Source organism: Dreissena polymorpha, chromosome 1 (assembly GCF_020536995.1).
Source record: "Dreissena polymorpha isolate Duluth1 chromosome 1, UMN_Dpol_1.0, whole genome shotgun sequence".
NCBI classification, from domain to species: domain Eukaryota; kingdom Metazoa; phylum Mollusca; class Bivalvia; order Myida; family Dreissenidae; genus Dreissena; species Dreissena polymorpha.
The window spans coordinates 128277455-128403750 of NC_068355.1; the positions used below are offsets into that span (position 1 = coordinate 128277455).

A 126296-nucleotide genomic window follows, 5' to 3' on the forward strand; every position below is an offset into this window, starting at 1 on the left:
TTTAGCAAAAATAATTATTTTTCGTGACTCTAAATTTTCAGATATACCTTTCTTTTTTTGTTTAATATTAATGACTTCAATTTTTCGGAATTTTTATTTTGCAATGCTATTTTACCAGAATTTGTCCTGTTGCGCTTATCTGGTGACTCCCCTGTTGCGCTTATCTGTTTTTTACGACCGGATTATGGTCATAAATACTAGATGAAGAATGCCTTAAGGCAATGGACCGCATTTGCGCTACTGGGAACATAACTATGTGAACCGGTGACATGCACTGTTTTCACCAAACAAGCTGAATAGAAACTTATCTTCAAGCAAAGTATAATATACGGAGTGGTATTTTACATGCACGTGCTATTCCTGGTTGAAAGACTTGACGCTATACACATAAAACACCCGTATCCGATCGCCAATGCATTATTTAAAAAATATATATAATTAAAAAAACCAACTGTTTTAACGACTCTAAATTTTCGGACAACTGTACTTTTTTTATTATTTCTTGTTTCTAAATTTTCGGACACTGAAAACATAATTATTTGTAAATGTCCGAAAATTTAGAGTTATTACGGTATAGACCAATTGGATGTTCTATTGTTTACATTCGGGATTTTCCGCGCATGCGCACTGACTGGTTGGCAAAAAACACTGGTTACAGTAACGTAAAACATGTATACATGTCTTTTGTTTAGTCAATAAAACGATACAAAAATCCGAAATAAACATTAAAACTCTTAAATAATATTGCAAAAATATAACATTTAGTACCAATAAATGTATATTCATAAATATAATTTCCTCTGTATAAAATACGAATTAGTTATTAACAGCAGAGTAGACGTGGTCGGAAGACTAAAAACTGGCAATCCCACAAAACAAAACAACAATTATTCTTTCGTATTCTTTGTGATAGTAAGATTTTGATAAATTATATTTCAAAGATAATAACACATACATTAATTTGATTATAATTATAAGTGGTGTAGATAGTGTTATTGTTCATAAGCGAACGAAAGTGTAAGAGGTGCATTTAATCAATTATAAAACAAAGCCCTAAAAGCGGAATACATTACATTTTGTAAATACTGTAGTTATTTTATTTTCCTTTGATTGAGCTATCGTTTCGTTTCCATCGAATGACATTATCCCTGTCAGTGCGGGAACCGAATTTTAAAGGCCTTTGCAAACAGTTTGGATCCAGATGAGACGCCACAGAACGTGGCGTCTCATCTGGATCCAAACTGTTTGCTATTCTGATAGTATTCTTTGAAAAAAATGCTTATTTTACAAATTCAGCAGACGACATTTTAGCAGACGACAAATTTCCCAGCATGCAAAGGGTTATCATAAAGTTTAGCATGTGAACAACAAGAACTGCATATTATGCAAATTGAACTGTCTTTGCGGTCACTGTCATTACTGGCGATAAGGAGTGATAACAATCTAACATTTTATGATCAATAAATCTATATATTAATTTATTTTACGCATTGTTTTAACCCTTTTGTTGTTTGCTTGTTTTCATGATGTCGTTTCGTACACTACAGTAACGTACAATCATAACACGTAATAGTCGAGTTTACATTTTTTTTTTGCATTTTGTAAATCTACCAAAACGTGAAAAGGTCCCTTTTAGATGACAGTTTTGATGGTAAAGTTCATTTTTGTTATGAACAGAATTATTATAAGTAAATATTTCATTGTTTTTTACTGTCCTGAAGTCAAATATTTTGTCACATTGACTTTCATATTTAACGAGAGCAAAACAGCTTCCACATTAAAGTATTTGCATGTACATACATGTATTAGTTTACACCTCAATGTTTTGCTTTAACAACAAATAATATATTGGCAAACTAACTATCAAACAACTAACAAGACTGTGTTGATTACAGCGAAATTAAAATGTCATACTGTTGATCTATGTTTATCCTGGCTCAAACTTTAAATTGAGCCTTGCTCGGAGAATACGGATTCGAATACTTGTGCGTAAACTTTCGTTCAAGATTAGCGTGTGCAGTCCATACAGGCTAATCAGGAACGGCACTCTCCGCTGATGATGGATTTTCGTTTTACACGAGACTTCAATTTAACGAAATATTCCATATAAGTGGAACGTTAAGGCTGTCCGGTTAACTCTTCTCACTGAAGCGACCCGGATTAAATCCCCGTTCCCGGAGCATGTGAGTTTGGTTGGTGGTCAACATACCTGACAGGTGGGGTTTCCTACGGGTACTCAGGCTGTTCCCAGACCAGAAGACCCCTTCAAAATTATAAATGCCTTTCAGTAAAAAAGCAATAGAAAATTTTAGCTATAATTCCAAATTCATCCCAGCTTTCCCAGAGTCAAATAGATAATTATGTAGGGATGCTTTGACTTATTCCGGGTCCTCATATAAAGTAGCCTCAAAGGCTCAGGGACCTATTAAACTTCGAAATACGCAGGTACACAACGGAAAGTGTATCCGTGATGTGCGGGCTGCACAGGCTAATCAGGGACGACATTTTCAGCACATGCATTAAGCCTCATTTTCTCAGAGCGAGGCTCATTTCCACCTTAAAACATTGACACAAATAATGTGATCTTAACCCATTTATGCCTAGTGGACTCTCCCATCCTTCTAAATTAGATCAATATATTTCCAAAATTAGGGATGTCTACTCTAGTATATTTATTTCTTAATTGGAATATTTCTTACAGAAATTCCTTTAAGCAAACAGTGCAGACCCTGATGAGACGCCGCATCATGCATCATCTGGGTCTACGCTGTTTGTCAAGGCCTTTTTACTAGACGCAAGGCATAAATGGGTTAAGATGTTTACACTATCAGTTCATCTCCCCCATTACAATTATTGTCCGTGTTTTGGTTTTGAAACTAATGATTGCTGCTGACACACTAAGTGGTTACTTTCATGTAACCTTTTTATCTTTTCAGAGGCGCTCACTTGAAAAGTTGAAAAAGGTGCGTTATAATTATCAATGGTATTGACGACAATGCCGTCCTTCTTAAGTTTCAAAACTCCGCAAACATTATCGTTGTTGATGATCGTTAACTTGAGAGACGATGGAAGGCCATGCAGTGAAGAGAAGTTTCTACTTCAGATATGTAAGGTCGGTCGTTAAAGGGAACACTTTTTCACCAGATTAATTGTTTTAAGGACCGAAACAATGGGCCATCTGGTGACCGCTTAAGACCGCAAAGAGCTTTTATAAGTTAGCTTATTGCCAAACATCCGTTTTCTCTAGTCGTATAGCGTAATGCGCTGATTATGAATTCATTTTTTCTTCAGTACTTTTTTTGAATACTTGAGTAGTATTAACCCCAACCTACTCCAGATCATTCGTTTAATTCCTTGTTTACAGAAGAAAATGAAGGGTTTACTTTCTATTTGCCCGCTCATCAAGTTTTCTCTGTTCTTGGTGTAAGCATATTTGTTAAGATGTATTTATTTCGCTCGTGTAAAATGCATGCATACCAGATAAAATAATGATATTTGCCAAATTATCTTTCACCACAGTATTGCGATCTGCGTAAGATCATACAAATAAAGTTAAAAAAATATATAAAATCTTAGGCATCCAAAGCCTAGTGTTCTAAATCCTCTGTTTTCCCGCAAGCTTTATTTAACTCTTTTGTTTATGAAACTCATAATTTGCGCGAAAATTACTATGAAATAAATTATCTTGCAAATAGCACAACTATACATTAAAGCCTACAATAACACTTATGTCGTCATTACTTTTTTGCAAGGACCAAAACGACAGCGTAAGGACCTTGAAATCGCTGTGACTTTTCGCGCAATTTAACGTACAGGACAAAAATAAAGTATAATGTATGTCTTAGTAACTGACAACTGACTTACTTGAATCTTAGCTATATGGAGAATGGGGCACTGCGGGCATTTATTGAATTTTCGTTTAGAAGTGCTTCCCTTTAAACGATAAATTCCATACAACCTGAAGGTGTCGTCCAATATAAGCCTGTGCGGACTGAACAGGCTAATCGGTTACAACACTTAACAAGCATGCATTAAGCCTGGTTTACCCAGGGCATTGCCCATGTATGAGAATTATCCAAAAGCGTGAGATCTTCATTTTCAGAAGTAAAAGGGGCTGCAGAGTAAAAGACCAATTTGGTCTAGCAAAATGGGTCAAGGTTGATAAGACACGAGACATCGTTAAAAACAATGTCAATGACACAATTTGCAACGCGATGAAACACATACAATCGCCCACTGGTGCAAAAAGGTAACACGTGACAGTAAAATTGGAAGGCACATGGAACCTTTTAACACCAATCGGGCGTTATGATCTGTGCTATTATACTTTATATAACCTTTCACATGTGTGAAGTTTGAATAAGCGTTTACAAAAGTATGTAGGCAAAAGGATATGTACCATGTATTGATTTACAAACTGTATGATTATACACTTCAACACCGTTATTTCGAAGTCGTCGGGACCGTTAAAAAAACTTCGGATTAACGATAATTCGAAATAAACATTTGACAGAAGACTTCTTTGATTCTGTAAAAATGAAACGTTTTGGAATTCGCATGGTTTTGTTACACGCTTACTTAAAAAGCGTAAACTAGTCAGATAGCAAATAGATTTCCACTTGTAACTAACGGGGGAATAAAACGATTCTTTTTCTTGTTTTTATATTTATCTAATTACAGAACATATAAAATATAAAGAATAGCACAAATTATCAGACATACATACATATAAATACATTTTCGGAAATGAAACATTTTTTTTTAACTAATACGCGATGTATCTCTGAACAACGGCGTTCGCGCAGACGACAAAGTGTGATGATCGGCTTTTGACGCGCCACGACAAAGGTGTGAAATTACGCACCGTATTATGCAGTTTTGTCTTCGGATTAAAGATTGATAATAAGGTGCGAATTATAGTGTTGGGACCGACTGAATCACTTCGTATTAACGATTTCTTCGGTTTAACGAAGTTCGGATTAACAGTGAAAATTTACATTAAACAAAGGAGAACCAAAATCGGGACCTGAAAAATACTTCGAAATAACGGTGACTTCGGATTATCGATGTTCGAAATAACGGTGTTGAAGTGTAAATTTAAAAAAATGCATACATTAATACAATACACTTCATAACAAACATTTTATGCGATGAATAAGCGAGTAACAAATGAAAAATAACCCAAGTACACGTTTGTTTTCAATTATTTTATTTATTTAGAATTTTATTTTTATCTTTTAAATCTTGATGAACGACGAGTGTCTTTTAAAATGTATTTCTTGTTATTTTGCTGGTTGATAACTGCAACGTCATTCGAACATAAATCGTTGATGATTGAAGGCATTAAAAGGCGTGTAATTAATTTAGGCGAATATGATCGATGTATGTTTTCGTCACCTTTAAATTACTGCAGATGATAAGAAATTAAAAAACTATTTTATGGTTGGTTAAATGGCATGTTTAAATTACCCTCGGTTACTGATGTTAATGTGAAAAAGAGGGAATTAAAGAAAAACTTGCATCAAGCTAGATAGGGGAAAGCAGATAGTTCATGTGTTATTTCTAAATAATGACATACAACATATAAATGAGCTTCGATATGGAAAAACGGTGTTAATGCATGAACGTTTAGAGCCGTCCTTGATAAGTGCGCACAGGCAAATCAGGAACGAAACTTAACGCATTAACTTCATTTTCGATAAGAAGAGATTCCCTTCAATGACAAGCCGGTGCAGACTCCACGGGCTTATCTGGGACACTTTAAACGCATGCATTAAGCACCGTTTTCTCATGGGACGACACTTTAAGCGCATGCATTAAGCACCGTTTTCTTATGGGACAACACTTTAAGCGCATGCATTAAGCGCCGTTTTCTTATGGGATGACACTTTAAGCGCATGCATTAAGCACCGTTTTCTCATGGGACGACACTTTAAGCGCATGCATTAAGCACCGTTTTCTCATGGGACGACACTTTAAGCGCATGCATTAAGCACCGTTTTCTCAGAGCAAGACTCATCGTGAGTGTGTTTATGTCAATAAACGCATCCGTTTTGGAGTGTTAATTAACACAACACATGGGACGCTTGTCAAGTTGGTGTCACCATTTATACAGTTTTCTATTGTAGGGAAACGATCGAGATATAGTGTGCGTATTTCAGGCTACATATTAAATAGTAATTATAGTAGTTGTCCTTTTGCGAAATAGGTTAGTAATTTAACGGGTTAGTAAAAATTGCATCACACATTTAGAACAAAAAAAAAACAACTTGCGAATGCATTTAGTAGCATCGATTTTTTTCCTGTAATAATTATATATCATAATTAAATAATGAATAATGCAATTATATAGTATTATTTAAAATAAGTATTTATTGAAACAATATCTTTATTTAGTAATTATAAAAACAACAAATGGGGTCTTTGCATAAACGTCCGGAAAAATATTTTGTTGATAAAAATAAAACGGTGTCCTTCGGACACTTCGTATGCACGGTTAATGCAGTAGTCCACGCACAAAGACAAAAAAAGGTGCCAATATGCGCGTGAGCACAAGTTGCAGCTATTGAAGATGGTAATTTATGTTTTATTGTACAATTCGTTTTGAAATTCGCGAAGTCTGTAAGCGTGAACTCCAATCCCACTGAGACTTATTACTTATTACTTATGTTTCCCGTTTAAAGGTTTGTGACCGCGCTTTTTACTTCTGCGAATTACTATTTACATTGAACATTAATTTGATCAATCTCTAAGTATATGATGTCATGCCGGCAGTAAAAATTGCGAATACAACGTACGATATTGCTTAAACATGCAAAACAGAGATAATATGGATGTACGCCATAGATCTCTGTCGAAATATGACAACCGTGACATGACATCCCGCGTTTTGTATTGGAGACATTCATTATTTCAGCGGGCTAATGACATGTAAAGTCATGGTCTGTTTTTCACATTAGCGTTTTATATTATTGTGTTGCCAACAGTCAGTCCTGCAATTGGCGATAAAAACATATTAGGTCATGAGTGTTTTGCATAAGATTACACATGTTTTGTTACATGCATGACGATAATATAATTAACAAGATGTGTTTGTGAAACACTATGTCCCCGTATATGATGTTTGACCTTGAAGGATGACCTTGACCTTGACCCTTCACCACTAAAAATGTGCAGCTCCATGAGAAACACATGCATGTCAAATATAAAATTGCTAGCTTCAATATTGCAGAAGTGACATTACATGAACAATTTTGACCCATATATTTGACCTTGAAGGATGACCTTGACCTTGACCTTTCACCACTCAAAATGTGCAGCTCCATGAGATACACATGCATGCCAAATATCAAGTTGCTATCTTCAATATTGCAAAAGAACTCATAAAATGAGCGATTTCGGCCACATATATTTGACCTCTGACCTTGAAGGATGACCTTGACCTTGACCTTTCACCACTCAAAATGTGCAGCTCCATGAGATACACATGCATGCCAAATATCAAGTTGCTATCTTGAATATTGAAATATTGCAAAAGTGTACATTAAATGAGCGAATTTGACCCATATATTTGACCTTTGACCTTGAAGGATGACCTTGACCTTGTCCTTTCACCACTCAAAATGTGCAGCTCCATGAGATACATATGCATGGCAAATATCAACTTGCTATCTTCAATATTGCAAAAGTTATTGCAAATGTTAAAGTTGGCGCAAACCAACAGACCAACCAACAGACCAACAGACAGGGCAAAAACAATATGTCCCCCACTACTATTGTGGGGGACATAAAAAGTACATGTTTACAAGAACTTGGTTAAGTTTTTTTTTAAATGAGTTTCTTGAACTTTGTTCTTTAAGTCTACACTTATTGATTGTTTGGTTAAGTTCATTTAACTAGTGTTTCAAGTGTAAAGTACCGTTTAACAAGAGCATGGTTTAAATTCGGTTAATAACCCAGGATGATGGTGTATCCACTGTGAATAGCAACTGATTCGTCAGGTCGGCGGTCGACAACAGTATTGAAGCATTAGATGCATGATATTTCGTTTGATTTACAAAACAAGAAGTACGTAAACTGGTCTTGTACACATAAATTACCACCGCTTGCTTCCGATTTAAGTGGAATTTCTTGGTTTGGAAGGGAAATTACCATTTATCTGATACCGAAATGGTCAGGCAGTCAATCGGACCTGATAATTGTGTTTCAGACATCGCCGTGTGCATAAATCACTGTTATACATTAGTTTACAGTATTTGTAACTTGAAACCAGGCACGAAAACGTAAATGTATCAGCACATTTATCTGGTTTGTTATTGTGGAAGCGCGTACAAACATTCGATAAAGATTATCTCACGCTATATCATTAAATCAGAATTGTTGTCTATGCAACAATGCGCCTGTTTTACTGATGGCGAATTGTTGCATGCGCAAACAAAACAGACTTGGACCGTTATGTAAAAATAATTAATGGACCTGACAGTAAACATGCAAGTGTTTACTACCTTTTGATAAGTATGTCCAGTTTGGGTAAATTTATGGCATTTATTTTAAAATGATTTCAAGATTATTTAAATCTGCAAACATTTTAGTTTTTAAGGGGATTTGTACAAAATTGTCACTTTTATTGTTTGGATAAAATATTCCGTTAAATCAGTTTACATTTTCAGCAGACATCTTAAACATGCAAGTGTTTAACTACCTTATTGATGCATATATCCGATGGGAACATTTATGGCGTTTGTTTTAAGATGATTCAATGATAATTTTAATCTACGTACATGTAAGGTTTTTTTGTGGATTTGTACAAAATTGTCAATATAATTGTCCGGATAAAATATTCCGTTAAAACGGTTCACAGTTTCATCAAAGGTCTTACAACAGATTTAAGATAGGGCCGCTTAAAACAAAAAGGCATTAATGATCGATACGTTTAAATGATACGTTCGATAGAAAATAAGTCCTAATGAGATTGAAATGATGTGCATAGTGAAATTTAATAATCATATAGATTGGCGCTCAATATTCAAACTTCTGCAAAAATGACTCGTAACTTGTGCGCTGTTTCATATAGTGACTTATGTGAGCTTGATACCGTTCAATATAAGTATCAAACCAATAATGATATGATGTTCAATGCTAAGGTTGGCTGCGACAACAAAGACAGAGAGAGGACCATGGGACGACATGGAATGGGTGTGATCACAGAAAACGGGGAGAGACTAGTCAACTTCTGTCAACAGAACGACTTGGTCATAGGAGGGACCCTGTTCGCGCACAAGGAGATCCACTAACTAACATGGACATCACCAGACGGCAGAACCCAGAACCAGATCGACCACATCATCATCAACGGTCGGTGGAGGCACTCTCTGCAGGACGTGCGTGTGATGCGACATGCATAAATCGGCAGCGACCATAGTCTTCTGGTGGCCAAGGTGACTTTGAAGCTCAGGAAAGCCAAGACGGGAGACATCAAGAACCAACGCTACGATGTCGTCAAGTTGAAAGACCCAAAAGTGAAAGAAGAGTTTAGGTTAACCCTCAGGAATAGATTTAGTATTTTGGAAGATGAGGCAGCACTGACCATCGAAGGCTTCAACAGAATAATGAAAGAGACAGGAGAGGAAGTTCTGGGCTTCAGAAAGAGCAAGAAGACAGAATGGATCTCAGAAGAAACGTGGTCTCGTATAGAAGAAAGAAGACAGATCAGAAAGAAACTGTTGGACACCAAATCCCTAAGACTTAAGGAGAGAATATCAAAGGAATATAGTGAGAGAGACAAGAGGAGGTACATTGAGAGGCTGGCAGAGGAGGCGGAGACAGAAGCCAAGCACAATGACATGAAGACAGTGTACCAGAACACCAGGAAACTAAAGGGCGACTACGGCCAGCACAATGACCTTCCTGTGAGAGCTGAAGACGGAACTCATGTCACTGTGGAAGAGGAGAAGCTGAAGAGATGGAAGCAACACTTCGAGTCCATCCTTAACCGCCCAGACCCACCAACCCTAGCCGACATTCCTGAAGCTGAAGAGGACCTTGACATTAACCTCGGCAACATCACTATAACGGAAGTCAATGAAGCCATCCATAAGCTGAAGAATGGGAAGGCGCCTTGCGACGATGGAGTGTGCCCTGAGATGCTGAAAGCAGAAGACACAGTGACGCCGCAGCTTCTTTGCCAGATTCTTCAAAAGATTTGGGACAGTGAAGAAGCGCCAAGCGAATGGAAGACCGGCATCATCGTCAAACTGCCCAAGAAAGGAGACCTGGGGAACTGTAACAACTGGCGAGGCATCACTTTACTATCTCTCACCAGTAAGATCTTCAGCCGCATCATCCTCCAACGCATTACAACAGCAGTGGACGGTATCCTTCGCCAGGAACAGGCCGGCTTCAGGCAAGGCAAGTCTTGCATCGACCACATCTTCGTCCTTAGGCAGATCCTTGAGCAGTCCCATGAATGGAATGGATCCCTCTACGTGTTTTTTGTGGACTTTGAGAAGGCCTTCGACAGCCTACACAGAGACTCCCTCTGGAAGATTCTGCGACAATATGGCATCCCTCAGAAACTTGTCAACGTCATCAGGTTCCTGTACGAAAACTTTGAGTGCAGAGTCGTCCACAACAACCAACTCACTGAACCATTCAAGGCGAAAACTGGGGTGAAGCAAGGATGTATCCCCTCACCGCTCCTCTTTTCAATCGCAATTGACTGGATCATGCGCCGCACCACAGAAGGAGGCAAGGAATACAGTGGACGCTGACCTCGCTGCTAGATGACCCGGACTACGCCGACGATATCGGGCTACTTGCTAGCAGGAACAGGGACATCCAGCAGAAGACACAACAGTTGGCACTGTCAGCAAGCACAATAGGTCTCAGGGTCAACATTGGAAAGACAAAGGTCATGAGGAAGAACACCAGAGTGGGCGACCCAATCACCATCAATGACCAGCCTCTGCAAGATGTGGACGAGTTCATTTATCTGGGCAGCATGGTCACCACAGAAGGAGACTGTGCAAGGGAGATCAACACGAGAATCAGCAAAGCCAATCAAGCCTTCGCAATGCTGAAGCCCATCTGGAGGACCACAAGTCTTAGCATGCACACCAAACTCCGCATCTTCAAGAGCAACGTGCTGAGCGTCCTTCTATATGGGTCTGAGTGCTGGAAGACCACTGCTACCATCGAGCGCAAACTGGAAATCTTCCAGAACAAGTGCCTACGACGGATCATGAAAGTCTTCTGGCCAAACATGATTACGATCATGGAACTGCGTGGAAGAGCTGGCGCAAACAGCATTGCTGAGACCATCGCTTTGAGGAGATGGAGGTGGCTAGGCCACGTCTGCAGAATGCCACCCGACTAACTACCCAGGGTGGCACTGAGATGGACTCCACAGGGGAAAAGAAACCGTTGACGACCGAAAGAGACGTTGCGCCGAACCGTAGAGCGAGAGCTCAAGAACAGAGGCCTCACTCTGCAGACAGCACCCGCAACAGCAGCTGACAGACCAAAGTGGCGCTCCCTTGCCGTTGCCTCAAGCACCAGACGGCGCAGAGAGGGTTGAATGAAATGAATGAATGAATGTTAGAATGTGAAATAAAAGTTGTCACTAGTCACGTGATGAAAGAAAGATGATAGAAAGCTTTTACTACGGGATTTTGTGACGATTTAAGCAAGCATTTTTAGCGCAGTCCGATGCTCGATTTCAACATTGTTAATAATCTTAAAATACTCTGTGCTGGTAAAATCATATTTTATTTTATTTCAGTATCATCCATTTACATGTACAACATAGTATATACAAGATATAAAAACACATGTATCACAACATCTGTAAATGGCCATTCAAATTTGAATTATAAGAGACTATAAATATAGTCTATATAATACAGAGAACACATTTATGGTAACAGATAGTACATATGAGTGTGATTGTGTGGATATTATGTATGCAATATCAATGTTTTCATCTTGATACATGTAAATGTATCTGACATTTAAACAACATGATTACTGAATTATTGGAGAGAGTATATACATAATGCATTAAAAAATGCAACAACTGTACAGTTAACTAAAAGCCATATCAGTAGTGCTAATCTTAATTTTGATTTAAAAGATTAAAAACTGCCTTAAAAACAAGAGTTTTAAGATACTAAAATGAAATATCGTGACTTTTGCCAACATTGCAAAATGTAGATAAAACACATATCACCACCACAGGCCAGGCCTGAAGTGAACTGATTATAACCACTGATATGTACTAAATCATATTCTTAGGAAATTATAATGTTTCCTTGTACAATATGTAAAACAGTAAGATCAAGTAAGACAAAAAGAATGAATAATCTAAACATCTGATAGTATAATCAAGAAATATGGTAATCCATGGCATGTACACTGATGGTCATCAAAGGGGGTTGCAACTCAGACCAATTGACCAAGACCAAGACACTGTCAGTGTACATACAACAGTCCACCCCTACTGCCCAACTACACTATCTATACAAATAGTTATTTCTAGATTGAAGTATTTTGTAACAGGTTTTGGCAGTCTCATACATAACACTTTCTTTGGTAAAAAGAAATATAAATTTATCCTGGTCTGACATATTAATAAAGTTGTTGTCTACTTATGTGGCCTTACAAAATAAGACATTTCTATGGTCGACATAAGCAGAACATTTAAGTATTACACGAATCTCATATGTGTTAGTAGTAGAATTAACATAACAAGTATCATCCCCCTATCTCCGCCAGTTGGACGGATGAACCTAGCCCTCTTCAGTGACGATCGGCGCCACCGCACGCTCAGGTTAAAGGTTTAGTCGTCCATAACCGGTGAGTGATCAAGTAAAAATTTGTTCATACTTTTCCTTTTATACATGATGTGAAATAAGAGAAAAATTAAACTGCGCTAAAGTTATACCATCAAATCCACGTTCATTTTATAAAAAAAATCTAAAGAAGTAATGGAAATTGTTCTGGTTTAAAAATACTCAAAATGTAATCGAAATTAACAAATCTGTTCGGATTTATATCGCTGCGTCAGATCGATACACAATTGACAAATATATAATTTATCAATGTTCGCTATCATCGTTAAGTGAGAAGTACACAACGGAAAGACAAAGCCATTCTTCTGTTTTCAATTTAATATTTTAAAATGTATTCCTGTTATGTACAATGACAACAGTAATTGAGTTTCATGATACACACTAAATATCTTTTTAACAGGTGTGTTCAAGTGAATATTGGACTTTGTTGGTTAGCCCGTGAGATAAAAAAAAATTGCACATACTTGCATCACGTTTTAGCAATGATGTTTTCATTTTTTGATGCAATTGATTAAGATCGTTATAGCCACTGCTCAATGAATAATTCTGGGATAATGAGGGTATCGGGTAGCCCTCAAATATGTTGAGAACCCCGATGCTTTGCGTTGAATGTTCCAAGGCGGTGATAACATTTTTTAATCATGTTTATAGCTGTTATGTTATAAAAGATTATGATAATAACAATAATTTGTCTCCAGATATATTTCCTAGATTTTCATTTGTTTACTATATTATATAACGAATTTTATTGAACATTTAGTAGCCGAATTAGTCTCACAGTCTGTTTAAATGCACACAAATAGTTATTAGAGATTTTGGTTATTTTAAGTGTATCATAAAATTGCGCCCGTTTGTCTCTTTCCATGAGTGACTTATTTCGGTAAAAGTATGCTACAACTATACATACTTGAGATTAATTAATGTAATTTTTACAGTAAAACAACCCCTTGATCTAACTGTACGGGCGGGCATCGAGACCAAGAGCAGACTCGCTCATGACAGACACCATTTTTAAAAACGCCATTGCTACCTTGAATATCTACCTTTGAAGAGTGCACACAACCATAATATTCTATATTCTAACATTCAACGCGCTACACGATGGCCCGCCCGAGCGAGTTTATTGTCAGGACTTCTTACTCAATCCGCCGTTGTGTGTTCTATAGCGTGTTACAAAAGGTTCGGCTATTTATACGAACAACCAATTGTTGACGCTCTAATTGTTTACTTACTATAATTCTGTTTCTGATGGACTAACTACATGTGTCATTGAAACGTAATTTAATGGTAAGTATTATACATTTAGTTATATCATTTTATACAATTAAAACGTGTTGTATACATGTATTTTACACGTATATCTGCTGTGAACAGTACTACCGTACAATAACTTGCGGTAATTGTTAAGACATGTTGTTAACGCAAACTTTTGAAAGTTTGGTCAGTGTAAACTTGTATTCTGGTAGCTATCAAATAAAGAAATTAAAATGAACATATGTATTGTAACTGGTTTATTATAAGTAGGTGTTCGTTTAATAAAATATTGGGTATTACTTTAATTTATTAAATAGAGGGTTTTATAAACCGATTTAACAATAAGTGAAATCTAAAAATAAGTTCGTTCTTAGAAAATGACGTAACACACTGATACGCTATAAAATGAAAGTACATCCAGGTTATCAGTAATGTTCAGCCGAGTAGCAGCACATTTTAGTTGTAAATAAAGCTGTTCTATATGAGATAAACCCTCATGTTTAGTGTCTTAAATTTGCTTACAAATAGATTTTTTGGAATTTTTGACAAATGTCTTCTAATGCATTTACAGTATTTACCATTACCAAAACGTTGTATATTAATATGAGTAATACAATATGATTACAGTATTATATCCAAAAACTAGTTGACTTGTTTTTGTGTGCTTCAGCTCTGTTAGAACCAAAGCAAAATCTAATGTGCTTCCACTGAGCCAGTAATTGAGGCCTTAAAATAAGAGCAAACACTGTGTTAGTAATACCATTATTGTTCAAATCATCAATAAATTGTACAAACTGTAGCTCTATTATTATTATTGCAAAATAATAACTTGATCTGTTTGTTCACAATAATGACTGTTATTTCACTTAATTGTTTATGAACACATTCTTTTTTAAGTCTATTAAAAAATGTAATTGTGCAAATCTATAAACACATTGCCTTTAAAATATAAACCTTTAGCAGGAGTTAACATAAGAAATTGACACTCACTTACCCGGGGGGCAAGTTACTTTGAACATCTACTTGCCCTCATTAAAAACTGGTTGCCCTATTTTGAAGTCAATTTTTTATTGTCATTTGATCTTTAAGCCATTGATTCACATGCATTATTATGCTAGATTTAATTTCAGCTATATTCAATGTATCAAAAATAAAATAATAATCGTTTTTATAATATAAAGTTGTCAACAAAACCAAATCTGGACAGTTTTATTTCATTGAATAGTCACTATTGAATACAATACATATGAAGAGTTTATTACTATTACAATTTAAAAACGGTAAGTTGTCACTGCATCTATACAAGTTATGGCATAGATTAAAAGGGGGAGGGCTTAAAATAATACTGTGAAAATGATTGTTAAGAGTTTGAAAATCATGTTGATGTCTTTGATTAAGAGTTTCTCATTATTTTAAACTGTGAATATGTAACATACAAGTTATTCACAGTTTAAAATAGTGAGCAACTCTTCATATGCATTCTTAGCAAGTTTTAAACGGTCTGCATATTCAACATAATTTTCAAACTCTGAACAATCCTTTTCACAGTTATTATATTCATGTTCATAGACATTACTATCACTAGTAGTTACGCTTCTTCTTAGTGTGACTGTGAATCCTCATGTGCTTTAACAGAATCTTTTCAAAAAGAATTTGAACCTGTAACGAAACTACAGTTGTTTTCAAATTTGAGACAAATCTTGCATTTCATCAATCGCGACTCTTTATCAAATTCAAGCCATGGAAATTCATCAAGCCACAATGTTCGAAAGTTACGCTTTCGTGATTCATTTTCATATTTTTTCTTCTTTTCTTTTTCGGTTGTTGTGGTTTGTACCTTTGAGTGTTTCGAGTTACTTTTATTAAAAATAGAAAAGATCGGCTGGATGCTACCGTTCGCCATGTTGAAACGTCTACCGCAATTATGGTAATACGAAACGGACTTGCCCGGCGGACTGTCTACTTTGGAAAATCACTTGCCCGCGATGATTTTAACCTGGCACGGGCAAGCGGGTGTCCGCTTAAAAAAGCCTTGCCTTTAGCCTTACCTTTAATCATTCACATGTTCAGTGTTAAACTAGAAATGGCGTGGTAAAGGCCGACGCGTATCGCCATGCCGCATGTTTGACCCAGGGGGCACCGCAGGGTTGGTAATGGGGCCATGCATAGTTGAGATTGACAGTATTGTCATAAAAGAGGTTCACTATCAATTTGAAGTGAATCGGTGTAGAAACGAAGAAGTAAATGTAAAATAACCTAAAAAATGAGTGAAAATCTCTGACCCGGCCCCACCCCAACCCCTATAACTTTTGACCCAGGGGTCAGATCAAAATGCTAAATAGTGCAGGGTCGCACATATGCTCATAGCTACCATGTTTGTAAGTTTCAAGGTTGTAGTGCTAATAGTGTAGGAGGAGATAGTGGCCAGGACGGACAGACAGACTGACAGCGGAGATAACCACAATATCCCCACGCTTTTCAAAAAGCGTGGGGATAATTAATATCCATTTTGTGAATTTCAGCTTTTAAATTCTGAAAAAAGTATATTTTTTGTGTTTGAATTTATCTATTTGATTTCATTGAAATAAACATTATTAAAGAACATTAAATAGTCTCCAAACAATACAAATCATGGTTTTAATTAATGCATAATTATTAGAGAAATTGTCCATAGTTGGTCTAGAAGTTAATGGAACATCAATGCAAATTATTTGCCATAAGCCACAGGATAATTTCTGTAACCAAATAGCAAAAATCATGATATTGATTTATTTCTCAGAACATCTTTCTGTAGCTCATTTTTGACTCCCGAATATATTTATACATAACGCATTTGACTATTTTTAGTTTAATAGATAAGTTTTGGTATTCCCTGCCATGTCAGCACAAGATGGTTTGTGGTAGATACATTGTATAAAGTTATTTTTAATTATATAAATGAGTGAAACATCGCTAGGGACACATATAAACCACACTGAGGGATAACCGGCTGCCTTAAAGAATGTGAAATTAAAGTGTTATCCCATATAAGCATGTGACATTTGCACAGGCTAATCAGGTATGACACTTTCCGCTTTTATGGTATTTACAAAAATGTATTTTCTTCTTTGCAATTTAGGCAGAATTTGAACAGGTTAATCTGGTAGAACACTTTAAATGCATTAAACCCTGTTTTCCCAGAGCTGTGCTCATACACTTTATATAGCTGAGTGCTATGTGATCTGGTAGAACACTTTGCATGCATTAAACCCTGTTTTCCCAGAGCCATGCTCATACACTTTATATAGCTGAGTGCTATGTTATCTGGTAGAACACTTTGCATGCATTAAACCCTGTTTTCCCAGAGCCGTGCTCATACACTTTATAAAGCTGAGTGCTATGTTATCTGGTAGAACACTTTGCATGCATTAAACCCTGTTTTCCCAGAGCTGTGCTCATACACTTTATATCTGAGTGCTATGATATCTGGTAGAACACTTTGCATGCATTAAACCTTGTTTTCCCCGAGCCATGCTCATACACTTTATAAAACTGAGTGCTATGATATCTGGTAGAACACTTTGCATGCATTAAACCCTGTTTTCCCAGAGCCGTGTTCATACACTTTATAAAACTGAGTGCTATGATATCTGGTAGAACACTACTCACATGCATTAAACCCTCTTTTCCCAGAGCTGTGCTCATACACTTTATATAGCTGAGTGCTATGATATCTGGTAGAACACTTTACTCACATGCATTAAACCCTGTTTTCCCAGAGCTGTGCTCATACACTTTATATAGCTGAGTGCTGTGATATCTGATAGAACACTTTACTCACATGCATTAAACCCTGTTTTCCCAGAGCTGTGCTCATACATTTTATATAGCTGAGTGCTATGATATCTGGTAGAACACTTTACTCACGAGCATTAAACCCTGTTTTCCCAGAGCTGTGCTCATACACTTTATATAGCTGAGTGCTATGATATCTGGTAGAACACTGCTCACAAGCATTAAACCCTGTTTTCCCAGAGCTGTGCTCATACACTTTATATAGCTGATTGCTATGATATCTGGTACAACACTACTCACAAGCATTAAACCCTGTTTTCCCAGAGCCGTGCTCATACACTTTATATAGCTGAGTGCTATGATATCTGGTAGAACACTTAACTCACATGCATTAAACCCTGTTTTCCCAGAGCCGTGCTCATACACTTTATATAGCTGAGTGCTATGATATCTGGTAGAACACTTTACTCACATGCATTAAACCCTGTTTTCCCAGAGCCGTGCTCATACACTTTATATAGCTGAGTGCTATGATATCTGGTACAACACTACTCACATGCATTAAACCCTGTTTTTCCAGAGCCGTGCTCATACACTTTACATAGCTGAGTGCTACGATATCTGGTAGAACACTTTACTCACATGCATTAATCCCTGTTTTCCAAGAGCCGTGCTCATACACTTTATATAACTGAGTGCTATGATATCTGGTAGAACACTTTACATGCATTTAACCCAGTTTTCCCAGAGCCGTGCTCATACACTTTATATAGCTGAGTGCTATGATATCTGGTAGAACACTTTACTCACATGCATTAAACCCTGTTTTCCCAGAGCTGTGCTCATACACTTTATATAGCTGAGTGCTATGATATCTGATAGAACACTACTCACATGCATTAAACCCTGTTTTCCCATGGCTGTGCTCATACACTTTATATAGCTGAGTGCTATGATATCTGGTAGAACACTTTACATGCATTAAACCCTGTTTTCCCAGAGCTGTGCTCATACACTTTATATAACTGAGTGCTATGATATCTGGTAGAACTCTTGGATTTCCTGAAAACAAACTTATTGCTGACAGGAAGAATGATAGCATAAACACGAAACCAGAACTATCAGGAGTGAAATTCTTCTTTTTATCCAGGCATAGTAACTTGTTTGACAGAGCACATACTATAAACATAAAATGATAAACCTGAGATCAGGGTCTGATGGAACAAGCAATCCAAGGCATTGGGGGTTATAACCAGTACACTGGTTTTAGGGCAAGACAAACCTTACACTTACCCAAGAATTAATCACAAACCAAAGGCATTTGTAAAATGATTTTAATCAAATGTATGATAATGTAGTTATAGTTAGTTATAGTTACTAAATTCTGGAGTGGGTTAAGAATGCTGGAATCATGTCATTGGACTCTTGATCTACAGGAATTATGTTCACATCCCTGTTTTGTCAATCATCACTGTGAGAACATACTTATAGATCCCTCACAAAGACAAGTCATTGGACTCTTGATCTACAGGAATTATGTTTACATCCCTGTTTTGTCAATCATCACTGTGAGAACATACTTATAGATCCCTCACAAAGACAAGTATAATGGTTCTACCCTTGAAATGGACTTTTGAGCATTTCAAAAAGCCATGGCTTTCAATGCAATCAAGCTTAAATAAATAGATAAAAAATCTCTGTTGAATCAGCTTATTCATTTATAATCAATAATATTGTTCTTAGTTTATATACTTCTTATTTCCTTATTCTTTAATCTGTCTAATTACCATATTATATCACATACTTTAATATTTCCCCAAAAGAGTGTAAACAAGTATTTACTTTAAAACTTTTGCCTACTATCATGCAAGATATTATAAAAGATATTTGTCAATAAAATACCATTTAACTATGTACTAATTAGAGTTGGCATATAAATAAGAATTCTTAGGAAAATTATTTTAAATCCAATTGTTATCAAACTAGAATTGTTAAATTGTTAAATTAAATGGTAAGGCCATAGAAAATCAATTCCTAGATTCTCATCCCCGCCCGCCCATCGAAAATCGTCCCACCCGAACGTTTTTTATTTTGAAAAAAAAATCAGTTAAAAAAATTCGAGCCGCAAAAAACTGAGGACGAAATGGCTGAATGAGTACGAAAATAGCGAAGTGCGAATCGGCAACTCAATGTCTCCGAGAGGCTTATTGATTTTTTACGGCGCAAGAGCGTCGTCTGAAATTTAAGTGATCGAGCAAAAACATCAACCAAATCTTATTTTGAGGTGTAGAAACGGCGTTACAACTGTAAAAGATTGGTACGGGGTGTCAAAATGTGCAGAAACGTTAATTCTCGTGGACCTGTACGATGAGTGGTTCGTATGATCAAGCCCCATTGAATGTTGACCACAATAAAATCGTCTGTGCCTTTGTCTGCCGAAATAAATTAGAATTGACACAGGTGTCAACCGATGTTACAGTTAGTCAAATGTCTATGAAATTTTATTGACTTTAGTATTGGAGACACCCCAGAAACTTCCCATATTAAATGTTATCATCTTCATTCTCAACATCTTCATCTAATTAATGCAAACTGAACTTGAAAAAGTAAATGCTGTCTATTGAATGCATACCATGTTTTAATCAATGACATCTAGTCATACTGAAACAATAATGTTAAGGGTTCTGTTACTGATTTGTATTTTCTTTAATACATTGTCTAGTCAATGTTTTGTCAAGTTGATGTTTTACTGAATGTCATAATATGTTTAACATGATATTAAAAGAGTAAAATAAAACACATTAATAGTCAAATTTTGATAATGTTTTTCTTATATTCTATATAATTTAACTTACATACATATAGGCGTTTATTATGCATATAAACCAGCAAATTCATGATCATTTCATTACTTATATTATTATATCAGGTCCGACACATTAAATAAAGATAAAAAAATAAAACCCACCCACTCGCCCCAATTTTCCCCAAAATTAGGATGAGAATCTAGTTATTTATTTTTTATGGCCTAACACAGGTTTTGAGGATTTAATTTGAGGTGGTGAAAATTCGCTTCCATCACCCACATAAATATCATACTGTTTAAGAACCTGTGACCATTGTGCAAACAACGCTTCAGAATTTAAGCGCGATTTTTTTCGGCCTTCAGATAAAATCTTATTGGAAATTCAGGTAATGGGATGACGTTTTTTTAAGTTTCTTTTCAAATTTTGAATTGACACGTAAACCAGTCAGATTTATACACTATCTACTGGATCAAATGTATTTTAAAGTAAAGTATATAACACATAAATCACAATTCATAAGTGACTTGTTTGGTTTAAAAAAAATATATGGAACAAATAAATCTTTAATGTTTTGTATTGCTGCCTTTTCTGTAAGTTGGCAACATCACACAAACAAAAATGAATAAATTACACATTGATATCTTTAAAATCATGTCTATCTAATTATGGAGATTTTTAAATGTTCATCCATATAACCATCAATTTTGGCTTTTTTAAAATGAACCTTGGTTAATGACAGCTAATACAAAAAGGGTATCTTCAGCCTTGGTAAACAAAATAATAAGTCTCTGCTTATTGATTTCCTTTTAATTGTTTGTTAGTTAGGTTTCCAAAGTTATTAAGGTGTTCATTTTTGTAATTATCAAAATGGTGTCATCTTGATGGCAACATGTTGAAGGCTTATTGTTGGTCAAAACATATGCCTGTTATGGACTGTGCTCTGTGAATACGGGGTTTAATGCATGTGTTTTAAGTGTCTTCTCAGAGTAGCCTTTGAAGTCCACACAGGCTTATCAGGAACGACACTTTCCACTTTTATGGTATTTTTAATTTACAGAAAGTCTCTACTAAGCAAAAATCCAATTAACCCTTTCAGTGCGGGAACCGAATTTTGAAGGCCTTTGCAAACAGTTTGGATCCAGATGAGACGCCACAGAACGTGGCGTCTCATCTGGATCCAAACTGTTTGCTATTCTGATAGTATTTTTTGAAAAAAAATCAAAGAAATGCTAATTGTAGAAATTCAGCAGACGACATTTTAGCAGACGATAAATTTCCCAGCATGCAAAGGGTTAAGGCTGAAAGTGTCGTCCGTGATTAGCCTGTGCGGACTGCACATGCTCATCGGATGGGATGACACTTTATTATATATATTATGAACATTTATTAAACCCCCTTTTCACAGAGCACGGCTCATAATTGGATTTGCATAGCTGAAATGGAGATCAAAATGCCTTTGATCATGCTGATTGAATTGATTGTTTTGACGTCCTTAGGGAATTGGACTGGTGGTGTTCATATGGTGAAAACTCAAACAATGTCATTTGGGTAGATTGTGAAGTTCATTGGATTGTTTGTCATGTTATTAAAACTTTTGAGTATCATATCATTTAAGCAAAAACTAAATGATTAAATTGTATCAATAACATTCATATCATGGCCTGATTTAAAACATAAATCACTTTAAAGTTTAAATACAAGAAGTATAATGTTTCTTATGGGATTTTCCTTGTGTAAAGAAATGGCATAACAATACCTGAGATCGGTAATGTATAACAAAATTGGTAAACAAATGAATAAGCAAAATAAGTTAGAAAATTACACAAGGTTTGTCTGTAAATATCAATGTGCTGAACTTCTTCTGCCGACATCCACATAATAGCATAATCCTCGTGCCACCCCCTTTACCTCTGTGATCACTTGATCATGAATTGTCCATTGAAACTTAAATAAAGTATGCAGCTACATCATAGTGACCCATATTACCAATTTATTTGTTTAAAGCTTTTTATTTTAGCTTGATTGCATTGAAAACCTATGGCTTATTTTGAGACAATGTTGAGTCCATTCCTGAGTAGAACCAGTACTCACTGTCTTAAGAGAACATCTTTAGTAGGCGGCAGTTCCAAAGTTAGCATAAAACCTGGGAACCCCTAATACCTCATCTGACACAGTATGAGCGGCGTCATGGGAAAAGGGATCTTATGCAGCCAGCGCAGTGTGATCTGGATCTTCTCTGTCTGTTAATGAGATCTCGAAACTTTAAAATACTGTATAGTGGACAGAGTACGTCCTGACCAGTCTCGGGCTCGATTGTGTTGGCTGGTGTGGAGCAGTGCTGCCTTTATCATGCATAAGACCCATTTTTGCATAACATGGTTCTTATTATCCACCCATGTCTCACCTATTTGTACACCTGCATGGAGAAGAGCAAGTGTGGGATATGTCCCTTCTCAGAAAATTTTTGTCCCTTCTCAGAAAAATTCCAGTGGTCTGGGATGAATTCAAAGCAGCCCTGAATCCCCAAGCCAGTGTCCAACTACTGTTCCTAACAAGAAAATAAGTTGGATTTGATTTATTAATTCATTTTATCTGCTTAAACTCATGTACAATGTTGTCATTTGTGGCTGCATAATTGGGGAAAATAATACACTTCTATGTTTCACACTTGAAATAAAATTGATAATTTGACAAAACTTACAAACATCTCTTATGTTGTAAGTATTTAATAAGCCATTTTGGTGTTGTTTCTTAGAATAACTGAAACACTTGTCAGACCCAATTTAATACTTGTATCCTGGTGATACTAATTAATGACAGCAATTACCCAAAACTACTTAACACTGGACTCACAGTGCAATGATCAAGCCATCACGGTATATAAGTTTTACATATCATACAAATAATTTCTTCTTTGAGCAATGAATTTAAATTTGTATGTGTTGCAGGGAACAAGAATTATTGAGCCTTTCTCTGGGAAAATAGGGCTTAATGCATGTGTAAAGTGTCCTCCCAGATTCTCCTGTAACTGTTTCCATTTCAAGTTCAGTGATTTATACATGTTAAAGCTAAATGTAAAATGTACACCTTCACCACTTTTGAAGAACATGTAAAACAGATCACTTTTATAAGGCCTGAGGGAAGAACATAATCAGAGAAAATACATGCTTTACAGTTTCAACACAAAGACTCCCTGTCTATGTACATGGGAAATATTAATTAATTAATTATATACTTATGATCGTCTTTACACAACGGGAAAGAATAGTGTGTTTCTTTTAAAACAATTTGTATGAAAACAAACACAGATTATGATGTGAAGTCAACACAAATGTCTTCATGTATACATGTACTTGAAACAGTACTTTTTAGGCAATGCTTATTTTAAAATGACATATAACTTCATAATTTGATTAAGATTTTAAACAGTTTGATATTGTGAGCAATGTGTTTGTATTTTAGTTTTAAATTTATTACTCCCATCAACAAAACATTCATCCAGCATTTAAATCAGACTTTCTTCATATAAGGTCCTCTATATATACTTTTGCCTCAAGGGTCGCCTTCCGGGCCCTATTCATAAACAAACCCCTTGAAGTATGAGCATAAACAATCCAATATTTACATGTAAGTCTGTTATACTAGCTGTCAGTTAAGAAACAATAATTGGGCTTCTTAAAATCAACATAAAAGTTTGTATGTATTCATTACAATCATGCATACAAATCTCAGGGTTTGACTAATATGGCTTTTAACATGTCTTCCTCGTACATTTCAAGCTACATGTAGGCATGCTGTCAGGCAAGCATGAAGGCTTATGTGACCCTTTTACAGTCACTATCATATTTAGCATACCCAGTAAGGTCATTAATAATGTAATTATCATATTTTACTTAGTAAGGTCATTGTTATGGTTCCTCTAGTTAAAGATCAGTATTTATATACTTTGAGACTGTTCACAATACGCACTTGGAGACTTTGATTATGCAACACTTAAAATATGCAACAAATATCTCAGGTATTAGTTAAGATTTGGATTTAAAATTGTACATGTGAAAGTTTGACTACTTCCTTCCCAAGCTCACGATAATATCCTTTATCCTTGACAATAATACGCTTTGGTACCTGCAGCCTCCCGGTAAGTAAAGCCTGCAACATGTCATTGCTTGGTTGTGCTCCTGAATATTTATACGAGCTATTATGATTATTAAATTAATTTTATGTTTTTCTGGTGTAAGAAACTGCACCTAAAGTGATTGAATTGAAATTAAATTATAATTATGTCGCGTTTTATCATTTACATGTGCAAAAAGATTAATGCATACCCCACATGCTTAGGCGTCCAATTTTTGCAGATGAAAGATTTTATCTTTAGCTTGCCAAGAATGTAGTTAAATAATCACATGTACAATTTTAAATCAAAATCTTTACTCATAACTGGGATTTTAATGGTTTCAAATTGTTGGGTTAGAAAAGTATCGAAGGGTTTTTACACTAGTAAGGTCACTTATTATATGTAACCTTGAAGGGTCAAAAGTATATCTAACCTAGTAAGGCCATTATTATTTTAAAATAACCTACTCAGGTCACTTTTATATTACATCTAGTAAGGTCATTATTATATTTAATTAACCTACTCAGGTCACTTTTATATTACATCTAGTAAGGTCATTATTATATTTAAAATCACACTTGGATATGGAGAAACTAGTATGTTTATTCCATTTCTCCTCTATCCCTTTATACAGTGCTTCATGATTAACAATTCTTCAACCAATCAATTTAGTGCCATTATTGTCTTACTTCAATTTTTTTAATTTATCACTAAGTTAATGTATTAAATGATAGACTTTGAACATGACAATTTCTGTGAACAAATCACTTTAACATCATGTTTACACTTGAAAATATTGTCATAATGTTACAACAATCACCCCGGCGAAATGTTGTTCATGATTTCATGAACACTTCAAGCCAATCAAGAACTGTTCATGAACGGTTCTGAAAAAGTTCCTTAGCTTGGTTCATGAACTTTTGGACATGAACTGTTCTTAAGACATGTTCATGAACTGTTTATGAATTATTGTTGAACATTTCAAAGTTCATGAACAGTTCTTCATCTAACCATAAATACCTAGTGATGAACATTTCATGCACAAGTATTTCTAATGACTTTTCTGAGACAGACTTTAAGGATCCATCATGAATAATTCATGAATTCCTTTGTGCTAGATGTTTCATACATATTTTTGAAAGTAATATTGAAATGTCTAGCATACAAATCTTGTAGATTTGTGAAACCTGTGAAGTTAGTATGAATATGCATAGTACTTTCACCACTGTAAGTTAGTGTTCTTCACCTGTTCTAGAGAATTTTAAGAACATTTGTAAAAGAACTGTTCAAGAACTGCCTATAATCAGGAACACTTCAATAACTTTTTAAGGACCTTTCCTGTTCTTGAATTATTCTTAAACTATTCTTGAACACTTTAAGAACTTTTTTGAACAACATGTTTCCTTCTGATGTTCTTAAACAGGTCTACACAATGTTTTTGAATGTATGATGGACTTTTTAAGAATCCAATATGTTCTTAAAAGGATCTGTCATTGTTCTTGGAAGACTTAAAAGACAAGTTTAAGAACGTTTTAAGGACATCTTATTTCAAGAACAGTTTAAGATGATATCAAGAACTCAATGTACATTGCATTGCTGTTTTTACAAAGAAAGAATATTGTTTGCACAGGAAGTTGAAACGGAAGGCACATGGTATATGTTATATTTGAAAATGTAAGTCTTTAATAAATTACCGGCTGAACTGATCAGCCATTGGTTCCATTTCAAGTTCTTTGGCACTGTAAGTGTAACCATTTCAGGGAAACCATTGATTAGTAAATGATTCTTGAACTGAAAATAAGACTATTCATAATCTTTTCAATACATGAATTATTCATGAACATATAGTGCAAAGTTGTATTATGAAATTTAAAGAGTATTATCAAACCACTTGTATCTCAGTTATTAGTGTTATATTTAAATTATTGTTATATGTTGCTATCAATATGTTAAGTGCTAATACAAGACTTGTTTCTTCTTACCCTGACCTGTTTGTTGAGCTTTAGTAACACTTATGATAACCTTTGCATAAATTGACAAATTCTTGTTCATGAATAGTTCATGAACACTTCATGCCACCTCAGTTCATGAACTCTTGAAGAACTATGGTTCATGAACTATTCACTTACAGTTCGTGAACAGAAAATGAGCCATTGAAAAATAGAAGGAAAATGTTCATGAACTGTTCGTGAACAGCAAAACCCTGAAGAATTTTTCAAGAATTGTGTTGTTCATGAACTGTTCAAGAACACTTCATGCCATTGATGTTCATGAATAGTTCATGAACACTTCATGCCATAATGGTTCAAGAATAGTTCATGAACACTTCATGCCACACGGGTTCAAGAATAGTTCATGAACACTTCATGCCATTTGGTTTCAAGAATATTTCATGAACACTTCATACCATTAGTGTTCATGAACAGTTCATGAACTAAAATTTCAAGAACTTTTCACAGACGTGGCTCATTTTCTGTTCACGAACTATTCGTGAACAATTCATGAACTCAGTTCACGAACAGTTCATGAACTGTTCACGAATTATTCGTGAACTGCAGAACAACATTTCGCAGGGGCAACCCTCTTTGAAATATATCATTTATCATTTCATTAAAATGTCCATATTATTATTATCTAATCAGGTTGAGCTAATTTTGCAATATGCAAAGTCACTATCATTCTCAGTGATAAACAAAATGTCCTTGCTGCACATATAAATAAAGGCAGATGAGTAACAGTTATTGTGTCCTATTAGATAGTCCATGTAACCCAAAATCACAAGTGTTTAAACATCTGCTTGATTGTTTAGCTCACCTGTTCATAACATGATCAAAGTGAGCTATTGCGATCGCCTTTTATCCGTGGTCCGTAACGTCAGTCATCGACATTTGCCTTGTTAACACTTTAGAGGCCACACATATTGTCCAATCTTCATGAAACATGACCAGAAGATGTGTCCCAATAATATTTTGGATGAGGTCGAAAATGTTTCCGGCTGGTTGAAAAACGTTCAACTTCCATGTAGCGCTGCAGTTTTCCTTATAAGGCTATTGTAAAACCTTGTTACCACTCTTGAAGTCACATTTATTTCCACTCTTCATGAAACTGAGTCAGAACATAAGTTCTAATGATATCTTGGATGAGTTTGAAGTGGTTCCGGTCTGTTGAAAAACACGGCCACCAGCGGGTGGGGAATTTTCCTTATATGCATGTAGGTATATATATAGTAACAACTTGTTAACTCAGACTCTAGATGTCAATTTTTTAGTCCAATCTTCATGAAACTTGTTCAGATCATATGTCCTAATGATATCTTGGACGAGTTCAAAAGTGGTTCCGGTTGGTTGAAAAACATGGCCGCCAGGGGGTGGGACGGTTTTCCTTTTATGGTTATACAGTACAGCCAACGCGGAACAAACATATTTAGTGATCCGAGGCGGCAAGGCGAAACGAGTTGATTCCGCGTCAGCAGTTGAAGACGCCGCAGAATGTGGCGGCAAGTCACATTTCGTCGCGATGCTTCGCATCTGTCCGCCAAGATATGCAGAGGAAAGCCGCAATCAGCGATATAGGCCGAGTCGATGCGCATAATAAAATAAAAATCTTTTTAAAATGATTAGTTCAAGTCAATAAATTTTAAAAGAACAACTATACTAATATTTAAAATCATAATAAAGTTAATGTATCTATTACTGCATACTTACTATTTTTCCCATCACTACTCATAACCCGATAATCCCATATATTCCAGTTTTAAAGCAAATTCTGGTAAATACTTACGATAAAAGTTCTTGTGAATTTCAAGAACTACAAACATTCGCCATTTTTCAAAAAAGTCAAATACATTTTGGCATTTGTTTTTATTTAAAGATGTGATGAAATAACGTCCAATCAGGGTGTTTTTTTTTCCACTGAACATGCGTAAATCGCCTGACATGATGTTCATGTTTTTATACAACACAAAATACACCCACACTTTCCATGCGACATTCTACATGTCTGCATAATTTTCGCGCGCTTTCTATTGAGACAAAGGATAAAGCACAGTGAGTGTTTATTTGAAGCTAGAATTTAATTGTTAATGTCGCAATAGCATTAAAATTTGGAAGCGTATTTCGGATTACAAATTGAATAATGCTCATTTGAGAATCAAACGAAACATTTACAGCTGTGCATAATTAATTCAACGATAATTTTTTAAGGCGTATAACGTGTTGAATATATTTGAGGACGTGATATAGTCTATAAAGCATCATATAAAAATCATATCCGCTGATTAAAACGTGAAAATAATAACTATGAAAGTAACGTAAATCTAGCGTAAATCTAGGTTTCGACACTACACAAATGTACATGTAGGTGTATATCTTTGCACTAGATCCGCTGCTAACGTATGCGGCAGATTCATTCCGTGAAAGTACGCGAGGTTAATACAGACTCAGCGTCATTGCCCGGATCGATACCCCGTGCCTCGACGATACGCCACGTGAACACTTGACGCAACCGCCGAGTACTAACGTTCTGGCCGTGGCGTGACTGAGGATTATGTTTGTTCCGCGTTGGCTATACTGTAGTACAACTGTAAAACCTTGTTTACACTTTATAAGTCACATTTATTGTCCAATCTTCATGATAAAAAACTTAGACAGAATGTTTGTTCTAATGATATCTTGGATGAGTTTGAAATGGTTCCAATTTGTTAAAAATAATTCCGCCATGGGAATAATTGTTTCCTTATATGGCTATAGTAAAACCTTGTGAACACTTTAGAAGTCATATTTTTATTACAATCTTTATGAATCTTAGTCAGGAATTTGTTCTTAAGATATCTGCGTTGAGTTGGGAAATGGTTCCAGTCAGTTGAAAAACATGGCTACCTGGGGGCGGGCATTTTCCCTTATATTGCTTAGGTAAAACCTTGTTTACACTCGAGAAGTCACATTAATGGTCCAAATGTTATGAAACTTGGTCAGAACATTTGTTCCAATGAGTTCGAAAAACATGGCTGCCAGCTAGGGAGCGGGACATTTTTCCTTATATGGCTTATAGTGAAACCTTGTTAACACTTTTGCAGTCACAATTGTTGTGCTATCTAAATGAAATTTAGTAAGAGCACTTATTCTAATGAATTCTTGGTCGAGTTTGAAAATTCTTTTGGTTTGTTAAAAAAAACATTGCTGCTAGGGGGGGGGGGGGGGGGGGGGGCAGGGCAGTTTCCTTTAAACCGATTTAGTAAAAACTGTTTGAGGCCACCTTTATTGGCCAATTTTCATTAAATATAATGAGGACATTAAACAAACAACATGGTAATACGCTTGAAGTCACTTTTTTGGGTCCAATCTTCATGATTCAGCTCAAGCATTTTCAGAATAGTCTAAATTAACTATGTCTACTTCATTTGGGTCTCAGGGAAGGGCCTCTTTTTAAGTTGCAATGTCATTTTCTCTTTGCTCAATGTAAGGTTTCACTAAATCTTGAAAAACACATACCTGAAAGAGCTGTTATCTTTGCGATACTCAGCTGACAATAAACATTTGAAGATTTGGGAATTAAGTTTTTTAACTGCAGATACAGGAAGAAATGTTGGTTTGTTTACAATGAATCACTTGAACATGTTCTAAATATTCTGTTTACTGATATGCAAACACTGATAACATGTTCACGATAATTATAGGCAGTATTTGCACTATCATAGCATGGTTTAAAACCCAAAGAGGCAATTGCCCAATGTCAAAACTGTGCTTAACCCTTTGCATGCTGGGAAATTTGTCGTCTGCTAAAATGTCGTCTGCTCGATTTCTAAAATTAGCATTTTCTTCATTTCTTTTTCAAAGAATACTATCAGAATAGCAAACAGTTTGGAGCCTGATGAGACGCCACATTCTGTGGCGTCTCATCTGATCCAAACTGTTTGCACAGGCCTTCAAAATTCGGTTCCCGCACTGAAAGGGTTAATGAGTGAGTGTTAAGTGTCGTTCCATATTAGCGTGTGCAGTCTGCTAAGGCCAATAAGGAACAACACTTCCCGGGGCTTAATGCTTGTGCGCTAAGTGTTGTCTTGGGTTAGCTTGTGAACTCTGCACAGGGACATCACTGTCCGTCTCGATTGGATTTTCTCTAAGAATTGCTTTCCTTTAAACAATAAATGCCATAAAAGCGGGGAGTGTAGTCCCTAAGTAGCCTGTGCAAACTGTGAAGGTTATTCAGAAAAGACACCTTATGCCAATTCATTGTGCCCCATTTTCTGAGAACAGGGCTTATATGTTAAGCTTCTATGAACTATTGCACTAATAGTGCGTAATAATCTATTCATGTGTATGTCATTATGATTTTTAGGACCCTTCAATGATGTCGAAGTCCTGCTATTTTTGGTAGTACAAACCAATTCTGGACCACGCCGACCATCATGCCCGTGCCAAGTGTTTTGGGGGTCACGGTTGCTTTACTTAATTTGGCTTCCATGGCTCATTCCATGTTTTTCCCAGATGGTTTGTATTATATTTAATTTATACCTGACTGTAATTATAACTTATTCACAGTATAAAATATTTTGTAACTGCTTGTTAACCAATTAAATTTCGAATAACATTTTTTTCAACATAAATGATGATAAAATTTATAGTTAAAAGTACCATGATTTCGTCTTAAATTGAGATTATTTACATTCAGGCCTTTTTCCTTAGGCTGTTTGAGAAAAATGCTATTTCCAGTTTGGAAATGTTTTGGGGCAAAAAGTCTACTTATTTAGGAAAAACTAATTAAATACAAATCATAATTTATTAAATTATAAGAACACAATCATATAACATATATTTAAATACTTTGTAAGATGTAATTGAAATACAATTGAGTAATTTAATCACTACTAGACACTTCTTGATTTTTTTTTTATTCAAATAGGGAATTTATTTAACCATTTTGCTATTGGAGTGGGTCCGTTTTAGGGACTTATCGATATGTCTGAAAAAGGCCTGAAATTTTATTGTTGTATAAATTTCAGCAATATGATGGCAGTTTAATATATAACTTGAGCATTGGATTTTATATGGTTTTGTGCTGATATTTAGTATCCCCCGCCATAGACGGAGGGATATTGTTTTGGCGTTGTCTGTCCGTCCTTCCGCCTGTCCGTCCGGAGCAATTTCTTGGAAGTGCTTTGGCTGATTTCATTGAAACTTGGTATGAGTATATATATGGATAACAGGATGATGCACGCCAAATGGCATTGTACACCATCCGTTAATAACGGAGTTATGGTCCTTTTTATCTTGAAAAAATGCTTTTGTTAGTGTCAAATATAACACTTTTGTGTCCAAAAGCATATTGGCGGGGGATATCAATTAAATGAATTTGCTTGTATTTAGCATAGCTATTAGGATGAAGTGCTAGACGTTTGAGTTATTTTGCTCACCCTAGGTCTGGTGTCGTCACTTCATTTGTCCAAGTGTGTGTGATAAGTGAAAATCAAATAAAATGGATTTAGTCTTGTTTATTTTTTTGAATACATACCAGCGCTATTGCTGAATCTTAGTTATCCTTTGGTTTCAAATCTATTTAAGTTTTGATGGCCCTTTTATTGTATGTTTTCCTTTTATTGACCTCTGTGCAGAAATGCTCTTAAAAATTCAACCATTATCCCTGCTTCAAACCATTGCCAAATCCTCCACAAGCTTTCTTTGTCAATTAATTATGTTCTCTTAGCTTTTATTTATAATTTCAATATCAGCACAAAAAATGAAGTTTAATGTTTGTTTACTGATTTTATTGAAAATCAATACCTAAGAAATATGAACCTGGCACTATGACCATAGGCGGATACAGGGGGGGGGGGGGGGGGGGGGACGGACACGGCGTATGCCCCCCCAAAAATCTCCAAAGTAAAGTAAATTCATTGGATGTTTTACACTTAACTAGATCTAAATCACCAATTTAAACTTGTCAAAGCCTTCAAAACCACTAAAATCGTGGAGCTTCCAAAAAGCCCCCTCTGGACCCCCCAAACTATAAACTATGCACTTTTTTGGCATTATAAGAAGATACTTTGATGAAAGTATATAAGGCGTGACATGCTAGAGAAGTGGTTGTCAAAGCCTTCAAAAACACTAAAATCGTGAAGCTTCTTGGGAGCTTCGCCCCTCTAGACCCCCTAAACGATAAACTATTCATTTTTTGGCATTATACGAAGGTACTTTGATGAAAGTATATAAGGCGTGACATGCTCGAGAAGTGGTTGTCAAAGCCTTCAAAATCACTAAAATCGTGAAGCTTCCTGGGGGCTTGGCCCCCCGGACTCCCTAAACAACAAACTATGCACTTTTTTGGCATTATAAGAAAGTACTTTGATGAAAGTATAAGGCGTGACATGCTCGAGAAGTGGTTGTCAAAGCCTTCGAAATCACTAAAATCTTGAAGCTTACGGTGGGCATAGCCCCCTGGCCCCCTAGCAGAGTCTGCCCTGCACCCGCCAGGGGCCCTAGCGGCCCCCTTGATCCCCAGCAAATCTTTCAATATCCTGCCCCCCCTAACTAGAAATCCTGGATCCGCCCCTGATGACATTTAAGTTCGCACACTGAGGCACTTTGAATAAAAAATAGATTAGTGAAGAAATGCTTTTGAATTTACAAGAATGCCTTGGCGTGCCATATGTAAATGCATAAACTTTTATGTTCAAGGTTAATAGCATTTGATTTTTGAATTTTATAACTTAAATAGGTATTAAATATTGATAATCTGATATTATAAAATTACCAATAACAGTTTAAATGAAATTTTATGTGAAATTAAGTCATGCCATTCAAACTATGACACACTCATTTTAAATTCATGAGCTTTATTAAAACTTTCAAAGATTTCATCTGAAGGAATAATTATACATGTAACTGAATCTTTTTAACAACTTTAGTTGTCACTTTAGTTGTCCAGCCTTCAGTTGTGGTATACTGGTGAATAAGTGATAAGTTTGTGAAAAGTTTGTGAAAATTATATTGAATATGTTTCAAATTACTGGGTGTGTCACAGAGACAGGTGCCTGTCAATAATAGGTACCTCTAGCATGTACTTTTTAAGAAATATCTCTTGCACTTCATAATAACGACTTGACTGTTATTTTGGTGCAAGGAGACAATTATTATAGTAACTTGCCCTTCAGTTGCTTTTGCCCTTGAGTCAGACATTTTTTATTTGTGTAGTTTGTAGTTGAGATATGTTTGCAATAACTTCGTAACAAACACTCAACCCTTAGTATCCAAAGTTAATAAAGAATTAAAAGGAAAATGTCATGAAATATTTTCTCACAATCAAATTGAATGAAAAAGTAAAAATAACTTATTGTGACGGTAACTTTAGAATTTTCAAATCAGTTATCGATCAGCTTTATATCATCAACATTAATAATTTTGCCAGGGGCATTTCACAACCTTCATAAAATCAAAAATTACTTGATATTGAATACATTAGGTAATTCTGTAATAATGGAAGGCTATTTTCAGTTGTTCATTATATTTTATAGATTTCAGAGTAACATGTGTGTTATTACCCATTTTGCTTTAATGAGACGAACTCAAATCTCTCATATGGCGAACATGAGTTTGAATGGCAGAAGCATTAAATATATTAGTTCTGGCTACCATAACTTTAAATGTCGCTTTTATGATTTTTGGCTGGCGCGACTTTCAATACTATATAAACTGTACGCTAAAGTTTCTTTAGCTATAAATATATGTAACGTAAGAGCATTGGCCACACATTCATTTAAATTCATTTAAATTAACACAAATTTATAGATAATTCATTAGCTCACATTTTAACAACAGAAATCTCATAATGTTTATCTTTGTATTTGCGTACTTTTCTGGGTCACTCTCAATGCTATAAATGGTTCTGTTGTTGTATAGTTTGGATATAGACTTTAGAAGTGACTATGTCATTTTTCCTCTTTAAAAAAACACACTTATTTTCGTAAACAGATCACACATTTATATACATTAATTCAACACAGGCCTGCAACTTCAACTGCTAATATTTGAATTGGTATAAATCTGCTATATTGGTATAAAACCCATGCAGTGTTAAAGTATGTGTCGGTATTAAGGGCGTATATGTGTTCGACTCACATGCAAATTCAGTGGGTTAACTCACTATTTTTCAATTAAAATAAGGTTGGAACCACATAGTTATTTGAAAAGTACATTAATTACAAAAGCTATTGTCACTATAATCTAATACAGAAATTCTAAGCACATACAGTAATTTCACGTTGATCCCTCGTTGTGCTAACTACAATTTTTTTTAATAAACTAGGCAACCTCATTTAAGCCTCATTGCATTTTGCACCCACACAGTGACCTGAAACAACAATGTATAACAAATTCAGCTTAAGAGCAAGTGATCATTAAAGATGATTAATGACACATACGTACGTCACTAACACAATATACATGATAGTTTAGGTTTAACTGTGCATGAAATGTCTCCATTAAAGGAAGATTTTCTCATTTAATTGTCCTTTAATTTTAGTTCTTTCAATATGAATACTCAGTATTTAACCTATCAAGCTATGTAATTTTTCAGTTAAAAATGAAGTAAATTATTTTTTTGAAAGGGACTGTCAACCGCGATTGACTAAAAAAGAAAAGTTCTAAAATACCGTATTTTTTACAATTTATGAAAAAAGATAAGTTTTAAAATACCGTATTTTTTACAATTATTAGTTTATATTGATTAAAATATCATGACTGGTATATTACACTGCTTGAAAAAAAAAATCATTTTTGCAGTATATTCGGTAATAAAATTTCGTGATGTTAAATCGAAAGAACATTGCGAAAATAGGTGACATTATATAAATATTACATGGCTGACAGGGTGACAGTAAATTTGTCAACTTGAGGAAATACTGTCAACCGAGGCGAAGCCAAGGTTGACAGTATTTTTCCGAAAGTTGACAAATTTACTGTCACCCTGTCAGACATGTAATATTTATTTTATTATACCGAATAAACTATTCAAAAATGAACAATTTATATGAACCATGAACAATTTCAATATTCAATAATTGAATTTAATATCAGCAATGAACAACCATTAATATGTGGAGTGGTTCAGATTTACGGGCAGAGCAAAATGAACTTCGCTTTATTCGGCACCGACCTAGTAATCAATTTATCCCATCAATTTTCTTAGTCGTCAATTATTTCTTTAAAAATATATTACAGAACCAGCTTTCCGTATTTTATTTTCATCACTTGATTACGCAATTTATGACGTACTTGTGTGACGTCATTTCGGTGACGAAACATTTTGGGACAACAATAGGGACGTGGTGGTTTAAAAGCATCAAACGAATCCAAAACGTATTTCGGATTGTGTGTTTGTCATGCATAACACCTTAAGAACAGACACTGGAAGTGTATTATCGTTGTAACTTTATTGTTATTAGCATTGGATTAAAGTTGCCTTTGAGGTAAGCGTGTCGTTTATACTAAATTGATTTTCTTTTTGACTCCTGTCATTTAAGCTTAAATAATGGCATTAATCTATTCTACAGCACAGTTTCAGTTGCAATCGATATTTTAATTATCCAAATACAACGGACACGCAAAACTGCGTACTGCGCATGCGCGAATGGGACAGTATAATTTTCGAACATTCCGCACGTGATTGCTAAGGCAGCGGGATACAGTATTTTTTTGTCAGTAAAGTTTTTCCCGCTGGTGGCACGTGATTGCTATGGCAGCGGGATACAGTATATTTTGGACAGTAAATTTATTCCCGCTGGGTCTGACAGTATTTCTATGTCACAATGGCCTATGGGAGTTTAGCATTGTAAATAAAAGTGAGGTATAATAAAACAATATACGCACTCATAATAAGTAAGTGAAGTAGATTGATCATTTTATATATAAAATATATACATAATTCACTTCGCAAGCACAATTTGCATTCTTGGGTTTACCACGTGACGATGATGATCAATCTACTTGCGTTATTGTCCGCTACCGGTTTCACCGGAGGGGACTTATGGTTTGCGCTCTGTGTGTCTGTGAGTCTGTATGTCACACTTTTCTGGATCCTGCGATAACTTTTAAAGTTCTTAATACATGTATTTTTTCATGAAACTTGAAACATGGATAGATGGCAATATGGAAATTATGCACATCATTTAATTTTTTTCCTACGTCAAAAATTATGGTTGCTATGGCAACAAATAGACTAGAAATACTGCTGAAAATGGCGGTTTTCTTGACCTGAGATAACTTTAAAAGTTCTTATTTTTTTTTCATGAAACTTGCAACATGGATAGATGGCAATATGGACATTATGCACCTCATTTCATTTTCTTCCTAAGTCAAAAATTGTGGTTGCTATGGCAACCAAAAAAAATGACAATGGTGGAATTTCTGACAGATTTTGGAGCTGGTAGGGGACCATATTGCTTGACAATAAATAGCCTTGTTTATAGTTAACTGGTAAAAACCTGGTAGACATACTCATTTCAATTTTATTACCGAATATACTGAAAATATGAAAACTTAACAACTTATTTTCAAGTTATGTAGTAATTACCAGTTGTGATATTTTAATCGATATACACTAGTCATTGTAAAAAAGTACAGTATTTTAAAACTTTGCTTTTTTTCGTCAATCTTGTTGCCGGTCCCTTAAAGAGAGGCAATAACCATTTATTATAATTATCCATACTTAAACTGAAAGGCTAAGTTTTAAAGGTTTAATATATTTTGTCATTGTTTTAAAGTCATGTTTTGTTAGCTGGTTCGTAATTTATCTTAATTTATTCAAACCATGAGTGTATTCATTAAAAATGTAAAATAAATTATGATATTTTAAACCTACATAAGATTTTGTCTTAAAGGGATATTTTCACGCTTTGGTAAATTGACAAAATTGATAAAAGTTGTTTCAGATTCGTAAGTTTTTGTTTAGTTATGATATTTGTGAGGAAACAGTAATACTGAACATTAACCATGCTCTAATATAGCCATTATATGCATCTTTTGACGATTTTAAAACCTAAAAATTATAAAGCGTTGCAACGCGAAACGATTGAATAATTTGGAGATTTCTGTTTTTGTCGTTAAATTTTGTGCAACTACGAAGATTGCTTATATAAGGTATAAAATACGCCAAGAATGTGTACTCGGCGGAATAGCTCTGTAGGCTAAAGCGTTTTTACTTCAGGACTCTGGCAGGACTCCAGGGGTCATTGGTTCGAAACCTGCTCCGGGCAATGTTCTTTTCCTTTTTTAATTTTTTTCTTGATTTTTTACTGGAGCTTTTACGATCCAATGTTTACATTTATCAATATAAAGCATTTAATGAATAAGTTAAAAAAATGCCAAAATCTGTGAAAAGGCCCCTTTAATTACACTAAACATTATTCTATGCAACGCAGGACAACACATTTACAAGTTTATAATTGTCTTACAAGGTAAAAATGTCAAGTAACACGATAAGGAAAAGGTGGAAATAAAACTTCAACAATATTATAATAATTTCAAAGATGTGCATTTAAGCACTGTATGACTTGCTTTGTCTTAAAGTAGAATAAGGCTTTGCCCTCGTGTTGAACATGATGTTTGGGAAATTTCAGTACTTTTAAAACATGAAAATGGTCTGATTTTTAGCTCCACTGGCCAGAGGCCATCGGGGCTTATGTCATGGTCCTGTGTCCGTCGTGCATGCGTGCGTCAGTGTGTTGACTTTTTCTTTAAACATCTTCTTCTCCTAAACTACTGGTCCAATTCTGATGAAATTTCTCAGGAATGTTCCTGGGGTGAACTTCTTCCGATTTTTTTCAAATTATGCTCCTGGGGTCAAATTTGACCCTGCCCCAGAGGGTCAAAAATTTAAAATTTGCTTATATAAGGCCTATTTTGTGAAAACTGTAAAAAATCTTTTCGTCCATAACCATTGGGCCTAGGGCTACCAAATTTGGTATGTAGTGACAATTCGTATAGTCCTCTACCAAGTTTCTTCAAATTATGCCCCTGGGGTCAAATTTGACCCTGCCCCAGGGGGTCAAAAAATTGAAAATTTGCTTATATAAGGCCTATTTTGTGCAAACTTTAAAAATCTTCTTGTCCATAATCGTATGGCATAGGGCTACCAAATTTGGTATGTAATGACATCTAATAGTCCTCTACCAAGTTGAACATATGCTGATATTGGGCCCTTTTTGTGCAAACTTTAAAAATCTTCTTGTCCATAACTATTGGGCCTATTTCTACCAAATGCGGTATGTAGTGACATCTTATAGGTCTCTACTTAGTTTGTTCAAATTATGCTCCTGGGGACAAACTTGACCCTGCCCCGGGGGTCACAAAAATGAACATATGCTTAAAATTAAGGGCTATTTTGTGCAAACTTTAAAAATCCTCTGTTCATAATTTATAATAGAGCCTAGGGCTACTAAATTTGGTATGTAGTGATATCTAATAGTCCTCTACCAAATTTGTTCATGACTCGCAGATTACCCCCTATTGATTTTGAGGTCACTAGGTCAAAGGTCAAGGTCACGGTGACCCGAAATAGTAAAATGGTTTCTGGATGATAACTCAAGAACGCTTATGCCTAGGATCATGAAACTTCATAGGTACCCTTGCAAAAAGTTAACCCACTTTCATACCAAAACACACTTAAACCAACATAAAACTGTGTTTTTTCTAAGTTTTTCTGAGCGGAAGTTGGTTTTTGCTAATAAAAGCGAGTTTTATGTGAGCTAAACTGTGCTTAACTGAGTTTAAAGTTGGTTTTTTAAAGTAGATGTGTGTTAAAGCGAGTTTTTTTGCTGTAAGAAGTTGGTTTTTTATGTGTCAAAAGTGAGTCTTTTTATTTATGAGTTGGTTTATGTGTGTTTAAGTGTGTCTTTTTGTTTCATAAGCGAGTCTTTTACAACAGAAGTGGGTCTTTTTATAAACAGAAGTGGGTTAAAGCGAGTTTAAGTTGGTCTTTTTATAAATAATTTGAAAGCCGCAACAAGGCTAAAAGACTCACTTTAACACACTTATCAATAAGTTGGTCTTTTGTTTATTAACATAACTCAATAATAAAACAATAATTCTTCAACTAGGTCTTTGTTTCATGTTTATAGCCATATATTATCAAGGTGAATTGTAAAGGGGCTTTTTTACAGCTTGTTTGCCATTGCACCTTTTGTACATTTATGGGCTCCCCATAATTTTAAGGAAACATTGGATAAAAATTGCTCTTTCAGAACATCACAGGTTCACAGATACTATAAAAATGTTAAAATGTTCAAACTTAGTTTTATACCTGAATATGAAATTGTTTGTCTTTCACTTTGAATCAATACATAAATATTAAATATATTATAAGAACAATCACACATCTATAAAAATGTGAATACTTCCATTTAATTTATGTTCTTTGGAGAATTCAATAGACTTACAGTGTGTTTTTGTATTCATTTTTTGAGGGGGAGAGTGACACTGTTTCTATAATAAATAAAACTAGTTTCAGTGTGAAAGTGTTGATTAATATATGGAAACTTATGTGGGCTTGCCAGCATCAATTATATCTCCTCAACATAAAAACAATAACTATTTTAACTTTCTTATACTGATATTTAACCCCAATACAATTAATGCCTACCACATTGACCTTTAACATACAATTTAAAAGGCAATAAAAATAAATAATATTTATACTATTAATATTATTTGCTAACACCATTCAGCATGTTTTTTTTAAATATTCACAATTAAATATAATATGCTAAGGGTGCTGTGTATTATTCAATAAATACATATATGTTGGTGTTGAAATCAGTAGATATTTCTCAGATTTAGTAATTGGCTGACACACATAAGAGATTAGCCCTCCCCCCCCCCCCCCCCCCCAATTAAATCATAAACATTAATTCTTATCACAGTATCAGTGCTCCATCTATAGGCCTAACAAAGGGGTGTTGATAGACTTTTGATTGGCTGAGCCACCATCTATTTGAAAACAAGCGACTTTGATTGGCTGGAGACAGGAAGTTATGTTTTGAAAACAAAGGGGGTTTTTATCAACTGACTTTGAGCTTTAAGGTATAATTGAGTAACATTAAGACTTATAATTCTAGTTTAAAATGTCTTGAATAACTTTCAGCATGAAGTATTGTGTGGTGAAAACAATGTGTATGTACTACAATGTGTAAATCAACAATAAGTTTGTTGCAAAGGAGATTCAAAGTGGATGGTTAAAGTGATATGGTCTCATAATTCATCAACTGCCTGTTATCTTGGAATACTGAAGAACAGTTGTTTTAGGTTTGTATTTTCATTTTTACATCACTTTTTTATTTAGTTTTATATTGAATTAATTATGATCATTATCATATTTATGTATTGTCACTGGGAAATGTAAATGGATAAGTATAAATGTAATGCAATTATAAGGAAAAACAACACCATTTGAATAATTATGGCTGTATTTTATTATTATTGTCATCTTAAATGTTATTTATACCTATTTCTGGTTATTAATGAACAGATTTCTTTCCCACATATTCAATGAAAACTTTTATATTTTAAATTTGAAGGTTAGACTCCCAAGGTGAAATTTACATTGATTGGAAGATTCTTTGGATAGAATATTCCTGCCAAAAGACAGCAGAAGGGGGACTAACTGATGTATGGATTTTGACACCAGATTTTACCCTGCACGAGCAGCCCAACTTGAGTAGATCAGGAGTGGGAAAACCGAGCCCTGTCCTTGACAAAGGAAAGTTGGGTTTGTTGAGAGGTAAAACTATACAGGTTTTAGCATTTGAAAGGCGTCACACTTCCGACCAGTCCACACAGCCAAATGAGACCACATATCTTGGTACATTTTCAAACAGTATTTTCTACCACACGTAATTTCTTTTAATTATTTATGACAAGCGTTAAGTCACATGTGATCACAGGATTTAAATTGCCAAAAATAAACAAACAAAAACAACAAGCAAACAAACTTGTTTTGATTTAAATTAATAATATTTATAGTAACAAGATATACCATAACAGCAATATTTATCACTTACATTATAAAATATCTTTCAGGACCTGATCTCAAATGAGATCATGCACAAGACGCACCTCGCAAAGGCCATGACAGTATAGTTTTCAGACCTGATCAGCTGGTGACTGCTCTATGAAGTGCTGTTCAACCTCCCCTAAGGGGGAGATTCGAGAGGGTCTCCTGATTGCTGAACACTACGCCATGGTTGGTATGATTCTTTTTTATAGGGAAAAAGGGGATTTAAATATATAGGTGTTCTACTGCCTCCATATTCATTTTGAAACAAACATAATGCAATTGATTCAAATTTGACTCCAGCACATAATCTGTCTTGCGTTAATTTAATACTACTGCTAAAATTTGAGAGTTACTAAAAATTGTGTTTGTGTATAAAAGTTTTGAGAATTTAACACATAGGCAGACAAAAATAACCTCAGTATAAAGTTAACGATCAAGCTCTAATTTTGAACGATATAAAAAATTCAAGCAACAGTAATTTGCCTCCTTGTTTCAAAAACCTCTTTTGAAATCCTTCTAATGTAGATGATGTTAAAATGGGATATCTGAACTGATGATATTGATGTAAAAGTTTATTCCACCAAAATCAAGTCATTCAGATCAGACTTGATTTGGGTGGAATAAACTTCTACATGTTTTTTTAATACTGTAATGTACAGTAAAATCCTGCATTGATTGTTCATATACATTTCAGTTGTCATCTCCAAAAAGTTTGCCCTTCCCAAATTATCAACAGTGGAAGAGAACATGAGATGGGCCTTGAGGAGGTTTCCTGTCATGTACTGCGGGGAGAATATATAAACTGTTTAGTGCTGAGCAATATGTTCCTTTGTTCATAGGTGTAAATATGTGTAAAGGGCTATTCCAGGAAAAGATAGGATGAAGGATTCCTTAATGTTGTCATTTTATAAATCCGGTACCACCAACACAGTTAAAAACAATTATTATAAATTTTATCCTCTGTATCACCCCTCACTAACTGAAACTGTATATAATCATGGTTCATACCCTTCCTCCCATTTTTACCTGTGGTAGCCCAAAGAGGAGAATGTTATTTATTTTAATTTATTATGTTAAATGTGCTCGCATATTGTGATAATGTATCTTGGGTAGATGTTTTCCTGGTTTTGTTAAAAATGCACTGTAAAAATGTTCACATTATTTGTTTTTTTAATATAAACATTGTTTTTTGCAAATTGTGTGTGTCTTTTATTTATAATCACATGGGGCTTGTAATGATCTGTTGTGATTTTATCTCAAATAACCTTTTTACCATTAAGGTGTAAATAATTTTTTTTTTACTAAGGTTACAGGTCAAACAAGCAAAATTTTATGATTCCTTAAGCGAACAAAAGACTCACAAAAACCAACTTAAACACACTATTGTAGAGAGAAGTGTGTTTAAGTTGGTTTTTTGTGAGTTTTGGTATGTTGGTTTTTTGTGAGTTTTGGTATGTTGGTTTTTTTGTGGGTTTTGGTTTGTTGGTTTTTTGTGAGTTTTGGTATGTTGGTTTTTGTGAGTTTTTTCTGTGTTTAACTCAGTTTTAACCAAGTTGGTAAAAAAACCCACTTTAAACACAGAAAAAACCAACATACCAAAACTCACAAAAAACCAACATACCGAAACTCACAAAAAACCAACATACCAAAACTCACAAAAAACCAACTTACCAAAGCCCACATTTATGTAACAAGTGAGTTTTTTCTGTGTTTAACTCAGTTTTAACCAAGTTGGTAAAAATACCCACTTTAAACACAGAAAAAGCCAACTTACCAAAACTCGCAAAAAACCAACATACCGAAACTCACAAAAAACCAACTTACCAAAACTCACAAAAAACCAACTTACCAAAGCCCACATTTATGTAACAAGTGAGTTTTTTCTGTGTTTAACTCAGTTTTAACCAAGTTGGTAAAAATACCCACTTTAAACACAGAAAAAACCAACTTACCAAAACTCACAAAAACCAACATACCAAAACCCACTAAAAACCAACTGCCAATACCGCTTGGTTTAACACGGATAAAACTCGTGTTTAACTCGAGTTTTACACACTTATTTGGGAAGGGTACATTGATCATGACTCGCAGATGACCCCTATTGATTTTTAGGTCACTATGTCAAAGGTCAAGGTCACGGTGACCCGAAATAGTAAAATGGTTTCTGGATGATAAACTCAAGAACGCTTATGCCTAGGATCATGAAACTTCATAGGTACATTGATCATGGCTCGCAGATGACCCTATTGATTTTCAGGTCACAAGGTCAAAGGTCAAGGTCACGGTGACTCAACTTAGGAAAATGGTTTCCGGATGATAACTCAAGAAGGCTTACATTGATCATGACTCGCAGATGACCCCTATTGAAGTTCAGGTCACTAGGTCAAAGGTCAAGGTCAAGGTCATGGTGACTTTACTCAGTAAAATGGTTTCTGGATGATAACTCAAGAAAGCTTATACGCCTAGGATCATGAAACTTCATAGGTACATTGATCATGACTCGCAGATGACCGCTATTGATTTTAAGGTCACTAGGTCAAAGGTCAAGGTCACAGTGCCAAAAAATGTACCTTATTCACACAATGGCTGCCACTACGACTGACAGCCCATATGGGGTCATGCATGTTTTACAAACAGCCCTTGTTATATTTTGAGATGATTCTTTACAAAGAAAGATGCTATTATTGTATTTGTTATAAATGTGTGAAAGGCTCTTAAGAAGGAACCAGAGATTATTAACCCTTTACCAAACACTAACAGGATTTTACAGGTTTGTAGCTGACGACTTTATAAATAATTGTGATAAACGGAGAAATTGCTCAAGATGAGCAATTTCTCTTTTTATCACAATTATTTCTACCCTACCTGATCATTTCCTTCAGATTCCATTACAATTTAATTGTTGTCTGCAACCTCTTTCAAATTGGGAAAGTCCAAAATGAGTCGTTTGGTAAAGGGTTAAGGCATTTTGATTCATATGGGTCTTGTGAATCTGTTTCAAATCAAATGCGTAGATTTGATCTTCAGCATAAAAAAATATGTGAAATAGAAAGAACGACAATATCTTTTGGAGATATAAATGTACCTACATTATAAGCAAAGGACCTTTGCAACAATTCCCGGGCTTTTTAGTCTGTTTAGTAAACACGGTAGTAACTTTTTCCATATATAAAAATGCTCACCCTTCCAACTTTAAGCGCCCAGTGGGACGAGGGATAGAAAGAGAAAGTCACATGCTTGAGTACATTTCAACCCATGCGCATTGCACGTTTCTTTCGCATAAAAAAACAGTGGAGCGATACAGGGCCATGATGGCCCTCTTGTTTACTTTTTAGCAAACCTGAGCACAACGTGCTCATGGTGAGCTTTTGTGATCGCCTTTGTCCGTTGTGCGTCGTCCGTCGTGCGTCGTCAACATATTGCCTTGTGAACACTCTAGAGGCCACATTTATTGTCTGATCTTCATGAAATTTGGTCAGAACATTTGTCCTATTGATACCTCGACTGAGTTCAAAACTGGGTCATGCTGGTTCAAAAACTAGGTCACTAGGTCAAAAAAAGAAAAACCTTGTGAACACTGTTACAGAAGTCACATTTGATGCCCAATCTTCATGTGACTTTGTCAAAATGTTTGTCTAAATAATATGTTGGTTGAGTTCAAAAATGGTTCCGGTCCGTTGAAAAAACATGGCCGCCAGGGGGTGGGGCAGTATTCCTTATATGGCTATAGAGAAACCTTGTTAACACTCTAGAAGTCACAATTTTTGCCCAATCATCATTTAACTTGGTCAAAACATTGGTTTCATTGATATCTCGGACGAGTTCGAAAATGGTCCAGATCGGTGAAAAAACATTGCCGCTAGGGGCAGGGTAGTCCATATAAACGGATTCCCAGAGCCTTTGATAAATTTTGCTATGGCGGCTCTGGCAGTCCATAATTATGCACCCCTTCATGGGTGCAGTTCAGCGCAGCGAATCCCTGCGCTTCACTAAACAGACGTCATTTGAGACAAATTGAGGAAAATAATGAATAAACTTCATAAACATGTTAAATTTACCTGATGTTATCCTTTGCATGCATCCGATAAAAACAAGACGATGTTAAATCAACACACTTTTCTCGCTGACATTGTTATGTTTAAATTTGAAACAGTGTATTCTGTATGAATACCACATCGTTATCGACTTTTTGGCTCCAACACATAACGCGACGTACAAAATATTGGTGTAATGCGACCTGACCTATATTGGGTCAATTTTCCAATATGGCGGATACAGCGTACAAAACAAACCTTAGTCAATACAAATCAATTATTTTTTGCTTTAATGGTACCATTTGGATGAGTTTGTGGTTTAGATAGGTAAATTTTAATAAGCTCTTGCAGTTTCAGTGTTCATTAACCTTTGAATTGTTGATAACATTTTGCACCCATGGACAAGAGAGAGCGCATTGCAACTCTAAGCCTAAGCTGAGAGTTGAATTATTGCAACTAGGGGCGGGGCAGTTTCCCTTATATGGCTATAGTAAAACCTTGTTAACACTCTAGAGGCCACATTTATTGTCCAATCTTCATGACATTTGGTCAGAAGATTGGTCTGTATGATATCTTGAATGAGTTTGAAAATGGTTATGTTTGCTTGAAAAACATGGCATTTTTCCTTATATGGCTACATGTATATATATTGCTATATTAAAACCTTGTGAACACTCTAATAGCCACATTTATTGTATAATCTTCATGAAATTTGATCAGAAGATTGGTCTCAATGATATCTTGGATGACTTTGAAAATGGTTATGGTTGCTTGAAAAACATGGCTACCAAGGGGCAGGGCATTTTTCCTAATATGGCTATATATGGCTATAGTTAAATCTTGTTAACACTCTAGAGGCCACATGTATTGTCCGATATTCATGAAACTTGGTCAGAAGATTCATCTCAATAATATCTTGGACAAGTTAAAAAATGGTTCCGGTTGGTGGAAAAACATGGCCGCCAGGGGGCGGGGCATTTTTCCTTATATGGCTATTGTAAAACCTTGTTAACACTCTAGAGGCCACATTTATTTTCCGATCTTCATGAAACTTGGTCAGAAGATTTGTCCTAATGATATCTTGGATGAGTTCGAAAATGGTTTCGGTTGCTTAAAACACATGGCCACCAGGGGGCAGGGCATTTTTCCTAATATACATTGTATATCATGCTTTTGTAAAACCTTGTTAACACTTTAGAGGCCACATTTATTGTTTGATCATCATGAAACTTGGTCAGATGATTTGTTCCAATGATATCTTGGATGAGTTCAAAAATGGTTCCAGTTGCTTGAAAAACATGGCCACCAGTGGGCCAGGCATTTATCCTTATATGGACTTATGAATCTTCATGAAACTTTGTCAGTATATTTGTTAAAATGATATCTTGGATGCGTATGAACATGGTTCTGGTCTGTTGAAAAACATGGCTGCCAGGGTGTTCACTAGTCATGAAAGTTGGTAAGAACATTTTGTTCTAATGACATCTTGGGCTGCACAGAACAGGTCAGTTCCTTTGAATCTCAGGTGAGCGACTTTGGGCCTTTCAGGCCCTCTTGTTTATTACAGATGGGAGTTTCACGATGAGACTTATGGCATTCCTAGAATATATATTTTTTTTCATTTAAATACCTCAATATTTCAATTAAAATATTTATAGGTATTGAATAGGATGTGATATTTTGTATGTACAACACTATTTGTCTTACAGAGCGTCTTATCTTTCTACAAAGAGCAGTTGATTTAAAAGGTATATAGAAGAATAAACATCTATCATAAAGGCTTGGTTTTGGTCCCCATCAAGGCAGGTTTGCTTTAAAAATGAATTTAAGGTGCCAAAATACAAATATGCTTGCGTTTTGCAAGTAAAACAGTTTAAAGCACTAATAGTAATGCAGTGTGCATGTACATGTATTTAGATGTAACAAAATCCCCCAAATGGCTTGCTTTGTTTTGATTCACAGATTTATGGAGACCGATTTGATTTTTTTGGACACAAATCCAACTTCAGACTATTTTTTTCCAAAATTAAGATTGAGAGCTTTTTCAAAGTTCTTTCAGACTTGATTCATAAAACAATAAGAAATATTTTAAATATAATAAATATACAGCTTCAATGTCTGAAAACAAAGTTTGAAAACTTATATTGCTGCATAATTTAATTCAGAAGAAAATATAAAGCTTTAGTGATGGTCTACGCCTGTAATATATCTTCATCAGCAACATGCCTTTTTTGTAATTTTGTATAATGCATGTGAATAGCTTTTGTTTATATAGCAGTTTGGACAAAGAGTACTAATATATATGTGTCATGTTGACAATTCACATATACACAACAGGCTTAAACGGTGTGGGGATGGATGGTATAATATGGTGTGAATGAACTAAAAACCCAAAACTAACATCGAGTACAATAATAGTAAACATTGTTTTAACTTGAATTTTCTTTTCTGACAGTCATCAATAAGAGCTTGATTTCATTGCCTGAAAATCAAACATTCAACAAAGGTAGCATGTTACACTGGCTATTTTAATGATTTTGCTTAAAAAAAAATAAAATGTGAAAAATAGTCTTATCTGATGTACAATCAAAATAAAAAATTCAGGAACTGTTGCAGATTTTTTCCTGATATTGCAAATTACTCTTGTTGATATTTCCAATAAACCATAGCTGCTGAAATTGCCCTTCAGCATTGCTCATATTGCCAATTACCAATCACCATTTCTGATAATTGCCAATTACTGTTGGTGATCTAACCAATAACTATTGCTCAAATTGGGAATTGCCATTGCTGATATTGCCAAATGTAATTGTTGATATTGCCAAATATAATTGATGAATACTGCCAATAAGCAAAGCTGATATTGAAAATTACAATGGTGATATTGCCAATTAGCATTGCTGATATTGCCAATTACCATTAGTGATATTTCCAATATACGTTTGGATGCGCATTATTGGATGCAAATCTGTTGAAAACTTGAATTTATTTTCCTGAATAATAGGTGCCTATTCATAATAACTAGGTGTGCATCATAAGTACAATAACGTTTTCACATTCTTTATATATATTGCAACAAAACATTGCCAAATTGCTTCCCTGCCACACATTTATTGCACATTTATTCCTGTTTGCTTTACATGTTGTTTCCCGCATTTTTGCAGCGTTGCAACCCCATAGCCCGAAAGTATGCACTTCTGACGACCTCACCCTAAAGTGTACGTACACAGGTCCCCTAGCTGACCTGACCCTAGTAAGCAGGGAAGACCCGGCACGGGAAAGGGCAAACTGGACCCAAATGGGCCGGGAGGCCACTTACATTTTGTCAAATATTTCTACTGAAGACAACAATTTAAATATCTATTGTTGCCAAGGAAATTGTGAGGAAGGAACCATTCTTGGAGTAGTTCTTCTACATGTTTACAGTAAGAAGACATTATTATTTGAGTTTGCATGCTAGTGTATGCTTGCTTATAATGGCTGTAACAATATAATGCAAAACCACAATTTATGTTTGTGTTTAAAAAGTTGCAGATCTTGTTATATTGGATGTAGCTTTTCCAGTTTTTATATCACTGTGGAGACTGATTTCTTACACAAAACTAAGCCTAATCACAATCAAGTGTCAACATTTCTATTATGTTCTGTAACATTTTTAAACCAAATATTATTTATGCAATGGTAACTGTTTTGTTCCGCATTTCTGGTACTTAATAATTTGTGTAAATTGAACATTCTTTATTGCAAAATATCTCAGTGCAGATCCGTCATTATATTGTGGCAAGCCTGATAGTTATGAATGCATGGTGTCAGTTTGGTATTCTGTAACTTCTTTGAGTTGCCAAAAACTCAATATATTGCCATATTTTATCAATTTGATAACTATTTTACCCTTTCTTTTGGAAAATGGGGCTTACGGCATATGCGTAAAGTGTTGTCACAGATTAGCCTATGCTGTCCAGCACAGGCTTATCAGGGACAACACTTTCTGCTTTTATGGAATTTTTTTTATTGAAGGAACTCTCTTCTATTAAATGAAAATCCAGTTAAGGTGAAAAGTGTGTGCCCAGATTTGCGTGTGTGGACTGCAAAGGCTTATCTGGGACGACACTTTACTCATTTATTTCATGCATTTAGCCCAGTTTTCACAGAACATTTAAGGCTCATGTAAACAATTTTCTGTTGATTCATTATAAAGCACAATTTTATGTAGTCATAAATTTATCATATAGTGATCAGGAACAAATCTGGCAATATTGAAATCTCGGGTTTTCCCAACCATTCTTGCAGTCTCACAAATGATTTCTTTCTTTCTTTACAAATGTATACCAATGTTATTCTAAACAGAGTTATTTTGCAAATTTAGTATGCTTAAAATGAAAATAGAATTTAGACAAAATACTGCTGATGGAATTTCTATGTCAGTTATTATTCAAAGGCAGTAATTTATTGAGAAAAGTTCGTAAAAAATACTGCAATTCCTTTCGAAATTTCTATTATTTGGCATTTGGGATAGTCAAGAACATTTGGTTACTGGTAAGTTTTCATTTCAGAAGCAGTGTGATTGTGGTTGTTTGTTGATTTTACTAGTAGTTTCTTAGGGAGTTGACGTTAAATAGGTTGCATAATTATGTCTGCTTTTGCCATGTACGAGAAGTGGAAAATAATATTGCTTTGAAACATTTTAATGGTTCAATTGTAAGATGGTTTCCACTTACTTGCAAAACAAATCAAATCTCACCATATCTTTACAATCATAAAAAAAAAGTTGACGTAAATTTTATTACAATCTTGATGTTAAATTCATTTCTAATTGCTATTAAATTTTGTAACATCAATCTGTTTGAAAGACTTGGTTTAATGTATGACAAGAATTGCACTTAAACGACCATTTTATTCAAATATTTTATCAGACTTGATCTATCAAGCTTTTTATATAGTCTAATTTCTTGACATGAATTTTAAAAGTTGTGTTTTTTGGTTAAGCTGCAGGACATTTTTATAATATGCAATTTGTCAACTGAGGTCTTTGCCATATGTAATGAAATCAGCAAATGTAGTGTTTCACAAATTATACCTTGAACTAACATTTGTATAATCTGTCAATGCCGATATATGAGCCTCAATTTTGGATAATGGGGCTAAAAACATGTGCGTAAGGTGTTGTGCAATTAATTGGTGCATTCTGCACAGGCTAATCAGGGACTTTACTTTTCGCTTATAATGAATTTTCCATTTAAATCTCATTTTAAAAATAAAAATCCATTCCATGGGGAAAGCGTCATCCCTGGTTATCCTGTGCTGGCTGCACAAGCTAGTCAGGGACAAGACTAAACACTCATGCATGTAACCCTGTTTTCACAGAGCAAGTCTCATATACCTGGCATTATGAACGTCAAAATGTTGGGTCACTGCATGACAAATTTTGGTTTAATGAGATGCGTGTATGTTTCATTATAATACAATCGGTCTTGATGAACCTTTAAATTCCTCACCCATATTGAACATCAAAATGAAAACTATGTTCCAACACTTGTGCATTAGTCATTCTGAATTGGATTCTAAAAATCTATAGATTTGTGTCAACTTTCAGATTTCAGGAAAATATTTAGGTCCTTGCATACAGATTATAGCAACACCTTCCAAGAAGATTTGTAACTGGTCTGGGATAGAGGGGCTTAATGCATTTGCTTAAAGTGTTGTCCTTAATGTGCCTGTGCATTTTTGTCTGCACAGGATTATATAAGAGACGACACTTTCTGCTTTTATGTTATTTTTGTTAACCAGGTTTTCCGAAGGAAAAAACTGGTTACTAGATTGGCGAATGCGGGCGGGCTGGCGGGCTGGCGGGCTGGCTGGGGGGCTGGCGGGCGGGTGGAACAAGCTTGTCCGGGCCATAACTATGTCGTTCATTGTCAGATTTTAAAATCATTTGGCACATTTGTTCACCATCATTGGACGGTGTGTCGCGCGAAATAATTACGTCGATATCTCCAAGGTCAAGGTCACACTTTGAGTTCAAAGGTCAAAAATGGCCATAAATGAGCTTGTCCTGGCCATAACTATGTCATTCATTGTGAGATTTTAAAATCATTTGGCACATTTGTTCACCATCATGGGACGGTGTGTCGCACGAAAGAATCACGTCAATATCTCCAATGTCAAGGTCGCCACGACTAAAAATACATTTTTTTTTAAAACAAACTTACAAAGGGGGTTAATTTTGTTTTTCATTTCAAAAGTTCAGTTTGAGTTTTCTCCCTTTATCAGATTTTTTTTCACAATGAAAACCTGGTTTTGTGACTATTTTTTCCCTTGTTTTTAGTAAGTTTATTCAAGACAAAATCTATTTTAGGCAGAAAATCTGCATGCATAGAGCCTATTTCCCAGAGCAAATCTTATTTATACCTTGTGTATTTAGGGAAAAACTGGGTCTGCTTCCAGCCCTTCCCCCCAGGGGACTGCAATATTTATTGGTGCATATAAATCATTTAACATAATGCATGTGTTTTTGTTCAGATAACATTCTGTCTGGAGCCCTGGAGCCAACAAATGGTCATGCATGCATAGGGGAGAACTTAACACTCACTTGTAGACTTAATGACAGTCAAAAACCATGCCTTGTCTACCTACATGTATACCCAAGTGAAAAAATTATTACCCAATATGAGTTGGTGGACAAATATTCGTACAAATTTACATTTGTCAATGTAAGCAAACAAACGTTGGAAGTAATATGCATGTGTGACTCGTGGCGAGTTACGAGGGACAGTGATGAGTGGACTATCATTAAAGTTCTGTACAGTAAGAACATTTAATTTTATATTTCACCTTCACCCACCCACCTTGTCTGCAACTGTATAAATGTAAGTCCGCCTCAAAATTATATACAAGCAAACTTCTGTACATAGCAAATCATAAAAAAAAATTACAACACAGTTAAAAAAATCATAGTCTGTATGTACTTTTAATGTAATTTCTTTGTGTGTAATTTGAGTCAATGTTTCACAAAAATTGTAATACCCTTACCCAATGCACTCAAAAGTCTATTTAAAGCCCTATAAGCACTCACAATCAACAAATATTTGGTAAAATATTTAATGAAATAAAGTTAACCCATAAAAAATCAGCGGTCCCTACAGCAATAGCCAAAACTTTAACGCTAGATCTCCGAATTATTTACGAGCAAACACGCAGACCTAATAGAAACCACTGTCAAGTGCTACCCAATTGAAAGAAAAAGAAAGATGATCACAGTTATTTATTGCCCTGCATGCACTTTCATTTTTGCGGGCTGTCTTTTCCTTTTTTATCTTTCTGAGTTGCTTAGAGAAGGCCATCCTCACTTGAGCTTCGCTAATTAATAACATAATGATTATTAATTAGAACAACATTATGTGCTTCCAACGCAGCCTAAAGCCAAACTCGTGTTCGACTGTAAATGTTCCGATATCATTGCAAAAATGAAAATGGATAATATAGTCCAACACAAAATAAAAACAAGAATTTTGTATCTCGTTAAATCTATGTTTCCAGACTACATCTAGCGTTGAAATTTTGGCTTCTGCTATTAGGAACAATTATTTATTTTCGGTTTACTTTATTTTATGAAATATTTGACAAAATATTCGTTGATTTTGTTTTTTTAACGGGCTTTTATATGTTATATTAGTGCTTTTTGTGCGCTGTCTCTTGACAAGACAGATACTGGGAATTGATGGGCAGACGGTTTGGTAAGCACCACGTTAGTTGTTTCCACTCTCTAAGTCCTACAGTTTTCATCAAATCTTCACCATACTCTCTGGAAATGTTGTTGACATAAGTGGACACAAAGTTCAATAACCAGCCAGTTTGCAACAGCAACCTCAGAGTTATTGTGCTTTATTTCTTACTTTTACAGTTAAGAAAAAAAGTTAATTGAATCTTCACCGAACTTTCTTGAATTGTTTTGTTAATATAATAGGACACGTTCTTGACCAGCCAAATTACACCAGGAACTTTACACCAGAGCTTTGCACAATTTATGCAAACATTTTATAACTTATCTTCGCAAACTTTTTCAAACTTGTACTGACATAAAATAGTGGTCAAGTTAAATCAACAGCCGAACCAGGCAAGGCTCATCAGAGTTATTGCCCTTTGATTATAATATTAAATTCCCTGTTGCAGCTTATTTACTTCATTCTCTTTCCACCAAATCTTCACAAAACTTTCCAGAAATGGTGTCCATTTTTTTACATAAGGGGTATATAGACTGTCCCTGACCTTGTTTGCACAGGAATTGGCTTTCGTTCCCTTAATATGTTCCCACTGTCAGATTCTTTGCATATTCTAATATCTCAATTCAGGACGTGATTGAATCGTTGGTCTTTATCATGCCAATCAAGGTCATTTTAAGTAATATAAAACATGTACCAAACTTTGTTGGAGATGTATTACAATCACAAGCATCCATTAAGTTAATTAATTGTAGTTGTCCTGTATTAATATCATTTTGGTCATTAGTCAGAGATGAATGATGACAGCATCCAATATGATATATCAAATCGTAATTACCACTGTGTTCTTAAATAAAGCCAGCGGGGAATTCGGCTTCTTAAGGTTGTTACGTCGATGTCAAAATAAAACTTTTTTTATATAGCATTTTAAGAAAATTATTATAATTTGACTGTGTACATGTAGCTTATTATTAAAACAATTTAGTGAAAGATTGAGTTTACACATGACATATTGACTGTTTATTGAAACAGATTCTTACTTTGGCATGTATTTTTATGTCCCCCACTATAGTATTGTTTTTGCCCTGTCTGTTGGTTGGTTGGTCTGTTGGTTGGTTGGTTGGTTGGTTGGTCTGTTGGTTGGTTTGCGCCAACTTTAACATTTTGCAATAACTTTTGCTATATTGAAGATAGCAACTTCATATTTGGCATGCATGTGTATCTCATTAAGCTGCACATTTTGAGTGGTGAAAGGTCAAGGTCAAGGTCATCCTTCAAGGTCAGAGGTCAAATATATGTGGCCAAAATCGCTCATTTTATGAATTCTTTTGCAATATTGAAGATGGAGCTGCACATTTTGAGTGGTGAAAGGTCAAGGTCATCCTTCAAGGTCAGAGGTCAAATATATGTGGCCCAAATCGCTTATTTTATAAATACTTTTGCAATATTGAAGATAGCAACTTGATATTTGGCATGCATGTGTATCTCATGGAGCTGCACTTTTTGAGTGGTGAAAGGTCAAGGTCATCCTTCAAGGTCAGAGGTCAAATATATGTGGCCCAAATCGCTTATTTTATGAATACTTTTGCAATATTGAAGATAACAACTTGATATTTGGCATGCATGTGTATCTCATGGAGCTGCACATTTTGAGTGGTGAAAGGTCAAGGTCAAGGTCATCCTTCAAGGTCAAATATATGGGTCAAAATTGCTCATGTAATGTCACTTCTGCAATATTGAAGCTATCAATTTTATATTTGAAATGCGTGTGTATCTCAGGCCGCGGCACATTTTGAGTGGTGAAGGGTCAAGGTCAAGGCCATCCTTCAAGGTAAAACGTCATATAGGGGGACATTGTGTTTCACAAACACATCTTGTTTTTATGTATTTTGAAATTAATAGGATGGGGAGTGTTTATGAGAGAATATTATGGCATATGAAGTTGAGTTAATTGGTTTGTGATAAAAGAAGCAGAATAATGTGCCTAAAGGTCCCAAAATGACAGATTTTGCAAACTGCTGATAACAAAATTTTATCATAACGGGAGCACAAATAAATGCAAAACATCTGCAGTTTGGTTACATGTTACATTTAATTCCAGCCTGAAATCTCAAGAGATTAAGACAATGATCATACTTTGAGAGTTCAATCAATGACTTTGTGACAAGTTGCAGAAGTAACCCTGCCTTAGTAGACCATCCTTGTCCAGAGTTATGCAATATCTTTCAGGAACATTTAAGATGTTTTAATGTATTCCAATAATTTGAGTTATTAATCCTTAAACACTGTTATGTTTTCAAAGTGTACGAAGTATTTGTAATCCAAGATTTTACATGTGAATAATAATGATTGATATATTGTAATTTATTCATAGAAGTGACTACATTTTAAATATTTAAATTTATTTTTAATTCACAGTAATTATCCATAATTTTACAATGAATGGAATCTTTTGTTAGAAATTTGAAAGAAACCTGAGTATCGTGCACAATTGAAATGTTTTTACCTGGTTTACAATTATAAATATTAAGAAGACTTGTTGAAACAGCTCTAATTAAACTTAAAATTGTATAGCTTAATGTTTAATTGCTTGTAAAAAAAGTCAATGCTTTTTACAGAAATCACCAGGCATAGTTTGAACATTGTGAGAATGATGTCCTAATTTATTTAACAGCACAACAACTGCACACTGTAATGATCAGTGTCAAGAATATATTTTTATATGCAACCTGGGTCATGCGAAAATGGGTCTTATCTGCTTTGCGTCCAGCATAGCTCTAGAAGAGTCTGCACAACTGCACAGTTTGATAAGGAGCTAGGATGTCTGTTACAACATCATGCAATGTTTTGTGGTATCATAACTCATAAGGGGACAGGTTAGCTCCTTCCTGAGGGTGTGCGGATGTGCATGCTTATCTGCGGCTATGTTGACTGCAAGGCTAATTTTTTAATGACGCTCAAACCGTTTCTCATGTATTATTAGGAAACATGTAGAGTAAGTACAGGTTGGAAAATATGGCATGTATTTTGACATTTTCTTATGACTTAGTAAATCAAAGAATTTCTTCTTCCAACATTTGCAATTATTAAAGTTTTAGTGCATATTATTTTCATTTGCCACTCAATACTTGCAAAAATGTATTAAACTTCAACAGATTTAAACTATTTTATGTTGACCAGTAGAGAAAGGGGTAAATTTAATGAGCAGGGAACACTTACCCTACATTTATGGTTTAGGTCTTTCCCTGAGATGTACATATTAATTATGCCCCTCTTTGAAGAAGACAGGGTATATTGTTAAGCTGGGTGTCAGTTGGTCTGTTTGATGGTCGGTCTGTCTGTCTGTCTGTCTGTCTGTCGGTAGAGTTCTTTTCTGATCAATAACACGTCAACAAAGTGACCGATTTGCTTGATACTTAAGATGTCCATTTGCCTTGGACAGTAAATGACCCCTATTGAAACTGAGGTCACAAGGTCAAAGGTCAAGGTCACTTGCACAAAAATTGTGAAAATTGTTTCCGATCAATAACTCATTACCGAATTGACCGATGGGCTTGATACTTCACATGTGCATTGGCGTTTGACAGTAGATGACCCCTCTTGAAATTGGGTTCACTAGGTCAAAGGTCAAGCTCACTATCACAATAAGTGGGAAATTGTTTCTGATATTAATAACTTGTCAACGAATCGACCAATATGCTCGATACTTCCCATGTGCATTGGACTTGGACAGTAGATAACCACAATCATAATTGAGGTCACTAGGTCAAAGGTCATGGGAATGGTCATAATAAGTGTGAAAATTGTTTCCATTCAGTAACTTGTCAACAAATTGACTGATTTGCTTGATACTTAACATGTGCATTGGTCTTGGATAGTAAATGACCCCTATTGATATTGGGGTCACCTAAGTTCAAAGCCCTGTTTCGGGGGCATATGTCTCTGACAGAACTCTTGTTACTAAGAATTCTTTAAATCAGTAAACTAATAATTTTGAAATCCTTTGGTTGTGAGTCGTGTTGTTCATTTTTATAATATTTTTTAAATGATGTAACTTATATCTCACAGGTTATGATGTTTCTGCAATCTGTGTTTTTGTTAATTTTTAATGCAAAAAAACTTCATTCTCGCTCACATAATAATTGAAATCCATTCCAGTAGTTTGGAATAAGGCATCTAAATAGAAATAATAACTTTTAAGTTATTGCCTCATTTTTCTGTGCTTTATAAACCCATTTGGGAGCACTTACTTTTCAACAAGCATCAACCTTTGATCATTCTCGCTGTGGTTCTTTGCAATTTGTTATATTTTAGAATGAAAACTGTGATTATAATTGCTGGAAATAATAGCAATCCATTAAGCATTCTGATTGTTGCTTGACAAGGTTCGTCTATGACTCCCACATGTGTACTTTTATCAGCTGCTTTGTCCATTTTGTCCACAGACATGACTTGCACAATTCCAAGTAAATTCCCAGCCTATTAATGTTACCCTCTGCATGCATTGACATATTTATAATTATAATTGAGCCGCACTATGTTAAAACAGGGCTTTATGAATGTGCGTTTCAATTAACCATACAGATTAGCCTGTGCAGCAGCTTTTATGAACTTTTTTGTTTACGGGAAGTCTCTTCTAAACGAAAATCAAGTCTAGGTGGAAAGTGTCCTTCCTGATTAGCCTGTTCACAGGCAAATCTGGAGCGATACTTTACGGCAGTTTACGCACATGCATTAATACTGGTTTTCCCAGTGTGAGGCTCACATAAGTGTATGGGTACAGTAAAACTCTATTATTATATGCTTATTATACTGTTCCTTTCTTTTACAGGTATTTGGTATGTAACAATTGGTGTTATTGCCTTTTGTTTTGAGTTTTTCTCTTAATTCTTTGACCTCTTTTGTTAATATAGTAACAAAATGACCAAAAAAAGAGTTACAACAATGATTATTTTGTATTATGTTTGTTTAACAATTGCTTGTGTTCAGTATTTCTGAATATATTGCTTTTTTTTTTAATTTTAATTACACTTTATTTATATTACATAGTTATAATATTGTTTGAATATCAACATGTTCTTATAATTATCTTCAAAATATAATTATGTATTATGCTTGTTTACATGAAATTGATTGGTCATCACAATTCTTGCAATTTTGCTTAATTAAAACACTTGAAATGAATTTATGCAATTTTGTTGACTACATAAAAGCAATTATTAATTTCTACAAAGAAATAGCAAACGGAACAGATTAAAAACATTCAGGTACCATTTAGAATGTTATCATAAAATTAGCAAAAAATAGACACACTTTGTATGTTGTGTTGTCTTATAATTTGCATATAAGCACTCATGTCACTTTTGAATCTCGAATGATTTTTGTAGTTACTTGGTTATTCCTAGACACAGTAATTATCCTTTAGTCACAACTAAATTCAGATACTGTGTAAGCAATGACAATTTAAGAATTACCTTATATTATTATTTTGTTTGTTCTTGAATATGTCACAAAAACACAAAAAAAACATGCTTTCCTATAATTATATGATCCTTATTAAATACAGTTATGTTACCATTACCGGATCATTACCCATAGTGGATCACTTTGATTTTCAAGATTGCGTATCGCGATAAATAGTTGACATTTTAAGATGATATTTTGCACACAGCATCTTCAAGGCCTGTTCTTTAAAACGCATTGATTGAGATGTAATCGGAGCTATTCTTTGTCAGAACATTTTGGTATGTTTTGCTGACATGTATATACGTCTTTGTTGACTTCCCTCTCGTTACCAAATCGAGGTTGAACATTTTTAGCGGCCACATGCGATATTTCTGTTTGGAAAGTAAGAAGTTTACGCATAAATTTAAAGGCCATTTAGTAGTCTTTCTGCCTGCAAAAGTCCATTTCAGTTTTGATTCGTGTTTAAGATTTTGCAACACCTTAAATGAAATAAAGAATTAGGGCAATAACGGATCGAGCGTGATAATATGCGTATTGATTATATATTATATTAAAATATGTGTACATTTTTTTTATTCTTACAATAAATGATATAAATCTTTAAATGTTTTATTTATGTTCCATGTTCAATATCGATGATAAGATATGATTCAAACAATTTACATGTGTGACATAACGGTATATGCTTATTATTTATTCTTATGATAGAAATTTTAGTACAGATAGATTTAATAACAGGGAAATATTTTAATAATATGTTTGAGTATGTAACGTTGCTGTATGTTGCGGGTATTTAGGAATTAACATAACAGATGTCAGTTCGGATAGGACAATTTTGTAATGAAGTTTGAAAAATTGATTATGGAAGTATGGTTTCATTTCTCCAATGTAGTTCAATTATCGGGAACATCTGTTGACATGGTCTTAGTATGATTAACAATTTGGCTCGTAAGTCAACATTACTTCAAACCAATACATAATTAAAATATGATAATTATACAAGGGTAATTCCAATTTCCCAAGATACATAACGATACAAGTTCAGATTGAATGTGTATCGAATGTGTATCGGGGTTTACATAATTGATTATAGAAGTGTTAGGTTTCATATTACCAATGAGGTTTGTCCATAGATAACATCTGGTTATATGATCAAGTATGCTTAATGAAATGAGGTCTCCTGTTCCCAAAGTGATAATTGTGTATTGCACTTTTCTGCTGTGACAGATGCATGAGCATCCATCCAATCAATAAGGGTTATTTGAAGGGGTGGGTTTAGAAAATTGGGGTAAAAGTACAGTCAACCAATCAAGAATGGGATAGGAAGTACACTTCAACACCGTTATTTCGAAGTCGTTGGGACCGTTAAAAAAACTTCGGATTAACGATAATTCGAAATAAACATTTGACATAAGACTTCTTTGATTCCTTTAAAATAAAACGTTGTGGCATTCGCATGGTTCGGTTACATGCTTACTTAAAAACGTAAACTTGTCAGATAGCAATAGATTTCTACTCGTAACAAACGGGGGAATAAACGATTCGTTTTCTTGTTTTTATTTTTCTCTAATTACAGAACATATAAAATAAAACAAATAACACAAATTATCAGACATACATACATATGAATACATTTTCGGAAATGAATTAACCTTTTTTTAAATAATACGCGATGTCTCTCTGAACACTGGCGTTCGCGCAGACGACAAGTGTAATTATCGGCTTTTGAAGCGCCATGACAAAGGTGTGAAATTACGCTCAGTATTTTGCAATTTTGACTTCGAATTAATGATTGATAATTAGGTGCGAATTATAGTGTTGGGACCGACAGCATCACTTCGAATTAACGATTTCTTCGGTTTAACGAAGTTCGGATTAACAATGAAATTTTACATTTAACAAACAAGAATCAAAATCGGGACCCGAAAAATACTTCGAAATAACAGTTACTTCGGATTATCGGTGTTCGAAATAACGGTGTTGAAGTGTATCTAAATTTTATGTTTATGTACCTTAGAATAAAATGCTGTGGTGTTGTTGTAAGAGGGGGATTCTGCGGTTAGATTTGGAAAAGAACTTTGAGAGTTGTCACGTCTTCTTGACGTGGTGGCCATGTTGGCCGCTGCGCTGTAAAATTGTATTTCACGAACAATAGTAAGCGTTGTGTTAGAATATATTCAACAAAAATAAATCACAATGAAAACATGGTTTATAAGATGCCCATATCTTTTCGATCTTTTTAGGATTTTTAACAGTTAATTCACACAAGAACACCATGCGTAAAGTGTGGATACAAGATTACATATAGAAAACAATAACAAAAAAAGAATATTATTTATAACGGGCAATGTAACTTGGTCATTGTAAACAACACATTTCATGTTTAGACAGTTCAAATAGCGTGTTAGATGCCCTCCTGAGTGGTTACGGTTACAACTGATCCTTTAATGCATGAATTCTGCGGCGAAAAAAAAGGTATCGCAAATACATTTTGCCTGCGTTTAAAAAGAAGACTATGTGCTGAATCAGTAAGCAAAGGTAATATTTAATCAAACTGGTGTAAAAGAAGTCTTAAAACATTTATTGCTTTCCACCAGAACAACTTAATTACGCTACTGATCTGATAATGGTAACTTGACTGTACTTTATAATTAAATGTGAAAACTGGGCTAATTGCATATGCGTGAAGCACATTCCAAATTAGCCTACGCAGTTCACAAGTCTTATCAGGGACTATACATCCATGTGGACATCTTTGTGGACTAATGTGGGATGACACTTAACACACATGCATTAAACATAGTTTTTCAAGAACACATTTTAAATAGTCATATTATTTGAAAACAAGTCAGCCTATACTTCTCAAAGACTTCCATTTGGCAGTCAGCACAGACTTATAAGGAATAGCACTTCCCGCTGAATGTATTTTTAGTTTAAACTTCCCGCTGTAAATGTATTTTTCGTTTAAAGGAAGACTTTTATTACCAAAAATCAAATTAAGATGGAAAGCTTATTCTTTTATTCTAAGCCTGTGCACGTGCATTGAACCAATTTTTACCAAATTGCCATATTGTTTTCTTGACAGCCCAGCCTATACCTCTACAAGACTTCCATTGTGAAGTCTACAACTACCAGGACAATATGACCTGTACATGGAACCTGGGTCAGAAGTATGAGCCTAATCCGCCAGACATTGAATGCAATTTGTAAGTGAACCTGTCCATTTATTTCAAATAAGCAACGCTCTTTAAATGGGGGTTAATTCATGTGTGTAAAGTGTCGTCCCAGATGAGCCTGTGCAGTGCACAAAGGCTAATCAGGGACAACACTTTCCGCTTGTATGATATTTTTCGTTTAAAGAAATTATCATCTTAGCAAAAATCCTGTTGAGGCGGAAAGTGTAGTCCCTTATCCGCACAGGTTAATCAGACGACATTTTACGCACATGCATTAAACCCCCTTTCCTCATAGCGTGACCCAAATGTAATTTGTATGTACATCATTACAAGAGATATTTTTGACTTTCAGCAAAGTGGTTCCTGGGACCTCGACCTTTTATTATGCCCCCCTTCGAAGAAGAGGGGGTATATTGCTTTGCTCATGTCGGTTTGTCGGTCTGTCGGTCAGTCCGTCGGTCCGTCCACCAGGTGGTTGCCGGATGATAACTCAAGAACGCTTGGGCCTAGGATCATAAAACTTCATAGGTACATTGATCATGACTTGCAGATGACCCCTATTGATTTTGAGGTCACTAGGTCAAAGGTCAAGGTCACGGTGACCCAAAATAGTAAAATGGTTTCCGGATGATAACTCAAGAACACTTAGGCCTAGGATCATGAAACTTCATAGGTACATTGATCATGACTCGCAGATGACCCCTATAGATTTTCAGGTCCCTAGGTCAAAGGTCAAGGTCACAGTGACCCAAAATAGTTAAATGGTTTTTGGATGATAACTCAAGAACGCTTAGGCCTAGGATCATGAAACTTGATAGGTAGATTGATCATGACTCGCAGATGACCCCTATTGATTTTCACTAGGTCAAAGGTCAAGGTCACGGTGACCCGAAATAGTAAAATGGTTTCCGGATGATAACTTCAGAACGCAATATGCCAAGGATTATGAAACTTCATAGGTACATTGATCATGACTCGCAGATGACCCCTATTGATTTTCAGGTCACAAGGTCAAAGGTCAAGGTCACTGTGACCCGAAATAGTAAAATGGTTTCCGGATGATAACTCAAGAACGCTTATGGCTAGGATCATGAAACTTCATAGGTACATTGATCATGACTGGCAGATGACCCCTATAGATTTTCAGGTCACTAGGTCAAAGGTCAAGGTCACAGTGACAAAAAACATATTTACACAATGGCTGTCACTACAACGGAGAGCCCATATGGGGGGCATGCATGTTTTACAAACAGCCCTTGTTTCATGATTTGGATTAGGCCACACTTGTTATCAAAAAGCAAATGTTTTACATCATACTGCCTCAATGAAGACACATGAGAGATTTTAACAGATTTTCTAATCACTTTTATGTCTGCTCTATATATGTCTTATACCTTTTGACAAATTTTGATGAAACTTGCCTCAAAAGCTAAGTGCACTGAGATTATGTCCTGACAACATAGTTAAATAATTTAGGCTGTACGGGTCAAGGTAAAAGGTGTGAGCCTTCACTTTCATGTTTGCTCTGTTTCTCCTACATCTGTTAGAGATATTTGTGAATCTTGGCTTAAATGTTTAATTCATCGAGAACATGTACGTGTGACCATGCTGTATTAATTGTTGTTATTTGGATGAAGCTCCCAATTGGGTTGTCCAAAGTTGTGGTGATTTAGATATTGCTTATTTGCAGTCGACTGCCTGAATTGTCTGGTTCGTGGACCCCCTGCTTAGCAAACAAAGTGCCTGACAATCTGGTCACAGTTGTTTTCAACTCAACACGGGCTGGGGACTTCAGCTTGAAACCTGTTGAATTCAATATGACTGTTGCCTCAAAATGTGGGAAAAACGTCTCTGGCTTGTACTCTGTGATTACAAAGGACACAGGTTGGTTTGATTTACATATGTTTCTTAAAAATATAAATGAATAAAAATTAAATATTAAACTATAATTTTGTTTATTAATAGGCAAATGGAATATATGTTTAAATATGTAATTCATGCAGTAGTAGTTTTATTTTAGCACTGAAACACATATCATGGTAAGATACAAACAGATACTAATAACAAATACTGATGAATGACTAGTTAAGTAATACATGGCATAATATAACAAATATAAGTTCAAATACATAAATGTATCCTTACTTCAGGATTTTAATATGTAAAACGTCAGACATAATATCATGTGGTCGTTTCTAAATGGCAAAAAACAACAATTGCCCCACATCCTTACTCAGAGCACAAGTCATGTTATAAACATATCACACAAATACATAACAAATACAAAAAAAAAATAATCTGGGGTTACTGCCTTGGAATGGTTAATGCAAAGGATTGTTGGTATGAACCGATTAAAGGGAGCTACAAACTTCACACTTTGGCAATAGTGATTCAGGAAACATTTACAGGTAAATACAAAATAACCAAAATTAAAAGTCCTACAGCTGGTCTTTGATTAAAAAGCTCAAGGGACATGTCATCATATAGTTGAATATTCAGATCATTGTCATGCATATTCAGGAGGAAGCCACAGTTATGGATGTTAACGGCCATTTTTTCTTTGAAGAGACTTTTTTTAAACAAAGAAACAACAACACAAAAGAAGAAAGTGTCATCCCTGATTACAGCACAGACTGCACAGGCTAATCAGGGACTACACTCCATATGCATTTAGTCCTGTTTTCCCATCTAGCAAGGCCCATTTAAATGTAAATTCAAATTAATCTTCTTTCAATACAATTAAAATTAATTAGCAAGACAACACTTGTCAATTAAATTATCTGTAAAGTGATCAATGGTTGAGTGTTGACCATGGCAAAGCAACAGAAATATAATTTTCTAAACATTTTGCTTCAGTGCGCCCCGCCCCTGCTAAAGATTTAGCGTCTGCGGTGATCAACAGCACTTGCATCGAGTGGAGTTATAGGCAGGATGCTAATTATCATCGTCAAAAGAAGTACAACCTTACTGTCTCCAGTAGGTGGAATGATGAAAAGGTAACTCTTGACTCTGAAATTCTTATTTGTGGCCTCCTTTAGTGAAAAGGTTTCATCAGATTATCTTTTTATGTTCCCCACCACTATAGTGGGGGACATATTGTTTTTGCCCTGTCTGTTGGTTTGTTGCTTTCATTTGTTTGTTTTTGTGTTTGTTTGCGTCAAACTTTAACATTTGCCATAACTTTTGCAATATTGAAGATAGCAACTTCATATTTGGCATGCATGTGTATCTCATGGAGCTGCACATTTTGAGTGGTGAAAGGTCAAGGTCATCCTTCAAGGTCAAAGGTCAAATATATAGCTTCAAAGCGGCGCAGAAGGGGACATAGTGTTTCTCACAAACACATATCTTTTTACTAATAAAATCGTGAAGGAATTGTGAACAAGTACAATGTCATCGTTTTGTGTTCATTCCTCATAGTTAAAAATGATGTTTCACTTCTGGACTCTGCATGCAGGAATGATGCATTTTTATGCTCCCACAGGAAATCACATCGTTCATCCAGCCAGCACTTGATATGCTCCCCAAACAATCTAAAATATGTACATCATGAACTTTTCTCACCCAATCATTGCAGGTTTTCACAGGTTTAACTAAAGAGGAAAACAACAGTCTGGTGGTGTGTGACCTCCACCCATTCACTGAATACACAATGACAGTACAGCTTCATCCAGAAAACAAAGGGTACTGGAGCAGACCTATGTCAATCAGCAACACAACCCTCCAGAGTGGTATGCTACCCACATTGGAGCAAACTTTGAGATCTGTAGTTTTTGCTGCATTCAATATACAACTTTAAACTGTCTATGAATGGGCTTTGTGTAACTGCATATTGTCTTAAAATTCTAAAAAAACTTTGATTTTGATATTCACAGTTTTATAATTGAGTCTTGAAGGCACAGGTTAATTAGGGATGACATTCTCCAATTAGGTGATATTTTTTGTTTAATGGAAGTCTTTCCTTTAAATGAAAAAACAATTAAGGCCGCAAGGGTCGTTCCTGACTAACCAGTGCGGACTGCACTGGCCAATATGGGACAACATTGTACGCACATGATAAGTTACGTCCTTCTAGTATTTGTTCAGTTATGGCCTTGAATTAACTTAAATAGGCAATGTTCATCAGTTACCAATTGAAAAGCACATTTTTTAAAGTACGATCTTAACAAAGTTTAATGAAAATGTTGTTGGACTGTAATCATGGTTAATATCTATGCTCATCGAAATGGCCTCTGATGCAACCAGCCGTAAAACCAGAACAGCCTGTAAGTTACTCGCAGTCAGTTCAGGCTTTATGCTGTTTGCTGCTCATTAGAATCTTAGGGTTCCAAATGAAAGTTTTTAAACTAAAAATCTAGTGAAAAAGGTCTTTAAGTTATTTGGATTTATTTTTAAAGAACTACAAATGTATCAAAGTGTGTAATTGAGTGGTAGAGGGTTTAGTTTTTATTGTATTTTATGTAAAAATAGCACATCCTGATTATTTTTTTCTTTGTTTTATAGTGCCATCGTCAGGCCCAGAAGTGATTCCCGGTAGTTGCTACTGGAATCCACAAGACTGCATACGCGGCAATCACAGGGACCTCACTGTCTACTGGCAGGTAATGAACAACATTTGAGTCACATTCCAAGGAAAAGGGGCTTAACCCTTTGCATGCTGGGAAATTTGTCGTCTGCTTAAATGTCGTCTGCTGAATTTCTAAAATTAGCATTTTCTTCGATTTTTTTCAAAGAATACTATCAGAATAGCAAACAGTTTGGATCCTGATGAGACGCCACGTTCTGTGGCGTCTTACTGGATCCAAACTGTTTGCAAAGGCCTTTGAAATTCGGTTCCCGCAATGAAAGGGTTAATACATGTGCCTAAATCTGCTATCCAAGATTAGCCATGCAGTATTCACATGCTAATACATGTGCCTAAATCTGCTATCCAAGATTAGCCATGCAGTATTCACATGCTAATACATGTGCCTAAATCTGCTATCCAAGATTAGCCATGCAGTATTCACATGCTAATCAGGGGCAGCACATTTTAAGAGACTTTTCAAATCCAAATTTCATATAAGCGGAATGTGTTGTCCCTGATATGGGACGACACTCAATGACGTACCTGCATTGAGCCAGAGACTCATTTCTTCTCTTACTCATGACCTACAAATATTTTTAACAAATATAAACAATTTTAAGTTAAGTAAGTGATTAAGCATGGCTTTGTTATTTTCGATTCTATTTAATTTATTTAAGATGCAAATTTGAAACTATTAGACTTTCAGATGGATCAAACAAATATTTGAATCCACATCTTTTTTATCTCATATTGTAACAATTAAAATGATGAAATCTTTTACTTGTCTGTTTTGTGTGGCATGTCTTTCTGACAAGTTTGAAGTTAAACTATTTGACTACCATATTGTTCCTAAATTGACACATTTTCTTTTTTTAAGGACATACCAGAGAATCACAAAAATGGTGAAATCACGTTTTTCACTGTGTCTTTAACTCCGTTGGGCGGTGGAGATGTGATTGTGGAGTCAGACATTGCCTATAGGGTCCGCCAGAAAAGTTTCTTGGGTCAGCGTGTGAGGTGTGATTCTGACTATGCTGTCTCTGTCATCGCCTACACTATAATAGGACCCTCCCCTATGAACAGCTACCCTATTCAAATTGCTAAATATGGCACAGGTAACTTTCATATTTGTTTTTGCATGACTTGAATGATGCTTATGTTATGCCCTTGAAGGGTGGCATATAGTTTTTTAACTGTCTGTCCGTCCGTCCGTCAGTCAGTCAGTCTGTCCGTCCGAAAACTTTAACATTGGTCATAACTTTTGCAATATTGAAGATAGCAACTTGATATTTGACCATACATGTGTATCTCATGGACCTGCACATTTTGTGTGGTGAAAGGTCAAGGTCATCCTTTAAGGTCAAAGATATGGCTTCAAAGCGGCGCAGAAGGGGGCATTGTGTTAACACATCTCTTGTTTCATCCAAGTACTGGTACCCACTGTTGTCTTTCATGAGTTTTTATAATAACATATTTAAAAAGGTAACATGTAAGCAGAAATAGATGATGTAAACAATTATGTTTCATAGACAGTAAAGAAATTTAGAAAATTAATGACGAGTTTATAACGCATGGCGCATCTGTCAGTCCATCTTACGTTTAATTGTATAGTCAGACTGTAGACCATGTAGTCTCTTTATGATACCTTGAGAACTATTTCACCAACCATCTTCAAAATTAGTAAGCTAGTTGATTGGTTACAAATAAATATGCCCTAGCTTTTGAGGTCAACAGGTTAAATTTAAGGCAGTGGAAGAAACTTCCCATTCGGGAAACTAGGGGAATCCCCATATTGGTTTCCTGATCAGGAAACTCATGGACAAAATTTGCATTTTTATTCCCGATTGGGAAATAAAACAGAAATTTTATGGTGGGTTCAGAAAATGGACTGGGGGAAAACTTTCATATATAAATAATCTGTTTTTAACACTACCTTTCCGTAGAGGAAATACATATCTAAATTTTTACCGTGCAATTCTTTTTTTAAGGCCCTGGTTTTCTGTCAATATGGTTGCAAAATTTGTATAATCTACGTAAAAATGGTAAAATCAGTGGTTTCCCGAATTAGAAACCAAATTTCCCGATCGGGAAACTATCGGAATTGACAGTTTCAGAGGTTTCCTGATTGGGAAACATAGTTTCCTAATCAGGAAAAAGTACATTTGTATCCAGTTAATGTATACATGTATTATTTCTAGACATAAACACAAACATGGCATCAAAAGTTAAAGGTGGACGTTTTCCTTAACAATGTGGCACTAGTTCTATGCATTCATACTGGAAAATTCAGCCTAATCAGAAAATTGTCCAAAGAACTAAGATCAGAAAAGTACAAAAGCCCTTTAGTACCACTGAAAATTAAAAAAAAAGTTTGAAGTCGTATTAACGCAAAAAGAGGCCTAACTACGATAACTTACACATAATAACACAAACAATTGCATTATAATGCTAATAAACACGTAAAAACGCTTAAAAAGGACAAACTGAAAGGCGTACAAGCGCTTAAAAGGCGTTATAATGCTAGAAAAGGCGTATCTTTCTTTTTTGCCCACTGTTAATTAATTTAAATGTTTTTAATAATATGATACCTTTGCAATGTATAAATATATGTCATATAATAGTTATTTTCCTGGATGAGTGATTTAGAAATACAAATGGTGTTACTTTAATTGGGCGTAGCTCTTTTACATCGCATTTGATGTAGATGACTTGCGATAATTTTTGCAGCAGAGCATTGAACACTTATCAAATTAGGAAAACACATAGTGATTACTATCAATATAAGAAACATATAATCGAGCTAGCAGTTTCACAGTTAGTGTTTTATACCCAACAAAAGGCTTAAATGCTATTAGTTTGTTGTTGTTGTTTTGCAAAAAGGGTCCTAAAATATGGTTACATGTTAAATGCATTAAGATACTTAAGTGCATACATTTACGTGCTGAAAATGTGTTTGTTAAGTATCATCATTCTAGCAAAACTACAAAAGATTTACGTGTTACATAGTTTTACAGTCCTTTTTCGCTGATTTCTCAAATTTAAGTTTAAACTGTACGTTTCTTAATAATTAAATTGATGACGAAGATTTAATTGTCGTTTTTGCAGTTGATATTTGCATTCATCACATACTAATAAACTTGTATATTTCATGTCGGTTTATAAATGAAAAAATCTAGCCACGATACTTAAGATTGAAAATTGAAATCACGCTGTCTTACTAACTGCAAAGGGGCAAATATACGCAATCCTGATATGGATATTGCCTATGTACGGGTTGATCTTAAACTCAATACTCGATAATATAAAGCAGACGCAAAATTAAGTACGATGACGATAAGGCGATAAAACTTTGTGTTGTCACCATTGTACTGACTCATTTTCACCATCATAATGTTGTTATATATTGGGTTTTCATTATCGTACTGTCACGTTATCATTATTGCATTGCCGTGATATTGCATTTTCATAATCAAACTGTCGTGTTATCATCATCATTATGACGTGTTATCGCCATCGTACTGTCGCCTTCCGGTGTGGATGTAACAATAATAGCATCATCGTACTATCGAGTATTCCTTATAAAACCAATCCATTCATAGGGGATGACAATAAGTTGATTCCGTACAAATGTCGGTTGCCTATTCTAGCTTTCAAGGACGATTTCTAAAGAGACTGAAATTGTCTTTACAAAATCAACAAGCAAATTAATTGAATTGGTATCCCCTGCCAATATACTTCTAGACACAAAAGTTTTCTGGACGGATGGACAACGCCAACGTGCATCATCCTCTTATCCATATATATACTCATACCAAGTTTCAATGAAATCCATCAAAGCACTTCCAATATATGACTCCAGACACACACAAAAAGCATTTTTTCAAGATACAAAGGGCCATAACTCTGTTATTATCCAATGGTGTACAATGCCATTTGGCATGCATCATTCTCTTATCCATATATATTCTCATACCAAGTTTCAATGAAAACCGCCAAATCACTTCCAAGATATAGCTCCAGACACACAAAAACATTTTTTCAAAATACATAGGGCCAAGATATGACTGAAATTGTCTTTACAAATTCAACAAGCAACTTCATTGAATTGATATCCCCTGCCAATATACTTCTGGACACAAAAGTTTTCTGGACGGATGGACAACACCAACGTGCATCATCCTCTTATCCATATATATACTCATACCAAGTTTCAATGAAATCCGTCAAAGCGCTTCCAATATATGGCTCCGGACACACACAAAAAGCATGTTTCAAGATACAAAGGGCCATAACTCTGTTATTATCCAATGGTGTACAATGCCATTTGGCATGCATCATTATCTTATTCACATATTTTCTCATACCAAGTTTCAATGAAAACCGCCAAATCACTTCCAAGATATAGCTCCAGACACACAAAAACATTTTTTCAAGATACATAGGGCCAAGATATATTGGCTCCGGACACAAAAGTGCTGGACGGACGGAAAGACGGACAATGCCATAACAATATCCCTCCGCCTATGGCGGGGGATAATAAACTCAAATGTACTCATAACACTTTGGTTTGAATTAATGTCTTCAAAGAAGCCATCACTTTATATAGTACACAAGGCGTTATTACGCCTTTTTAAAGCGTATGAAAGCCTTTGAAATTGGTGTTATTACACCTTTCGGTGTTATTACGCCTTTTTAAGCGTTTGTACGCCTTTTAGTTTGCATAATTACACCTTTTTAGCATTTGTACGCCTTTTAGTTTGGCGTTATTACGCCTTTTAGTTTGCGTTTGTATGCCTTTTACTTTGTGTTATTACGCCCTTTTTAGTATATGTATGCCTTTAAGTTTGGCGTTATTACGACTTTCTTAGCGTTTGTACGCCTTTAAGTTTGCGTTATTAAGCCTTTTTTAGCATTTGTACGCCTTTATTTCGCACAATTATGTCTTTATTTTGCGTTATTACATGTCTATTAGCGTTATAATGCGTTTGTTTTTCGATACTACATGTTTATTTGCATAGAAATGCCTTTTCTCGCGTTTATACGTTTTTGCACTCTTTTATTTAAAATTTCAGTGGTACTAATAGGCTTTCGTAGAAAAGAACAATTGTTAGTGGTAGATAAAGTCCACAAGCATGAACAGCTTTTCAGTCAATGCTAATAGTTTCCGGATCAGGAAATTTGGTTTCTAATTCGGGAAACCACTGATAAAATCTGTACGGTAAAAATTTAGATATGTATTTCCTCTACAGAAAGGCGGTGTTAAAAACAGATTTTTTTGTGTTTTAAAGTTTTCCCCCAGCCCATTTTTTAAACCCACCATAAAATTGCTGTTTTATTTCCCGATTGGGAATAAAAATGCAAATTTAGACCATGAGTTTCCTGATCAGGAAACCAATATGGGTATTTCCCTAGTTTCCCGAACGGGAAGTTTCTTCCACTGAAAGGTAAAGGTCACAGAGGTATGAAGCATAAAATTAAATGGGTGCATATGAATAACTCTAAATTAACCATAAAACATTGCTAAAGAAGACCTTCAATTGAGATAAAACACCATATGAACATAATTGGACACTGAATTTTATAAAAATTGGGCTACTTTAATATACAGCAGAAATAAAAGCAGCAAAACCATTAAAATTGTTTAAATGCATAGTATAGAATTGAAATAAATGGCAAAAATATGGGAAATAATTGATACTGTATGGAATTAAAATATTGAAATATTGTGTGAAAAGGATGAATGTACTAATTCATTATTGTTGTCATATTGGATTACTGAATCCACTTTCTGATATGATGTCATATTGGATTACTGAATACACTTTCTGATATGATGTCATATTGGATTACTGAATCCACTTTCTGATATGATGCATATAAGGCGTATAAGATATTTTGTGGTAGTTGTTGCAATGAGGAACAGTTCTTTGTCAGTAAGTTCGGATTTTGAACAATCAATTAATTGAATATATTCAAATAATGAAAAGCAAACAATCAAATATCATTTCAGTATTCTTTCCTATCCCTATTTATAATATCCTAAAAAACAACAAGCTTCTATATTACTACCAAACATGGCAATGTCCCACGAACTAAAAATTAAGTGGTCACCTTAAAAAATATGGAAGCCAGAATAAGCAATCCCACAAACTCAATAAAATGGAACATTAAAATTTAAGATATGGAAGCAAGATCTATATTTCCCGCTTATTTTTAAATGCTATTTATAGATTTACCACAACCAGAGTTCTGGGCAGAGATTGTGAACCAAACTAATGTGGTCAATGGAACCCAAACAGTGGCCATACATTTGCCTCAGGTCTCCACTGGAGTGAAGGAGAAACTTAAAGTTCAGAGTTTCACTGTCTGTTACTGCCGAACATCCATGGGCAATTGCCAGGTGAGATGATGTGTTCTTATAACAACTTGTTTGTTTTAAAGTTGCGTTGGAAGCAAAAAAAGTATAATTAAAATTGGTTCTCTGGGTAGAATCAAGAGAATTTATTAGAAGTAAGTGAAAATATGCCCATTACCTAAGAAGATATGGACTTAAAGTATTAAGTCATTGGTTTTCCATGCTGGAAATTTAGTATTTTTTACATGGCTCCTTTTATGTTCAAATATGGAAAATTAGGCGTTAAAATTCAATCAAGATGTGGGTTTTCCCTGATCATGTCACTTCTAAAATATAATAATGTTCATTACTATAATATATTAACATATACCGGATAGCTTGGTTCACTACTTTTGATTTGAGAGTCCTTAACAAAACCGTCCCTATTTTATAACAATGTAGACAATGTCGACACTGATTTCATTTCTGGTAAATGTTTTTGTCCTGTTCCAGAGCAATGTTCCTGTGACCTGCTTATATGCAGACGGCTCAGAAGACACAGTCAATGTGACAGTTACATTTCCAGAAGATTACTTGTATGGGGTATCCATGACAACGCCTTTAGGCAACAGCGGCTTGATGTGGCAGAGTTGCGTGTACCTTCAGAATGCAGGTAAATGTTGTGAACCCTTATTTAATGTACTTATTGACTGTGAAACTGATTTCTGAGTTACTGGCATTGACAACATGTGAAAATCATAAAAGGCGGAAAGTGTCTGTATACTTTTGGGCATTTAAATGAAATCATAAGTAATACAAAAAACTATTAATTTTGAGAAAAGTTTCAGAAACAAATGGTTATTCGGTTAATTAATATGAGTGCATATTTCTAAAAATAATGCAAGTAGCATAGTGTAAATCAGCCATGGTGGTTTGGTTTCTACATCAGTACTCCATAGTATGGTTTGTTAACTCAGATTATCCACCAAACATTATTTTTATACTACAGTTAGAGATTTGTACAAGGGTTTATATTGCAGGTATATAGAGAATATTATGTGAGTTTTGGATAAAGATCAAGTTTATCATGCGAGGCTTAGAACCGATGTAGCGCAAGGCTTGCCGAGCGCTTACATGGTTCGTGCCGGGCATGATAAACTTGATCTTTATCCAAAACTCACAATATATTCTATTTATCCCATTATTTCCTCACAATTTTACATTAATAACTGTAAAATATGGCATTTTTTGACGATTTAGTTTTTCCGTAGTTGACAAAAACAGATTCTCCAAATATTTGGAAAAACCCAAATCTGATCTAAAAATAGCGATAGTATAAAGCTCATGTTTATATGATCGTTGTTATACTGTCGATTTTCATCTGGTAATAGGATAAAACTCTGTTTATCAATCAGTTGTTTGGATTTTGTTTAAACCTATTGATTTAATTACAATTGCATTGAAAGCCTTTGGTTTATTAAGACATTTTACCCCCAAATCAGTTTCTGGGTAAGAAGACTACTTGGTGTCTATTGTGGTGATGTAAAGAATGCTCCCATTGTGGGAATCGAAACCTGGACATCCCAGTTGCAAGGCGGATACTATATGCTCTATGCTGTGAAACTTGCATTGGTTAAGTGGGTTGGAAGGTCCGCTTTTAATGTAATACTATTGTGGAGAAATTTCTTCCACATTTTTAGCGATTAAATTGCTACCTCAAAGATGTCATCATTATGATTTGTATAATATACATGTATGTGCAAGACACTTTGTATATCCCCTGTGATCCATAGATACCTAAGACATTTACCCATGCTGTTTTAACCGTTTCCCACTCAGAGGCGAAGTGAAAATGGCTATGTGCAAACAGCATTAAAACAGAACAGCCTGAGAGTAACTCGCAGTCTGTTTAAGTTTTTGTGTGTGTTTTTTTTGCTGTTATCAGTATCGAAGGGTTGGAAATTAAGCCTTTGAAACTTAAATCTGGTGAGAAAAGTCTTTAATCAAATTTTAATTTCTTAGGGACTTCAAATGCTTGAAAGTACATATCGAAGTGGTAAAGGGTTAAAGGTTAATATAAAGCTCTACCGATTATTGCATATTTATTCAAACAGTGCCTACCAAGGCCCCATTGGATGTGATGGCTCGGACCGGAGCAGACGACAACACGATAATGGTTCTGTGGTCCCGGCTGCCGTGTGAATCTGGTCAGCCGTACATTGATAGCTACACTATCCAGTACTGCCCAGTGGAAAAGAGTGACATGCCATGCTCAGGTAGCAAGTAGACTGTCAAATATTAACTTATATTATAAAATAGTAAAATAAACTGGAAGGAATTAGAATTTTTTGGTCAAAACTGGAGCATTTTGTATCTACAAACATCTATTTTACCAGACCACATCTGGCGTTGAAATTTTTGCAATTGCCATAAGGAAAAGTGATTTTTAACTGTAAAACTTTATTTTACGAAATACTTTACAAAATTTTCGTTTATTTTGAGTGTTATAGAGGCTTATCAAATATGGGCTACTGATACTATTGCAGAATTGAGATGGGTTACAAATATAATTTTAAATTTTACAAATTATTAACTACATGTACGGTTATTGTAGCGAATCTTCACACATCTATTTCTGTTACTAAAGAAAAACTTGTCAAGGACCAGTATATGCAAAGTTTGTCAAATATTGGATGGTGTCATAATTTCAAAGTTGACAAAATATTGATTAGTGTTATTATTGCGAAGTTTTAAATGGACCATCAACCGCGATTGAGGAACAAACAAAAGTTCTAAAATACCATATTTTTTACAATTATTAGTTTATATTGATTAAAATATCATGACTGGTATATTACATTACTTTAAAAATGTTGGTAAGTTTTCATATTTTCAGTATGTTCGGTAATAAATTTTACTCGATACAGCTGCGATATAACTACCAGTTAACTATAAATAACGAAAGTTGATTGATGATCATCGTCATGTGGTAAACCCAGGAATGCAAATTGTGCATACCTAGTGAATTGTATATATTTTATATATAAAATGATGAATCTTCTTGCGTTATTGATAGTGTGTATATTGTTATGTCACCTATTTTTGCGATGTACTTTCGATTTCACATCGCAAAATTTTATTACCAAATATATTGAAATCAGAACTTTTTTCAAGCAATGTAATATACCAGTAGTGATATTTTTATCAATATAAACTAATAATTGAAAAAAACAACATGTTATTTTAGAACTTTTCCTTTTTTCGTCAATCGCTGTTGACGGTCCCTTTCATATGCAATAAGATACTGATATACCGGTAATTGTAAAGTTTGTCAAGTATGGACTATTGATATGATTTCAAAGATGATCAAATATGGATGACTGGTATTATTGCTAAAGTTTGTCAAATATTGACTATTGTTTTATGCAAAGTAAAATATGGGATTCTTTCATTTCTGCTTAAGTTTATCTAGTATAAGTACTAGGTTATCGGATATGTGCCTCTGATATTGTTTCTGAGTTTGCCATAATATGGGCTAATGATAATATCGACACATTTGTTTTATGAGGGCTCAAATATGGGCTCTAGGTAATATTGCAAAGATTGTAATGTATGAACTTTTGGTGTTATTGCACTATTTGTCAAATATCTACTTTTGATATTAATGCTAAGTTTATCAATTACGGGCTACTCACGAATGGACTTGAATTTTTTGCAAGTTTCTTATATGTAGCCTTATTTAATTGCAGTGTCTTTCCACTCTATACTGCTATTGCTAAGTGTTCAATACTGTTTCAGGCTCGTGCAAGCAACTGAGCGTGTCTGGTACTGACTCCAGCCACACAATAGAGGAGTTGATAAAGGACCAGACCTACTGCTTTACAGTGATGGGTGTAACATCAGAGAGGATTCAGGGACCGGCCAGCAAGCCTGCCTTCGCTGTAGCCAAAAACAAAAGTATGCATATAATGTTATATATTTTTGTGCTATTGTTGCAAATGATCTCAACCAAGAAACAAACCGTTACTAAATTCGAATGTAGTATTCTTTTATTGTTTGGATTAATGTGACTGAACTCCTTGTAATAGAAATTTTGTTCTTACATGTTATTAAAAGACCTGATGCTGTTCATGTGATTCGTTCTTATGTTATAATTTATTATGCCCCCCTTCGAAGAAGAGGAGGTATATTGTTTTGCACATGTCCGTCGGTCCGTCCGTCAATCAAAAGGTTTCCAAATGATAACTCAAGAACGCTTAACCCTTAGACAACATTGCGTTTAATATTGCTATATTGTCAGTACATCAAGTATGAGCAACTGTCACATATCTCTGTTGCAAACAGACCACATCAGCCTATAATATTGCTGTATTGTCAGTACATCAAGTATGGGCAATTGTCACATATCTCTGTTGCAAACAGACAACATTGCCTATAATATTGCTGTATAGTTAGTACATCAAGAATGAGCAACTGTCACATATCTCTGTTGCAAACAGACAACATTGCCTATAATATTGCTGTATTGTTAGTACATCAAGTATGAGCAATTGTAACTTATCTCTGTTGCAAACAGACAACAGTGCCTATAATATTGCTGTATAGTTAGTACATCAAGTATGAGCAATTGTCACATATCTCTGTTGCAAACAGACAACATAGCCTTTAATATTGCTGTATTGTTAGTACATCAAGTATGAGCAATTGTCCCATATCTCTGTTGCAAACAGACAACATTCCCTATAATATTGCTGTATTGTTAGTACATCAAGTATGAGCAATTGTCACATATCTCTGTTGCAAACAGACAACATTGCCTATAATATTGCTTTATCGTTAGTACATCAAGTATGAGCAATTGTCACATATCTCTGTTGCAAACAGACCACATTGCCTATACTATTGCTATATTGTCAGTACATCAAGAATGAGCAATTGTCACTTATCTCTGTTGCCAACAGACAAAATTGCCTCTTATATTGCTGTATATATATAGTTAGTACATCAGGTATGAGCAATTGTCACATATCTCTGTTACAAACAGACCACATTGCCTATACTATTGCTATATTGTCAGTACATCAAGTATGAGCAATTGTCACATATTTCTGTTGCAAACAGACAACATTGCCTATAATATTGCTGTATTGTTAGTTCGTTAAGAATGAGCAATTGTCTCATATTGTTGTTGCAAACAGACCACATGGCCTATAATATTGCTGTATTGTTAGAGCATCAAGTATGAGCAATTGGACATCACATATCTCTGTTGCAAACAGACCACATTGCCTAATATTGCTGTATTGTCTGTACATCAAGTATGAGTTATTGTCACATATTTCTGTTGCAAACAGACAACATTGCCTATAATATTGCTGTATTCTTAGTTCGTTAAGTATGAGCAATTGTCTCATATTGTTGTTGCAAACAGACAACATTGCCTATAATATTGCTGTATAGTTAGTACATCAAGTATGAGCAATTGTCACATATCTCTGTTGCAAACAGACAACATTGCCTATAATATTGCTGTATTGTCAGTACATCAAGTATGAGCAATTGTCACTTATCTCTGTTGCAAACAGACAACATTGCCTATAAAATTGCTGTATTGTTAGTACATCAAGTATGAGCAATTGCCACTTATCTCTGTTGCAAACAGACAACATTGCCTATAATATTGCTGTATTGTCAGTACATCAAGTATGAGCAATTGTCACATATCGCTGTTGCAAACAGACAACATTGCCTATAATATTGCTGTATTGTTAGTACATCAAGTATGAGCAATTGCCACTTATCTCTGTTGCAAACAGACCACATCAGCATTTAATATTGCTGTATTGTTAGTACATCAAGTATGAGCTATTGTCACATATCTCTGTTGCAAACAGACAACATTGCCTATAATATTGCTATATTGTCAGTACATCAAGTATGAGCAATTGTCACATATCTCTGTTGCAAACAGACAACATTCCCTATAATAATGCTGTATTGTTAGTACATCAAGTATGAGCAATTGTCACATATCTCTGTTGCAAACAGACCACATCAGCATATAATAATGCTGTATTGTTAGTACATCAAGTATGAGCAATTGTCACTTATCTCTGTTGCAAACAGACAACATTGCCTATAATATTGCTATATTGTCAGTACATCAAGTATAAGCAATTGTCACATATCTCTGTTGCAAACAGACAACATTGCCTATAATATTGCTATATTGTCAGTACATCAAGTATGAGCAATTGTCACATATCTCTGTTGCAAACATACCACATTGCCTATAATATTGCTATATAGTTAGTACATCAAGTATGAGCAATTGTCACATATCTCTGTTGCAAACATACCACATTGCCTATAATATTGCTGTATTGTTAGTACATCAAGTATGAGCAATTGTCACATATCTGTGTTACAAACAGACAACATTGCCTATAATATTGCTATATTGTCAGTACATCAAGTATAAGCAATTTTCACATATCTCTGTTGCAAACAGACGACATTGCCTATAAGATTGCTATATGTTCAGTTCATTATATATGAACAAATGTCACTTATCTCTGTTGCAGACTTAAAGACGGGAGAAATTGCAGGAATAGTTGTAGGTGTACTGTTTGTACTGGTCATGTTTGGCGGTGTCATCTTTTTTGTCTCCAGGTAGAGTATCTTAATTTATTTCCTAAGATATTGTTGCATTAACTATGTAAGGTTGGACCTTTAAGGTATACATTAATTCAGTTTGTGTTTTTAATCATCAAGGCCAGTGTTAACCATCATATCATAAGATATAACATACACAAATAAACTTTCTAAGGACATCAATAAATTGAATCTTTTACAAAAAACACCTGTGCACCTTTTCAATATACCTTGTTGATTTACAATACAAATCTTCATGGCATCTGATGTGCCACATGGGAAACTAGGGCATAGTAAGAAATGACCAATTTTTGTAATAAGTGGTAACTTTAAATGACTTAAGAGTGTATTCATTTAACAAAATGACATTTCACATATTCAACCCTTTATCAATATTTAAATGAACAAAATATTATTTTCTTTAAGAATTAGTTTGAGTAAAACAAATTATATTAAAGTGATTCTTTATTACATAATAAATCTGTTCTGTTCTTTGTTCAGTATGAATACCGGACATTTGTTCCCACAGACAATCATTATTATGCTAATTGCCACACAGGCCTACATTCCTTCTTGTTATTTTGACAATATGGACAATGCTTTATGTAATGTTTTGACAGCCCGGAGATTTGTTCCTAATATTACATTGACACCCTGGACATTAGTTCCTACATCATTGCTATCCTGGTCATTATTATCACTTTTTCCCAACTAAATATGACACTCAGAGCATTTTAACAGGTATTTTTAGCTCACGTGAACACAACATGCTCATGGTGAGCTTTTGTGATCGCCTTTTGTCCGTTGTGCGTCGTGCGCCGTCAACATTTGCCTTGTGAACACTCTAGAGGCCACATTTATTGTCCAATCTTCATGAAATTTGGTCAGAAGATTGGTCTCAATGATATCTTGGACGAGTTCGAAAATGGTAACGTTTGCTTGAAAAAAATGGCTGCCAAGGGGCGGGGCCTTTTTCCTTAAATGGCTATATATGTCTATAGTAAAACCTTGTTACACTCTAGAGGCCGCATTTATTGTCCGATCTTCATGAAACTTGGTCAGAAGATTTGTTCTTATATTATCTTGGATGAGTTCGAAAATGATTCCGGTTGGTTGAAAAACATGGCCGCCAGGGGGCGGTGCATTTTTCCTTATATGGCTATAGTAAAACCTTGTTAACACTCTAGAGGCCACATTTATTGTCTGATCATCATGAAACTTGTTATTAGATTGGTCTCAATGATATCTTACATGAGTACAAAAATGTTTTGGGTTGGTTGAAAGACATGGGCACCAGGGGGCGGGGCATTTTTCCTAATATGGCTATAGTAAAACCTTGTTAACACTCTAGAGGCCACATTTATTGTCCAATCTTCATGAAACTCGGTCAGAAGATTCATCCCAATACTATCTTGGACGAGTTCAAAAATGATGCTGGTTGGTTGAAAAACATGGCCACCAGGGGGCGGGGCATTTTTCCTTAAATAGCTATAGTAAAACCTTGTTAACATTCTAGAGGCCACATTTATTTTCCGATCTTCATGAAACAAACTTGGTCAGAAGATTTGTCCCAATTATATCTTGTATGAGTTTGAAAATGGTTTCGGTTGCATGAAAAACATGGCCACCACATTTATTGTCCAATCTTAATGAAATTTGGTCAGAAGATTGGTCTTAATGATACCTTGGATGAGTTTGAAAATGGTTATGTTTGCTTGAAAAACATAGCTGCCAAGGGGTGGTGCATTTTTACTATAGCCATATATTATGGCTATATATGGCTATAGTAAAATCTTGTTCACTCTAGAGGCCACATTTTTTGTCCGATCTTCATGAAACTTGGTCAGAAGATTCATCCCAATAATATCTTGAACGAGATCAAAAATGATGCCGGTTGGTTGGAAAACATGGCTGCCAGGGGGCTGGGCATTTTTCCTTTTATGGCTATAGTAAAACCTTGTTAACATTCTAGAGGCCACATTTATTTTCCGATCTTCATAAAACTTGGTCAGAAGATTTGTCCCAATGATATCTTCGTTGAGTTCGAAAATGATTCTGGTTGGTTGTAAAACATGGCTGCCAAGGGGGCGTGGCATTTTTCCTTATATAGCTATAGTAAAACCTTGTTAACACCTAGAAGCCACGTTTAATGTCTGGTCATCATTAAACTTGGTTAGATTTGTCCCAATGATATCTTGGACAAGTTCTAAAATGGTTCCAGTTGCTTGAAAAACATAGCCACCAGGGGGCGGGGTATTTGTCCTTATATGGACTTATGAACCTTCATGAAACTTTGTCAGAATATTTGTTTGATATTTTGGATGTGTATGAAAATGGTTCTGGTCTGTTGAAAAAGTGGCTTCTGGGGTGTTCACTAGTCATGAAATTCGGTAAGAACATTTTGTTCTAATGACATCTTGGCACAGAACAGGTCAGTTCCTTTGAATCTCAGGTGAGCGACTTTGGGCCTTTCAGGACCTCTTGTTAATATGTCATTGTTAAATAGTGTGCTAATTGTCAAATTTGTATACAGTTTAAAGAATGTTTGGTGAAAATGAGCATATTGACTTTCACTAAAATCTGTTATCAGCAAAATCTTGCAGAAATTAGGGCGACTTTCACTGTATAGTCATTAGCCACCGTATTGTAGACTAAGAAGTGTGTTACATACATACATACATACCCTCGAAGCATAGCATATGCTGGCACGTTCGTTCATTAGAAGTTCCATATTGGTAGTGAATTTTAGGAGTGGCCCATTACTATATATTCATTTAGATACTGTTTACACAATTATGGTATTGCCAATAATTGTAGGAACATATGTCCAGGTGTAAAAATTATGTAGGAATGAATGTCTGGTCTGTCAAGGTAATGTTTGGCTGATTGTCTTGGTTGTCAAAATAACATAGGTACAGATTTATGGGTAGTCAAAACAACGTAGGAACAAATGTCCACCTTGTCAAAATTAGCGTGGAACGATTGTCTGTGGGAAAAAATGTCCGGATACTGTGCAGTACAACATTTCAACGATTTATATACTTAGCATAACTGTTTTCCTTGTTGTTACAGCTGTAAAAAGCGAATGAAGGCGTGGAAACTAAAGAAGATGGAAGTTAAAATGCCAGACATACCAGCCTTTAAAGAAGAATTCAATACAGAATATGTAAGGCTCTTGGTCTATATTGATGAAACAATTCTAATGATTAGATAATATGAATGGTTGAAGTTTTACTCCCTGTACTGCAATTTGGTTGACTTGCACTTATCCTTCTAAGGGAATCGACAATAACCTGTAACAAAGGAAATAAGCTTAAGTGGTAATAATTGTTTAAAGTCATATGTGCAATTAAAAAATATGTTAACAGTTAGAAAGTTCCCTTTGTGGCATCGCTGTTAATTATACAATTTACATTACAGCACACTGTACTTGGGACGTATCAACAACGCTCTAAAATATGTTTTATTATATTAAATCAGCGGTTGAACTGTTTAGATAAAAAAAAATGGTTGTCAAATTAATTTAGAGTCATTGTGAAACAATCATAAGATACTGACATTAACAAAGAGCTATTTTTCTTGTAGGAAAGTGATACAGTTTTTAACATTAACAATGCAACAGTATGATAAAGATTGGTATAATGGTGTCCCCTTTTATATTTTCACATTTTCATATTTATGTCCAGGACGATTTAGGAGACCAGTCAGAAGAAAATGTTGAATATGAGAATGAGCCTTCAACACCGTATGTTGTATTAGAAGACTTGGATAATGGGAAGGTAAGTTTACATTTGTGTTGTTACTTATTTTATTTGAAAAAAATTGCGAAAAATATGTATTTCTTGGCTATAATCTAGGCTATTACCAATACAGAATCATAATCTTTAAATTTAAAAACGTTTTTGTCAATCTTTAATATGAAATTTTAAAACTTCAAAGCATAATTTTAAATAATTTTGCTTTGGCGCAGACAATTTACCTGTATCAGTAATTGTTTGGACAACAGCTGCCATTTTTTATAGTAGTTAAGAACGCAATAAGAAACAGCAATTTTTTCCAGATGTTCCTGAGTTGAGACGGTTGAATCTAAAGTACAAAAATCAATAAATATTTGAATGTATTTGCATAATAGAAAATGAATGTTAAAATATCATTCCATAATTCATTCCCACTTAAAGTCCTTATTCAAGAATCATAATACCAAACATTTTTTGTTTGTTTTTTTTTCATATCGGAAATAATGAAACAAAGAACAAAAAGGGCAAAGAGAGAAAGTTGACATGCAATAGTGGATTTTACTTATCAGTAATACCACTTATATGAACTCAAAATTGAATGACAGAGTTACATAAAAAATATACCCCCAAAAACGAAGTTAAGGGAGGTATATAGGAGTAAACTTGTCTGTCGGTCGGTATTAAGTGTCTGCTCTCTAATTCAAGTTGTTTTCATCCCAGCTTCACCAAACGGGGTTAAAAGTTGTATCTAAATGATGTCAAGGCCAAGTTCGAACATGGGTCATGGCAGGTCAAAAACTAGGTCATGGGGTCACTAAGTGCGTTTAAAACATTGAGCATGGTGTCCGCTCTCTAATTCAAGTAGTTTTCATCCGATCTTCACCAAACTTGGTCAGAAGTTGAATCTAACTGATGTCTATGTCAAGTTTGAATATGGGTCTTGCCGGGTAAAAAACTAGGTCACTGGGTCACTTAAAGCGTTTTTAACATTCAGCATGTTGTCCGCTCTCTAATTCAAGCACCGGTAGTTTTCATCCAATATCTTCACCAAACTTGGTCAGAAATTGTATCTAGCTGATGTCTACACCAAGTTTGAACATTGGCCATGCTGGGCTAAAAACTAGGTCAGGGGGTCACTTAGTGTGTTTTTTACCATTCAGCATGGTGTCTGCTCTCTAATTCAAGTAATTTTCATCCTATCTTCACCAATCTTGATTAGAAGTTTTATCTAGATACTCTTAAGGCCAAGTTGGAACATGGGCCATGCCAGATCAAAAACTAGGTCACGGGGTCACTTAGTACATTTTACACATTCAGCATCGTGTCCGCTCTCTAATTCAAGTAGTTTTCATCTGATCTTCACCACACTTGGTCAGAAGTTGTATCTAGATGATGTGTACATTTGTAGGTCAAGTTCAAACATGGGCTATGTCGGGTCAAAACTAGGTCACAGGATCACTTGGTGCGTTTTAAACATTGAGCATGGTGTCTGCTATTTTTTGTGAAGACAACATGCAAAATATACTGTGTCAATGTGGCATGTGGGGGTATTTGTAACGTCTGTGACAAAGCTCTAGTTTTATCAGTTTGTTAGGGCCTAATTTACGCCTTCCTTTAAAGTGATTTCAATAGCCAATGCAATCTTCACTATTACTTATTTAGGGTTGTTTTATTTCAGAAGCCCATGTCTCTATGCCCTACGTTAATCTACTTTTGAAAGCCAATTTTCAGTATCTGGACAAATGGCACCCAGACAAACGGCTCCCTGCGTTTGATTTCATGACAGGACAATGGGCACCTCATAAATTTGTTGATGAGGACAATTAGCACCCGATTTAATTGTCCAACAGGACAATACGCAACCGATTTAAGGAAATTGGTATAGCTCGTCAATTCTTTGTTTGGTCTTATAAGCTGGTAAAATAGATGATTTATAAATACTGTCAACAAACTGTTTTGTTATTAAACTAATTTAAATGTGGACTGAGTAAGCTAATCTGATAATTGGTTTGATAACACATGTTAACGTTAACATTATATATATATTATCAAAGTTTAGTTTATTTCCTAAACTTACATTCTTTCTGAAAACAACAAACTGCCAAATAAAATAATTCTTAAGAGAAGAATGGACATAGAGATTTTTTTCATAAGAAAATGGACTTCATCACAACACATAAAGGTGTGCACATGTTGTGGTACGACAACTACACGATTGATTTTTTGCTGGAAAGTCAAATTCAGTCAAATGTCTTTATTTGCGAAAAAACATAACATGTTTCATAGTCTTTAATCAGTTGCCAATGTCCTGGTGAACAATTAAATCAGTTGCCAATTGCTCTGGTGAACAATTAAATCAGTTACCAATTGTTCTAGTGAACAATTAAATCAGTTGCCAATTGTCCTGGTGAACAATTACATCAGTTGCCAATTGTTCTAGTGAACAATTAAATCAGTTGCCAATTGTTCGATGGAACAATTAAATCAGTTGCCTATGGTTCTGGTGAACAATTACATCAGTTGCGAATTGTCCTGGTGAACAATTAAATCAGTTGCCAATGTCCTGGTGAACAATTAAATCAGTTACCAATTGTTCTAGTGAACAATTAAATCAGTTGCCAATGTCCTGGTGAACAATTACATCAGTTGCGAATTGTCCTGGTGAACAATTAAATCAGTTGCCAATTGTCCTGGTGAACAATTAAATCAGTTGCGAATTGTCCTGGTGAACAATTAAATCAGTTGCCAATTGTCATGGTGAACAATTAAATCAGTTGCCAATTTTCCTGGTGAACAATTAAATCAGATGCCTATTGTCATGGTCGACTAATTTTGAGGTGCAGATTGTCCAGGAATGTAAACAAATGCAGGGAGCTGATTGTCCAATTGCCGTTTTTCCCACAATCTCAATTTTCATATGACTTATGTTTGTCTATTTTATTTCAAAAGTTAGTGTCCCTATGCCTTATATTTTATTATTTCATTTTGGAAGCCAAGGTAAAGGTTTTATCACAATCTCAATTTTCATATGCCTTATGTTTGTCTATTTTATTTCAAAAGTCAGTGTCCCTGTGCCTTATATTTTATTATTTCATTTTGGAAGCCATTGGAAAGGTACTTTAAAAGCAAGTGTCCTCATACCTTATTTGAGGCTATTTTATATCAGAAGCCATTGTCCATTTGCCAGTGTTCCAGTAATTAGGTTTCAGAAGAGTTCATTTGAGAAGTTACAGAAGCCAGTGTCTTGTATGATATATTTATTTCAGAAGCCTGGTCTGCAGAGGCAAGTGAGCAAGGACAGTGGTGTGGAGGACCCTGAGAGCCCTAAGCCCCTGCCAGAGGGCTACTGTCGTGTAGCTTCCCCAGGGCTCCCACCCGTGCCAGAGCATAGGGAGACGGAACCAATGGCAGAGAAGCTCACAGTGGGTCATTTGGAGATGGGGCACAGAGCAAGTAGGAACCAGGCAGTAACAGTAGGTCGTGTTGAAATGGGCTCGGGAATTGGGTTTGCAAAAGAGGTCAAAGGTCATGTGGGGATTGGCCAGGCAGAGGGTGTTAAAACAGAGGATGAAACACAACGGAAAGAGATCAGCATGCATCCTGAGCATTCTGACTCAGGAATTGATACCAGTAAGAGTAATGCCAGTAACTGCAGACAGTTGGATTCAAGCGGGGAAACTGATTTGAAACAACTTGCTGGTCATTTTGTTAGCTCTCAGTTAGCTCCATTTATCAGTAACATACCAGTACCTGCAGCTGAAGCCGATTACGCTTTTGATTCTGGGGGACAAAATCAGAAACGGAACATACACAACTTGAAACTAAATCTTGACGGAAGCAGTGGATTTAATCAGGCTTCCAATCCATGCATGCCAAATACTGATTACGTATTTGCAATCAATGGAGAAATGACGCCCATAACATCAGAATCCCCTCACGTAGCACCACTTCGAATTGTTCCTATGCCAAATGAATTTAAGGCCACAACTGATCAACAACCGGACTCCATCATTCAAGATAATGATAGCTTCAGTTTGGAAATAGATTCAAGCAGTTCTGCACCCCACTGGTCACAAAGTCAGTCAAACAAAGGCGAAAGTGATTACATGAAAGTAGTCACTGATGGCTATGTAACCAATGGTATAGACTTGAAAAATGGAGACAATGTCACTTCCAGTAAGAGTAACCCCATCAACAACAAGGTTGGACTGACCGATTATGTCTCTACCACAGATGGCCTCATCAGCAGCAACCAGAACGAGGCAACAAGACAACGGCAGTCGTCTGGATGTAGCGGTGGATCAGACTCCACAGACTCAGGTGTGAACTCTGACAGGGCCAACCAGGGGTCACAACGGAGTTCTTTATCGGACAGCGGAGAGGAATCAAACTTTAATCCTTTCACAGAATTTCAGCCTGATAAAAACGGTTATGTGTTTGCAGTGCCACCAACAGTTGGAATAAACTGATTTGACATCTTATTTATTTGTTAATTCTTCCTGCCATAACACATAAGTCTCATGTACAAATAGCGGTATGAATAGTCTTTTTACATTATAGTGGCGTGTAAATTATACCCATTTCCCTTACTTTAATTTACTTAGTCACAAATCATGAATATTGGTACTTACAAACAATGGTTCTTTTCCACTTTGTGACACAGGCGGAGATTGGTTTCAAGGCTATTTTGACAACCTGGACTATGGTGACTCTTTTTTTTCAACTTTAGATAGGTATTTTAATATCTTTAATATTTAGACATTAGTTTCTACATTTTATTGACTTCCCGACATTGGTTACATTATATTGACCAATGTCTGGATACCCATGGTCACAAATTGTATTATCTGGTTAGGTATAGTCTAATGTGTGTGTATTATAACAATTATTTACTTATGCGTGCTTTCTTTAATATTCAATTTTTTATGTTGCAAATAGATTACAGGTGGTGGTGTGAAATTTAAATGTTTTAATATGGATTATTGGTGCATTTTTTCTGAGCCAGTGTGTAGTAAAACAAATGATCTACTTAAGTGGGCTTCCCTTAACATGCAATGTATGATGTTGCAAATAGAATAAAGGCAGTGGTTTGGAAAGAACAAGTGTATATATTGTTAATTGGTGCATTTTTTCTGAGCCAGTGTGTAAACAGTGGGAGGCATTGAGTTTGTATGTACCTGTGTGTGTATGCATTTGTCTAATCATGTCCAGGAAGCTTATTGTTAAATAAGGGAAAATTGTCTCTAAAGATCAATGTTTGGATATATCAGGTGGCATGCAATTAAATCAAGGTCAAGGTACCTAGTTCAGAGGTCATGTAAGCATAATACAAGTTTTAATTACCTCACATTTTTATTTATCAGACTATTTCAAATCAGTGAAGATATGCCATGACATGTGCAACACCTGCTTCTTGCTCAATGGTTAAATACTTTAAGGTAAAGGCACAAAGCGCCTTTTCCCTTTTTTTCATTTCATTATGTTTCATTCATTTTAAAATGAATGGCCACTAAAGATCTCCATTTGGAGTAAGAATTAAACTTCATTAGTGTATATAGTTTGATTAAATTTACAATAGAATATTTGTTAACATGTTTATATTTGTTAAGATCATTTTAGAAATTTTTTCATATATGAACATTATTTTACATATAAATGCTTTTTCTGCTATTATTTTAAGAAAATACTTTTTTAAATGACTTACTGTTTTATATATATATATGCACTTGTATTTGTTGAGATATTATTGATTGATAATTAACATATGTTTGTCGTACAATACTGTATACGTTCATGTGTATGTATGGTCTTGTTCATGTATTCATTACTGTATTAATGTACAAATGTATATGCATGAGAATGATTCATATTAACCCTTTGCATGCTGGGAAATTTGTTGTCTGCTAAAAAGTTGTCTGCTGAATTTCTAAAATTAGCATTTTCTTCGATTTTTTTTCAAAGAATACTATCAGAAAAGCAAACAGTTTGGATCCTGATGAGACGCCACAAAACGTGGATCCAAACTGTTTGCAAAGGCCTTCTAATTTCGGTTCCAGCACTGAAAGAGTTAATAAGCTGTTAAAGTAATTGTTGGTTTTGCTATTGTTGGGCCAGTTGTTTTACAATCAATTACGCTTTGTATTGATGAATCAACCGTTTCTATGATAAAAAATATTCAAAAATGAAATAGTTATATTATATGAAGACTTCAAAGGTGTCATGGTATTGATAAAAAATAAGTATAAAAACATTTCATCATGATAGCTATTCTCCTAACAAACAATATGATGGTACTAGTAGTTAAAAATTTGATTTAAATGAAATGTAAACGAATGGACATCAGGCACCAGCCAAAAATGATAAATGTAATTAAGTTTAGGAATTTAGTTTTTTCTAAAGAAGAGAATTTTAGAGCCTGGATCAGTTCCCTATGTTAATCATCCATTCCACAAAATATGTTCGAGAAAATGCCACTTTGACTTGGTGCATATGTCTTTTTGTAGGAAATCAAGTTGATTCACTCTATAAAAGTCTGTTAAATTTCATGGAAGTTTGAACGTGATATTTTTTTCCTGGTGTGAATCATTATAATTGTTGAGTTTGTTGTTGTTGTTATTTTGTAAGGACATAATTTTATGAATGAAATTTAATTTGGGAACAAATTGTAAAAATGTATTATTAGATGCATTAAATAGGCACATGTGAAATGCGGTAAATAAATCAATGAATGTAGTTTGAAGATTTGATTATTTGGAATAGCCATAAGAAATAATATTGATAATTTAAATGATGGAAAATACTATACAATCATAGTGTTTATGCATTATTTTCTCTGTTTCAATTGTTTCCCTAATTGTTATGTTCTTGTAAATATAATGAAATGAATAAAAAAAAAACAAGTATTCAAGTAATAGCTGCTTTTTTGTTTTACAATTAATAATATCTTTTCAACTATGTTCAATACTGTTTTGATCTTAACTTTATTGTTCTTATTGCTTTATCTGTACAGTCTTTTTTGTTGTTATCATTTCCTGCAATACTAAAATGTGTCTTATAAAATATAACTTGTAGATTTTAAAGTCTACTATATTGATTGATTTTGAAAATGATCTAAATTCTAATCTTAACTCAACACTGTCTCATGAAGTGGTGAGGCATTACATATTTTATTACTCAACTGGAGTCAGATTGTGCCATAAAAACATGTACAAATTTATATATTTTATTTATGTACAGTGTCATATGATACTATTTTACTTTGTGGTATTCAACATTCTAACACGACGTTTTCGAAAACAAATAAATACATGTTAACAAAAAATGCGTGACATGTTAATGTTACTTTTCAAATAAAATCTGGAATTTTGACTTTTTGAGGAAGTGAGGAAGCAAGAACCATTCCAAATAAGTTAATGCAATAGGTCACTTCAGCTCGATTGGTCATTGTCGGCTTGGGTACTACTTAAATGTACCTCGGGTACTCTTAAAAAGTATACTTTAATGTACACTGGGTACGGAAAATATACTAAAACGTACCCGGGGTACATTTAAGTAGTACAAGGGACAATGACCGATCGAGCATCACTTTATATAAGATCATCTTAATCTGCTTGAAGTAGTTGAATATTGATGAAGACCACTATCATAACCATAATTTCATGTATGTGGCTTCTTGTTAAGTTGTTATATTTTTATTCTGCTCATAGTAATCCGATACATGTCCTACTACTAATACTTGTCCTTTTGTTTTACTTATACTAAGCGGCATTTAAAAAGTAATACAAGTAATAAAGTGTATAATCGGCGAAAAATACCTGTCTCAGCACGGACGTTGCCATCTTGACGTCCTTAAGATTATCACGTGAATACCCCATCTGATTTCTGCAGTCTTGTTTTGACAAAATATATTGTTTTTGCATGCCTTGTTAAACTTTTGTAGTCGCGGAAGTTGGAACTATATACTTTATAAGGAGAGAATGAATTTGTGTTAACAGCAGATGGTCTCTTAGTTATCATTTCTTTGTACACTACTTGAAGAGTTACACAACACTACTAATAGTAATAAAACAATTGTCAAGATATAGTATTTTATAATGTAGTTAAATATTTTGTTGATAATATATTAAACCTGCTTATATTATATTTGAGATTTTTTTCCTATTAGACGAATTGTACGATTTCAAGCTCAAATGTTAAGATTTAATTGTTGATTTCCTGATTTCGTAAAACATTAAACATAATTGAAACAGCTCAGGACGTTGTAGTCTCAAAATGGTATAGTTTATGACCAAATCATACATATTTGAAACCATAGGGAATTAAAACGGTTTCGAACTTCATTTTGAGTATTGAATATGTATAATTATTATATCTGCTTTACAATCATATTTAAATGGCTACTTAATCTTGATTTATTGTTACTTCTTGTAAATGTCCTGTTTCGCCAGTACAAGCAAAATTTATGTGATATTTTACGGACATATTGATAAAATAATACCCAATGTTCGAGTCAAGGACCAAGTTATCTGTAATATTTTTTAACTGCAGTGTGTATGTACAGCTCGTTAAATAATGCCCATACATCATATTGTTTGATTTAAGTTTTGTGTTTAAAAATATTGTCCATTTGCTTATTTTTTGCTGTTCTCAGGCTTATTATCATAATGTTTATTTCACTTGGGATTTTGGATTTTGTGTTAGGTAACTTCACCTATGAATAATCGGACCTCAAAAAAAGCTCCCTTGAAATGTTCAAATTCTATATTTTAGCTCACCCGAGTACAATGTGCTCATGGTAAGCTTTTGTGATCGCCGTTTGTCTGGGTTTTGCTGTGCATCGTCAGGCGTTGTCTTCAACATTTATATTATGACTACCCGGTACTCTTCATAATCTTTATCCAGTCATCATGAAGCTTGGTCACAACTTTTAGCCTAATCCTATCTTTGCCGAATACCAAACTGGACAACGATAGGTCAAAAACTAGTTCACAAGATTACATTAAAGAAGAGGCTTGTGAATCCGAAGCAGTCACATTTTATGTCAACTCTCTTTGAAACTTTATCACCACATTTGTTCGAATGATATCTTAATTGAGTTTGAAAATGGTTCCTGTCTGTTGAACAACACGTCCGCCAGGTGACGGACAGTTTTCATTCAATGTCTTGCGTGAATCCTTATGAACAGTCAACTCTCTAGGGGTCACATATGTTCTGTCAAATCTTCATAAACACTTGTTGAAAACATGTGTTCTAATATATCTCAACCAAATTCAAAATGGCTCTGGTCCGTTTTAAAATATGGCCGCCCTGTATGAAACCTTATAAACACCCAAGAAGTCATATTTTGTGTCTAATCCTAATCAAATTTGCTCAGAATATTTGTTATAATGATGTGTCGGTTGAGTTCGAAAATGGTTCTGGTCTGTGAAAAAATGGCTGCCAGAGGACGGGTACTTGAATAGCAGTAGCGAATCCGTGTGAACACTCTACATATCGAACGATTTAATTCAAATGTCAAGTATCCTACTCAAAACCTTTGTTGTTATGCTATCTTTGCTGACTCAGACAATGGTTCAGGTCAATTGGGAAACATGGTCGCAAGAGCAGGACAATTTTCTGTATATTGCTATAGTGAAATATTTTGACCACTCTAAAAGTCACATTCTAATAATATCTTGGCCAAATTTTAAAATGGCTTCGATCTATAAAAAATTGTAACGTCATATGTACTTGCACCATCAGCACTAAACTTGATAACAATATTTGTTCTAATGATATCTCGGTCATGTTAAAAAATATTTTCAGGTACAAAAAAAAACAGAATACACATTTATTATATACTAGTATACATTTTACAAGCTGTTTCTTTTTCTTTAGTAACCCAGGCTATCGGGTGAGCGGCCTAGATGGTCAGGCCCTCTATATTTTAATGTTATGCATGTATCTGAAGTATCAACTTTTTTGTGCACAGGTGAAGGGCGCGTGGCCAAGTCACTTTAACACTATTAAATATGTCATATAACAACATTTTTTATCATATTGACCAAAAAAAAAAAAAAATTCTGATATGTTATATATGAACAATTTGTCCTTTTGTTTGCGTTATAACGTCGAAATCGTTGTAAATCGGGAATTGTTTATCGGCAATTTCGAGTCAAGCTCCATGTCGATTAGACGCTCAATACCGATTACGGTTCCCGGTTTCAGGTTTTCGGTAACTCTGAGGCGCGGAACCAAAAATTGTATAAATAGCGTAAGGTGAAGGACGGATCATCGTACACGATTGAAATAAACATTCAAACATAACGATTATATTAGTGTTTGGTGTGGACAAAAAGACAAATCTGTGTTGTAAGTTGATTAACTCTAATTTTTTAGTGTATTAATGCGTATTATGTTCGGTAGCTGTGGTATTTCGATAGTTTTATTCTTGTAAAATCGGCACTGAACTATCGGTCAGATCGACGCCGACCTAGCATTTCTTCGAGTTCGAGAAGTATTTTCTTGTAGTTTATGTCGGCAAGTAGCCGTTTGTGGTCATTTTTCGTCACGAGGCAACCTTTCCCAACAAAATGGTACATAGTTTACGAAAATCGACCGCCATTTAGGCAATAAATCGCATAAAATGTAGATGAAGGTGATTTTCCTGTGTCAAGAGATACCTACCTTGTTCATATATAACATATCAGAAAAAAAATATTTTTTTTTGGTCAATATGATAAAAAATGTTGTTTAATGACAAATAGTGTAAAAGTGACTTGGCCACGCGCCCTTCACCTGTGATTTTGTGGACCTACTTTTTGTAATAAAGCATATATTAGAATCTTAAATTGTGTTGTTTATATACCTTGTCATTTGCATAGCCCCCGTTAGCTACCGGTATATGTGAAATATAAAGGTAAGCTCACCTGCATTAACGTGCATTTGTAAGCCATCGACGATTGGACTGCTGTTGCGACAAAGATATTTATACCCCCATTACTGGTAATGGGGGCTATATAGGAGTCACTTTCTCGGTCGGTCTGTCGGTCTGCCCCGAAATTTTATCCGATCTTCACCAAACTTGGTTACAAGTTGCGTCTAGATGATGTGTAGGTCAAGTTTCAATTTGGGTCATGCCAGGTCAAAAACTAGGTCATGGGGTCACTTAGTGTGTTTTAAACCGAAAGTTTGTCCGGACCATAACTATGTCATTTATCGTTAGATTTTAAAATGACTTGGTACATTTGTTCACCATTATGGGACGGTGTTTCGTGTGAAAAAAGTACGTTGATATCTCCAAGGTCAAGGTCACACTTGGGGTTCAAAGGTCAAATGCTTGTCCGGGCCATAACTTTGTCATTTATTGAAATTTTAATTTTGTTTTGGCAAATTTGTTCACCGTCAGTGGACGGTGTGTCGCGAGAAATAATTACGTCGATATCTCCAAGGTCAAGGTCACACTTTGAGTTCAACGATCATAAATAAGCTCGTCCGGGCCATTACTATGTCATTCATTGTAAGATTTTAAAATCATTTGGCACATTTGTTCACCATAATTGGACGGTGTGTTGCACGAAAGAATTACGTCGATATCTCCAAAGTCAAGGTCACACTTAAAATTCAAAGGTCAAAACTGGCCATAAATGAGCTTGTCCGGGCCATTACAATGTCGTTCATTGTAAGATTTTAAAATCATTTGGCACATTTGTTCACCATCATTGGACGGTGTGTCGCGCGAAATAATTACGTCGATATCTCCAAGGTCAAGGTCACATTTTGAGTTCAAAGGTCAAAAATGGCCATAAATGAGCTAATCCGGGCCATAAATATGTCGTTCATTGTGAGATTTTAAAATCATTTGTCACATTTGTTCAACATCATTGGACGGTGCGTCGCGCGAAAGAATTACGTGATATATCCGAGGTCAAGGTCACACTTTTAGTTCACAGGTCAAAAATGGAAAAAAAAAGATTTTGTCTTGACCATAACTATGTCATTCATTGTGAGATTTTAAAATGACTCTGTACATTAATGTTTCACAGTCATTGGACGGCGTGTCATGGGAAAGAATTCAAGAGTTCAAAGGTCAAAATGGCTGTAAATAATAATGGCACAATAATTGTTAAAAATTGCAATAAATTACATTCTCTTGTTTTGTGAAGACAGCATGCAAAATAGTCTGTGTCAATGCGGCACGTGGGGGTATACGTCACGTCTGTGTCAAAGCTCTAGTGATTTAATAACATATTGACAAACACTTTCTGCAATTCACGTCAGGAATATCTTGATATCGTGACGCAAATTAAACAAACTAGCACTGTTATAGGAAAACCCGCCGCGTTCCGGCGGATAACGTCCAGCATATCGTCAGCGACGATATGTCCGCGCTATTTTCTCAAAAAGTTTGGATCATCATGAAGCTTGGTGGTGTTGTTTGTGGGTATACTATCTGGAACAAGTTCGACAATTTTCCAGATCGCCACAGGCCTCTGACTGAATAACGGCCCATTTAATTATAAACATATGTCCAAATAAACCGCGCTCTAATCTGTGGGCATAATATCTCGACCCAGTTCGATACCAGCAAGATCGCCTGGAGCGATTCTTATTGATTGTATTTGAATTTAAAAAATAACCAAAATAATGTTTTTTCCGCTATTCAACTTTAAATTTAAATTATTTATATAACAATGAAACCTGATGACAATCGTTATTTGCACAAGAAATTGACCAAGTTTGATAACCAGATTACATAAAGCACTTCTTAATAAAGGCCCTTAAAATGTAAAAAAAAAGTTGTTCAACTTAACCGTTTCTATCGCTCCTGAACTTAAATAGTACACTTCGGATCATAATGAAACTTGGAGATTGTATTTGTTTTTTGCTTGCTAAATCGGTTAAGTACATTGATTACATACACGAGTAAGAATGGAACTCATAATATACAGACTTGTAAACATATAATTCCGTGTTTCCGTAACAATCATTCAAAGTGTTCTAAATCATCGAACATTTTCAAATCAATTAAACTCAATGGGTTATAATCCTTTATGCCAAAAAGGTGTGGTTAATCATGTAACATACTATAGAGTGATTACTTTAGCTAGTTGCTTTACAAAATTATTTCACCACGTTTTGAAACATGCGCGTTGAAGGTTTTTTGCAATTAAAACACTATTATTTCGGATGCGCAGTTTGGATTTAGGATTTAAGTTATTCAACAGTTGATGCTATTTATATATTGATGTCTATTTTAATAAATTACTGAAATGAAAATAAACGTATGTAGGGTATGCACGTCGATATGTTAAACTGTTTTTACCAGAATACCGGTGGTATTTACCGCAATGCATTATGGTTGAACACGCTGAAGTCTGGTGTACAAGGTAAATTTCTAACAAAAGTAAAGGTTCAGTATGCAAATGGTAAGTCAAGTGTTTAATCGTGTGTATCTTATTTATATCATTTTAGATGAGCGATTGTACTAAGACAATATAAGGCAAAATAAGTTTATAAAAAAGTCTAGCATACGATTGTTATGAGGGTTCTACAAATTGGGTGTTAAATGTCAAACACATGTTAAATAATTTTGGAATTGGTTACGTAATTGAAAATCAAAACGTTGTGCAAGACTCGTTGACAACGATAAACAAAAACGTTATGATCAAATTGATAACAGTTCTGTTTTATATAGATTTATATTTTTCATTACATCTCTGGAATATGAAGAATATTTAGAATTACTGACTAGAAGATTGCGCTTCGTGTTTAAAGATATGTAATACCTGTACCAATGCGGAAAATCCAAGCAAGCAGATACGTTCAGAATAACATTCGACGTTATGAACGTTTATTGTTTACTAGTATTTTCTTATGACTTTTATTTCGAAGATCAATATCATTTTGTATCCCTCTAAACACATATGTAAATAATACTTCATTCAACATGGTGTTAATGTCATGTGACAGTACAGTAACTGATAATGCTTTAATGTATTTAAATGTATAAAAGAAGCTTTTGTCATAGGAAAGGCGATTTTTAAAAATACAGTTTAATAAATTTGAGTACTTCCTTGAGATAATATACGTGTTCTTGAAATCTATTTTTTTTAATTTGTATCTTTAAATGACAAGTTTATGCTATTCTGTTAAACCTTTGTACATGAGAGAAAATAATGTATTTAATTAAGGTATGAAGACGATGTACAAATGTAAACAAATCTGTACAAAAGCGACTTTATTTGCCCGTTTTACTCATTTTTATCCAGACATTCAGAACATGTTTCTCTTAAGAAACAACTTGCCACGATAAAGGAGTGTTTACTTCGGCAAATATCAATAAAATTTGATAGTGAGTTACCTCCATTCGTTCAAGCCATAATGTCCTCTATCAACTGTATTCACCTTGAAAATAATGTCAAAACTATTTTGCTGACAAATTGAGCAACATTTACATCTGTAATATTAATTTGCTTTGATGTTTTCACTATAATGACACTTTACCTTACAAGGACATTTCAGGCCCATAGCCAGGGTTTTGAAAAGGTGGATGCGAATTTTCCCATCAACGATTGTTATTGAGCAACGAAGTGGCGAAGGCGGTAGATGCGGGGGAGGGGATTTATTGTGCATAATACATACATTATTCGCAAAATAAATTCACAGATGGCTCATATTCTCATTAATCAGTATAATATTTAAATATATCTATTTAGATACATTTATATTTGACCAACTCTTTAATAACTGACAATGCATCAATATAATTACTCTTTAAAGAATAATAAATCTTACTATATGCAATCATTGTTAATGCACTATTTCAGATGTAGCCCTCATGTTTCCAAGACTGTGTGTCGTTCACGATTCTGTACTGATGTAGTTCTGTAGTTTTACAATACCTATAAAAATATACCAAACAAAACGTTTAGAATAAGCATCAATATGACCTTTAAGAGAGACAAAGCAATTCATCAGCAGACAACAATATTAATTTGTTTAAAATTGTTTGAAACTAGTGAATTCAAAAGAGAATAAAAGGAAAGAAAAATAACCGCTTACTAGTATCCACCCAAGTACTACTCAAGTCTTGAAAAAAAAATTAGAACGCCTTTCTTTGAATATTGAATTCTATGAAGGTTTCAGATAAGGGTTTCAAATGATCACACACAATATGTTTGCATTATTTGAACTGCCTTTGAGTAATTTCTGAGAAGAATATGGTCTACTGTATGACTTTGCAGATAATTTTTTCTTGCAATGATCTCTGAGAAACTATCTTATTATTTCAAAAATATAAACATAATATTTAATATTTAAACAAAAATAAATACATATGTTAAATACTAACCAAACTCAGATGTATATGGTGTTGAAATCATCTTTTAAAAAAAGAATTTGATATTGATGTCTGCATACTTTTGTTATATGGCAAATTAATATCAAGGGGGAGTAACTCGACAAATTCATAGCGCCCACAATCGGGTAATTTTTATTTACAATTGTAGTTGTCATATCTTTCAGACAGTTTAAAGTTGACTCAGTGGATAAACAGTGTAATGTTTTATAATTAAATGAATAAAAAACTTTTGAAAATGGTACATTTTTTCATTAAACTAGAGAACACTATACAGTACTGATATGAAAATCATCATTTAACTTTTAATCTATAAATTAATACAACATTAATTCTTAGTTAACTATTTAAGCTAACCTACCTTAAACCTTCGTCAACACCGGCTTCTTAGATCTTCTGACATTTTGCTGTCAAAACTTCTGTTGATTTCAACAATTATACGGTTAGAAATTGTAAATAAAAATCATGCGCTATCTTGGAAATGACTTCATCGAGAAATTCATGATATGTTGACCTGTCGGTAGCCTATTTAATTCAACATTATTGTAACGCTTAAATACGCAGACTCACTGGATTACGTGAAAAGATAAATATCCGTTTTTGCGTCGAATATAGTTGGGTGCAACTTATAGTGCACATTTTTTTTTTACTCGTCAAAAAATGTTGGGTGCGAACGTACCCAACGACCCCCCCCTCCCTGCTACGGGTATGCATTCTTTCTTGAGCTTTGGCCTCGGACTGAAATTTTCATAAATCGAGCGGGCTAACATACCCTTTAATTTCAAAACCAGAAACCAAAACAGACACCTTTCACAAATAATGTGTCTGAAGCGTAACACATATACAAATTAGATATTTCGCCACTTCGAACTCGAGTTTTTTGCCTGGAACCGTCTAATGAGTTTTTCCTTGATGAGAATCATGTTGTTGTCGTTAACAGCAACCGTTAGTATTTCCATAAGTAAAGTCATTTTTATAAATGACATTTTTATGTGTGGAAGCTTTTGATTACTATATTTGATTGTTTGTTTTTATTAATTTTGTTTTTGCTTATCATAAACGAAACTTCCCACTTTTATGGAAATTTTCGTTTCTTCGTTTCATGGAAGTTTCTTCTAAACAAAAATCCAGTCTTGGCGGAAATTGCATCCCTGACTAGCGTGTGCGGACAGCAAGGCCATTGTGGGATGACTCTTGACGAAGATGCATTAAGCCCGGTTTGAACAAGTTGATGTGGCGTAACAGGTTCACATATGTAACACAATTTTCAAATGATAAGGCAGATTCGATTCTTCGGCTTTGACTCGATACCATATCAACAAAATTCTCAAGCTACTAGACACCTAACGATTGTAAATATCTGTCGAAACTTTAATTAACAAATCAACAAAGATTACATTAATTGATCCATTCATAACCCATAACATATCTGCCTTATCTTGTAGGTAATAAAGTCAGCATCATCACCACCATCATCATCATCATCATCATCAGCATAGTGTTGGTTAAGTTAAGTCGGCATGTGATGATTCTGTCGAGCGTTTTGTGCAGTTTAAATGTACTGATAAATGCGCGTTAAATGAACGGTTTACATGTCTGCTGTACCGGTTACATATTGGTTATGAATATATATATATATATATATATATATATATATATATATATATATATATATATATATATATATTCACACATATGGCCAGTTACGGGGTCTCTGATTTAGAAATAGGTTATGGGGTTCCCACTTTAAATACATGTATCTCCATACCCTTTTTTATCCGATATAAACACGAATTAAGGTATATAGGGGTACCTACTATTATTATTGTATATAAATACGTCATTTATTTAACGTCTTATACAAGGAAATATATAGCGAACTTATTTGCGAGGTATATACAATTTCAATTTCAGACCTGATTGTGGTTTTCGATTTAAGACCTTATTGTGAGATTTGATTGCATTACCTCCCCTACACCCCCCTCATAGTAATTAAAGGAGCCTAGATTGCGGGGTTGTATATAGACCCCGTTTTTTATATTGACCTCGTAAGTACAGTCTGAAAACTACAGAGACCGCGTAACTGGCACTATGTATTGGTATATATATATATATATATATATATATATATATATATATATATATATATATAATGTCATGCCCATTAAGCATGTTACGCTTGACAGAAGAATGCATTAGATTTATGGCAATTTTTTATTTAGAGAACCATACCTAAATTTGAGATATGTATACATGATTAAAGCAATGATATTATTAATGATATTATTAATGTGTATATAAATGTCATTCTCACCATGCAGTAGATTGTAATTGACATCTGTCAACTGTCAATTAAATTTTTATTTAAATATGGATCGACCAATCAGCGATCGATAAACCGGGCGCGCCGATCGCTATCAACATCTGCGCCATTTTCAATAAAAGCCGAATGCCTAGTTCTCAACGAGTTTCTTTTATTTTGTTCGAAAAAAAACACACAGAAATGACAGATGGTAAAACGATGCAAATAGGGTTTATATAACTCAGACAGTAAGTATCTAGAAATATAAGTTAGAGAAATTGTATTTATACCATTTCCAACGCGGACACGCGGTCTTGCCAAGTGCGAGAGGAACTCCAATGTGTAGAATTACCAAAATCACCCTTATAATACATTAATTTATTTCAGAAACTTATAAAGCCATTTTAGCAATATTTTAGTATGAAGTATATCACTTCTATATGTACAATTTAAGGGAATTTTGGTACCCGCTTTGCGTAAATTAACGAAATCCCCATTATAAATGTACGTTTGTGTCAGAAACAAGTGAAACCTATTTAATGATACTTTAAAAAAAAATTATCGATACATACAATCTTAGATGAGTTATGCATGATTGATATCGATAATAAACGCGCTACCTGAAGGGAAATCGGTACCCGCCCTAGCGTCTGATACTGGTAGCTTTATAGTGTAGCCTTACCGAAATACCCTTTATAGAACGCTTTCGTATATCAGAAAATGACCAAAGTGATTTTGCTGTTTTTCACTTTAAATTATAATAATTGATTCATGTCCTATAAGCAATATTTAATCCTATAAACATCATTTACTAGTATATACGTTATAACATGGGGTATTTCAGTTCCCGCTCAGCGTCAGAAAGCGAGAACTTTTTACCGAAAACCCAGTTATAAAGCGCTACTTCGCGTCAAATACACATGAAAAATGTTTCTTTTAATATTTTTGTAAATAACATGGGTAAATACCAGTGTTGAAGTGTTAATTTAGTACTTATACCACCATTGCACGTAGTAGTAGGTCAGATATCTGGAAGCGCGCAGGCGTTTGAGGGCGTGTTTAACGTACCGAAATACCCGTTATAGATAGCTGATGTTCTTTATACTAACATAATTTGCATTTGAATAATAAAATCAAAGCTCTGAAAACACTGCAATCGTTCGCTCTTTTAACGTTTTTAATATTACTTACAGTAACAGGACATGAAGTTCGAGTTTTGAACTTCATTGAAATTTACTTTTAATCGTTTGCAGTGGTGACATTTTGAAAAAAGGTGGAAAATGCCACTGATTTATAATCACTCATATTTTTTTAAAGGATTCACACAAACTCCACTTAGGATAACAAAGATGAAAAAGAAAGTCAACGTATAGCTATGTTGGCGCTAAGGAAAAGTCTGTGAATTTAACAAAAAACGAATCACACCATAATTCTAATAATAAATGAATTGGTGTCAACGAGCATTGTACTAAATTCTCGATCAAACCACCTATACAAGTATTAAATATTTTAGCCTGAAATAAATGATTCATTGGATGTACTTCCATTTCATTATTATTCATTTTCATGTGCTGCCATTAACGCGTTACTCGTCTACTCCACCCGTCACCAGTACTTTTATGAACGTACCATCTACTGAAATGTTTAATTCGTAAATTCACGTATGTTTTCTATAGTTTGAATGGGTCAATACTTTCTCATTGTGTGCATTTATTCCGATTAAAATTGTTCATCCTAAAATTCTTAAAGGGAGATTATACGATTTTTATATGTGTTAAATTTTAATATATTGATAAAAATATGTTATAATAACACAAAATAGGCAAGAAAAAATATACATTGAAGACGAATTTCATTAAATGCGGCAAAGACAAATAAGCGCCCCGAGCCGATTGTAACGAAGATATTTTGTACATATTTTCCAACCATAACCGAAGCATTCGTCTTTTTATTAGGATCGGAGTTAGTGTTCGTGAGTCGTATGAATAGATATCATTGCCGGAAATTATCAAAGCGCTTAAGGCACTTCAGTTGTTCGCTCTTTGAACGTATTTAATATTACTTACAGCCACAGGACATTAAGTTCGACTTTTTAACGTAGTCCAATCGACCGGACACGAAAACTGCAAACACCAATGTAATTTAACTTAAATTTTCTACAGTGGTAAGACTTTGAAATAACATCAAAGAGGAAAATGCCATAGATTAACAATCTCTCATAATTTTATACAGGTTTTACACAAACGCCATTTATGATTACAAAGATGAAAAAAAATTAACGTATATCTAAGTTGGCGCTAAAGAAAAGTCAGCGGTCTAACAAAGAATGAACCACAACATAATTATAATATTAAATGTACAATAATAAATGCATTGGTATCAACGAGCATTGTATTAAATTCTCAATCAAACCACATTAAAAAATATTTCAATATTTTTCGCCTGAAATAAAATGCTTCATTTAATGTTTTTCCATTTCATTGTTTATTCATTTTTAGCTCGACTATTATATATGAAATATATATAGTGGAGCTATTCTTCTCACCCCGGCGTCGGCGTTCCGTTCCGTTCCGTGCCGTGACGTTAGCGTGCAAATGTTAAAGTTTTCGTACTACCCCAATTATTTTCATTGTCCCTTGGCATATTGCTTTCATATTCTGCATACATGTTAACCAACATGACCCCAACCTATAAACAAGAGCAGACAACTCTATCAAGCATTTTGTCATAATTATGGCCCCTTTTCCACGTAGAATATGCAGCAAATGTAAAAGTTTTCGTACTACCCCAATTATTTTCATTGTCCCTTGACATATTGCTTTCATATTTTGCATACTTGTTTACCAACATGACCCTAACCTATAAACAAGAGCAGACAACAGCATTTTGTCATAATTATGGCCCCTTTTTCACATAGAATATGCAGAAAATGTTAAAGTTTCCGTACTACCCCATTTATTTTATTGTCCCTTGACATATTGCTTTTATATTTGGCACACATGTTAACCAACACCACCCCAACCTATAAACAAGAGCAGACAACTCTATCAAGCATTTTTTCATAATTATTGCCCCTTTAATACTTAGGATATGCATATAAATGATAAATCTATGTTAAAGTTAGCGTACTACCCCAAATATTTTCTACATTCTTTGACACATAGCTTTTATATTTTGCATACTTGTTGACCAACATGACCCCAACCTATAAACAAGAGCAGACCACTGTGTCAAGCATTTTTACATAATTATGGCCCCTTTAACACTAAGATAATTGAACATTTTGCTTAAATTGCCATAACTTCTTTATTTATGATCACAGTTTATAATAACTTTGACAAAACAACACTTACCTGAATACCACAATGGATTCCACCCAAACAATACTCCACGCCCCTACCCAGACGACCACACCCCACATTTTATCCCCTCTCACCCCCTCACATATTTTTAGGAACGTACCATCTTCTTTAATTTTTAAGTCGTTAATTAACATATTTTTTCTATAGTTTAAACGGGTCAATACTTTCTCATCGTGTGCATTTATTCCGATTTACATTTTTCATCACAAAAATAAACTACATGAAATGAATTGCACGTCTATATTTAGTTATAGCACCTGGTCTGTTGCAGCAAGCACGCTTTTCATGTGTGGAAATTAACAGACGATAGTAACAATGTCGCACTATTATAAAAATACGGGATTTTTTAGATGCATACGAAGAGACTTTCATCAGCAAATATTAACACCTGGCTATAGAAAATCTAAATATACACGTACTGAAATTAAACTGCTACCTCGTAGAATTCTTTAAAGGTTAATGTTTTCACAACTTTTTCGCCATAAGGATTCAAGTGCTCACCATTTGCTTTTAACTGTTCATAACTACAGTTTAAAGGTGTGAGGATGATGTCCGACATTGTCTTTAATGTGCTGTATTAATCACCGTTTTATATTACGTAAATGAAAAACATTAAATTATTAGTTAAACAATCTGCTGTTAACGCTGACTTTATTGACCGACATCTATCAAAAATAATAGTCGCCAGATAACCCCCTCCTCATAAGCATTCGCGGAACCGATTGGACGGCGAAAATTACAGTTTTGCGACCAGGCAGTAACCTGAGAACATCACTACAACTTACACCACCACCATCAGCATCACAATCATCACAACCGTCCCAAATCGCCACCACCACAATCACCACCACTGTCACCAAACAATTTCCACCACGACCACCAACACCATCACCACTACCATCACCACCACAATGACCATCATCCACATCACTATAACTAACATTATAACCATCAGCATCACAATCATCACCACTGTCACCAAATTACCACCACCACCACCACCACCACCACCACCACCACCACCACCACCATCACCACCGCCACCACCACCACCACCACCACCACCACCACCACCACCACCACCACCACCACCACCACCACCAACCACCAACCACCAACCACCAACCACCAACCACCAACCACCACCACCACCACCACCGCCACCACCACCACCACCACCACCTTCACCACCACCACCACCACCACCACCACCTTCACCACCACCTGCACCACCACCTGCACCACCACCTGCACCACTACCACCACCACCACCACCACCACCACCACCACCACCACCACCACCACCACCACCACCACCACCACCCCCCACCACCACCACCACCACCACCACCACCATTACCTCCACCATCATAATCACCGACACCGTCACTAACTCCCCACTAACACCACCAATATCACCATCATCAAAACCATCACCACCAACATTACCTCCACCATCCTCACCACCTCCACAGCCTCCATCATTACCACTATCAACACCACCGCTACCATCAAAACGACTACAATCATCACCACCACCATTACTACCATCTAAGTCACCATTACCATCACCATCACCAAAACCACCACCATCACCACCACAATCACTACAACAACCACCACAACAATCACCATCATCACCACCAAAACAGACACTACCACCACTGCCATCAAAACGACCACAATCATCACCATGATCACCACCACCATCAGCACCAGCATTACAACAATCATCACCACCTTCACCACTACCATCACCAACACCATCACCATCACCGCCACCATCAATACCACAATAACCATCATCATCATCATCAACATCACTATAACTTACACCACCACGATCAGCATCACAGTAATCACAAACGTCCTCAAATCATCACCATCACAATCTTCACCACCGCCATCAATTAACCGCCATCACGACCAACACCATCACCACCAATACCACCATCACGACCATCATCGCCACCAACATCACCCCCATCATCCTCACCACCATCATAATCACCATTATCCCCACCACCACTATCACAAGGACCATCTCCATCAATACTATCAACACCATAACCAATACCACCATTACCATGACCATCATCACCACCATCAACAAACTCACCATCACCACCACTATCACTATCACCATCATCACTACCACTATCACCACCACCATTACCAACATAATTTCCATCAACAACATCATCACCATCACCATCACCATCGCCATTACCACCACCACCACTAAAATAACAAGAAACACCACCAAAAACACCACCAGCACTACAACCAACAACATCACCACCAACCCAACTTCCACCACCATCACCACCATCACAACCATTACCATCACCAACACCATCACCAATACCACCACTTCAATGACTATCACCACTTATCTCCACCACCAACACCTTCAACACTACCATACCCATCACAAAACATTCCCCATCAACACCACCATCACTGCCAAACCACAATCACAAACACAACCATCACCAACACATTCAATGTCATCACCATCCCCACCACCATCTCCACCACCACAACCATCACAACCATTGCCATCACCATCACCGTCAACGCCACCAGCACCATCACAATAACCACCAACACCATCATAACAAATATTATTGCTATCACCATCATCGTCGTCATCGTCCACACCACCACCATCAGCACCACCATTCCAAATACCATCACCACCATCACAACCACCATCACCCCAAAACATTCCATCACCATCACCACCATCACCACCACCATCATCACCAACACCATCACCATCACAATCACCACCTTTACCTCCATCAATACCACTATCACCACCAACAATTCCATCACCACCACCACCACCAGAGTCACCCAAACAATCAGCAACAACATGACAAAAAACCACCATCACCACCATTACCATTTCCACCACCACCACCACCACCACCACCACCACCACCACCACCACCACCACCACCACCACCACCACCACCACCACCACCACCACCACCACCACCACCACCACCACCACCACCACCACCACACACACCACCACCACCACCACCACCACCACCACCACCACCACCACCGCCACCACCACCACCACCACCACCACCACCACCACCACCACCAGCAGCACAAGCACCACTATCACCAGCACAAGCACCACTACCAACACCACCATTACCACCATCACCACCACTATCACCCCTCATCACTTCCATCCACCTTTACCCCCATTACCAATATTATCACGACCACAATCACTTTAACCATCACTACCATTTCCACCACCATAGCCATCACCAACACCATCATCATCACAACACCATAACCACCACCATCGCCATCTTCCCCATCATCATCACCATTACCAACACCATCATCACAACCAAAACCAACACCACGACAATAACCACAATCACAATCACCATCATCATTCCCACAACCACCATCACCATCATCATCATCTTGCAAATCATCAGCATTTTCCTTGTTAATCTAACGCAATGTATTTTCTTATGAATAGTAATTATACATGAAAAATTAGGCATGTGTGTTTGTATTTAACGGGGTTTCTTACACATAAATACAAAAATATTATTCAGTCGCTCCAAGTTCTTTAATATGCAACGCTGTTCTGTCTCCATGGAACGGCTAAATTGAGGAATCTTCATGGCATCCGTAAACGTTGCGCCATACTTCTCCAGCAGTGGAACCGGATCGTGTAAGGGTCCAATCTGGCACGAACTGGAAACTGAGCTAAACGCTACTTTATTGAAAATCAAGAGCATTTTTCAACTTCTTTATATCTTACCCCCGCCAAATACACACATTGAAAGGCAGATCAATATATTTGCATCGCATATAAATGCAAAAAACTAGAAACGCGTGCATTTTACGCGCAAAACCATTGCTGTCTTCGCTCTACTTAATACACGAGCAATACCAACAATATATTACCCACTCCCACAAAGTGTCAGGGTAAACGAAGTTAAAACTATTATGGAAGTAAATACGTTGTCTCATTAATATAAAACGAGATATATGATTAAATGAATTACTTAAATAAATGCCATCTACAAGATCATTTGAAAACATGATACCGCATTTGCTGTCAATATGCCCATTAAAGCATAAGGTCCTGTATAGTAATTACGCATTTGAAGACTTGTTAAGATTTCTTTAATTTTCTCAATGCAATATTAGAATGAATGTATTACTTTAAACACATCTTTTTTCCATAGTTATGCGTTTGTATAAAAGACATATATACATATCACAGCTTTATATCGATCCACTCATCTGAAAAGGGTAGGATTTAAAGTTCTCCCAATATTATTTGTGGTCTTTACGTGTTTACATTATTTACATGTTTCAGGCGATGCCAGGATTACGTTTACGTCAAGTGTACAGCTAAACAAAACCAATAAGAGAAGAAAACAGATAAATAAATAAACACGTGTTAGAATATCTAGAACAATTAGGATACGTCCATTTGCAACAAAAGGTCAGAGTTTACGTTAAACGGCTGCCATGAAAAAAGAGATAAGATGATGCAAGACCTTACTTACTGTCTTTGGTAAACAGTATTGCTGTTGGAAAACAGAACGAAAACGCTATCGATTAGACTTGATTTTCAGAGCTAAGGCCTTTTAACACTGTTAACGCTGACTCGGACTCGCTTTCGCACTATCGACCCACATCAGTGTGTTTACGCTTGCGGGCAAAAATGTGTGTCCCTCGCTGTAAACTGAGGAGCCTTGCCGGAGTTTGAGCGTCAACAATGTTAAAACGTCCTAGCTCTACAAATCAAGTCGAATGGGCAGTGTTGTCTTGCTGCATACCAACAACAGTAATGCTTACCAAAGGAAGTCAGCAACAATCGCACATCACAATTATCTCTTTAAGCATACCCGTCTAACGTCATCATTTACCTTTAAACATGATATCACTTATCTTTGTATTCACAGCAATGGCAGAGATGACGGTCCATACTTCAGTCTGGTATAGGTGATCTTCAGCGGTTGGGCATGGTGTATCGGAGCCCATATAGAGTTCCTGTCCCTATTTTAATGCACGGACAGCTGTTGAATAATCATATGTTAGAGATACCACCACGACGTATATTGGATACAGACAAAGAATACGTCGCCAATTTTTTTTGTCCAAATATATTGATTAAATTGTAAAGTGTTCCAAATGACCATGTGCTATATTTTCTCCAAATTAGTTGCAAATCAATAACATCAACACGTATAAGCATATATAGGTAAATTAGAATACGTCCATTTGCAACAAAAGGTCAGAGTTTACGTTATACTGCTGCAATTAAAAAGAGATAAGATTATGCAAGACCTTACTTACTGCCTTTGGTAAACAGTATTGCTGTTGGAAAACAGAACGAAAACGCTATCGATAAGACTTCAGAGCTAAGGCGTTCTAACGCTGTTAACGCTGACTCGGACTCGCTTTCGCACCATCGACCCACGTCAGTGTGTGTACGCTTTCGGGCAAACAAAGTGTGTCCCTCGCTGTAAACTGAGGAGCCTTGCCCGAGTTTGAGCGTCAACGATGTTAAAATGTCCTAGCTCTATAAATCAAGTCGAATGGACAGTGTTGTCTGGCTGCATACCAACAACAGTAATGCTTACCAAAGGAAGTCAGCAACAATCGCACATAAAAATTATCTCTTAACGCATACCTGTCTAACGTCATCTTTTACCTTTAAACATGATATCACTTATCTTTGTATTCACAGCAATGGCAGAGATCACGGTCCATACTTCAGTCTGGTATAGGTGATCTTCAGCGGTTGGGCATGGTGTATCGGAGTCCATATAGAGTTCCTGTCCCTATTTTAATTCACGGACAGCTGTTGAACAAACAAATGTTAGAGATACCACCACGACGTATATTGGATACAGACGAAGAATACGTCGCCTCTAATTTTTGTCAAAATATATATTGATTAAATGGTAAAGTGTTACAAATGACCATGTGCTATAGTTTTCCAAATAAGCTGCGGATCAATAACATAAACACGTATAAGCACATATAGGTAAATTAGAAAACGTTCACTTGCAAAAAAAAGGTCAGAGTTTATGTTATACTGCTGCACTGAAAAAAAGAGATAAGATTATGCAAGACCTTGCTTTCGCCTTTACGCTGACTCGGACTCGCATTCGCACAATCGACCCACGTCAAAGTGTTGTTGTGCCGGTGCCCGGCCTACAAAACGCGCACATACCTCGTGACTGGGAACCAGCGACAAATCGGTATAGTGCATGCTGGGCAGCACGAGATAGTACGCTCTCTTGTGCACGGGACGTTGATGTGTTTATGTGCCTATGCCCCAATGTGAGTATTGTGTGAGAAATTGTGAGCCTGTATATCTTATATGGTATTGTACTGTATATGTGTGTTTGTAACTGTGAGCCTGTAACTGTAAACCTGTGCGTGTAACCCTGAGTACGTAAGTATTTCCAGGAGGATTAGCCTGTGTATGTTAGCCAGTGTCTAACTGTGAGCCTGTGTGTATTGTATTATATTGTAGTATATTGTATTGTATGTGTGTTCAATACGAATTTCCTTGGAGGGACATTCCCAGAAGATATAAGTGAGTCTGTGACTGTGTATGTGAGTCTGTGAGTTATAAGTGTTTGCCTGTGATTGTGTCAATGACACTTATTTCCCTGGAAGGCCATTCCCAGAAGTAAAGTGCCATTCCATGACGTGGACGAGCCGTAGCCGACGAGTGTCTACCCGACGAGCCGACGCGTGAAGCCGACGAGTTCCCTCGAAGACGTCGAGGACGTTTGGTGCCATCCTGACGTGGATTCCAGTCGATGCCCATGTGATTAGTCTAGTATATTATCTTTGCTAGCGGTTGGGATAATTGTATTAAAACCCACGAATAGCTAACCGGGTGAAAACACTACAATGGTAGTACGTATGGGGTTAAGGGAAATTTTTGTTTAACGGTTAGGCTAGTTCTATATATAACTTTGTTGCAAATAAATCGGGATCGTGAAATTTAGTTTGGACCGTCGCATCGAATTTAATGTAAAGTTCTGTGTTCGTTTTAAAACGTTATTTCTATAATTTAACAGTTGCACGCATTTTTCGTCTATTTTTAGTCGTATGTAAAAACAGACGGCATCATAGTTTTTTTTCATTGTTGGCATTCGCCGGCCGTGTTATCAGTTGGCGAAACATTGTTAAAAAACGTGATTGTCCAATGCTGTTTGTAACCGTTTCATTGCTTGTGTAATCAAAGGACGGCCACGTGTTTTTTATTGGCAATTTTCCCGTGATTAGTTGGCGCGAATTCTGTGCGCAGCAGTTCATGAAAAGCGTGTTTAGTCGACTGCTGTAAATAGCAGTGTAAATTTCTGAAGTCCGAGGAAATAGAAGTTTACGGGCACGAGTTTTGTCTTTGGCAATTCTTTTTATAGCAGTGTTATTGCGAATGTAAACTGGGCCCCGGGGAAATTGGTGCTTAACGTCAAGTTAAAGCGACGTGTTTTTTTTATTTGCAGTTTTTTATTGGTTATTTATAGGAACAACAGCGGTAGCGATTTTATTTATCGTTTATTAGTGAGCAATTTTATGTTAATTGTCGTCCAGTTCTACGCTGATTGGAATTTTATTTTTTCGAAGTATTTTTTAATTTTAATTAAATAAAGTGGCAATGATGAGTTGCGTGGGCAGCAAGAGTCGCTCACCGGGGCTACAATTAATACGAGTAAATTTTGACCCTCCCAATGTATTGACATCTATTCCGGGAGTGGGGCCAAAATTGGCCAAGGGAATCATACATTTTAGGGAAATTGCTGGGTACCTGTCCCCAGACTCATTGGGAATAATTATTCGGCGGCCTCTGGATCAAGAGGATAATGCGGTTGTTGGACTTCCGTCCTAATCCAAGGTTATTTGCAAGCATGCTAGAGGAAGATGAAGAAACCCATGAAGAAGACATGGGGCGTTTGTTTTCTGGTGAGTCAGTCTCACACGAAAGGTGGGGTGGGGGGGGGTAGGTATGCTTGTCCAAAAGAAGGGGCCCGAGGCTCAGGATCGGGTAAAGGCCGAGCTTGCTTCCCAGATATCCGACTTGGAGGCGGATATCACGGCTTGCTGGGAGGAGCTTCAGGTTAGAATGAGGGAACCATTGCCCCTGTTTACAAAACCCCAGGTACCGATACACCAGCCTGTCATATACAATCAACCTGCTACGTTGGCGTCTATTTACCAACCTAGCATGCACAGTCAGCCTGCTAACCAGGCGCACGTTAACCAACTTAGCATACCAAATCAGTCTGCTACGTTGGTACCCATCAACCAACTGGTAATACCTAATCAGCCGGCTACACAGACGCTCATCAACCAGCCTGTAATACCGAGCCTTCCTGTTGCACTCCCGCCTGCAACTACACAAAACCCTGCTACTCCGAGTAATCGGGATGTGATTACCCGGATACCTAAAAACTTGCAGTTTGACGGTCGTAGCAATTGGCCAGTATTCCGGGGCAAGTTCGAGCGCTATGCCAAATTGCACAAATGGCTGATGATGAGTGCGCTGATGGGTTGGTTTGGTGTTTGGTGGGAAAAGCTGCGAATTTCTATGCTGTATTAACTGAAGGCAGGGAAACTGTCCCTTATAAGGAGTTAATGCATCGTTTGGATGAGCGCTTTTGCGCCAGGGAGCTCCCCGCCACCGCGCAGGGCCGTTTACAGGTTGCTCAACAGGAAGTAGGCGAGTCCCTAGAAGATTGGTCAGATCGGGTGCTTACGCTGGCCACCAAGGCGTTTCGAGATCTTCCCCAAACATACGCCACCGAGCAGGTAGTGGCAAAGTTTTGCTATGGGCTACATGACAGAGAAGCAGGTCGGCAGGTGAGCATGCAGCAACCAAAGTCTATAGAAAAGGCTATGGAAAAAAATAGAATGTTCAATCACATTCAATTTGCACGTGCCCCTACCCAAATGGATGAGCAGGAGGACTTGAGATGGGTTCACGCGGTTGGCGAGGAACCAATTCCAGAGGTGGTGAGTGGGTCGGCGCTCGACAAGTTGAGCCAGGTGGTTGGTCAATTGCAGGGTGCCGTGGAACTGTTGTCCAACCCTTGTGGGACTCCGGATGCTGTTCGCCGCGTCGAACGACCGGTTCCGTTGTTCCGTCCCGACGTTGACGAGGGATGCTATGGCGAGTGTGCGGCCGAGGATCCCTATCAAGGAGGCACCCGGAACTGGTGGTACAACGACCAACGCCAGGATAGGTATCCCGTTGGTGCGGGTGGCGGCGGTCCACGTGGACACCGGAATCAGTTTGCCTATGAATGGGGATCGGGCCCATATGCCTACGAAATGGGAGCCGGAAACAGGCTAAACAACCGGTCCCATAGTGGATACAAAAATTCAAATTTCCGCCTTGAGGGATCCAAGCGAGGTAGATATGGGTCTAATTGGGGCGAATATCCTGGTATGGCGAAGCGGGGCATATCGTGCTTTAAGTATGGTGGATTGGGACATTTCCAGCTGAATTGTCTTGAAAATACCACGTCCTTGGCCAGCCATGAGGAGAAAGCGCCCGTAGTGGTGACTGTGGCGGATGAGCAGTCGGGTCAACCCGAGGTGGTTCATGAAAACCAGCTAGGTTCGGTGTCCCAGTTCTGCGTGAAGGTGCAGGTGGGAGATATCGTGGTTGACGCAATGGTTGATTCGGCAGCAGAGGTCAGTATTATCTCTGATCGGATCTATGAGGCCATGAAGCAGCCACCTCCCAGGCTGCATGATGTCAAGCTGTTGATGACAAGAAGGGACGCCTCCATGCCGAGTTTTGTCGTAGGCCCAGTTGACTTAAAAATTGGTAACTGCTGGTATCGGGAGCATTTGCATGTAGCTCCGACAGATATCGATATGCTACTTGCTTTCGACATTTTGATGAATCCGGGCAGGGCCATCATTAATATGGCAGAGGCCACCATTATTTTTGATGGACAGGTTTTGAACCTCGAGAGGGGAGTCCCACAGCATGCCAAGGACGTGCACGATGCAGTTCCCTTGGTGCTGCCAACTGTGCCAGATGTCGTCCGTGATCCAGGGATGGTCATTGGCAAGATCACTGAAGGAGACCATGGGGATCCGGTGTGCGTGGATGCATTTCGCGTACAACGGGTGGCGGTGCAGTCTGCGGAAGCAGCCAGCCGAGAGGCGACAGAAGTTGCCCAGGGAGGGGAAATTGGCCAGGCAGCGCGAGAGATGGCCAGGCCGGCCACTGGAGATGAGGCCAAACTGACCGCCGGGCATGTGGATCCGGCTGGTGTCACCGTGGCAGACCGCCGGAACAGGGCGTCCGGTTATGGCGTTACATCGGACAACCGCCGGAAGTGTGCGACCGAATACGGAGTGGCCGCGGTTGACCGCCGAGGGGGCGGCGCATCCGGATACCGAGTTACCCCGGACAAAAGAAGGGAGGATGAATTTCGAAGGCCTGTTATGCGTGGCTTAAGAGGGTGTCGACCCTCTAGTTCTCGCCGCTGGGAGCGGTCCCAGCGTTGGAAATTAGGTTGGCGACCAGAGTGTCTAACTTCCAAAATCTGTACCGCCTAAAATTGTAAATGGCGAGGTTAATTGTTAGTAAAACTAGGAAAACAATTAAAAAGTACAATACCCCCCCCCACAAATTAAACAATTACAATAAATTGCAGTCACATAATACTAACAGAGGTATGGTTACCTTATTTTTGTGATCTTCCTTACTACTCTGATATATCTTTGCTGGAAACTATCTGATTTGCGGTGTTGTTAATGTATTACGCTGTACGCAGAATAACAAAAGTAAGATTTCTATTAAACATTTGGAGTTAGTTGATTAGATTGTTTTGAATAGTCTTAGATATATGTCCTATTGTCTCAGTTCAAGACCAGGCTTTTATTGCAATATTGTTGGAACTATAAAATTGAAATTTATCTGAGCAGTGCTCTGCGAAAAGGGGGTTTAATGAATAAACATAAAGTGTCGTCCCAAATTATCTTGTGCCGTCCGCGCTTAACTTCCTGTAATTTTTGTATTTCCGCGCTAAGAATTGCTTTGCACAGTCACGGATGTGTTTGGTTATTTCCCGTGAAGTCTGGTTTTTCCCTTATGGTCGGGTGTGACATTGTCGGACGACCACTGTCACACTCCATACTGTTTGTGTTTTTTTTGATTGGCCGGAAGTGGTATTTCCAGGAATAGTTCTTTTAAACAATATTTGCAGGTCTTTTGAATTTTTTATGTGACCATGCTTGACGGCAACTGTCATGATGCATCAATTTCATTTTTTTAATGGCCGGAGGTGTTTCCAGGTGCATGTACACTTTATTTTGTTTTTTCGTTCTTAAGTACCTCGCTAGGCGAAGGCACCCCTTTGCCTGCGGGAGGGGGGATCATGGTCCCATTTCAGTCTCTGTCCTTTCTGCCTTGGGTGCGACTGTACGATTACCATGGGGGCGGCGGCCCAAGAGGAGAAAAGTGGGAGGAGTGTAGTTGGTACAATAGTTTTTGTTTTATTTTAGTTGTCTTTCCCTCCAGATAATGCCAATAAAGTGATTTTGTAACCTTAAAAGCAATTATAGGTATTATACTTGGACAAAAATAAGATTATTTTTATTCTTATACTTTTAACCTTTTTGCCACTTAGATATGTATTTTAACGCATTTGTAGTCCCTTTGTTAAACTTCTTGTGATTTTATTAAATAACAAGCAGGATTTTTATTGTAGATTATGCAGTTTCATGTGGGGGCGAGGGCCTTCTCATGTGTGCTGCAAGGCGGATGTATTTGTCGGCATTTATGTTATTTGTTAAAATTTGTGAAAATAGGTTGTAAGGTCGGTGGCTTTGTCCATTCATTGTGTAGACAAGAAAAAGACATGAGATACAGGACCTTGTTTTGAAAAAGAAGGCGAATTTTTTGGCAGATTTGTATTTACACAATTTTAGGCTTATATGCATCATCAAATTAAAAGCAGTCACAGTGACTATTGATTTCATTTAATTATGGCTTTATGGTTGAAGCGTATAGTTTCATAGTTGTGCAAATTAGCAATTCACTGAAACTGTTTTTGTTTATCATGTCTTTGCATTTTGTAAGCAAGCCTATTTGCACCAAGGCATAACTAATTGTGGGTTATTGTGGGTTATTATTCTAAGATTATAAAAAGGGGGTTATTGACATTTAATGGAGATGAATTAATTTTAGTTGTGGTATACTGCAGACGTTGCGCAGAAAGAGAGGTCGGACGAAAGCTGGCCGGCATGCAGACCTAACTTTGAGGTGTTAGGTCAAGGTGCTTATGCGAGGGGCACTATTACTTCATCGGTAGAGCCGGTACGATTCCTTCGCTGTGTGGCGTCGTCCCAAAAGGAGAAAAGTGGGAGGAGTGTTGTGCCGGTGCCCGGCCTACAAAACGCGCACATACCTCGTGACTGGGAACCAGCGACAAATTAAATTTGATTGAGAAAAATATATACACGTATAAAGCACAGCGGTTGTCCGAATAAACTGCCTATGTTTATATAAAGCGAGGTGTGTGTGCACTGTTTATCCCCATATTTATGTTGACCAAAATAACAACAACATGTATATTTTTGACGTTCTGAAAGCATTAAAAATATGATGAAAATGGTGTAATGAGAACCAGCTTATAAAATAAAATTTGCAATCACCATTATATTAAATGAATATTGTTGGACTATTGAATACCTATCACACTAAGAATATAATTCCATGATGGAAATTCCTTGAGAAAGCTTTTTTGACACCATATACAATTCAAAATATACAATAAGATAATTGATGAAAATAAATAAAAAATAAATCTTCGAGCAGCAGTTTTTACTCACGAAATAGGTAGTCATAAAGACAGCGCTGTAAACCCTTACGTTACGTTGTTGTTGGTGCGTTACTTGTTACACTAGTAGTTCACACGGTGTCAACCAGTCTCTTACTTTAACACTCGTGCGCTTTTTCGGCATAGCTATTTTACCCAGATTTGCTCCTTAAATGACATCTACATAACGCCAGCAGACACAAATGAATACATTCGAATATTTTAAAGGCTGATACGAGAGAAATCCCCTGAAATATGGCTGCCTCATCGTGTCTGTTCGCAGCGTAAAGGATGTAACACTGTTTAATGTACGGAATTCCGGACTACTCTCTGCATGTTCAAACGACACATAGACACAAATTGTGGCCTAGTTACAATTACGCGTTAAAATCCATTAAACATTACAAAGAGATTTTATAGCGTACACCATCGCCTCTGACCAGACTACGCAAATGCACAGGCTGGGCTTGAGCTACGCAGGCCGAAACGCCATAAGACCCATTTTCGCACGACGCGGCGATGAATGTGTGATTTGAATGTTTCGAAAGAAAACTGCGTGTTAAATACTAAAATACGATATATTTCAATGGTGAAGGTAAGCAATAGGCCCATAATAAGCCATGTGAAGACACATATGTTGTGAACTCCCGTTGTATAATTTGTATCTATTAACATTAATGTGTGGGTTGACTATAATAACACGCATTTTATGCGGTAAATATGCGACTTACAAGTGAAAACAAACACAATACTTTTGTTTTCAATTTAATATTTAAAAACAAAAATTTCAAAATTTATTTCAAAGTCAGCATTTTCGCAACTCATGTTCAACGTGTTATAAATTGAGAACTGTGAATATTAACAAGCTTAACCTTATACTAGTGCGTTGTTATCCTCCGTGCAATTGAGAATACATGTGATATTGTGCTACCTGTTGAGAACATAAGAACGTTTCCCAGATATATCAAATTTAACCCCGCTGTACTAGCACAATCTAGGTTACGCAACTGACGCGTGATGGTGTATTGGACTCTCGATATTACACCACGGTGCGTGTGCCACGTGACTTTTTAAGATCTGTGTTGGGAGAATAAAGCGCGACCCAGTTAACATTTTCAATTATGTCTTTTTAAATATTTTACCATTTTTAATGGGATAAAGTGGTGTGCCCGCTCATTCGTGAGAGTTTTCTATAGGTATCATGATCTTTTTTAACAAATAAGTATTTGTTTTCAGCAAAGTGCAACCGCGCGTTGTAATATGAACTCCCCACACTGATCCGACATTTTTCTAACCGTTCAAAGAAAGCGCTGAAGGCACTGAAGTTGTTCGCTATTGCATAATCTTAGACGCAACTCAGTTTTCAAAATTATGTTATAGCTTTTTATATCGCAAGTTTAAATTAAACACAACCCATTCAAATTTATAAAGAGTCTGTCTTAAAGCGCATGTCGAGATGTGCGTGCACTGTTTATCCTCATATTTATGTTATAGAGATAACTTAGACAAAATAACAATACGTCTCTTTTTTTCGCAATTGGTTGCTGCACTGACAACCATCTCTAGAACTTCGGTTGCCTTGCTAAAGAATAACAAGCCTAGAATCATGTACATGTTGTGTTATGTGTATCTAATACTCAACCTATTTTCTTTGAATTATTGAGCAACAATTTTGCCGACATGACAGACTTTTAATGAGCCGGAATTGAGTCATTTCCTAAACCTAATTGATTCACAGTCGCCAATTTGTATTCTATGTTTAATCGGATTGAGTTGTTCAAGCTTTGAAAAAGCTAGTTGCCCTGCTTTTTAGACCAACTGTAACCAACTTTTTAAAATGAGTTTCCTGGGCTTGAATCTACAGACCCCAGGCTAACAGACAACCACTAAACCTTTAAGTTATTCATGATGTAAGATCTGACAGTGTATTGAACTCACTCAATTTGCAAATCTGAATACATTAAAAGTCCTTTTCACGTTTCGGCAAATTGACAAAATTAAACAATTGAATAATTTGGAGAGTTCTGTTGTTGTCATTATATTTTTTCATACAACGAGGATTGCTTATATAAAGTATAAAATACATCTCATTGTATGGCCGAGTGGTCTTAACGATAGACCAGGGGTCATTGGCTCGAGCCCAGTTGAGGGTAACTTTTTTCGTTTCTTTAATTTTATTCTTGTTTTTTTCTTCTTTTAATGGAGCTTTTGATGTCCAATGTTTACATTTATCAATATTAAGCATTTAATAACAAACTGTGAAAAGTTCCCTTTCAGATGTTTATTAAAAAATGCCACAAGGTTAAAATTTAGAACTCATTGGTTGTTTATTTGATTTAAAAGTGATTTTGTTTACTTACCTTGTCAGCGAGGTAACTTTATCACTTAAGTTAATATCACTTTTATCTTCTTTTTTTTCAATAGATTTTCAGAAAAGATAATTTAAGCTTCATTTTCGGAAAACAGGGCTTAATGCATACGCATGAATTGTCATCGGATTTTAATACAAAAGAAGAACTGATAACTCACGACCTATGACCTTGAATTGTGACCTTTCACCTTCAAGCATTGGATTTGAAAGTGGCACATTGTCTGGTCAAGGAATGTATGAGTAATTATTCTTTATCCTTCAAGACATGTATGCCCTTTGAACTTGAATTATAACCTTGACATTTAACCTAGGAGCTTGTGAGGTTTTTGCAACCGATTATCTGGCCATGCGGAATATAATACAAAGTTATATTAAAATTCCCATAATAAAGTAAAAGATACAGAGCCTACACCAATTTCGGACAGAAGTCCACCAGACAACCACTCTGTCTAAAGGACAGACAGAGTCACTACCATGTGGCCTCCTACATTAGCATAAACATGAAAAATTGTGAGAACAATCCTTTAAATTGCTGATTACCAGTGGATTTAATATTTCTCCCAAAGTGATTATATTTGCAGACACTTTAAAATTGCTCTTTATAGAATTGTAATATGGATCTCATATTTCAACAATTACATTAAGTCCAAGGCTTCAAGTGTTTTGGCATTAATGATAAGATTAGAACGCTATTTAATTGAGTGTAAATATATTTCAAATTACCAGACACTATAGTCAGACAAAGAGTTTGACATCTAGAAGTCATGTATTTAATATATTATGACCTCAAGGGATACACTGGGAGGGTAATTTCATTTGTTGAGCTATTGAAAAGTTTGAGAACTGAATAATGTTCAAACGTCATAATTGGACCACAGAACATTCGGAGGTACATAATTTCCACTATAATTATTCAGACGTGTTATCAACGGAAAGGATCAACTAAGCAATAAAATGTCTGTGCTATGAGTGTACTAAAGAGAAATATGTTTTTAGCTTTCAAACATAGCTTTAGCATTCCAACAAAACTCAGTAAAATAATATTAATATAAATTTAAGCCATGTTTGGTTGACTAATTTAAGGTCATTATTTACATTCGAGACAGATATTGACACTTGAGAAATTTAAAATATGTAATTGCAACCAATTCAGTTCCTCCTTATTCTCAAGGGAAGTGTCTATAGAAATTGTCTAACGTATACCGATAAACAACCCATACTTCTGATCTTTAAACACTTCCTTCTTTTAATAGAAAAGAACGCTTTCAAATGACACGAATTAATTGATTGCGCAATAAAATTTGCGCCCGTTTTCGGTCAACTAAGCAATATAATGTCTGTGCTATTTTTGATGCTAGATTTTGTTTCTTGAAATCTTTTTTTTTTCATTTTTGCAATATAAAATCCGCTGCCCGTTATGCATTGTTGCGCGCAAAACACGGAAAACTACAGTTTAATTTAATAATGCTATACAACATTTTATATGATGTGTTGCAATTACTTTAAACTTACATATAATTTTAGATGTGCTACTAATGTCCCCTGTACTATTAATGTTTACAGGTTGACTCGTCAAAAGTTCTTACCATGGGTCATTTGAAACCTGGTTGTTTAAGTGTAATGAAATCCCTGCATGACGACCTTCAGAGTTGGACCACATTCAGTGTTGGACGACCTTCAGAGTTGGGCGACCTTCAGAGTTGGACGACCTTCAGAGTTGGACCACCTTCAGAGTTGGACGACCATCATAATTGGACCACCTCCAGAGTTAGACCACCTTCAGAGTTGAACGACCTTCAGAGGTAGACGACCTTCAGAGGTAGACGACCTTCAGATTTGGAGGACCTTCAGAGTTAGAACACCTTCAGAGTTGGACGACCTTCAGAGTTGGACGACTTTCAGAGTATGACGACCTTCAGAGTTGGATGACCTTCAGAGTTGGACCACCTTCAGTGTTGGACGACCTTCAGAGTTGGACGACCTCCAGAGTTGGACGACCTTCAGAGTTGGATGACCTTCAGAGTCGGACCACCTTCAGTGTTGGACCACCTTCAGAGTTGGACGATCTTCAGAGTGAGACGACCTTCAGAGTTGGACGACCTTCAGAGTTGGACGACCTTCAGAGTTGGATGACCTTCAGAGTCGGACCACCTTCAGTGTTGGACCACCTTCAGAGTTGGACGATCTTCAGAGTGAGACGACCTTCAGAGTTGGACGACCTTCAGAGTTGGACGGCCGTCAGAGTTGGACGACCTTGGGGGATATTGTCAGTACTGTGACAAGCTGTGGACTTACATATTCCTGAACATATCATGGATCTTGGAGGCTTGATTTGTATATTCTGATTAATAAAATTACACTTACAGATTTTACTTATATTATTGTATGATTGTATTATTATTGGATGAAACATCAATTTACTGTCCGCTACAACTATGCGTTAAAAGAAAAAATCGCCAATATAGTTAGTTCTATTTAGAAAAAACATACGGAAATAAAGCCCAGGTTTTACATATCCTTCATAAAGAAATACACTTGTAACATGAATATTAATCAGCTGAAATGATCCAACAAACTGACTTAACGAATTTGTCACATAATATCACATCAACAAGCCCTCCTTGTACCATTTCAGCCCACAGGTGGTTAGCTTGTGGCTAAAGTATTAATTAGTAAAATCATCATTTTGAATGAAAAATAACCGAATTACATGTATAACGAAAAATCAACTTGTCTGGATTTTTTTTTTACAAATATCAAATATATATTATATAACAAGGTATTTAAAGGGGCCTTTTCACAGATTTTGGCATATTTTGAAGTTTGTCGTTAAATGGTTTATATTGATAAATGTAAACATTGGATCTTAAAAGCTCCAGTAAAAAAAATCAACAATAAAATTTAAAAAAGGAAAAAAATGTAGCCGGTACCAGGGCTCGAACCAGTGACCCCCGGAGTCCTGGAGTTATTTTGAAGTAAAAACGCATTGGCCCTCTCGGCTATTCCGCCGGGTAGACACAGTTTAAGTATTTTATACCTTATATAAGCAATCTTCGTAGTTTCGTAAATTTAAACGACAACAACAGAACTCTCCAAATTATGCAATCGTTTCGCGTTGCAACGCTTTATAATTTTTAGGTTTTCAAATCGTCAAAAGAAACATATAATGGCTATATTGGACTAAGGTAAATGTTCAGTAATACTGTTTCCTCACAAATATCATAACTAAAACGAAAATTTGCGAATCTGAAACAACTTTTTTCAAATTTGTCGATTTACCAAACCGTGAAAAGATCCCTTTAATAAGAAGTACAAGACATTTCAAAAGTGTTAACTGAGCAGGATTACTGTACTTGTAATTTGATTCCATACCAATCATGGGGCTATTTTTCATGGATGTAATGAGTTCAAAACTTGTAATGAAAGCATTCAACGGGTTTCAAATGAAATTGCCTGACATGACAATTTCACAGAGACTTATACAAGGCAGTTATTTAGAAATTATTTAAAGCAGATCATTAAATTTGCATGGATATAACCGTATTCAACCATTCTGAAATATCCTATTGATAGTTTTGACAACTTACGTGTAGATAATCAATATTGTGTGATAATTACGAAGCATGTGGTTATTTGGTGAGACCATCAATTACCATAAATATATTCACTTGGGAGGGTGTATTCAGTTTTGAGCTATTGAAAGTTTTTTATTTACAGATTTCAATTATAATTGGACCATAGAATAATTTGAAATTTGTAATTTGCACTCAACCTTGTCAAATTATTTATTCAATTCAAAGGATTGAATGTTTTGCAAATCGCATACTATAGAGAAATATATAAACACACCTCCTATTGTTTTGTTCCTAAAAACACATTTATTCAAGTGACATGAATGAAATTGAGATAACGCCCGCTACGCCCGTCTTCTACGCTGCCACGTCCGCTGTCCCCGTTCCTCGTCTGGCGATGTAGTGAAACCACCAGCTACCTACAGACAATTACTATTCCGCTTAGCGATCCTCCAAAGTTCTGGGATTCTGCGAAGGCAGCATTAGAGAACGTCCGGTTCGAGGGATGTCGGTACTCGCTTGAATAACAGAGCCGCCCGAGAAAGTTCCCATATCTTACCCTTCTCAGGCGATGAAGGGGAAACCACTATCCTCCTACGAACAATAACCATTCCGCTTGGCGATTCTTCCGAGACTGAATCTGAATCTGAAACGATACGTTGCAGGCCCTTGTAGGGCGTAGAGTCTTCAAGACAATCTTCCGCGAGAGACTCTACACCCGATCTCGACGTGCATGCTCCAGCTGCTGACCGAGCTCTGTTAAACTAATGAATACCGTCATTTTCTTTTACATTTTCGACTTTAATCGCGAGCTGACAGATTCAATTGCCATTGGCGACTTTGTCGATCGGAAACGCTAAAATATAAGATCGTGACTTTGAAATAAAGTTAGAAAAATACGATTTAAATAATTGAATTAAACAAAAATATTAAAATTGTTGTTGTTGCTTTTTGTCATTTGTTTGTCGCAAGTTCACCACTGAAATTTGTGTTATTAATTGCACGTGTATTGAAACCACACGTACATGTTTGTAAATAAAAATTATAATACGGCAGATCACATTATGGTATTTAACTATTATTTGTTAGCATGCAGTTTCTTTCGACATCCAGTTTATTTTTCGACACATTCAAATCATACTTTTCTAGCCGCGTCATGCAAAAATCTTATGGCGAGTTGTCTAGCGTAGCTAAAGCCCTTTTTTCGCAGTGGCGCAAGGTTTCTTGGTCTCATTATGTACCTCCTGACCTACTGCAAGATGTGCAGGCTGGACCATAGCTACGCTAGCCGCATATGTCATAAGACCCATTTTCGCATGACGCTGATCTATACAAATACAATTTTTTTCTTATGGATGGAACTTCTGAGCACAATACTTTTTGATAGGACATTGAAGTCAAACTGTGTTTTTTTATTGCGAACTGGCAAATTTTGGTAGCATTTCAGTCTTTCAAGAACGACTTTCATACCGACTGAAGAGTACATTTTTGGTTAGATAATGAAACGATTTCCGTCTTATCATGACACTATATTTTTCGGTAGTTCTTGTTTCAACTTGAAAGCAATACTGTGTTATCAACGTGTATCGGTAGCACATATGGAATTCATAAGAATATTTAAATAACACGTTTTTCTTTTAATAAGTTTATTTGCTTTATTAATCTGTTTTTCTACCGTTCATCTGATAAAGAATATTAAAGTTGGAAACTGATAGCCTCATCTGCGCACGTGTATGTGTGAATTTCAAAGCTCATTTAGAAGTCCTGCTGCAGGTTTTCCAGCCGTATCAGACCCCCCCCCCCCCCCCCCGCTGTACTTCCAGAAATCAGTCAAGCACTATCAATGTGGTTACGCAAGAGACGCATAATAGTGTTTGCAATTTCGACAGCAGTTGCTGTATTTTCCCTGATCCATTTAGAGCCTCAGATTTGGAATGAACTGTGCTGCGCAAAAATGCCACTTGAATAACGTAGAACGTAGTGGACTATTATAATATTTCACAAAGTTACTCTTCCGCGACACGTATAGCTTCAAAATAGTTTTTTGACTTTTTATATATACTATCCTTTCAAAATTATTTCATTTAACACGATATTCACAGTATGTTTCATTTGTAAATGATTGTAGTTCAAGAACTAAAACAACGCCGCGAATTATTTCTCGGCGCGTATGCAGGCAGTAATCATATTTTGTGTCATCAGCAAAAGTGGCTCGCAATACTTGCTCTTAACCTTAGTTCGCAAGCGAACAAATAAAAATGATATACACACACATCTTTTCACCAGTGTTATAGGCAATAATAAAGAGGGGCAGGGGGAGTCCATACAAATAATCCGGAATATAGCGTAATCTATAGGCAATCTTAAGGCAAAGAAGCAATTAAGATGTTAGCTTGTTTAGGTTGTGTAACCACAAAGTTACGTGATTAAGTGTGCGAAGCGATCATCATCCAGGCGAGATGTCAAGTGATAACGTTCTTGAAGTAACAGTATGAACAGGGTAATTGTGTCATAATTGTAATGGTTGATGTTGAAGTGTGGTTAACATTAGGTTTATGAATCCACAAATGCATGCATGTCAATATCACGATGTCAAGCTAGCGTGTACATGTGTAAAGGTTATTGAGAATTGTGAGATATTGTTGCAAGTTATTAGGGTTTTATTTACTCAGGCGATCTAGTAAGTTGTTATGACGATATTTAAAAATCACTGACTGGGATAATAATGATATCATTATGAATAACTGATGCATAAACATAATGTTTAAACACAACGCTTAAAAATGATCCATGTCTCACCACAACGCTCTCCGCTGTGAAACGATACTTTGTGAGCATTCGCGGAACTTTCACTTTCCGGAAAAAAATGCCAACACATTATGTACAAATACAGAAGCCTTCAAAATCTGGGAAACATATAAGAAGGTTTCTCAAAGGCTTTCCATATGGAACCAACCAAA

General features: G+C 35.8%; 1 protein-coding gene across 7 annotated transcripts; it reads left to right on the plus strand.

Annotated features, from left to right (window-relative positions):
* Positions 1 to 12770: 12770 nt before the first annotated feature.
* LOC127849355 (uncharacterized) lies at positions 12771 to 94355 on the plus strand. Of its 7 annotated transcripts, none has more exons than XM_052382091.1 (19): positions 12771 to 12852; positions 31134 to 31285; positions 47584 to 47622; positions 49039 to 49299; positions 52394 to 52678; positions 62144 to 62264; positions 63925 to 64118; positions 65091 to 65230; positions 65812 to 65965; positions 66738 to 66835; positions 67679 to 67916; positions 73032 to 73201; positions 73649 to 73808; positions 75250 to 75411; positions 76934 to 77092; positions 79720 to 79807; positions 82862 to 82955; positions 83476 to 83568; positions 86793 to 94355. In XM_052382091.1, the coding sequence occupies exons 2-19, from the start codon at positions 31204 to 31206 to the stop codon at positions 87993 to 87995; spliced, it is 3741 nt and encodes a 1246-aa protein (XP_052238051.1). In that variant the 5' UTR covers positions 12771 to 12852; positions 31134 to 31203; the 3' UTR covers positions 87996 to 94355. The 7 variants fall into 7 exon arrangements, with proteins under 7 accessions (XP_052238051.1, XP_052238050.1, XP_052238052.1 ...); XM_052382090.1 differs by lacking the exon at positions 12771 to 12852 and adding an exon at positions 13982 to 14135; XM_052382092.1 differs by lacking the exon at positions 12771 to 12852 and adding an exon at positions 13982 to 14135 and having other exon boundaries at positions 86796 to 94355.
* Positions 94356 to 126296: the final 31941 nt, after the last annotated feature.

Bases quoted from the DNA above. Each gene is read 5' to 3' on its own strand.
- LOC127849355 (XM_052382091.1), top strand. From the start codon at position 31,204: ATGCCCGTGCCAAGTGTTTTGGGGGTCACGGTTGCTTTACTTAATTTG. The intron at 62,265-63,924 runs GTAAGTGAACCT...GCTTATTTGCAG, and splicing joins CCAGACATTGAATGCAATTT to TCGACTGCCTGAATTGTCTG. The intron at 65,966-66,737 runs GTATGCTACCCA...TTTGTTTTATAG, and splicing joins CAACACAACCCTCCAGAGTG to TGCCATCGTCAGGCCCAGAA.